Genomic DNA, 144,179 nt, shown 5'->3' with positions numbered 1-144,179 from the left:
TGCCAATGGTTTGACCATCTGGTCTGACCAATGGCAAGAACAATTCCTTATCCAAGGTTGTTCCTTTGGGGTAAAGAACTCTGGGAATGTATTGCCTCATAGGTACCCAAAATATCAATCAAGTTCACAAATGTCTTTGCATATATTTAACACCGCAACCGCAATGCAAGGTCTCAGCAAAGCACTCCTTATACTCTTCAGAGTTCCAGACATCACTGATAGTGAACAGGCCTTCATTTCACTTCTCAGAATATGCAATGCTGGACTTACAAACAAGGTATTCAACAGAATGTTCACTTAGCCAGCCAAGGGTCTTACTGGTCTCAGGCTGCAGAACTAATAGAGCACCATAATGGCTTACTTTAAAAAATTCAAATTCAATTAAATATAACATGGCACAATGCAGGCAACAGTGAAACATCAGAGGTGAATTGTAATAAAGAGTCTGACTCTATTTTTCATGTTTGATTACTGGCAGTTTCCAAGCTTCACTCCTTCTTTTCTTTTTGCCCCACATTTGAGCAAGCCCATAAGAAATCCTGGGTGATCCCCACCCTTGATGACAGTGGTGAAGTTCAAACCATCAAAATCTCAGCCCATGCATGGGAAATCTCACCCCTACCCCATGCCCTAACCACAATAAAACCAAAGCCACTAGCCCCTTCCTTCGTTGAAATTAAGTGGACCTGCTTGGGAACTTGCCCTGCTGTCCCCAGAAAGCCTCATGATGTAATAGCTTCTGCATCCCATCTTGGGGTATGTGGGGAATTATTAATCTTGACTTTAAAATCAATTTGCGGTGAAGAGTTGATCCTACCCTTTTCAGGGCAACCACAAAACAGATTCTATCAATTAATAACTAATATAAAACATACCATCACATTTCTAATGGAAGCTAACCCCACCTCCAGAAGAAACTGACTTTTAGTCACAAAAGGGGATTTTTGCAATTGTATCTATGAGAGAAGAAGACATTTTAGAAGCTTATATAACATGTCACACACCTTCCCCACTCCCACTTAGCTACAGATTAATTTCCCCTTAAATATATTTGCAAAAGCTTACTTTCCTAGCCAGGCAAAAAAGAATGCAACATTCAAAGTTGGCATTTGTACAGAAATCCTAATAGAGTTTTAAAAAACTGCAATGCCACTGCTACCCTGGTATTGTTAATACTTGAAAAGGGGAATTGGTGTTGCCCAAGAAAGCTTTGTTAATACTATAACCATCATACATTTGACTAACAACAAAAAACAGTAGCAGCAGTAGGATTGAAATCCTGAGTAGACTTTATAGAAATATCTGTAAGAAGTAATATAGTGAAAGTGATATTGACAAATGCCATAGCAACCAAAACTGCTTGTTGCCTTGTGAAAATTAAAGTCTTCTTGATGGTGTGTGTCTGTAAATGAGTGTATGAATAAAAAGCTTCCCTCAGAATAAAATCCATTCCAGGGCTGCTAATACTGTTCAGGGAAGGAGGAACTTTAATTCTGAAAATCTCTTTTCTTTCAGTCTAATCCTACACAGAAGATATCAATTTCAGCTTCCAATGAAAAAAAACAAAAAACAGAAATCTGTATTTATGTGAGAATGTGAAGTGAAAAGGAACCTCCACAGACATCCAGTGCACCATCCACCCATCAACAAGGTTGTGCTCCCAGGCGGGGCTCTTCAGAAATACTGTATTTCCACAGAATGAGGTTTCATTTTCTCCCTAACTTCCATTCTTCTTGCCCCAGTTTCAGTGCTTCTCATTGTTTTGGAGATTGTTTTCCTTATGCCTTATTGGAAGATTTGATGATGGTTCAGCATCTTGACAGCTTTTGGATAAGTCTTCAATTCTTTAATCCAGCCTTTCCCATGAGTTTATAAACTCAAATATATTTCCATTCTATCACAGTGCTCACCCTGGCATTCGCCCCCATGGACATGAATGCTCCTCTTTCTCTTTCCTAGGAGTCACTGTGCTTCACTATTCCTATGCGAAAGGAATTCTAATAGAAGACGTCTTTCTCCCTCTGCCCTCTCTCCTTACGCACACACACAAAAACAAACAAACAAACAAACAAAAACTTCTCAGGATTCACAGTCCCAACAAAGCAGAAAGATAAACAATAACTTGAACTCTCCCACTTGATGAACCCCTCTGATCTCCACGCAGCCCTACAGGTTGTCGTTGGCCTTACCATAAGAAGAAACTGTAGCTCAGAATCGAGGGGAACACTTGCAGTCCTAGCACTTGGCAGAACTGAGATTGCAAACTTTAATTCTTAGATTCCCCCAGCGACCTCATGCTGGTCCAGCTCCCCACCATTGGGCCTAGAGATCAAGATCAGGGAAACAGGAGGGACAGGGCACTCTCTTCATCCCTTCCACCTTGAAAAGTGCTGGCAATACCATGAAAATATCCAATGGCCCTTTCTGGCAATCTAGCCTGAAGTCTATCAAGCAGCACAATCTTCCAAGAAGACTAAGTACACAAAACAAACTAAGGAAGCAGAGTTTGGCCCCTTGGACTCTCTGCTTACTTCTCTGAGAGGTCCTGACCACTTCCCTCTAAAATTGAAGGTATATGGGCCTCTGCTAAGTATTGAGCAGTGGGAATCTTCTTCCATACTTAGCCTGATATTCCCTCCCAGTTATTCCCCTGGCAAAGAGGTTGCACAGTTACAGAGGGAAGCAAGCATTTGAACACTGGCAGAAGAAATCAAGTTTGAACTTTGAACTTTGCATATGTGCAACAATAAAATTAAAAATAAGGGGGAACTGTCAGGAAAAAAAAAAGAAGAAGGAGAACAGACATTTAAGAAGCTCCACACAATGTGAGTGCTTCTGTGAGCTTTGGATTTTCTTGAAATGACATGCAATTGTGTTTCTCATCATTTTCTCTTTCCAACCTCTTACAGATCTGCCTTTCACATAAAACACATTTGGTGATGGGTACTGAATTGGAACGTTCTACTTGTGATAAACCTGTCCTGCCGAATTTATATAAAAGGGGAGGGGAAGGGGAAAAACTCAGTTAAGAGAGGATAATGCCATAATTAAGACAATAATAATTCTCTTCTTACTTTTGCCATGAAAAACATTTTAACATTTGAAAGGAGAAACACATATCCTCACAGTCTCTGCTAGTCAATGATACAACTCATTAGGAGAGAGCAGAGAGAAACCTCGTGGGCATTGAGAACACACAGCAAGGGGAAAATGAAGGCCCGTGTTACAAGCCCCATGGCCCAAATCAGAAATGAATGATAATTAGATTGCCGTTCAAAATGCGCAGCCGATCCAGACACGCATTTTCAATCCCATCCACATTTGCAGAAGAAAGAAGTAGACTACGCCTGGAATATTGTCTTTCAAAAGTATTAATGATGCACTATAAATTTTGTCCACGTGTTAATGATAATTCAGTCCTCATTAAGCGCCGGTGCTGATAGCAACTCACATTTCAGCACAGCAGGCCCTTGCAAATTTATTTTCCCTTTGTTAAATCCAGTTTACTTTAATAGTTTGCCAAGCAATAGAAGCTGCTCGGGGGTGGAAATCGATTTCTCCCTCTGATCGAACGAACACTGGGTTTTTTAACTGCAGCGCCCGCACTTGACCGCGGGCAGCTTCCTAGCTTCCGAAGAGATGGGGCTGTGCCCGGGGCTGCAGAGAACGTTTAGTTACGAATAGACTGCCACAGAGATGAGCTCCCGTTTCTCCCTTGAGTGCTTCCCCAAACGAAAACGGTGGCAGCGCATCAGATGGCAGAGTCTAGGGCGCTGCGAGATGGGCGCTGGCAGTGACACTGTCTAAGCGGTGACCTGCACCCGCGTTTCGGTTAGGGAGAGGTAGTAACCTTGGCTGGACTGTGTTGCAGGCGCTGCGATCAGGAGGAGGCACCCTCGGGGGCAGACGCGGCAAAGCCAAACGCCCAGAGAGTGACCCGTTTTAGGCAGTTTTGCTAAAGAAATAAAAGACGTGAAACGCTCCCGGGTCTGCGTCCTCTGGGTCCAGTTGAGACACCTGGAAGTGGAGGTGGAGGCACGCGGCCGTGCCAGGGTTTTTCACAATCACCCTTGGGGTGTCGGGGAGGATTGGGGATGCGGGCATCCGCGCAGTGACAGCTCTGGGGCACCAGAGGGCGCAGTGCGCACAGCTTGCTTTTGCTGCGGGCTGGTCACCGGCTAGGAGTTGGGGGCATACTGGAGGGTGGGAGAGCGAGTTTTAACTAGACCGTCCAAACCGCAGCTCTTGCCCTGCACTGCCGCCAGGTCTCCCTGTGCAGCCTACCGGAGGCGCCTGCACTTCTCAGGAACATCTATCAGGTACAGTCTGATGACAACCCAGCAAAACGCAAATGAAGGAGGCGGAAGCATCCATAACACCTACGAGAGCTCAACCAAATGTCATTTTGAAACTGCCAAGGATGAGCAATTGCTGTCAGACCCTATCCTGAGGCACCTCACAATGCCCAGAGCTGGTTTTGTCCTGAGGTACATACCAACTCAAAGATGCAAAGATGCCACACACCGAGGAGAGGCTTCCTGTATGGACAGCCACAGAACTGCATCATAACCATCAAAACAGCACCTACTACTTGCCAGTGCTGCTCTGAGTACTTTCACATCAATCATCTTATTTCATCCTCAAAACAATCCCATGAGGCATTCTTAGCCCCCACTTTACAGATGGGGAAACTGCGACTCAGAAGGTTTATAGAACCTGTCCAAGTTCACACAGAAACTATGTTCTTTTCACTGCCTGCACTGCCTCCCTGATGGGGAACACAGCTGTCCAAATGCCTTACACAGTTCTTCAAGCCAGCAAGAAATATTGGAGCTAAAAGTATGCGTGTGAGTTCATAAAAATAACTCAGGCTCTAATTCCTTTTCACTTTGGAAATAACCCCCAAACCTTCCTCTGGTGCCCATTGAATGCTGTATCTCAAACTGATTGAAGAAAACCTTCCCCACTTGGGTTAGGAGGTGACTGAACAAAACAGGAGCCACAGACACTCAGAACCTTTTCTTTCAGACTCTCAGGCATGGATTCTCGCCAGCATTTGCAAGACATGCTTTCTGTGCATGGAGGAATGGAAAAGCATCTGGTGGTCCAAAGGTATCACTAAGCATATTGATATGAACAGCTGATGCTGACCTCCTTCAAGAAGCCTGTGCCAGCTCCTTCAGCCCACATTAGCTTTTTCTGTCTGACCTCCCCCCACACACACACCAGCACTTAATGTAGGAACCATCCTGTAGCAACTTAGTTGTTTCCATCTCCTGTTCTCTGATTCTCGTGTGTGTGTGTGTGTGTGTGTGTGTGTGTGTGTGTGTGTGTGTGTCCATCCTCAAAGGCCATGTCAGCACTGGGCACAAAGCAGCCCTCAAGGAGCTGTGGCTGCATCTCTGCTGCTTACGTCTAACACTTTCTACCAATCAAACAAGGTGGCCCTGTTTGCTTTTTCTTCTAGTTTTTAGGTTTGTTTATTTGAAACAGTGAGGCCTGCTGACAGGTATAGTTTATAAAAATACAACAGTAATTGTGTAAATGTGAATCATTTCCTTTGCACAATGAAATATTCACTGCATCCTCTCTTCATCTGGATCCCTGTTTCATCTATCTCATCTATTCTATGGAAAGACAAATACTAATAGGAAACACTGCCATCTGGCAAATTCCCATCTTCTCCACCATTTGCTAGGATGTGCTTAGAGTAGGGTGTTGTGTAGCAATCAGATGTGCAGGCTGGACTTCTCTCCCTCTCCCTCATAATATAGTACCCAAACTGGCTGTTACTGGTAAGAAATGGAAAGGGGGGCAGTGACGGGGAGGAAGGGAGAACTGATGAGGAAACATGATGAAAAAGGCAGAAGGTGTGGGGGAATGTGGAAATTGGGAAAGCAACAAGGCAATATGGGTATTACAGAACCCAATAACTGGAGAGATGCGGCGTTATGGACTGAATGTTTGTGCTTCCCTCACAATTCATATGTTGAAATCCTAACCCCCAATGTGATATTTGGAGGTGGAGCCTTTGAGAGGTGATTAGCTCATGAGGGTAGAATCCACATGAATGGGATTAGTGTCATAAAAGGGACCTTAGAGAGCTCTCTCATCCCTTCCACCATGTGAGGACACAGTGAGAAGATAGCTGTCTGAATCGGGAAGTTGGTCCTCACCAGACACCAAATCTGTTAGTGCCTTGATCTTGGACTGCCCAACCTCCAGAACTGGGAGAAATAAGTTTCTGCTGTTTAATTTCTGTTTTGTTATAGCGTCCCAAACTGATTAAGACACAGTAGAAGGCCTAAAGAGTTGGGGCTTCTTACTCGACCATGTGTGCCACCCAAATAGCTCCAACCAAAGTGCACACACCTGCCAAAGCTCCAGAGTTTCCAGGTCTACCCCACCATGCTGAGCTGCTACCTCAGCTTGAACATGAGTTTGCAGGCTAGCTAACTGTTTTGAGTTGAAAAGAACAGAGAGAATCTCATTCAGGCTCCATTCAGAAAAGGGTCCACCTCGCAAATAAACAAATCTAGTTAATGATCCCCAGTGGCTGCTAATATCACAAAGAGAGAAACAACTAGACATCATGCATCTCCTGATGGAAGCACATAGCACCCTCTATGAATCTTGCCAAAAGGCAAATATGAATCTGATCAAGCATTGATCCAACTATCAATTTACAGTTACCAATTTACAAAGGACAGAGGAACATGTTAAAAGACATCACAGGGATGCAATTGACAAGATCCAGATTCTGGGAAACTGTACAGAACAAATCACCTCAGTTCTTTAACAAATAAATTTGAGAGCGAGAAAAAGGGAAGAAATGGAACCTGTAGGTAAAAAAAGGCTTAAATATACATCGGGTGCCAAAAAAATGTATACACATTTTAAGAAAGGAAAAAACTGTATTAAAATTGTAATAATATATACCGATAACAAATGATGAATACAAGTCACCTTTGACTTCTGTAATTACAAGAGGTGCTCAAAGTGGTTACCATCAGCATCCAGACACTTCTGACTACTGCAAACTACTGCTTGAGCAACGTTGACCAAAGTGTCCACTTGTATACATTTTTTTGGCACACCCGGTATATATCAAGAATATCAGTGTGTAGACCTTATTTTAGATCCTAATTCTAACAAACTGTATAACTTAAAAATATCCTATGGCATTTAAGAGTTAACTGAAAATTTTAATACTCATTGGAAAATTTATGCTATTAAAGAATTATTGTTAATTATTTTACATGTGATAATGGCACTGTGTTTATGGTTGCCTTTTTAAAAGGTTCCTGTGCTTAATTTAGAGATGCATACTGAAGTATTTACAGATGAAAGGATGATATCAAAGGTTTGCTTCAAAATGTTCTAGGGGTGAATATTTATAATAGCATTTATAACAGCATTATTCATAATAGCCAAAAAGCGGAAACAACCCAAATTTCCATCAGCTGGTAAATGGATAAACAAAAAGTGGTATATCCATACAATGGAATACTACTCAATAATTTTTTTAAACGCATGAACTACTAGCATGTACCATAGCCTCGAAAACATTATGCTAAGTGTAAGAAGCTAAATGCAAAATCTGCATATTTTATGATTCCATTTATATAAAATTTTCCAAAAAGGCAAATTTATAGAGACAGAAAGCAAATTAGTGGTTGCAGGGGGCTCAAGGTGGGAAAGAGAGTCTGGGAAAATAAGCTCAAGGAATCTCTTTGGAGTCATAAAAATGTTCTAAAACTAGATGTGATGATATTTGTACAACACTGTAAATTTACTAAAAGCCATTGAGTTTTACACTAAAAGTGGATTAATTTTATAGCTTGTAAATTATGCCTCAATAAAGCTATTTTGCTTTTGGTGCTCCAGGGCATGGGAGGAGGGAGTGGGTGGGAATTAGATAAAACAAGATTGCCCATTGTAATTGCTTAAGCTGGATGATGGGTACATGGGGTTTATTGAACTACTGTCTTTAATTTTGCATATGTTTGAGAATTTCCATAATAAAAAATAATTAAAATTAAAAAGTGAGAGGAAGAGCTTGGAAGATGAAAGTCATCAGGAACTAAGGTTTCTGTGGGAACATGCTACTCTCCACCATTTCTCTTTCTCATGTGTCACATTATCTCTCATGGTCTCTGCCCTCTTGCCTATGCCTCTCTACCTACCAAATGACTAAGCCTCTTGATGTTTTCTAGTCTAAATCCCAGAGGGCATTGCCTTCATGACCTGGCTGATTGGTAAGGACACTCTTAGGCAAAGTTCTTGCTGCAAGCCTAGGTAGGGACCACTCTTGGGTGAGGTGTCCAAACAGTACCCCCACACACACACACACAAACACAATATGAGCCTAGTTCCCTGAGAAGGGGACTATAGAATAGGCTGTTTGGGCTAAAAGTGAAAGTTGAATACAGCAGGCACTAGCATTTCCCATAAAGCCCCCATTCCTACTGCCCATAGAACATAACACGGGCTGTTGCATTTCTGGAGCTGCCTCTCATGGGTGTGTCTCCAGCAGTTGAGTATGAGACTCAGAAAGCATGGCCTGCCAAGCAAGAATGATCAAAAGTGATGGAATGTACTCCAGTCTGGCATGGGATAGCAAAGGTTAAAGAACAAGTCAAACTCTTCTGAAAGGCCTGTGGACCTAAGTGTGGACGAATGAAAATCAAGGAGCTCCAAGCAACCTAGAGGGTTCATTAATTCAGCAGGTCTGGCAACCCTCCTTAGTGCTTCATTCTGGTGACCAACTCTCAAAGTTTTCCCCTAAAAATCCTTGAATATAAAGATGATGAGAGAGGTCCAAAAAGAAGAAGAAAAGAAAATTTCTGGGCAGCCAGACCTGTCTCTGCCTACTTTTGGTGTGGCAAGTAAATGATGGTGAGGTGTTCATTAGCAGCAGTTCACCCTGCCACCTCTGAAGTGGTTGATTATAAACATTTCCCTGGTTATTGCCCCATGAGTGCATCTACAACCACCCACAGAAATGGCATGTTGCCTTAGGCAGGGAAAGAACTATTTTGAGCAAAGAAAGCTATTCAGCCTCCAAGCCCCATTGGCTTGTCTCACTTGAATACACCACAGGAAAAGTAGGACTCTCCTCCTACCACAGTTACACTCCAGCTGCCATTCCAGCTCTTTGGCTGGCTCAATGCCAAGGGTAAATTTATCATGCCAAGCAGATGCCCAAGGCTAACACAATTAATTCCAATTAGCTGACCCCTTTTTCCTCTGCCTGTTGTTTCCAAAGCAGCTTTTCTCTGATGGTATCAGTCTAGCCAAAGCTCTTTCACAAGCTCCATATCTTAGACAGTTACTCTCTGTAATTATTCACCATGGCAGAAGAATAGAGCCAGCACTGAATCCAGTTCAGCCTTCAGAAAAGACATACTACTCCAAAATGGACCAAACTCAGGTACATTAAAGATGGATCTGCCTACACCACGCAACACCTCAGTGCCTTTTACCAAGCTCCTTCTAATCTCCACTCTCTGGATCCCAACATATCCCTCACATTTCCCCACAACTCAATGGCACAGACAAACAAGCTCTTTCAAAGGAAATCATGACATCTGTATCAAGAAATAAAATATCAGAGATCCACGAGATCCAAGATGGAGAAGTAAATAAATGCTGTACTTGCCAAATCCTGTGAACAAATCAAAATTATAACTAAATTATTGAACAATCAACCTGGAGAACCATCTGAAGTCTAGCTGAACAGAAGTTATATAACTAAGGATATAAAGAAGAAGCCACATTGAGACCAATAGGAGGGAGTGGAGACACAAAATGGGCGGGCCCCAAACCTCCACGTGGCAGAGGAAAATTAGTAGGGAGATCTCAGCCACAGAAGTTCCCCATGGAGGAGCAAAGGAGCAAGGGACCCCAGCCCCACACCAGCCTCCCCAGCCTGGAGTACTACTGCAGGGAAGAGGAGTCCCCACAACATCTGGCTGTGAAAAACAGTAGGGATTGCGATCATCTGGGTGAGACAGAAGGCTGCAGGAAACCCAGACATCCTCTTAAAGGGCCTTCACAGTCACTCACCCTGGGATCCAGCAGAGGGACGGTGACTCTGGGGGTGTCAGAGACATAGGGGGAGAGACAGAGTTGTGTAATTTTGGGGTGAGGACTGCAGGGACAGTCCCCATTTTCCTCATGGGGCCTTCCTTTAGTGGGACCAGGAGGTAGTCACCATCTTTCCTGTGTTGAGCCCACCCCCAGAAAATGGGGACAGAAAATGGGGACTGTCCCTGCAGTCCTCACCCCAAAGTTACACAACTCCATCTCTCCCCCTATGTCTCTGACAACCCCAGAGTCACCGTCCCTCTGCTGGATCCCAGGCCAAATCTGAATCTGATTGGCCTGGTTAGCTCCAGTGCTCCACCCTGCTGACTCACTGAGACCCTGCCTCATGGAACTTACTTACTGCTGGAGGCTTTATCAGTGGCTGATCCTTATAAGAACCAGCAAGTGGCAGCAGGCTTTGGAGAGTCCTGACTTTTTGTGGAGCTACCCCAGACCCAGTACTAGTGGCAGATGTCCTTGGTTCACAGTGTGGCATCTCCCATGTGCCTCCAAGTACAGCACAGGCAGCAACCAACCATGGATTACATTGTACCTCCTACCAGGTACTCTCCAGCCAATCACAAGTAGTGGCTGACCTGGGCCTGCACTGGAGCCCCTCCCAAGAAGCCCCAAAACTAGCATACTTGGAGGTTGGATTCAGACCACAGCAGAGCACCACACAATTAGCCCCACAAGCAGCACACACAAAGGGCCATCTCAACAGACATGAGAGCCCAGTGGGGCAAATCCCACTCTGTGGATTAAGCCCCCATAAGTTGTGAACATGGCCAAACACCACAGCCAGTCAGCTTCAAGGTTAACATCAGTCAAGGATCAACTATAATTGGAGGGCACACACAACCCACACAAGGAACACTCCTGGAGCACCCAGCTCAGATGTCCAGGGAGACTGTGCCACTGGGCCACACAGGACACCTACCACATAAGGTCACCCAACAAGATTGGGAAACATAGCAGCTCTACCTAATACATAGAAACAAACACAGGGAGGCAGCCAAAATGAGGAAACAAAGAAATATGTCCCAAATGAAAGAACAGGAGAAAACTCCAGAAAAATAAGTGAACAAAATGGAGGCAAGCAACCTACCAGAGACAGAGATCAAAATGATGGTTATAAGGATGCTTAACAAACTTAGTGAGAACTTCAACAAATAGATAGAAAGCATAAAAAATGACATAGAAACCATAAAAAAGAACCAGTCAAAAGTGAAGAATACAATAACTGAAATGAGGAATGCACTAGAAGAAATCACCTAGATGAAGTAGAGGATCGAATCAGCAATTTCGAAACAAGGTGGCAGAAAACACGCAATCAGAACAGTAAAATGAAAAAAAAAATCCAACGAAATGAGGACAGTTTAAGAGACCTCTGGGACAACATCAACCATAACAACATTCACATCATAGGGCTACCAGAAGGAGAAAAGAGAAAGCAAGGTATTGAGAAGCTATTTGACTGAAAACTTTCCTAACCTGGCAAAGGAAATAGACATACAAGCCTAGGAAGCACCGAGAGTCTCAAAAAAGATGAACCCAAACAGGCTCACACCAAGACACATTATAATTAAAATGGCAAAGGTGAAAGACAAAGACAGAATCCTAAAAGCAGCAAGAGAAAAGCAGTTAGTTACCAACAAGGGAGCTCCCATAAGGTTGTCTGATGATTTCTCAACAGAAACTGCAGGCCAAAAGAGATTGTCACAAAATATTCAAAGTGATGAAAAACAAGGACTTACAACCAAGGGTACTCTACCCAGCAAGGCTATCATTCAAAATCGAAGGACAGATAAAGATCTTCCCAGACAAGAAAAAGCTAAAGGAGTTCATCACCACCAAACCAGTATTACAAGGAATAATAGAGGGACTTCTTTAAGATGGAAAAAAGATTAAAAAAATATGAATAATAAAGTGTCAATAACTACTTATCTATCCACAATTGCTTTCAATGTAAGTGGATTAAATACGCCAATCAAAAACATTAGGTGGCTGAATGGATAAGGAAACAAAACCTTTACATATGCTGCCTACAAAAGACTCACTTCAGATTGAAAGACACACAGAGACTGAAAATAAAGGGATGGAAAAAGTCATTTCATGGAAATGGAAATGAAAAGAAAAAAACTGTTGTAGCAATACTTATAATAGACAAAATAGACTCTAAAATTAATACTATAAGAAGAGACAAAGAAGGACCCAGTAATCTCACTTCCTGGTATTTATCTGAAGAAATCCAAAACTCTACTTTGAGGGGACATATGCATCCTTATGCTCATTTTAGCATTTTTACAATGCCCAAAATGTGTAGGCACCCTGGTTCTTCATCAATAAAGAACAGATAGAGTCAGTGGTACATATGTACAGTGAAATATTGTTCAGCTATGGAAGGGAATGGGTGTTGCCATCTGCAGTGGCATGAATGGACCTGGAGGGTATTGTACTGAGTGAAATATGCCAGACAGAGAAAGACAGGTGCAATGTGATTGTGGAATCTAAAGAACAAAATAAACAAAACAAAAACAGACTCATACCTACAGAGAACATTTTAATGGTTGCCAGATGGGAGGGGATTTAGGGTATTGGGTGAAAAGAGGGAAGGGATTAAAAAGTATAAATTGGTTGTTACAAAGTAGTCATGGGGATGTAGGGTATAGCATAAGGAATATAGTCAATAATATTGTAATACCTACGTATAGTGTCAGATGTGTACTTGATTTATTGGTGTGATAGATCGGAGTGGGTTGGGGGACAGGGTGAAAAAGGTGAAGGGAGTAAGAAGTACAAATTGGTAGTTACAAAATAATCATGGGGATGTAAAGTAAAGCATAGGGAATATAGTCAATGATATGGTAATAAGTATGAATAGTGCCAGGTGGGTACTAGACTAGTCAGGGGGATCACTTCTTAAATTACATAAATGTCCAACCACATTCTTACATCTAAAATCAATAAAAAATAATATTGAATGTCAACTATACCTGAAAAATTAAAAAGGGGGAAATGTGAAGGGCAATAAGTGATCCAATTTTCAAGGTATAAAGCAAATAAGGGGAAGTCAGATGGCTCAGCTGGTTAGAGCGCGAGCTCTGAACGACAGGGTTGCCAGTTTGATTTCCTACAAGGGCCAGTGAGCTGTGCCCTCCACAACTAGATTGAAGACAACAAGCTGCTGCTGAGCTTCTGGAGGGGCGGCCGGATGGCTCAGTTGGTTAGAGCATGAGCTCTCAACAACAAGCTTGCCGGTTCAATTCCTGCATGGGATGGTGGGTGCACCCCCTGCAACTAAAGAATGAAAACGGCGACTGGACTTGGAGCTGAGCTGCACCCTCCACAACTAGATTGAAGGACAATGACTTGGAGCTGATGGGCCCTGGAGAAACACACTGTTCCCCAATATTCCCCAATAAAAAAATTTTTTTAAAACAAAAACAAAAACAAACAAATAAGTCATGGGGTTGTAATGTACAGCAGGGGAATATAGTCAGTAATATTGTGATAGCGTGGTAAGGTGTCAGATGGTTGCTGGACTTATGGTGATCACTTCTTTATGTATATAAATGTTGAATAACTATGATGTACACCTGAAACTTATGTAATATCATATGCTAACTATATTTTTAATTAAAAATTTTTCAGATGCAAAAAAAATAAATAAAATATCAGGGTAAAGGAGGTTTTCCCTAAAGCATACCCTTCCTGTATCATTTACTTTTCCTTAGGCTTGCTTGTTTTTCAGATTATTGGCTTTCTAAGTCTATTTATTTCACCCATTAGTCCTTCACCTTCATTTAAACCACCACTTTGCATCTGAACATACTTCCCTCTCAATTGAGCCTTTACCTTACTCTTTACTTGGCTGTTTTTCATAGATTTTGGTTGGTATAACAAAAAGCAAAGAATTCTCTTCCCCATTTGCCAACCACAGAGACACTTCTCAGTGATTCCACTTCCCCCAGCAAGCTTCCAACTGGAGAAAGCTCCTTGACCAGAGATGTGGGGAGAATCTGCCCACTTGGCACTCATTCCCTTTCCTTTTTGTTGTTGGAGGGGCTTAGCACAACTTCTCAGCGTAGAATTACTGTCCAAGGGGAAATGGCTCCTTCTAAATACATTCAAGGCTCTGGATCAATTCTGGTGTCTTGTTCGTTCCCCACATTGATCATAGTCCATGAGGTCAGAGCATAACCAAGCTGCAAAGGAGGACACTAAGCTCAGGGCAGGCCAAGAGCCATCTTCTATAGCAAGGGAGATTAACAAGGGTCCCTAGACTCCAGTCTCCACAGATCGCCTTCATAGGTCATGAACCCCCTATAATAGGATTTGGATTGGTGTGTGTGTGCATGCATTTTTCAGTGCACAGGTTCCCTAGCTTTTGTCAGCTTCTCAAAGGAGTCTTTGAATCAAAAGAAAAAATAGTTAAGAATCACTGATCTCAAAGAATCACCAAGCTTGGTCAGTGGTGCTCCTCAGCCCATTGTGAAAAAGATTAGAGAGCCAGAGTACAGAGCTGGGCCTGGTGGAACTGAGAATGAAACTTCAGAATCCTTTTCTCCAGAGCCAGACAGCCCAGTCCCAGACACCAATCCAGACCTAAATCCTGACTCCAGGGTTCAGATACTGAAGGGATCCAAAAATTTTGCCAAAAGCTCAGTTAATCTGAATCTCTACTTTATAGACAAATGTGTACAGTAAAAATATAGTGGTGCAAACTGAATCACTGGGACCACATTTATATATCCCTGTCCTTCCTGTGGGCCAGTACCCTCATTAAAATGAAAAAACTGAGCCCAGAGAAAGGAAATGGCCTATCTACTACCATACAGGGAATTTGTATGATAGTAGATGGTCTATCTACTATCATACAGGGAATTTGAGACAGGCTAGAAGCCAGATTCTCTGACACCACAGATTGCCACATAGCACCCATTGGTTTCATCCGTCCTCTCCCTGCACCCTAGGTCCCTGTGGAAGATGGAGGCCTATCTTTACTGATCAGATCATTATGAGTGAAGCCCTCTAAAATGCTTAACCCAGGATAACCAGGGCCAGCATCCCAGTTGGAGAGGGAAAGCCAAATAAATCCACCACATACTTATTTACTTCATTCTAGCAAAGGGTATCCCAACCAAATGTGATTACATAGGAAATAATTTGAAAAGTTGAATAAGTCAATAACCACAAGAGGCCCATAGATAGTTTAGAAAACATCTTATTAGGAATCCAGGGTAATGTGTGCCAAGAATTCAAATTACCAGAAAATTGCAAAGAGCTATGTTTGAGCAACTCAGTAGCCAATTAAGAGAGACATGAGCAGTATGATAGAAGCTTCTTCTTCAAATGGAAAGGTGGCTCAAGCAAAGGGAAAAAAAGATGCTCTCCAAAAGTGGCAGAGCAGAGACAAACTAAAAATCAGGGTGGATCAAGGGAACTGCAGAGGAACCAGGTAAGGTACCTGAAAACCATAGCCAAAAGCCTTTTTAGGTATAGTCTAGGAAGAATGCCAGCAAGATGATCAGTGGAGACAACTGACAATTGGGATGACAGCGATGCTTGGGAGGCCAAAAAGTAAACAGATACCAAACAGGATATCACTGGGATGTCTATTCCTCAGCTCTCACTGGAAATGTCTAAGTCACTAGATGAGATAGTGGCAAATGATGTGGTTGTCCAAGGCCTACAGAATAGGCTAAATGTGCATACTTCACTAGGACTCGAGGGTAAAGTGTCCCCATGAAACTAGGCCTGAAAGTGCAGCCTGCCCTTACCAAGAGTCCCCATGACAAAGCCTGGCACATTGCCAATTTGAGTTCCATTCAAAACATAGGGTTCTAGGACGGCCCAGTGGCTCAGGCGATTGGAGCTCCGTGCTCCTGACACCGAAGGCTGCCAGTTTGATTCCCATATGGGCCAGTGGGCTCTCAACCACAAGGTTGCCAGTTCGATTCCTCGACAAGGGATGGTGAGCTCTGCCCCCTGCAACTAAGATTGAACACGACACCTTGAGCTGAGCTGCCGCTGAGCTCCCGGATGGCTCAGTTGGTTGGAGCGTGTCCTCTCAACCACAAAGTTGTCTCCCACAAGAGATGGTGGCTGCACACCCTGCAACTAACAATGGCAACTGGACCTGCAGCTGAGCTGTACCCTCCACAACTAAGAAGTACACACTGCTCCCTAATAAAGTCCTGTTCCACTTCCCCAATAAAATCTTTAAAAAAAAGGTAGGCTTCTAAAGAGATCCTAGGGCACAGCCTGGTCAACACATAATTTTTATAGCAAAGGATGAGCTCAATGACCATTTGGACAACAGTTTACCCAAGATGAAGTCACACCCAAGCAATCAATTAGGAATTTTTAAGTGGTAAGAATACACATGTATAAAAAAGTAATGTGAAAACAGAAGCTTTTGACATAGCACCAAATCACCATGGGACTGGGGATATAGTTGTATCATGGATAAGCAAGAGCCATAGGGAAAGGAAATAAGGATAAACCTGATATTTTCTGACAAGAGAAGTGTAGACACTATGGTTCCCCCCACCCCCCAGAGACTGATGGAGAGATCAATCTTATTATGTGGAAGAAAGTCACCCTAGTAAAAACTTCAGGTTTCCAGGCAACACCCAACCCTTCTGGGTAGTAACATGTTAAGTTCTTTAGATTAAACTGGAAAAAAGATGCTGAGAGGCTGTGTGAGTGGGCTGAAAAGTAGCAGGTGAGCATCAGTGTAACCAAGTGCAACATAATACACTGAGAAAAGAAATCCCGTTAACCATTCAAAATAACAAACCAAGCTATCAAGCCTCCTTTGTACAAATCTTCAGGACATCTGCATCCAAAATGAAAGGGCCAATTCTGCTATTAAACCAATGGAGTGACACAGTGGTCGTCCAGCTCAAAACTCCTCCTTGGAGAGACGAGGAATAGAACCAAAGCCAGAGTACTCCACCAGGAGCATAGACACTGGACCTTTACTAATACTAAGGTATTAGCTTTTAAGCATCAGCTGAGAGATCAAGGGTCTTAGAAACAGTGTGGTGTAATGGAGGGAGCATGGGCTTTCAAGACAGGCACATTCAAATGTGAGCTCTATTTCTAGCTGTGCACAAATTAAGCAAGTTGCTTAACCTTTTTGAGTCTCAGTTACTTCAACTGTAAGATGGGAATCATGACACATACTCTGCAAGTGTGTTATGAGGATTAGAGATATTTTTAAAAGTTCTCTACAAAAGAATCCAAATAGACGTTTCTCCAAGGAAGATATACAAATGGCAATTTGCACATGAAAAGATGCTTGACATCATTAGTCATTAGGGACATGCAAATCAAAACCACAATAAGATACCACTTCACATCCACTAGGATGGCTATAATTAAAAAAAAAAGGAAAATAGCAAATATTGGTGAGGATGTGCAGAAATTGGAACCCCAATGCACTGCAAGTGGACATGTAAAATGGCACTGCTGTTGCAGAAAACAGTTTGGCAGATACTCAATAAGTTAAACAGAATTACCGTATGACCTAGCAGTTCCACTCCTAGACATATACCCAAAAGAATTGAAACAGGTGTTCAAACAAAAACTTGTACATGAATGTTCATAGCAGCACTATTCACAATAGCTAAAAGGTAGAAACAATTCAAATTTCCATCAGCTAATGAACAGATAAGCATAAGGTGACATTTTCACACAATGGAATATTATTCAGTCATAAAACGGAATAAAGGACTGATACATATCACAACATGGATGAACCCTGAAAACACTATGCTAAATGAAAGAAGCCAGTCATAAAAGACAACATATTATATTATTCCATTTATATGAAGTGTTCAGAATAGGCAAACCTATAGAGAAAAAATATAGATTACTGTTTGCTTAAGGCTGAGGTGGAGGGGGTAGGAACTAAGGGGCTGTTAGCTGAAGGGCATGGGGTTTCTTTTTGAGGTTATGAAAATATTCTAAAATTGACTGTGGTGATGGCTGCATATATCTGTGAATATACTAAAATTACTTGAATTGTACACTTTAAATGGGTATATGGCATGTGGTTATATCTCAATAAAACTATATAAAAATAAAGTGGTCTACAGAAAGTGATGTGTTGGTAAACATTTAACATCTGGCTCTCAGAGAAAAAAGTCCCAATTTGTATTGCTTGATGATTTCCATGGTGAAAATACTCCCTTGGCTGATTTCAAGTGACCAGTGTGATATCAGTGAATGCACAGTTGGAAAGAGATGTATAGCAGCACAGCGTTATAAAGTATTTGAACCATACAGGAAAATGAATATAAATAACCTCAAGGTCGTGGATAATAATAAAAGACGATAAAAAATTAGGAAGTGCTGTGTTTTCAGTATTTGTTACCTGTACTTTGAATGCAACTCATTTAACTGTATATTTATATAATTTATTTTTAAAATATTTTTATTAAAATATCGCTATCATACAATATTATATTAGTTTCAGGTGTACATCATAGTTATTCAACAGTACCTACCTGACGCTATCCAGAGTTATTAACACATTATTGATTATATTCTCTATGAGAAAGAAGTGATCACCATGATAAGTTCAGCAACCATCTGATAATTGTATCACACTATCGCAATATTATTGACTATATTCCCCATGCTGTATATTATATCCCCAAGACTTATTTGTTTTATATCTGGAACTTTCAACCTCTTATTCTTCTTTATATTTTCCCTCTTTTTTTAATTTTTCAATTAGAGAGGACATTCAACATTATTTTACATTAGTTTCAGGTGTACAACACAGTGGTTAGACATTTATATAATTTAGAAAGTGACCCACCTGGCATTACACATAGTTATTACCATATTATTGATTATATTCCCTATGATTTACATTCCCATGACTATTTTGTAACTACCAATTTGTATTTCTCAATCCCTTAACATTTTTCACCCTGCCCAGAACCCCCCTCCTATCTATCACCCAATAAATCAAGTACCCACTGACACCATACATAGTTATTACACTATCATTGACTATATTCCTTATTCTATAACCTACATCCCCATGACTACTGTGGAACAACCCATTTGTACTTCTTAATCTCTTCCCCTTTTCACCTACCTCCAACCCCCTTCCCATCTGGTAACCATCAGTTCTCTGTATCTATGAGTTTGTTTCTGTTTCATTTGTTTATTTTGTTCTTTAAATTACACTTGTAGCTGTTATGGAAGGCAGTGTGGAGGTTCCTCAAAAAATTATGAATAGAATTGCCATATGACCCAGCAATCCCTCTCCTGGGTATCTACCCAAAAAATCTGAAAACATTTATCCATAAAGACACGTGTGCTCCAATGTTCATTGCAGCTTTATTTACAGTGGCCAAGACATGGAAACAACCAAAATGTCCTTCGATAGATGAATGGATAAAGAAGCTGTGGTATATATACAAAATGGAATACTATTCGGCGGTAAGAAAAGATGATATAGGAACATTTGTGACAACATGGATGGATCTTGAGAGTGTAATGCTGAGCGAAATAAGTCAGACAGAAAAAGCAGAGAACCATGTGATTTCACTGATATGTGGTATATAAACCAAAAACAAGAGAAGAACAAGACAAACAAATGAGAAACAGAAACTCATAGACACAGACAATGGTTTAGTGGTTACCAGAGGGTAAGGGGGGTGGGGGGTGCGAGATGAGGGTAAGGGGGATCAAATATATGGTGATGGAAGGAGAACTGACTCTGGGTGGTGAACACACAATGGGATCTATAGATGATGTAATACAGAATTGTACACCTGAAATCTATGTAATTTTACTAACAATTGTCACCCCAATAAATTTAAAAAATAAATTTAAAAAAAAGAAAATAAGAAAAAACTACACTTGTAAGTGAAATCATATTACATTTGTCTTTCACTGTCTGACTTACTCCATTCAGCAAAATACCCTCTAGGTCCATCCATGTTGTCACAGATGGAAAGATTTTGTTCTTTTTTTATGACTGAGTAATATTCCATTGTATATATGTACCACCTCTTCTTTATCCTGTCATCCATTCAGGGATACCCAAGTTGCCTTCATATCTTGGCTATTGTAAATTATGCTGCAATGAACATATGGATGAGCACTGCCCCTCGAAGTAGCATTTTGGGTTTGTTCAGATAAATACCCAGAAGTGGGATTACTGGGTCTTTCTTTGTCTCTTTTTATAGTCTTTGTTTCAAAGTCTATTTTGTCTGGTATTAAGTATTGCCACCATAGCTTTTCGTTTGTTTGTTTCCATTTTCATGAAATATTTTTCTGTCCCTGTATTTTCAGTCTGTGTGTGTCTTTTGATCTGAAATGAGTCTCTTGTAAGTAACATATGTAAGGATCTTGTTTCCTTTTTTCTTTTTTTTTAATTTATTTTTTAAATTTATTGGGGTGACAATTGTTAGTAAAATTACATAGATTTCAGGTGTACAATTCTGTATTACATCATCTATAAATCCCATTGTGTGTTCACCACCCAGAGTCAGTTCTCCTTCCATCACCATATATTTGAAGGATCTTGTTTTCTTATCCATTCAGCTCCCCTATCTTTTGATTGGAACATGCAATAATCCATTTACATTGAAAGTAATTGCTATTATTCATGTTTTTAATTTTTTTTCATCTTAAAGAGTCCCTCTAAGATTCCGTGTAATACTGGTTTGGTGGTGATTAACTCCTTTAGCTTTTTTATGTCTGGAAAGCTCTTTATCCGTCCTTTGATTTGAAATTATAGCTTTCCTGGGTAGAGTAATCTTGGTTGTATGTCCTTACTTTTCATCACTTTAAATATTTCCTGCCAATCCCTTCTGGACTGCAAAGTTTCTGTTGCGAAATCAGCTGATAGTCTTATGGGAGCAATCTTACAGGTAACTAACTGCTTTTCTTTTTTTTTTCTTTTTTTTAAATGTTATTTTATTAAATTTATTGGGGTGACAATTGTTAGTAAAATTACATAGATTTCAGGTGTACAATTCTGTATTACATCATCTATAAATCCCATTGTGTGTTCATCACCTAGAGTCAGTTCTCCTTCCTTCCGTAGTGTAGTGGTTATCACGTTCGACTCACTGCTTTTCTCTTGCTGCTTTTAAGATTATCTTTGTCTTTAACTTTTGGCTTTTTTTTTAAAGACTTTATTGGGGAAGGGGAACAGGACTTTATTGGGAACAGTGTATACTTCCAGGACTTTTTTCCAAGCCAAGTTGTTGTCCTTTCAATCTTAGTTGTGGGGGGTGCCGTTCAGCTTCAACTTGTTGTCCTTTCAATCTTAGTTGTGGAGGGTGCAGCTCAGCTCCAGGTCCAGTTGCCATTGCTAGTTGCAGGGGGTGCAGCCCACCATCACTTGCGGGAGTCAAACTGGCAACCTTGTGGTTGAGAGGACGCGCTCCAACCAACTGAGCCATCTGGGAGCTCAGTGGCAGCTCAGCTCAAGGTGCCGTGTTCAATCTTAGTTGCAGGGGGCGCTGCCCACCATCCCTTGCGAGAGTCGAGGAATCGAACTGGCAACCTTGTGTTTGAGAGCCCACTGGCCCATGTGGGAATCTAACCGGCAGCCTTCAGAGTTAGGAGCATGGAGCTCTAACCGCCTGAGCCACCAGGCCGGCCCCAACTTTTGGCATTTTAATTATGATGTGTCTTGGTGTGGGCTTTTGGGGTTCATTTTGCTTGGGACTCTCTGCACTTCCTGGGCTTGTATACCTATTTCCTTCACCAGGTTTAGGAAGTTTTCCATCATTATTTCTTCAAATAGGTTCTCATCCCTTGCTTTCTCTCTTCTTCTGGTACCCTATGATGCAAATGTTGGTATGCTTGGTGTTGTCCTAGAGACCCCTTAAACTCTCCTCAATTTTTTGGATTCTCTTTCTTTTTGCTGTTTTGATTGGGTGTTTTATGCTGCATTATCTTCTAAGTCGCTGGTTCGTTCCTCTGCTTTTTCTAATCTACTGATTAGACCTGTAATGTATTCTTCATTTCTGTTATTGTATTCTTCATTTCTGACTGGTTCTTTTTTTAATTTTTCCATCGCCATTGTTATGTTTCCTAACTCTGTGTTGAAATTCTCCCTGAGATCATTGAGCATCCTTATAACCAGTGTGTGGAACTCTGCATCTAGTAGATTACTTGTCTCCATTTGATTTAGTTCTTTTTCTGAAGCTTTGTTCTGTTCTTTTCTTTGGGACATGTTTGTTTGTCTCCCCATTTTGACTGCCTCCCTGTGTTTGTTTCTACATATTAGGTGGGGCTTCTGTGTCCCCCAGTCTTAGTAGAGTGGCCTTATGTAGTAGGTGTGCTGTGGGGCTCAGTGGCACAGTCTTCCTGGTCACTTGAGCTGCGCACTCCAGGTGTGTCCCTTGTGCAGGTTGTGTGCACCCTCCTCTTGCAGCTGAGCCTTGGTTGCTATTTGCACGTCAATAGGAGTGACTGACCCTTGGGCTCATTGGTTCTGAGGATTGGCCGTGACTACAGTGGAGAAATTGTGGTGCAGGGATGCACCCTACAGAGCAGGATGTGCCTCAGCAGGACTCTGGTGCCTGTCCAATCCTCCCCTTGGGTCATCCTTGGATGTGGCTGGGTGACACTCCATCTCATTTCAAAGCTGGCCACTGGGGTTGCCAGCCCCAGGGCTACCTGGGAGGGGACCCATTGTAGGTCAAGTTCAACGCAGCCAGTGCTCTACCTGGGGCCACTGGCAGGAGCCACAAAGATATCTACAGATGGCTGCCACTCATGCCATGCTTGGAAGTGCCTCGAGAGGCCAAGCCATGAATTAAGGCCAGCTGCCACTTGTGCCGGGCTTAGGGTTGCTCAGCCAGGTGTACAGGACATGCTCTAACCAGATGCTGTTTGTCTGGGTTCCACAAACTTTTGAAAGACCCTAGGAAAGTCTGCAGCATGATCTAAGGCAGGTGGTTTGTACAAAAATGCAGCTTAGGTGTGCCTGAAAGTTGGGCAGGACAGGGTCTTGAATGACCAAGGTGTGGCAAATGAACAGCATTAGCCAGCTTGATGGAGACTGACATATGGCTGCTGCCGCCTGCATCTGCATGGCAGGCAAGGGGAGGGCTCAACAAAGAAACAATGGCCTCTGCCAGCTCCTCCATCCAGGAGAAAGCTGCCCCTTCAGACTCCGTCCTGAAGCCAGACAACTCAGTTCCCCACCATATGTCCCTGAAGCCTCTCCAGCTGCTGCCCCAGCACTGGAGCTCAGAGCCAATGATTCCATCTGTGAGTAAATCTAGTGTGGTCCCTTTAAGAGAAGCACCTGGGAGTACAGCAGCCCTCCATCTCACTCAGTCACAATCTCAGCTGGTTTTCACAACCAGAAATTATGGGGACTTCTCTCCCTCGTAGTGGAACCCTGGGCTGGGGTGGGGCTGGGACCTCTCCCTCCTCCCGGAGGTAACTCCACAGCTAAGATATCCCTCTCAATTTTTAATGGTAATACACAGGTGTGGGACCAGCATGTTCTGTGTCTCTGCTCCTCCTACCAGTCTCAAGGTGGTTTATTCTGCATGACCTTAGTTGTAGGGCTTTGATTCAGCAAGATTTTTAAGTGATTCTCAATGATTGTTGCTTTGTAATTTAGTTGTAACTTCTATGTGGTCGTGAGAGAAGGTAAGCACAGCATTTGCCTACTTTGCCATCTTGATTAGAAATCTCCATTTATATAATTTAATGTTTAATGATAGCTTAGGAAATTCCTGAAAACTTAACAATCAGTTCTCACAAACTGGTACAGACTGTCTCTAGGTACTACACTGAAACTACAAAACACTCTTTTTTCCAGTTTTATTGAAAAATAATTGACATACTTCACTGTATAAGTTTGAGGCATATAGCATAATGGTTTGATTTACATATATTGTAAAATGATTACCATTACAACACCAGCCAATATCCATCTTCTCATATAGATAAAATAAAAATATAAGAAAGAAGAAAAAATAATATCCTTGTGATGAGAACTCTTAGGATTTACTCTTAACAACTTTCCTATATATCATACAGCAGTATTAGCTATAGCCATCATGTTGTAGATTGTATCCCTAGTACTTAACTTATAACTGGAAGTTTGTATCTTTTGACCACCTTCCCTCCTTTCTTCCTCCCCCCAGTCTACACCTCTGGCAACCATAAGTCTGATCTCTTATCCTATTGGTTTGGTTTGTGTGTGGGGGTGGTTGGGTTTTTTTTTACTTTTTTTTTATTAGTTTCAGGTGCACAAGACAAAGCAAAACTTAGACGTTTATTATTTATATCCCTCACACTGTGTGAACCCCCCTACCCCCATCCACTATCCCTCTGAGAGGTTTTGAAAAATAGTCAGTAACCACAAGATGGTCATGGTTTTGAAAATTAATTTGGGGAACGTACAGTGGGGGTGGTTGTTTTGTTTTATTTTGTTTTGTTAGATTCCACATACAAGTGAGATCATATATTATTTGTCTTTCTCTGTCTGACTTAATTTCACTTAGCATAATGCCTTCAAGGTCCACCCATGTTTTACAATGGTAGGAGTTCTTCATTTTTTTTGGCTGAACAATATTCCACTGTATGTGTATATATATATATACAATTTCTTTACCCATTCATCCATCAATAGGCACTTCGGTTGTTTCTGTATCTTGACTATTGTAAATAATTCTTCTATGAACATGAGGGTGTAGACATCTTTTAGAGTTAGTGTTTTCGTTTCCTTTGGATATAGTCCCATAAGTGGAATTGCTGAGTCATATGGTACTTTTTTTAAATTTTTTGAAAAACCTCCATACAAGTATTGTTTTCCATAGTGGCTGTACCAATTTAGAATCCCAACAGTGCCCAAGGGTTCCCCATTCTCCTCATCCACATGATCATCTATCTCTTCTCTTTTTAATGATGGCCATTCTTCTTTTTTTAATTCAAATTTTATTTTATTTTTTGTATAGGCAACTGTTTCAGCCCTGATGGGCTAGGTTGTGCTGTGGTCACAAACAATGCCAAAATTCCATTGGCTTTCAAACCTTGCTCATGCTCCATGTTCATTCCTAGTTATTGGCAACTTTGCTCCATGCCGTTCTCTACTCAAGGGCACCAGCTGATAGAGCTTCCACTGCTTATCTTCCATGACCACTGGCTTTCTCTGCGGACCACTGAGGCCACTCCACATGGTCTTCCTCCTCATGGGACTGGAGAGAGTCACTATATTCCCTTCCTGGGCTGAAGCACAAATCACCACAAGCTTGGTGGCCTGGGCACTAGTGGAGGAACTGCGGATGTGGGTAGGGGGTGCAAGAGACACAGAGAGAATGACTGAGCTATGAGGTACCAGGGCAAGGGCTGGAGGAAAGTCCACCATTTTCCATGTGTTAAGCGGATGATAGCCATTCGAATATTTGTGAGGTAATATTTCATTGTGGTTTTGATTCACATTTCTCTAATAATTAGTGATATTGAACATCTTTTTCAAATACCTGTTGGCTATCTGTATGTTTTCTTTGGGAAAATATCTATTCAGATCCTCTGCCCATTTTTTAAACTAAATTTGTGTTGTTGCTGTTGTTGTTGTTGTTGTTGTTGTTGAGTTATATAAATACTTTGTATGTTTTGGATATTAACCACTTATCAGATACATGGTTTGCAAATATTTTTTTCCATTCCGTAGGTTGTCTTTTCACTTTCACTGTGCAGAAGCTTTTTAGTTTGATGTAGTCCCACTTGTTTATTTTTTTTATTTTGTTGCTTGCGCCTTAGGTGTCATAACCAAAAATATCATTACAAAGACCTGTGTCAAGGAGCTTTATTCCTATCTTTTATTCTAAAAGTTTCATGATTTCAGGACTTACATTTAAGCGTTTAATCTATTTTGAGTTAATATTTATAACTGGTATAAAATATGGGTCCAGTTTCATTCTTTTACATGTGAATTATTCCAGCACCATTTATTGAAGAGACAGTCTTTTCTCCATTGCAGAACACTCTTGATGAAGAATTTTACATGAGCATCTTCTGGAAAAGTACCACCCTTTCTTTGCATTCCTCTGGACAAAAACTCAAAAACTTATATGGCCATTATAGTTTGGCTTGAATAGGTGAACTTCTCCTCCTCTAATGCTGATATCTGAGCATGGCAAAAATATTTTCCTAAATGTGGAAAAATAACCCTATTTTCTGTAGACTCCATTTTGAGGCATTTTGGCAACATCTATATAGCAAACAAGCAACACTAATGGTTCAAGGAAGGCACCAGAGCACACTTGATGAATCACCTTTCTTTGGTCAACCCACCGGCTTCTGGGCTCCCTTCTGATTCTTAACCATCAAGCTCAGAGTTTGTACTGTTTTATAAAGAAAAACTTCCAAACAACTTAATTCAATAACAAACAAAATAGGGCCAGCCTGGTGACTCAGGCAGTTAGAGCTCCATGCTTCTAACTCCGAAGGCTGCCGGTTGGATTCCCACATGGGCCAGTGGGCTCTCAACCACAAGGTTGCCAGTTCAATTCCTCGAGTCCCGCAAGGGATGGTGGGCTGCACCCCCTGCAACTAGCAACGGCAACTGGACCTGGAGCTGAGCTGCGCCCTCCACAACTAAGACTGAAAGGACAACAACTTGAAGCTGAACAGCACCCTCCACAACTAAGATTGAAAGGACAACAACTTGACTTGGAAAAAAGTCCTGGAAGTACACACTGTTCCCCAATAAAGTTCTGTTCCCCTTCCCCAATTAAAAAAAAAACTAAAATAAATAAATAACAAAATACAAATTAGCCTTTGAGAACTCCAAAGACCCCGACATTAATGCAGAGCCATGAGAGATTTGGTAATTTGAATATTTATTACTAATTAACAATATGTCAGTTCTAACCACCCAAGCCCTTCACTCAAGGAATACGCGTTGTAGACTGGAGTAGGCTGCTCCAGTGCTCCGGGTACCTGATACTGCACCAAAGTCACACTGTGAAACTGTTCAGCCTCTGGGCAAGTTGACTCAAGAATAGTAAGTGTGGTTCTAAAGATGAGAGAGTTTAAGTTTTTAATGTCCTAGAAGGTGATAGTGAGCAAAGCAGCTATAGAGAGTGGACTGTGAAATTATCCATATGCTATTGGGATGGCTTTAAACAAATTATTTAGCTTCTCTGAGCCTTGGTTTTCTCATCTATAAAATGAGGAATACAAACAATATGCACCTCATAAGATTATTGGATAATTAGATGAGGTACAGTGTATAAAGCTCCTCACACATCAATAATACATTTTTTTAAAATTGCTTAGGATGGGGAAGCAAAATTGTGTAGCAGCTAAGCATCCAGGCTGTAAAGTCAGAGTCAGTCCTAAATTCATTTCTAGCCCTGACTATTTCTGAGTGACTCTGAGTAAGTAACGGCTTCTTTCTAAGCCTTTGGTTCCCAATCTATTTTTTTAAAAAAAGAGGCTAATGATAGCATCTATCTCACTGCATTAATTATATGAGCTGGGAGAGGTCAAGTACTAGGTATACTGTAATCCTCAGTAAATGGGAAATGTTAGCCTGCCGTGAGGGGATGGACACAATCTTGCAAGCATTTGTGAAGAGCTTCCATTGTGTTCTCATCACAGAGGGAAGGTAGAAAAAGGATGTTAATTACTAGAATACAAGTGTGGACTGATGAGAGCCAAGACAGGGATGCTGGGTGGCCTGATAGTTCCCTCAGGGAAAGGCCAGTGTTTTAATGTTAGAGGTGGGATCTTGGACACACAAACCATTGGCTTTGGGTTTTTTCCTCCAGGGACTCATTTTTATTTACAGGTTTATTTATTTATAATACATGTAGATTGAACTGCACATACACCAAAAGTACAATTTGATGTGTTTTGACATAGATATACACCACAAACCATCATGACCACCAAAAAGATAATGAACATTTGCATCACCTCCAAAAGATTCTCTATACCCCTTTTGTAACTGATTCCCCTTCCCACTCTTCTTCCATCCCAATGGCAACCACTGATCCGCTTTATGTCACTTCAGATTAGTTTTTATTTCTGAAATTTTATGTAAAAAGAATCATACAGTATGTACTCTTTTTTCTGTAGTTTCTTTCACTCAGCATAATTATTTTGAGATTCATTCATGTTGTCATGTTTTATCAACAGTTTGTTCTCTTTTTGGCTGAATAGTATTCCAATGTGTGAATAAACCATTTACCTGTTGATAGATATTAGAGTTGTTTCTAGTTTTTATCTATTACAAATAAAGGTGCTATAGACATTCATGTACACCTTTGGATGGGCAAGTGTTTTCATTTATTTTGGGAGTGGAAAGTGGTCATATGGTAGGTGTATGTTTAACCATTTTTTAACCAGCCAAACTATTTTCTAATGTGGTTGTTCTACTTTACATTCCAAAATCATTGTATGAAAGTTATAGTTGCTCCATATATCCTCACTAACTATACAGTGAGGATTTATGGAGAAGCAATAAGCATTATGATGTGCCTTGGCATGATTTTCTTCATGTTTCTTGTGCTTGAGTTTTATTGAGGTTCTTGGATCTGTGGGTTTATAATTTTTAGTACATTTGGAAAACTTCCAGCCATTATTTCTTCAAATAATATTTCTGTCTCCCTAAATCCCTCTGGGACTCCAATTACACATACAGAGGGTGCCAAAAACATATACACATTTTAAGAAAGGAAAACTGTATTAAAATTATAATGCTCAATATATACCAATAACAAAAGATGAATACAAGTCACGTTTGACTTCTGCAATTACAAGAGGTGCTCAAAGTGGTTACCATCAGCATCCAGACACTTCTGATTATGGCGAACTACTGCTTGAGCAATGTTGACCAAAGCGTCCACTTGTATACATTTTTTTTTGGCACCCAGTACAGTAGGCCACTTGAAGTTGGGCCACAGCTCACTGTTGCTCTGCTCACTTTTTCCTATCTTGTTTCTCTTTGTTTCCTTTTGGACAGTTTCTATTGCTATGTCTTAAAGTTCACTAAACTTCTTCAGCAGTGTCTAATATGCCAATAATGTCATCCAGTGTATTTTTATCTCAGACATCATATTCTTTATTTTTAGAAGTAAGATTTGAGTCTGTTTTCTATCTTCTGTATATCTCCTTCACATGCCCATGCTTTCCTCCACATTCTTGAACATATGAAGTATATTTTTAAAGCCATTTCAATGTCTTTGTCTACTACTTCTATCATCCGTGTCCATTTCTATTTTTCTTCTCATTATGGGTAATATTTTCTTGTTTCATATGCCTTGTAATGTCTTATTGTATTTCAGACTTGGCAATTTTCACCTTGTTGGCTGCTGGATATTTTTGTACTCCTTTAAATATCTTTGCTCTGAGTTACAGTAAAGATACTTGGAAAACAGTTCAATCTTTCTTCCTATGTGGGATCAAAACAAACTTTAGACTAAGGTTAATTTGGCTCTACTTTTGAAGCAATTTTATTCTGAGTACTCAGTCTGATGCCCTGTGTATTATGAAGTTTCTTCTCTCTGGCTGTTGGGAAACTGAGCTGTTCCCAACCCTATGTGAGCTCCAGAAATCACTCCACCTACTCCTTTTGAGTCATTCTTTCCACACCCTTGATTACTTTGCTCACATGCATGTGCTGATCAGTATTAAGTCAAGGATTTGAGAGGTACCTTTCACAGATCTCTAAAGCACTCTCTCTGGGAAGCTCCTCTCTGGTATACTATCTTGTAAATTCAAGCCACCCTCACTCCCTGAATTCTGAACTCTGTCCCCTCAACTTAGGCAGACTTTCAGGCCTAGCCTGGGTTCCCAGTCTGAAAACTCTCTGTAGGTAGTAAACTGGAGCAATTGTAGGGCCCACTTCATTTGTTTCCGTTTTCTTAGGATCACTGTCCTGTACTTCCTGTTTTCCAATGTATGAAAACCATTATCTATATATTTTGTCCACTTTTTCAGGTGTTTAAGGTAGAAGCATAAATCCAATCCTTGTTACTCTTTCATGGTCAGAGGCAGAAGTCCAGTTTTCAGTTCTTAAATATTTGGGTTGGATTAGTTTGGGGATTTTTAATAACACGCAGATAGAAAGTAGATGGAACCAAAAGCCATTGATTGGCAGAACAAAAAAAATCATCAGATTTGTATGGAACCACAAAAGACCCAGAATAGCCAAAGCACTCCTAAGAAAAAAGAACAATGTTGGAAGTATCACACTCCCTGACTTCAGCTTGTACTACAGGGCTACAATAATCAAAACAGCATGGTATTGGCAGAAAAACAGTCACACAGACCAATGGAATAGAATTGAGAACCCAGAAATAAAACCACATAAATATGGACAGATAATTTTTGGCAAGGAAGCAAAAAACATACGATGGAGAAAAGACAGCCTCTTCAATAAATGGTGTTGGGAGAATTGGAAAGCCACATGCAAAAGAATGAAACTAGACTGCTATCTGTCACCATGTACCAAAATAAACTCAAAATGGATCAAAGACCTAAACATAAGACCTGCAACAATAAAATGCATAGAAGAAAACATAGTTATTAAACTTATGGACCTTGGGTTCAAAGAGAATTTTATGAATTTGACTTCAAAGGCAAGGGAAGTAAAAACTAAAATAAATGAATGGGACCATATCAAACTAAAAAGCTTCTGCACAGCAAAAGAAAAAATCAGCAAAATAAAGAGGCAACCAACAAATGGGAGAAGATTTTTGCAAACAATGCCTCCGATAAGGGGCTAACACCAAAATATATAAGGAACTCATACAACTCAACAACAAAAAAACAATTATTCCAATTTAAAAATGGGCAGAGGACCTGAATAGACATTTCTCCAAAGAGGACATACAAATGGCCAATAGACATATGAAAAAATGTTCAACATCACTAATTATCAGAGAAATGCAAGTAAAAACCAAAATGAGATATCACCTTACCCCAGTCAGAATGGCTATCATCAACAAGACAAATAGTAACAAGTGTTGGAGAGGCTGAGAGGAAAAAAAGGAACCCTCATACACTGTTGGTGGGAATGCAGACTGGTGCAGCCGCTATGGAAGGCAGTGTGGAGGTTCCTCAAAAAATTACGAATAGAATTACCATATGACCCAGCAATCCCTCTCCTGGGTATCTACCCAAAAAATCTGAAAACATGTATCCATAAAGACACGTGTGCTCCAATGTTCATTGCAGCTTTATTTACAGTGCCCAAGACATGGAAACAACCAAAGTGTCCTTCGATAGATGATCGGATAAAGAAGTTTTGGTATATATACACAATGGAATACTATTCTGCCATGAGATGAAATAGTGCCGTTTGCGACAACATGGATGGATCTTTAGACTATAATGCAAAGCAAAATAAGTGAGGCAGAAAAAGGCAAGAACCATATGATTTCACTGATATGTGGTATATAAAACTGAAAACAACAAAGGAACAAAACAAACAAATGAAGAAACAAAACCTCATAGACACGGACAATAGTTTAGTGGTTACCAGAGGGTGGTGGGGAGGGAGGTGGAGGTGATAGATGAGGGTAAAAGGGACCAAATATATGGTGATGGAAAAAAGAACTGACTCTGGGTGGTGAACACACAATGTGATATATAGATGATGTATTACAGAATTGTACACCTGAAACCTGTGTAACTTTATTAACACTTGTCATCCCAATAAACTTTAATTTTGAAAAAACAGACATCAATTGATAGGATTCTTAGAGATTACTTAACACTGCCCCTACCTCATTTGCCGGATTAACAGAACTGAGATCAGAAAGGGAAGGGGATCTTCTGAATGTCACACAGCAAGTTAACCACAGAATTAGGACTAGAAACCAGGTCTCCTGCCCTTCATTTTTAATCCATCCAGTTCTTTTCTGCTGGTTTTCTCTTCTAAACCATTTTATTTGGAAATATATAGTTTTGAAATCTAGACCTTCTGTCCTACCCAAGCTCACAAAGTGGGCATTATTGGTTCACACTCAGATGGTACTTAATTTCATTTCAATTTGCAAACACAACCCCAAGGGTTGGTCTAAAGTGAATACCAGATCAATTCATAACACTGAAAAACTTAAAACACCCCCATAGGTAGGCACTCCAATACAAAACCATATATTTTCCCCACTGACTTATTATGAACTTGGTAGGCAGGTAGGACTGTGATTTAGAATTTAACTAATTCAGTCATTTCACAGACTATGGGAATCGTATCCTACAAAAAGAAGCCTTTCTCACTGTAACTGCATTTGTTTTTCCACAATGCTAGCAATTCACCTGGACTCAAAATTTTTTTCTAGGCTGGATCTCTGGGAGACTTTCTGCCTTGCCTACTGAGCCTTCCAAGAAGTAGCATAGGAAATGCCCCTGTGTTGGAGTCAGATAAAACAGGTTTTACCTCTCAGCTCCAACACTTGCTGTGTGACCTTGAGTAAGTTACTTAACTTCTCAGTAATGACAGAGATGGCACTGTCATACATTGATCCTAAAGTATGTGGGTTTTTTTTTTCATTTTAGCATCTTTGAAATCAAGATGATATTATTACCAGTAGTGTGATAGTTAAATTTGCGGCCTTTTCTTTTCTTAATGGTATGTGGTGTCTTAGGTTCTAAAAATACTGTATTAATCTCTAACTTGCAGAGTTTCTTCAAGGATTATATAAGATAAAGCAAGCATAAGGGTTGGCACATGATAGACACTCAAGGACTCTTACTCCCCTATTGTTACTAGAACCAATACTTGTCTGGGTCATAGGCTTCTGACTTCAAAAGCTGGCAGTTGGTATATCTATCAGGGCAGTCTCACCAGGTGAACAAGTCTGGGAAGACCAGGCTGGCACACTGCTGGTGGATATTGCAGCTTTCATTGTTATCAGGCCCTAGATCCCTTCATAGCTTCTTACCCTCAAGCCCTGCCCCATGAATACCATTAGCTCCATCTTACCTCTGCTGCTACAGAATTACAAAGGTAGGGAAATGGACTAGATGACTTCTTGCACCATCATCCCAAAGTCTCCCTGTGTCATCCCAAAAAAACCTCCCAATAATCTAGAGGCTTGTCAGTTGAAGGGCTCTTCCAAGGCCATCAGAATCAGAGCCTGCAGGGCCTGAAGCCAAATCCACATTCCCCAAGGCCCCCCACATACCTCCAGTTGGGATGCTGATACTTGCATGCCTTTGAAATTCAAGGACACCAACTCTGCTCAAGCCTGGAAGGAAAAAGAAGAAACAGACACCTGAGGATTAACAACCCTCAAACCTCTCCCTGTACAGAAAAGTGGCTTGCATTTGTCTCCCAGTGATTCCTCGGCTCCTTTATGCAGACAGAACTTGGTTGCAGGTTCTTCTATTCCCTATCAGCGCCCTTAGCATCAAGGTGCAGTTGCAGACTCCATGAGCCTGCCTCTCTTAGTCACCCACCCTTAATATGGACCTAATGCTTCTCACCCTATCTCCTGCTAGATCCCAGCAGTCCAGGGAACTCTCAGGACTACAATGAAAAGGAGGAAAGAGCAGGATGGACTGGACTGGACTTTGTGTCTGGCCACTGCTCGCAGCTTGACTGCCTCCAAAGTGATTCCAAAATATTAAGTCCGAGTAAACTGCTATTTGACAGTACATGCCACTCAGGATCCTGTGCCATGGTCAGAGTGAGGCTAGAAATTTTTAACTGTGAGTGATTATCATGGAAACTGTCTCCAGGAAAAACAACTCTGTTTATACCATTCAACCTTAAGATAAAATCAGGCCTAGCAAAACAAAACAAACAAATAAACACCAAAAACGAATGATCTTTTTTTAGTAAATGTAGGACTTGAAATCCAAAGAGCATCCTGGGGCCTGATTATGTACCTTCCTTGTTTCTTCTCCAGGAGGCATGGGGAGAGATCTCCATCCAGCCTATCAACCAACTCAAAATCTTGTGCTCATCCTATACCTTCCCAACACCTCCTTGCCCTTATCCCTCTCTACTGTTAGTTTGGCTTCTTTGTGGGTTTCTGCTCAGCCCCCACTGTGTGACCTGCTCAGACACTCTCTGTCTCCTGCTGCAGCCTTCTTTCTGCTCTTTCTCCATTCAATACCTCACCCACTCCCATCCCAGCCCTGCTTCTAGAAAACCCTGGAAAAACAAATCTCATCACATTGCCCTGCATAAATACCATCAATGAGCAATAATGGCAAAATATTTATCATTGTTAAGGTTGGATGGTGAAAACAAGAGTGTTTATTATTATCATTACACTTGTGTGGGTTTGAAATTGTTCATAATAAAACAAATTCTTAATGGTCCTCCAGTGATCTCAGGATAAAATCCAAAATCCCCAGACTGGCATTCAAGGTTAGTCAGGACCTGCCCTTACCCAGTTTTTACAGCTCACCTCCTGGCACTCACCCTGCTGCAGCTTCTCTTGGCACCCAGCTCTCCCCTGCAGCCATCTTTGCCCATGCATCTCCTTCTTGCAGAACACACTTCCCCTTCTGTCTCGCCTAGAAAACATACTCATCCCTTGGAAATCAGACCCAAATGATCCCTGATCTGGGACACTTTCCTAGACCTGAAACTCCGTTCTGGATGGGGGTGGAGGGGAGCTTTATGCCCTGGTATCTGACCAGGGGTACTACAGAGCAAACACCCAAAATGTGTTTGGGAAGACCAGAGAGTCTTGGTTAATGGAGCAGGTGCAACACTTACTTGAACTTAGGCAAGTAAGGAATCTCTGTTGGCTTCTGCTTCTGTCTCTATAAAATGAAGATAATAGCAATACTTATCTCAGAACATTGGAATAAGTATTCGTTAGTATTCTCTGTGTAAGCAGCTTAACAGAGTACCTGGTGGAGAGAGAGAGAGAGAGAGAGAGAGAGAGAGAGAGAGACTTACAGACATATTTCAATCAAATAATGCAGTGGTTGATTAAGTGGCTTGCCTTAGATTAAATGCTCCCAAAACCTACAGTAAAGGAACTGCTCCTTAGCTCTTGCTGGAGCTAGAAGGAATTGTGGAAAAACGGTGATATCAAAGTCAGGATTCCTCTCTCCAGCCCTTGGGTAGTTCATACTTTAGGGAGGTGGGGGTTTTCAAAGGTCAAGACCCGAGGCCCAGGCCCAGGTTTCTGGCTTCTCTTTGGAAGAATTATGCAGGTTTGTGGCCAGGACCCAGCCAGAAATCCGACGACTAGGAAGGCATAAGGTTTGTATGAAAATCAGCCCGGAGGGGAAATACCCAGTCTGCGAGGTCTCAGTGAGCTCAGGCCCCCTGTAGTGGGGACACCGGGTGAGAAAATCTGAATGGGGTCCGATGCCGTGCCCCCCACCTGCCAGACCCGCTCCTCCTAGCGCCCGCCGCCTCGTGCGTCACTGGCGCAGGCGGGGGCCGAGGGGAGGGAGGCGCCGCAAGGTGAGGGCTCAGCGCTGCGTTAAGAAGCTGCGCGCCCCCGCCGCCTCTCAGAGCTTGCAGCGCGGTGCGCTGGCGGGACGTGAGGGCACAGGCGCCCCATTCCCCCCACTCCTGCCGCTCCCGCCGTCCGGTACCTGGTGCCCAGACCGGTGCGAACTCACAGCCTCCGGCGCCTCGGGTTGCAGCCCGGTCGAGCTCTGCTAGTCCTGAGGGACCATCACGCAGCTCCCGTGGCAAGACGCTTCCAGCAGCAACAGGTAAGAGGCCAGCTCTGCTCCCGGAAGCGCGGCCCCGGCGCCTGACTGGACCCCGCGCTAGAGAGCCCAAGACTAGCTGTCGACCGCGGCCGGACCGCAGGGGTGCGGCCGCTTTTCACCGTCCCTCGGTCGTCCTCTCGCCCTCGAGTTTTCCCTCGCACTTTCTCTCGTGCGTTCTCTCACCCCCAACCACCACCACCACCAATTCTCTAGTTTGTTCCTCCTCCTTTCTCTCATTCTCTGTTCCTCATCCTCTCGTTTCTTATTCTTTTTCAATTTTGCTGTTCCATCTCTCCCTGTCTCTCAGTCTCTCTCCCTGGCTCTCCTTCTGTCTCTCTCATTCTCTCTCACTCTCACTGTTCCTTTGCTCAGTTATTATCTCTATATCTATTTCTTCCTCTGTCATTTCTCCCTGTCTCTCCTCATCATTCTCTTTCTCTCTCATTTTTTCTCTCTCTTTCTCTCTCGGCGTCTCAATCTCTCTCTGTCTCCCCCAGACTCTCCCCACCAGCCTGGCACCCCTGCATCCTCTCCCGCTCTGCTCAGCTCAGTCATTCCGACACCCACCGCCCTGGATACTGGGTGGGCTGGAGAATGCAGGGAGGATGCCGAACTGGAGGTGGGGGTGGGAGGTTGCAATAGACATCCTCCCTGCATCCAGCCACCGCTGCGCTGACGAGAAACTAGGAGATTTATCCGCCAGAGCGCGCGGTGGCCAAGGCGGCAGCTGGTTTCCATGGCAAAATAAAGTCGACAGAGAGCAAGAGATCGGAGACAGAGATCCAGCCAGAGAAAAACCAAGGTGAGACCGAGGTGAGGGATTGTCAGTGAAAGATGGAGAGAGACAGAGATGCACACACAAACTTACATAGAAAGTGTTTAGCGAGAGTCCCAGGGAGAGAGTGAGAAACAGAGAAATTGTTTCCCTAAGGGCACGCGCAACAGAGAGCATGAGCAATGGAGAGACAGAGACAATCCGGAGGGATAAGCAGTGGATCTTCAGAGAGCAACGGAGACAGGTAGACAGCGCTAAAAAGATAACGCACAGAGAGACAGAAACCGCAGGGGAAGACAGGGACACAGAGAAGTGAGCCTTCGAGAAAGAGCAAGTGCAGCGAGAGACAGAAGAAGACGCATAGAGAACCCAAGGGAGACACGGAACCTGACAAAGATACACATACAGCGAGTGATACTGAACAGGTGCGCTAGAGAACCACATTGTTAGGGAATTAGACTGAGAGAAATGGAAAAAATCAGGAAAAAACGGGGAAGCGCACGCTCTAGTGAGCTACAGGCAGTGACAGGTAGAGACACAGAGACAAGAGCGCATCAGAGACAGAGGGAGCGACAGGGACCAGACGCGGAGAAAGACACGCACACACAGCTACAGAGAAAGTGCGTCAGCGAAAGAAACACACAGAGAGACGGAGAGACAGAGAAACTGAGCGAGAGTGGGAGGGAGAGACGGGAGTAACCAAGAGGCAGAAAGGGAAGAGAGAGGAAAACGACAGAGTGACAGAGACTGACAGCACACAGGTGCTAGCGAGAGACTGAGAAATAGAGACAGACGGCAGAGTGAGAAACGGGTGAGAGAGTCAGAGAAAAACGGCGAGACACACACATCCCAAGAGATACAGAAAAAAAGTGCGTTAGTGAGAGACAATGGAGAGAAAGAGAGAAATGAACAAGTGTAAACAGGCAGAGACACAGAGCGCGCGCATGAGCTAGCGGGAGAGACAGCTGGGGAGATCACTGGAGAAACCCAAACTCAAACACCCAGAGATAGTAGGGCAGATACGAAGAGAGAGCGTGCGCACGCGCCAGAGGGAGAGACAGATGAAAGGTACTCAGCGAACCCGAGAGAGACCCAAAGAGTAAGAGAAGGATTCAGGGAAACTGCCCGAATGCGCACGGGGGGTTGCGCGGGGACCCCGGGGAGGGGATTATGCAGGGCCGCTGCCCGTCGCAGAAGCGGCGCCCCTTCTACAGGGTGACTAACCTGGCCGATGTTTTTCTTTCGTCCCCAGCATAGGCAGTGAGTGCAGTCCGTGCGCCCCTTCACCTCCCGCTGCTGCGAGCTCGGAGCCTGCACCCTATCTCACGCCGGTCCGCCGAGGCCATGACGTCCACCTGCACCAACACCACGCGTGAAAACAACAGCAGCCACACGTGCGTGCCCCTCTCCAAAATGCCCATCAGCCTGGCTCACGGCATCATCCGCTCCAGCGTGCTGCTCATCTTCCTCACCGCCTCATTTGTGGGCAACATAGTGCTGGCGCTGGTGTTGCAGCGGAAGCCGCAGATGCTACAGGTGACCAACCGATTCATCTTTAACCTCTTGGTCACTGACCTGCTGCAGGTTTCACTTGTGGCCCCCTGGGTGGTGGCCACCTCCGTGCCTCTCTTCTGGCCCCTCAACAGTCACTTCTGTACCGCCCTGGTTAGCCTCACTCACCTGTTCGCCTTTGCCAGTGTCAACACCATCGTTGTAGTGTCGGTGGATCGCTACCTGTCCATCATCCACCCCCTCTCCTACCCGGCCAAGATGACCCCGCGCCGGGGTTACATGCTTCTCTATGGCACTTGGATCGTGGCTGTCCTGCAAAGCACACCCCCACTCTATGGCTGGGGCCAGGCTGCCTTTGACAAGCGCAATGCCCTCTGCTCCATGATCTGGGGGGCCAGTCCCAGCTACACCATTCTCAGTGTGGTGTCCTTTATCATCATTCCACTGGTTGTCATGATTGCCTGCTACTCTGTGGTGTTTAGTGCAGCCCGGCGGCAGCATGCTCTTCTGTACAATGTCAAGAGACACAACTTGGAGGTTCGAGCCAAGGATGTTGTGGAGAACGAGGACGAAGAGGGAGAGAAGAAGGATGAGTTCCCAGGTGAGAGCAGGTTCCACTACCAGAATGAAGGTGAGATCAAGGCCAAGGAAGGCAACATGGAGGCCAAAGAGAGCAGCATGGAAGCCAAGGATGACCGCATGCAGGGTAAGGAAGGCAGCACCAAAATTGAGAGCAGCATGACAGTAGACAAGGGCCGCATAGAGATCAAACAGTGCAACATTGACTTGGGTGAAGATGACTTGGAGTTTGGTGAGGATGACATCAATTTCAGTGAGGATGACATTGAGGCAGTGAACATCCCAGAGAGTCTCCCACCGAGTCGTCGAAACAGCAATGATCCTCCTCTGCCCAGGTGCTATGAGTACAAAGCTACTAAAGTGATCTTCCTCATCATTTTCTCCTACATGCTGTCCCTGGGGCCCTACTGCTTTTTAGCGGTCCTGGCTGTGTGGGTGGATGTCCAAACCAAGGTACCCCAGTGGGTGATCACCATAATCATCTGGCTTTTCTTCCTGCAGTGCTGCATCCACCCTTACATCTATGGGTACATGCACAAGACCATCAAGAAAGAAATCCAGGATATGCTGAAGAAGTTCTTCTGCAAGGAAAACCGCCCCAAAGAAGACAACCACCCAGACCTGCCTGGAACTGAAACTGGCACAGATGGGGGGACTGAAGGCAAGACCGTCCCTTCTCATGATTCTGCCACTTCACCTTGAAGTGACTTGTAAGGAAAACCTAGAACTGTTGGTGATACAGAAAACAGAATAGCTTTCATTTAAATGGACCACCCACAATCCCATTAATGCCAACCCATACCATTCCAGGCAAACATGTTGCACACATTCGTCTAACCACAAGGTAGATAAATATATGGAAGAGGTAGGAAGAGGAGTCTTCTCTTAAATGTGTGTCCCTCAAAGCATGGACTTGAGGATTCTGACTGAAATTTCCCCGAAAAAAATTATTAGGATCTAAATTTCTTAAAGTAACAAGGGCTATCCATTTTGGATCTGTACTTGGTTGATACCCTGTCTGTCTCCCCAGAGCTACAACGTGTCAACTTTTACTCTGAGGAAAAAGGAAGATTATGCTTATGAACTTAAGTACTTTTCAGCCCTCAGGTCATGAGCTCATGGTCAAGGGCTACAGCCTATGTCCAACTGAAAGAAAAGCAATGGACCAAATCATTCATGGAGCCCAAGAAGAAGAACCTGACAGACTGATCAACGTATGAGACCCACAATCTGGTGCAAACACTATTGTGGAAACTATGACAAAGGCATGACGTAGTTAAAACACCAAAGTTTCTAGATCCTCTACAGGGATCCAGAAAAGTGGAAGAGGGCATATTTGAAATGGGAAGCTAGTCCAAGGGAGAAGATAGAAAAATAACACACATTCATGGGCCTAACAGTTCTTTTTTTCTATAACATCCTGGGTTTGTGCATGCGCTGGGATCAAGGTCATTCCATGCAAATGGAAAATTGTCAATTGACATTAAACTATTTTCTGTCTCCTATTTGAATAATAGTAGGACAGAAATTATGCTCACTATTTTACAATTTTCCCTTTGTAATTGAATTGGGATGCTCACAAGAATCCTTCCAATCTCCTCTATCAGTCACGTGTGTGGTGGGGGTGGGGGTGGGGAGGGCGTTCCAAATAGTCCTTTTTGGTCAAGCAGTATTTCAAAAAAAGAAGAGAGAGAGAGAGAGAGAGAGAGAAAAGAAATTCACGTAGAAATTGCCAAAGTTCTACAAAACTCAGAATCACTATCAAGAGTGATGTGCCCATTAGAAATCTCTTTAGTGTCCATGAGATCATAGACAAGAAATATGATCTCCACATGGGAGCAAGTAAGGCAAGATAAACATTTTCCTTTCTCCAGGCACACCCATGTGTCTTTTCCACCTGTGGCTCTCTCTAAAGCCTTTAAGCTCTCTGCAGATGTGAGAGAGAGAGATAAGAGAGTCAGAAATAACAGACAGGATGGCTTCTCAATACCTGGCAAGCATCTGACCTATTCCACACAATCCTAAAATCAAAGTATTCAGGTCAGACATATCCGAATTATTGCTGTTGAAATATATCACTTTGGAAATATATTTAAAATATCTAAATTACCTCTTGGGTCAATACAGAGGAAGAGTTTTCAAATCCCAAACCCTGAAATCACTTTGAGAAGGGATCTACCTGTATATTTCTGAGTGCATACACCATATTCTTGACCAAATAACATGGAACCAAAAAATGGTCATGACAGTGTTTTTGATCCTCATGAAGATCAAATTAAATAACTCTATGGTCAATCAACTGTTCATGCAGAAATCCAATGTTAATATGGGTGGAGGGACAGGAGGGAGTATTTGGTTGAAAAATAGTTAATCAGGTTGTTGTACATAAAGATGGCCATATTCAAAGTGTAATCTCATTCTTGTGTGATCACCATGTCTATATATTAGAACTCAAATTTCATTCATATAAATGCCCAGCTTGTTTATATTTTCTTTATCTCTTCCTCCTCACAGATTCCAACATGACCTTCTCAAGGGGGAAGGTAAACAGAAGTATATTTGGGCTGTGAATAAGTCTGTGTGGTAATTTGGGATTGCCATGTTCAGAATTTAGGAAAGGAGAGGGGATAGACCTAAATAATGTTGAACTGACTTGTCAACTCGATATGTCCATTGAAATCTTATTAATTCCAATTCCATTAATTTGGAACCTGCGGTAATTCAGACAAGACATGGGTGGCTGAAGTTTTCCCTTGCACAATCATTTATTTTCTACCATATGTATAAAGTGAATTAATAGTCATAATTTTATTATACCAATTTATTGCCAGACTCTTCTATTGACCTGTCCTCAAAAGGATATCTAGGTAAAGAAATGGCCTATGTGACCAATCTTCTTATGGGGGGGAAGGCTATTGCCTTGAAGATCTGAATGGTTGAAAGAGTTCAAGGTAGCTGTAGCCTGTCTTTTGAGTAGAAATGCTTACCTGGATAGGAAACAGGATTTCAAACATAAGTGTCTCCAAATATTTTGTTGAAACTGAACTTCTTGTTTTATTTTTAAAGCTCAACCCCTTCAAAGTGTATCAGAGAAAACTGTTTGCCAAAATTCCAAATCAAAATGGAACCAGACCTGTACAAGTGTGGTAAGTTCATTTAACAGCACACACAATATTCTCTAGGGCACCAAGTCTCACTGATTTCCTTTTTTAAAGTTCCTCATTTCCCTATTTGAGTCATTGTCCATTCTTAAGGCAAATTGGATTTTTCAAAGGTGAAAACCTTTTGAAAGTAAGAGACTGGAAAAGAGGACCTTTGAAGTAAGGGCATTCTGTTTTGCTGACATTTTCTCCTTAATGAATGAACAATAGCGCCTCTAGTTAACTTGGTGATAGCAACTGCTTCAAATTTTGTGCTATTTTGAATAAAACACTACCAATGAGGCTTTACTGCACATACTATTTTGTCATATGAAAATCTGAAAGCACACACAAAAAAGCCATCATTAGCCTCACAGATCTTCATGTGCAATAGCTTTCCCTAAATGTTTTTAAAGGATGTATTGTTTTGCCAAGGCCACTTCATATGTGCAGTAAAAATCCCATTAAAGTACAGGGCCAGATAAACCAGACTTTGAAATTATGTTATTTTCAATTTAATGATTTCCTTATTTTATAATAATAGAGGGTCTAGTTTGCGAAGGAGTCACAGGTGCTTTGACTAGCACACCAATTTCAACAAGCTTGGGAAGGTCGTAATAAGGAGGAAACCCTGGGCTTCTGTGAATTCTGTGATGTGAGGGTCCATCTTCTCTATGGCACCACAAATACCAGCTGCTGGGAAGTCCTCTGTACTTCCAGCTCCCTGCCTACCTCTTGCCATCATGCCCACTGCCTTCACCTGCCTCACTCCCCCCTACCCCTGCCACCCTGCTGGCCCCTCAAGAATACCCCTTGCTGGAAGCTCTGTGTGCTCACTCAGTCCCATTCATCCCCTCCAAACCCAGAGCTGACCATTCACAGGGACTAAGGGCCTATGGAAACAGGGAAGAAGAGAACAATAGGAGTGACCATCATTTAAAGGTACTTTTCTGTCTCCTCCCCAACTCCAATCCAATTTAGACATGACAGGATTCCTACTTCAAATTCAACAGGTAAGGAAAAGTGCCATTTTATAATTTAGGAGATAGGCACCTCACTTCTTACCAAAAAAGCACCTAATACAACACATCTTTGGGGGCACATTCAATCCTGTAGATACTGTCCAATTATGTAAAAAAAAATTGTTTACCTATAAAATGATAAGGTGCCTAACATTGCCTTAATTTATACATAGTTAGCCAATTAAGCTAGGTAAAGTTACTTCAAAATATTTTTTTCATACTATCTGAAGAATAATTTACAAGATTAAACTAGGCTCTTAGACTTTGCCAAAATGCTCTTTAAAATGTCTGAAATACACCATTTGGAAGAGAAACATTATGTATTTGGTAATTTGAACTTGCCAAGATAAAACCCTGAGGTGGTTGGGATGAAATAAAGAGAGGAAAATGTTAAACTACTGGACTGTATTTTTTTTCTCATAACTACTCTATCCCATATTTTGAGGAGGAAAACAATCAAAAGAAGTGTTTTTCCTCATGTCTTTTTTGTTTTATTCCTCTTTAAGACAAAATCCATGCTGTCAGGAGAGGATTCTCCAAGCAAAATGTCTTTTCCTTCTAGAGCAGACAAAAGATTAAAGGAACAATTGGCTGTGAGCCAGTTACCAAGATAAGGAGAGAAAATCTGGTCAGTCATGGCTTTTAACCCTCTCCCTCTTTATCTCTGTCTCTCTCATTTTCTATGGGCCAGATGGGTACTCTTGGCCCCCTCAAAGCCCCTTCCAGTTTAGGCATGATGAGACAGAAGTCATGAGCTGCAAACAGCAGACCATAACCTAAAACTCAAAAAGAAGAGAAATCCTTGTCATAAATTCTGTCCGGTTACTGACAATCTCTTCCTCTATAGCAAATGTCCAGCCTGCTTATAGCAGTCTTCTGCTAAAAGCAACAAGACTGGCTGAAGGAAGAAATAGGAAAGCTAAAATCCACAGAACTTGGCATTGAATGCCAGGTCACTGGCAAGTCCATTGCTCTTTGGTAAGTAGAATAAGAATCCTCAAGGTAAATAAAGGTTGCCAATAGGAGTCAAATGTTTCCATCATTGCCTCCCAAAGCTCTCATATCTCAAAGTACACACACCAGGGGGAAACCACAGTAACTTGTAGACTTACAAGAGGTTTGCTATGTCTGAGGATTCATTACTGGCTCTCGGCCTAAAATACAGACATAAACAAGATTGGTTTTAGTTTGGTGCTTCAAAGTTGAGTGGATTTCCTCCCTCTTCATCTGTGCTACAACTTTAATGTTAAAAGTTTGGTATTTTTGTCTGTTTCAGTGGTATATTCTTTTCTGTAGTAATTCTCCTAGACGTAAGATGTAACTGTATATAAAATATAAGTGTTCTTGGAGATAAGGTGCTAGATATTAGACTGTATGTATTCGTAGATAGTGTCATCCTCAAAACTAGGTACTAAAGACATGTAAAGTTAGTTAATAAAATGCATGCAGAATTCTGTGTGACCCACACTTTGGTCAATTCCTGAAATAGAACATAGTGTATTTATTTTAAAATTTTTATGTTAAGTATACTACAGGATGTATAAGATGGCTCCAAGGTGGGGTGGCCAGAAGTGGTGCCTTTCATTCTTTAAATCCCTGTTTTCTTATAATAATGACAGGTAAAAACTTATTCTGGTATGGTGGGTCATTAGTGTAAACTAATCATCTTGGCTGAAGTCCTCACTGGTAGTTGTCCACAACACACTTGGTACCGCTATGCCTGTTTTCCATTGATTGAATGTATAGAATGCAAAATCAAAAAAGACAATCCTTTCCCCCTTAAAGAGCGAAGACCCCAGGATAGGCTGTTGGAGTTCTGTTGGCAGGATGGAAAGAATACTGCACTGTCAAGACCCAACCAGTACCTGACTACGAACTGACAGGATTTGCATTTAGTAGATCGATATTGTGACTATCCCCACCTTCCTAGAGCAGTACCAAAAACTAGAAAACAAATGCTCTGGTTTTTTTTTGTTTGTTTGTTTGTTTCATTGGTTACCTGAAAGATAAGATATAGCACAGACGGGTAGATAGATAAAGAGGTAATGGGACTCCTCTGGGGGTCACAGTCAAGGTGTCTGAGAATTATAATCATTATCAACGGCATTTGCATCAGACAATAAAAGAGAACTATCAGATGAACTTATTATATTTTAAGAATACAAATATTAAAACTAGAAATATATATATATATATATATATATATATATATATATATATATATCCTCATTAAATAACTTCTAAAACTGCCTTTAATACCAAATTTTGTGCTGCTTTGAGAGTGAAAACAACAGAAAACTGCATCAGTCAATAAACAGTTCTAATATTTAAAATTTTGAATATAAAAATTTCCTTTTCCTTAAAAAAAATCATTTGTAATTTAAAAGTGTCTTTTTAAAGGATTGCCAAACTACAATCCTGGGGCCAAGTTTCCACTGGTACAACTTACCTTCAGGTGCACAAAAGGGTGGGTTTTATCCTCCTCCCCGCAGCAAGATGAGAAACCCCTTCACACCCCAATCAAATTCATAAATCAATACTGGTTACATGGATCAGTAGTTCAGACACTCTGCCCAAGGACATTTCATATATTGGCTGGTTTTAATTGGATCCTTTCTAAAATGGTTACATTTTTTTGTTGATGGACGGGAATAATGGACTCCTACTTGGGGAATACGGAGATTGATGTTCGATGTTTGTGGTTTAACTAAATATTAAGTAATGTTTGTGTTTCTTAAATAGGTGCTGTTAATCTGTCCTTGGTATATTCTTAAATATGCTAAATAAAGTCTAATTTTAATGTGTGTATCTGGTTATTATGCAGAACTCTGTGTGGAAACACATAATTAAATCTCCATCCCTTCTCTTGCTTGAAACGGGACAAACTAACTGTATTACACAGTACAATGAAATATATGGGATCCAATATTTCACACTGTGTTATTCCAATATAAAGAATATGCAGTGGAATGGGGGAGTCATCCTGATGGGCTTCCTGGAAGAGGGGAATTTGCCTAGACCTCTATGAATGAAAAGAATTTCAAAGTGAGGGTGGGCTGGGCAGAGTGAAAAAATGGGGCCAGATGGTTTGTGGGGCTCTCAAGTGCCAGTCTTTATTCTCAAGGCAAAGAGGTTTGAGCAGGGGGAGGGGAGTGAATAGCCTTTGTTTTTAGGAAACACTACTGCCCAGCACCTGGGTCACTGCCACTGGGCCCCTGCCCCTCTCAGGGCTAGGAAATCTCCCTCAACACAGTTTAGCCACACTCACACCCACCTCAGTTCAGTCCAAACTCACCAGGGTTTACAAAATAGGAAGGCAGGTGCATGCTCCCTCAAGCCCTAGTTTCAGAAAATGGTTATACCTCCAACACTAGCCATGACATAGGAAATCATAGGACACATATGAGATAAGCAAATATGTCTAAAACCTAAGAGCTCACTAGTTCCTCTTGAGTTGATGTGCTTGACCTACTAGTAGCTTTTCTTCTGGTAATCTCATCAGCAGTGGTGTGAGGAACTGCACGCCTCATGCTTCCAAAGTGGCATTCATGGGCTCACTCTCAGAGGCTCAGGGAGCTATTCATCTCAGTTTCAAAGTAAAGTGCCCTTCTCCAATTGTCACTCCAAAATCAAGCAAAATACTGTCTTACACACTGCATTTCACGATGTTCAAAGATGGCTGCCAGGAGAATTATGGCATGCAACTGCCTTCACCTTAACCTATGAACACCATCTAGGTGATGACTTTTTCCTGCTGTAGAAATAGATTTGCCTTTCTAGCAAACTACTACCATCAATGTCAATAAGAGGTCTTGTGAGCTCAGATAAAACTATCAGGCAGCAAACCCAGTGGGAAAAGAGTCCCCTGGAGCTCACTGTAATACTGCTTAGTTCAGAGTGAGTATTAAGAGAATGGAATTGATTCCAATGAATCTCATAATAGCAGCTACTTCTCTGAGGCAGGGCCAAGGGTTCAGCCTTGGATAATGAGAATGAATGGGAGACGGTTGAGAAGGTCTGAACACTTCACTGTCAAGAGACACCTTTGACCTTTTGTAGCCACTCCCTTTCCCACCAGTCTGCTCCAGGCCCCAGGCCTACTTTCCACCAATTATAGCTCTGATCCTTCCGATATACAAAGTGTGATAAAAAATTATGGTGAATGTTTAAATAATTTATTACAGTAAAAGACACGTTGCCATTAATCCCCCCTCAAAATACACCCCCTTGCTTCAAACACACTTATTCCATCATTCCTGCCACTTTCTAAAGCAGTTCTGGAAGTCCTCTTTCATGAATGTCTTTAGTTGCACTGTCGTGGCTGCCTGAATGTCCAGAACCGATTCAAAATGTTTACCTTTCATGGTCTTTTTGACTTTGGGGAAGAGCCAGAAGTCGCAGTGACAGATCTGGTGAATAAAGTGGGTGAGGACACACCATAATGTTTTTATTGGCCAAACCAGAAGTGATGTGTGACATGGAGCATTTCTGTTGTGATCAAACATATGGGGAATGCTGCTGCCGAGTGCCATCCAACAGAAAGGCCGGGATCCGGCACGTTGAACCTTAGTAACAGTGTGTGACAAGTTTCAACTTGTTCAGTGCAATCAGTCGGGTGTGAGCTATGGTTGAGAGAAGATGTGTTTTAAAGTGTGCCATAAATCCTCCATCATGACAATGCTCTGTGTGACACATCGCTTCTGGTAGGGCAATTTCTGTCAAATAAAAACATGGTGTGTTCTTATCCACCTTATTCACTGGGTCTGGCACCATGCGACTTCTGGCTTTTCCCCTAAGTCAAAATGATTCAAGACATCAAAGCAGCCATGGCACAGCAACTAAAGACACTCACAAAAGAGGACTTCCAGAACTGCTTCAGAAAGTTGCAGGAACAATGAGATAAATGTGCTCAAAGTGAATGGGGAGTATTTTGAGGGAGATTAATGGCAATGTGTCTTTTACTGTAATATTTTTTTTTATTTAAACATTCACTGTATTGTTTGATCACACCTCGCAGACAAAAGCATACTACTGGCTAGTGGATTCTTTTCTTCCATGAGGTAACTAGTCAACTCCTACTTTATTTCCCACTCTTTTTCAAGATGCAATTCTCTGACCCTATTCCCCCTCATTCCCATCTCCCTTTCAAGGGCAACAACACCTCTTTGATCCCTGCACACACAAACAAGTACTCCTAAGCTTCAGGACAGCTTTGAGAATGTTCAGGAATTAAAGGGTATAGACAGTTTGCAAATGTTTTTCTCAATAAGACAAGACCAGTATTTCTCAATAAAATTTATCACAGAAAATATATGACTTTCATGACTGCTCCCCCAAACTGCAAGCTTGAAGAATATTTGCAATACAAATTCCCAACATTTTGGGAGTTGTGACACCTGACTATTGTTTAGTTGAAGTAAATAAATCCAAGAAAATGACTCCAAAGATTTGTTATCTATACACAACTAAGTCAAACTTGAACATTCCCAACTTCCAAAGGATAGCAAACAGAAAAAGACAACCAACAACCAGAAATGTGCAGATTTAACTGAGGGATAAGTCAGCAAACATTATCTGGTATTTCATAAACTCTATATGCTAAACCAAGATATATTTTCCAAAATGATCACCCAGATACAAAGGTGTAATATAGTTTGTACAATCAACTGAAATTAGAAAACTTCACATTTCACCTAAGATTTATTTGACAATAGTTCTCATGCACTAAAGAAAATGAGGAAGAAAAAGGGAAAAAAGTGCTTTCATCTGAAAAATCAGTGTACTCAATTTATTTTTCTTTTAAAATGTGCATCCCTTGCTCTAGTTTCTTTAAATTAAACCCTTTTATTGTATCTTTTCAGAAAAATGTGACTTACACTAAACCTGTTTCCTGTTTTTATCCCATACAATCAGTATTTTGTGTCATACAAACTGAGGCCAGACAATTAGATTTTAAATTGATATATATTTAAAATATATCATTGGAAACATACATATATATCTGTATAGATGTTCATATAGTATTAGAAAGCAAGGGTGATGTGCCTGGAAGCCTTTGGGAACATTCTTTAATCCACTTTCACCACACTGTAAATTTTAGTAACAAACCAGAAGCAGGAAAAAAACCCAACCGTCCCTGAAATAAAATGAAAAACATCTTTGTTAACCAGACACTATAGAAAATCAAAGCAGCTATCTCAAAAACACAAAGCATGTCAGTTTTGAGGTGGGCTACTGAGTCTGTAAATCCCAAGACTTGTACATTATCAAATGAAAATCATCAGGCTCTCTCGCTGAGCAAAGAGCGTGAGCAGCAGTGCTGGAGTCAGTCACCTGCAAAAGGATGTGAGAATCCATTTGATTGAACGCTGCAGGTCTCTAACCAAAGCATAAAAATTTAAAATGAGTAGCTTAAGTTCTCTATTCCAAAAAGATATAAAGAGGTCCAAGGCTCATTTCTAATACAATAAACTTCATATAACTTGCTTCAATTTAGAAAATGTAAATAACCACTAACATTTTACATAGCAAAAGCAGGACTATTTATTTTAATACTTGGAGCATACATTAGTTTTCTTTCTTTCTTTCTTTCTTTCTTTATTTGTTTTTTAAATTTATTGGGGTGACAATTGTTAGTAAAATTCATAGATTTCAGGTGTACAATTCTGTATTACATCATCTATAAATCCCATTGTGTGTTCACCACCCAGAGTCAGTTCTCCTTCCATCACCATATATTTGACCCCATTTACGCTCTTCTAGAACTCCCCTCCTCCCTTACCCTCTGGTAACCACTAAACTATTGTGTACGTCTACGAGTTTTTGCATACATTAGTTTTCTAAGTTAAAGTTTTCTATTGTATAAATTGAGAAATATCCCATTTCTGGGGATTTATCCTTCCCATAGAAGAAAAAATTTACATTCAGAAAAGGTGTTCATAACACTATGATTTATAATATTGAAAAATTACAAACAAACCAAATGCCCCAAAATAGGTCACAAGCTAAACCAAGGACTAAGAGTCCAATGAAATAAGATAGTCATCAAAAATGAAAAATACGTGTTAGACTCATTGTGGTGATCACTTTGTAAGATATATAAATGTTGAATCACTATGTTATACACCTGAAACTAATATAAATAGTGTATGTCTATTATAATTTTAAATAAATTGATAAAAATTAAAAATAAAATTTAAAAGACAAATATAAAGAATATATAGCATTCTGGGTCAATCTTTAAAATATGGTGTTAGGTGAAAAGAGCCAGACCTTAAATAACTGCCAGGCATCCCACCAATGCCAATACTCCAAAAGTTTAAACCCATGGACTAGATATAACAGAGCACAGACAAAAGAAGATACCTTTATATTTTAAGGTGATATGATGGGCAAATTTTTCTTTAACATAGGATTTCATTGATGTTCATATTATAAAAACAATTTTCAGATGGTAGTAAGTTTAATGACTTAATTGAAAAAAAAAATATCTAACATGATTTCCAGCTCTTATAGTCTGATGGGGCACCCCAAGACAATTCAATTATCTAGGAAAACATATTACTCAATAACAAGATCACATTAATTTACTACCACCAAGAAATAAAGTAATATGTTGGTAAAATAAATAAATAAGTAACAAGATCCAAGATGGTGGAGTAGATAAACAACGTGCTTGCTTCCTTCCATGAATACATTGAAGTTACAGCTAAATTATAGAACAATCAACCTAGACAACCATCTGAAGTCTGGCTGAACAGAAGTTTTATAACTAAGGATATAAAGAAGAAGCCACATTGAGACTGGTAGGAGGGGCAGAGATAGGAAACAGGCTGGCCCCAAACCTCCAAGTGGTGGTTGAGAATCAACAGTGATATCTCAACCACAAAGGTTCTCCACAGAAGAGTGAGGAATTCCAGCCCCACACCAGGCTCCCCAGCCCAGAGTCCTGGTGCCAGGAAGTGGAGCCCCCACAACATCTGGTTGTGAAAAACAGTGGGGATTCTGACCATCTGGGTGGGACGGAGGCTGTGGAAAACCAGACATCCTCTTAAACGGCCTGCACACAGACTATCTCACACCCAGACACTCATTGTGTACTCTGGTGGAGGTACAGTAACTCCAGAGACAACAGAGGAACATAGGGGACAGACTGAGGTGTCAGGCTTCGGGGCAAGGGCTGGAGGATAGTCACTATTTTCCCTGTGTGTGGTCTTTCTCCCATCCAGCTTGCAGGTGGGCACCATCTTTCCTGTGTTGAGCATTCCCCACCATAGCCAAATCTGAATCTGAATTGGTCTGGTGAGGTCCACTGGGATCCTGTCTCACCCAACTTCCCCAATGCCAGAGGCACTTCCTCAGTGAGCAGCCAACCTCACCTGCATTGCACTCTTTCTTGGAAAACTATCAGAGTCCATGGGCACCAGGCAGGTGGAAACTAGCCTCAGTGTACTCTAAGACTCATGCTGAGTAGCTCCTGGCTCAGCACTGGCACCAAATCATAGTCTACATTAACCTGTTGACCACAACACTTCCCACTCATGACTCCCTGATATCCTACCTCATGCAACTCGCATACTGCATGAGGCTTCATCAGTGGCTGAACCTTAAGGGAGTTGGCAGGTGGCAGTAGGCCTCAGGGTGTCCTGGCTTTTGGTGGAGCTACCCCAGGCCCAGTACTGGTGACAGCCATCCTCAGGTATCTCCCATGTGCCTCCAAGCTGCCTTAGCACAGGCAGCAAGCAAATGTGGATCACTTTGTAGCCCCTACTACATAATCCCTGGCCAGCCACAGGCTGTGGGTGACCTGAGCCTGCACTGCAACCCCTTCCAGGAAGCTCCAGAACAAACATACATGGAGGTTGGCTTCAGACCACAGCAGAGGACTGCCCAATTAGCCCCACAAGCAGCACACACAAAGGGCAGTCTCAACAGGCACCACAGCCTACTGGGGTGATCCCCGCTCAGTGGGGTAAGCCACCCTGCACAGCAAGCCAGAAGTTGTAGATGTGGCCAAACCCCCACCATTCAGCTTGAGGACAAATGCCACCCACTGACATACCCATAGCAATAAAGGATTAACTATAATAGGAGGGCACAATCAACCCACACAAGGGACACTCCTGGAACACCCAGAGCAGGTGACCAGAGAGACTGTGCCAGGGTCCCACAGGGCACCTACTACATAAGGCCAAATGGCCAAGACTGGGAGACACAGAAGTACTACCTAATGCATAGAAACAAACACAGAGAGATAGCCAAAGTGAAGAAACAATGAAATACCTCACGAATGAAAGAACAGGAGAAAACTCCAGAAAAAAAAAATAAACAAAATGGAGGCAAACAATATACCAGAGACAGAGTTCAAAACAATGGTTATAAGGATGCTCAAGGAACTTAGTGAGAACTTCAACAAAGAGATATCAAGTACAAAAAAGGACAGAGAAACCATAAAAAAGAACCAGTCAGCAGCAAAGAATACAAAAGCTGAAACAAAGAATGCATTAGAAGGAATCACCAGCAGACTAGATGAAAGAGAGGATCAAATGAGCGATTTGGAAGACAAAATAGCAGAAAACACTCAATTGGAAGAGCAAAAAGAAAAAAGAATCCAAAAAAAATGAAGACAGTTTAAGAAACCTCTGGAACAACATGAAGTGTTACAACATTCACATCATAGGGGTACCAGAAAGAGAACAGAAAAAGCAAGAGATTGAGAACCTATTTTAAAAAATAATGACAGAAAACTTTACTAACCTGGTGAAAGAAATAAATGTACAAATCCAGGAAACACAGAGAGTTCCAAAAAAGATGAACCCAAAACAGGGCCACACCAAGACACATTATAATTAAAATGGCAAAGGTTAAAGACAAAGAGAGAATCCAAAAAGCAACAAGAGAAAGGCAACTAGTAACTTATAAGGGAGCCCCCATAAGGTTGTCAGCTGTTTCTCAACAGAAGCTTTGCAGGCCAGAAGGGACTGGCACAAAACGTTCAACATGGTGAAAAGCATGGCCCTACAACCAAGACTACTTTACCTAGCAAGGTTATCATTTAAAATCCAAGGACAGATAAAGAGCTTCCCAGACAATAAAAAGCTAAGAGTTCATCAGTACCAAACCAGTATTACAAGGAATGTTAGAGGGACTTCTCTAAGATGGAAAAAATTAAATATTAAAATTATGAATAACAAGATGGCAATGCTACATATCTATCAACAATTACCATCAATGTAAATGAATTAAATGCTCTAATCAAAAGACACAGTTGGGGGGTGGCCAGATGGCTCAGTTGGTTAGAACTTGACCTCTCAACAACAAGGTTGCTGGTTCAATTCCTGCATGGGATGGTGGGCTATGCCCCTGCAACTGAAGATTGAAAACGGCAACTGGACTTGGAGCCGAGCTGCGCCCTCCACAACTAGATTGAAAGACAATGACTTGGAGCTGATGGGCCCTGGAGAAACACACTGCTCCCCAATATTCCCCAGTAAAATAAAATAAAATAAAAAGACATAGGAGGGCTAAATGGATAAGAAAAGAAGACCGTTACAAGAGACTGCCTACAAGAAACTCACTTCAGATTGAAAGACAAACACGGACAGAAAGTAAAGGGATGGAAAATGATATTTCATGAAAATGGAAACAAACAAAGTTGGGGTAGCACTACTTATACCAGACAAAATAGACTTTAAAACAAAGGCTATAACAAGAGACCAAGAAGGAAACAGTATTCCCACTTTTGGATATTTATCCAAAGAAATCCAAAACACTACTGGCACGTATGCATCCACATGTTTATTGCAGCATTATTTACAATGGCCAAGATGTGGAGCCAGCCTGGGTGTCCATAGATGGATGAATGGATAAAGAGTAGGTGGTACATATAAACAATGGAATATTGCTCGGCCATGGAAGGGAATAGGTTTTTGCCATCTGCAGCAGCATGGATGGACCAGAAGGGTATTGTGCTGAGTGGCATATGTCAGACAGAGACAGATAGGTACAATATGATTTCGCTTATATGTGGAATCTAAAGAATAAAATAAACAAAGCAGAAACAAACAAACAAACAAAGAATGCCAGAGAATGCAGTTTCTGTTTACCTCTGGGGAAAGGAAATGCTTTGCTTCCTTTGAAATGTTTTAGTATGATATCAAAACTGGGAGACTACTGTCTGCCACAGGGCTTAGAGTTAGAATAGGTCTGTGACTACTTGCACTGGGAAAAACAATAGGACACAGAGGTTTTCAATATCTATGAGAATAGAGCGGACTCTATTCTGTTTATTCTTACAACACATAGCACTTTGAGTTGGAATTGAAGAGGTAATGGAATTATTCCAGAGGTCACACTAGACTTGACTCCCTCTAACCTAGAATAATGTGGAAAAAACTGGAAGGATATGCCTCTATTATTTTTAAACAAGGGCTGAAAAGGCATGGAAAGGGTTTGAGATATTCTGTTTTCATCATATATTCTTCAGAGCAATATTTTTTTGCTTTATGTGCACCAGTCCTAGTTATCCCAATTCAGAGCCTGATCAAATAAAGGACCACAGAGCAGATTCCACAGACTTCTTTTGGTTATTGGCTTGACCCCAGCTCAAAGAAAGGACGTCTTTCTTGAGGAGGATGTAGAAAGTTGCATATAAGAGAATGATCTTTGGAATAAGACCAATCTGGATTTGAATCCTAGCTCTAACACTTCCTGAGTGACCTTAAACAAGTCACTTAATCTCTCTGGGCCTCAGTTTCTTCATCCAGGCGATGGGAGGAATGTGACCTATACCTCAGGATAAATAAACAAGTACGTGAAAATTAAATGAGAGAGATGTATGTAAATAGTTGGCACATGGTCAAATCAATAAAAAACAAATAGTATTTTATCTTATGTTTCCATATTCCCTATTAGCACATTGCCAAGCCCATAAAAGATGCTTAATAAATATTTTTGGTTGGTTAAGAATTAATACATTTTTATCCCTTTTAGATATTTTGGCCTTCAGAATTGAAATTTTTAATAGGGCAGAGACAACTTGGTATAATAAAACACAAAAATCCCATGATAGCTAACATTTATGTGTTAAGATAAATGGACTTTTCCTTCAGTATACTATCTTTCATTTTGCACTGTGTGAGAACATGGACTCTTCACTTTAATTTAGTGATAAACTGTTATACAGTAGACTGTCTCAAAATATACTGAACTTCATTGCCTTCTTTTAATAAATAAAAATATATTTAAAGCACAATTAGGGAGAAAGCCAACAGAAAAGCGCTCTGCACTTGGCTGATACTTCTTCTGGGTTTTAAAAGCTCTTTGTATCAAACTGGCAGATTGATTGGTGGTTCAGAGTCTCAGATTCTAAACATCATCTCTTGAGATGATCAAAACTCCACAGCAGCTCCCCCACCTTATCTGTGGTTTCACTTTCCACTGTTCTTGTTGGCCACGATCAACCACAGTCTGAAAATATTAAATGGAAAGTTCCAGAAATAAACAATTCATACGTATTAAATTGTGCACCATTCTGAGTAGCATGATGAAATCGTGTGCCCACCAGGGATGTGAATCATCCCTTGTCCAGCATATCCATGATCTATATGCTCTCCTACCATTTAGTCACTTAGTAGCCAACTCAGTACCAGATCGACTGTTGCAGTATCTCAGTGCTTGTGTTCAAGTAACCCTCATTTTACTTAATAATGATCCCAAAGTACAACACTATTGATGCTGGCAATTTGGATATGCCAAAAAGAACCTTAAATCGATTCTTTTAGTTGAAAAGGTGAAAATTCTTGACTTACTAAGGAATGAAAAACAAAATGCTGAAGTTGCTATGGTCTATGGTAAGAATGAATCTTCTATCCATGAAATTCTGCAGAAGGAAAAAGAAATTTCTGCTAGTTGTGCGGTCGCACCTCAAAATGCAGAAGTTATAGCCACAGTGCGTGGCAAGGGCTTAGTTAAGATGGAAAAGGCATTAAATTTGTGGATGGAAGACATTGCTCACTTAGTAGTCATCTCAGTTATCAGACTGACTGTCGTGGTATTCCAGTGCTTGGGTTTAAGTAACCCTTATAGTAGCCTAAGGCTACATCTCAATGCGTACATCATTCACCTCACTTCATCTCATCACATAGGCATTGTATCATCTCACATCATCACTAGAATAAAAAGGGTAAGTACAGTAGAGTAAAGTATTTTGAGGGAGAGATCATATTCACATAACTTTTATTACAGTGTATTGTCAAAATTTTCTATTTTATTATTAGTCATTGTTGTTAATCTCTTACTGCTCCTAATTTATAAATTAAGTTGTATTATAGGTATGTATGTACAGAAGAAACAGTATACAAAAGGTCTGGTACTATCCACAGTTTCAGGCATCCACTGGGGATGTTGGAATATATCTCCTGCAGATAAGGGGAGACTACTGTATTTTGAAAATAGTATTCATTCCTAAGTAAAGGTGACATTCAAAAATAGTTTCCTCTAGACCAGGGTTTCTTTCTTTTTTCTTTTTTCTTTTCAGTTTCAGGTGTACAAAACAATGTAATAGTTAGACATTTACACCCCTCACAAAGTGATAACCCCCCTCCACCAATCTACTACCCCTCTGACATCGTATATAGCTGTTACAATTCCACTGACTGTATTCCCTATGCTGTACTCCACATCCTGTGACTATATATGTATAGTTGACATTCAGTATTATTCAGCTTCAGCTTCAGGTGTACACTGCAGTGGTCAGGCATCCAGGGTTTCTTAACAGAGGCACTATTGATGTTTTGGGCCAGATAATTCTTTGTGGTAGAGGACTGTTCTGTACATTGTAGGATGTTTAGCAGCGTCCCTGGCCTCTACCCACTAGATGTCATTAGCACCCGTCCCAGTTGTGATGATCAAAAAATGTCTCCAATTGGATAGCCACGTGCAAAAGAATGAAACTGGACTGCTATTTGTCACCATGTACCAAAATTAATTCAAAATGGATCAAAGACTTAAGCATAAGACCTGACACAATAAACTGCATAGAAGAAAACATAGGTACTAAACTTATGGACCTTGGGTTCAAAGAGCATTTTATGAACTTGACTCCAAAGGCAATGGAAGTAAAAGCTAAAATAAACGAATGGGACTATATGAAACTTAAAAGCTTCTGCACAGCAAAAGAAACCATTGACAAAATAAAGAGGCCACCAACTGAATGGGAGAAGATTTTTGCAAACAGTGCCTCCGATAAGGGGCTAGTATCCAGAATATACAAGGAACTCATGCAACTCAACAACAAAAAACCAAACAACCCAATTGAAAAATGGGCAGAGGACTTGAAGAGACATTTCTCCAAAGAGGACATACAAATGGCAAATAGACATATGAAAAAATGCTCAACATCACTAATCATCAGAGAAATGCAAATCAAAACCACAATGAGATATCACCTCACCCCAGTCAGAATGGCTATCATCAACAAGACAAATAGTAACAAATGTTGGAGAGGCTGTGGAGAAAAAGGAACCCTCATACACTGTTGGTGGGAATGCAGACTGGTGCAGCCATTATGGAAGGCAGTGTGGGGGTTCCTCAAAAAATTACGAATAGAATTGCCATATGATCCAGCAATCCCTCTCCTGGGTATCTACCCAAAAAATCTGAAAACATTTAGAGATAAAGACACGTGTGCTCCAATGTTCATTGCAGCTTTCTTTATGGTGGCCAAGACATGGAAACAACCAAAATGTCCTTCGATAGATGAATGGATAAAGAAGTTGTGGTATATATACACAATGGAATACTATTCGGTGGTAAGAAAAGACGATATAGGAACATTTGTGACAACATGGATGGATCTTGAGAGTATAATGCTGAGCGAAATAAGTCAGACAGAAAAAGCAGAGAACCATGTGATTTCACTGATATGTGGTATATAAACCAAAAAACAACAAAAGAACAAGACAAACAAATGAGAAACAGAAACTCATAAACACAGACAATAGTTTAGTGGTTGCCAGAGGGTAAGGGGGGTGGGGGGTGGGGGGTGGGAGATGAGGGTAAGAGGGATCAAATATATGGTGATGGAAGGAGAACTGACTCTGGGTGGTGAACACACAGTGGAATTTATAGATGATGTAATACAGAATTGTACACCTGAAATCTAGGTAATTTTACTAACAATTGTCACCCCAATAAATTTAAAAAATAAATTTAAAAAAAATGTCTCCAGATATTGCTAAATGTTCTGGGGAGTGGGGCAAATATGCCCAGTTGAGAATCGCTGCTCTAGAATAATAGACTGTGGCTAAATGCAAATATCTTTTATTGTTTGCCTAAAATATATATCATCATATAAAATATTTAATTTACTACCCAATGGCAATGCCAGCCAAGGTTTATATTAGGTTCTGAACTCCATTATTGTAATGTAACACAGCATTTTAGACTTTAAGAGGGTGCATCCTAAATGTTAGATCTTAATTGGTTATTGTGACCTTATGTCCAGTATATCAAAATAGAAATACATTATTTCAATTAATTTTCTTTAGACTTTAAGTCATTTGTTGGTATCTAAAACAAAACTTGATGTAAATAAAGAATCACTATCTTCCAATCAATATCAAGCATCCATAAGTGTGCCACCCATGAGCATCCATTAGAGATCTGAGTAAAGCCATCAAGTTAGAAGAGATCATAGTCTACTTGGTCATGTACAGACTTTATTTCTTTTTTAACTAGTTTAATCAGATGTGAAACTAGTTTTATTAAAACTAATTAGGATTTTGGGTAAGTCACCAAACCTTAACTGAAATTTCCTTATCTTTGTCTATACAATACAAGGTTTCTCTCCTGGTACTCTTTGATGACATTGTTGGTATATGGTGGCTTATCCTTCCTCTCCCTGTGCTTTGAGTCCTATTTCAATATGTAGTTTACACATCTGTAAGGGTGCTACCAACAGAAAATTGGGTGGAGGAACACCAACCACAATGCACATCACTTCCTTTCGCTTAAAAAATGAGAGGAAGAAAACAATGGGGTGCCATTTTAGATATACTGTGTTAACAAAAAAGAAAACCACTTTGGGTTGTTTTTTTTTTTTTTAATAATACTCAATACCAGCCAAGGCTGTAGGGAAACTGATACACTCTGCTGATGGCAGAAAAGCATAAAGAGCCATAAAAATATTCATGTTCTTTGACCCCGTTACCCTATTTCACAGATTATCTTAAGGAAATAATCGAAAATAGGGGAAAAAGCAAGTTTGACAGTGAAAAACAGTTAAGTAAAGTAATCTGCTCAATGCATTAAGCAGCCACAAAAATAATAAATATAAAGGATATGTAGCAACATGGAAATACACTTAGTATGTTAATAAAGTATCTTCCTATAGTCACAATATGCAATATTAAGTATTAAATGTGAATACTCAAAATTCACAGCTGTGAATTAAAATTAAATATTAAATGTCAATATTCAATATTCACAGCTATGAAGTCCTATACTTTGACTGTGATGCTATGGATGAATTCAAGTACCAAAGAGGAATGAGGTAACAAGGCAGAGCTTTGGATGAATGCATAATCATTCTAAATAAGTGTGAAATGCCTCAGCATTTTTTACATGCGTGGTATTGCTAATTTTAAAGGTATAATTTTTTTTAAAATCCCTCTCAGAAATATTTGTCTACAGCAATAAAGAGTAATCAGCTATTAATAACTACTAATCAGCAATTAATAGCTAGATATGTACCTCTATATTCCCAAGACTACTTATTTAATTAAGGATGTCTTCCTCAAAAGTGAAACAACACGAACATAAACAATAAGGCTTGCTTTCTGTTATGAACCTCAAAACATAATGATAAAATTTAAAGAGATGCTATTTAAGAATCTGTAAGCAGACAGTGCTGTTTAAAGAACAGTTCTAGAAAACAGATGTCAGAAACACACTTCATAACTTTACTAATTTTTTTCCTGATATGACAATAACTAGAATTTACTTTGGAGGTTTCTCATACCCACAACTTAATTATAAAATACATATGGAAACATTATACCATATTGGTATCTCCTCTCTTTCATACTCCATGCAATTCAAGAAGAACCATGTGCTTAGCACTATGAAGGATACAAACTAGGCACAAGACATAGTCCCTGTTCTCAAGGAGATTTGTTTTTTAAGATTTTATTGTGGAAGGGGAACAGGACTTTATTGGAGAACAGTGTGTACTTCCAGGACTTTTTCCAAGTCAAGTTGTTGTCCTTTCAATCTTAGTTGCAGAGGGCGCAGCTCAGCTCCAGGTCCAGTTGTTGTTGTTAGTTGCAGGGGGCGCAGCCCACCATCCCTGCGGGAGTCGAACCAACAACCTCGTGGTTGAGAGCCCACACTCCAACCAACTGAGCCATCTGGCACTGGCCCATGTGGGAATCAAACCAGCAGCCTTGGGCATTAGGAGCACAGAGCTCCAACCGCTTCAGCCACCAGGCCGGCCCTCTCAAGGAGATTTTAATCTGGTAGGGGAGACATGCTCAAAAAGTTGGGAACAGACATGCCTGGGTTGGTAAGTGGGTTCAGCTTAGAAAGGTTTAGAAAATACATTGAGTAGGTGGAACAGGAGACCAAACACCAAGGTAAGTTTAGACCTTGATAGAGAAGAAAGTATGGCACTATTAAAGTTTTCTAATGAGAAGAATGATATTATTACATTAGTCCCCTGTTTAAACCCCCTCAACTTCCCATCGCTCCTACAATAAAATCTAAATTCCTTAATACAGTTTATAAGATCCTTGTAAGATCTCACTGTTCCTTACCTCTCTAACATCACTATTGCCTCTTAGAGCCACCCTCCCTCTCTGGCCATCCTGGACTTCTCTGTGTTCTGTGAAGATGTCAAACCCCTTCCCACTTCAAGACTTTTGAACACGCTGCCCCTTCTACTTGGAACACTCAAACATCCACGTCTTCTTCAATATCATTTCTTTCACAAAGCTCATCAAACCCATAATTTCTTGTCTCCCTTCCATTAAAATATCAGGTTCACAAGAATAGGGGACCTGGGGGTGGCCGGTTTGCTCAGTGGTTAGAGCACAGTGCTCATAACACCAAGGTCGCCGGCTCGATTCCCACATGGGTAAGTGAGCTGCGCCCTCCACAACTAGATTGAAAACGACTTGACTTGGAGCTGATGGGTCCTGGAAAAACACACTTTTCCCGAATATTCCCCCAAAAAATTTTTTTTAAAAAACAGTAGACCTGATCTGTCTTCTTCACCACTGTATTGCCATCACCTAGCATAGTGCCTCGTACAATGCAAACATTCTATAATATGTGTTGACATGTTAAAATTAATCTTGAACTGAATTGCATTATTATAATGGGAAAAAATGAAAGTAGTTCACCTGACAGCAGAGAGTGTGTAGAATGGGTTAAAAAAAAGATGAGACCAGAGTCCAGCAAACCGAATAGGAGGCAGTTGGAGCAACCCAGGCATAAAAGAATAGAGTCCTGGACTAAGACTGAAAGAAATAAATGGGCAGAATGGAGCTTCTGAAGAAGAATAAATAGGAAAGTTGTGATTAGTTAGCTATCAAGCATGGAAAGGGTATGTTAAGAATTCCTACAAAATAAGCCAAGGAGATCAGAGATTAGAGATGATGATGATGATCAAAGTGAGAAAGAAATTAAGATGAATCAGTTTTGGGAAAAGGAAGTACTAAATTCACTTTTGGGGGCATGTTGAGTTGGCAATACCAATGAGACATGCAAACGTTCAGAATATAAGTGGATAGAGGTTATGGCTAGGGATACAGATTTGGGAGCTGTCAGCATTGAGGAGATAAGTGAAGCCATGGGATTGAATGAACTCTAAAGGGGAGAGTGTAGAAACAAAGTACTGAAATGCAGAATACTGAACGTTGGATAAACGCCAGACAGGAAGAGGAAGGAAAACATAAGAAGGCACAAAATGGTACAAGGGGAATAAAGCAAATCATGTTGAGAGAATTTCAGAGAATAGCTGTTGAGTAGTGTTAAACAAAGAAGCCAAGGAAGGTGAAGAGTAGGGAGAGGCCATTAGATTTGGCAAGATCACTGTGAACGTTTGAGAGTCGGTATTCATTGTAGTGTGGTGACGGAAGCAATGCACTTGGTGGAGCCAACCACTGGGAAAAGATTTTTGTCGGCAGTGTGACCATTGAGGATTACATCTAACTTTTGGAAGAAGCTGCTGTAATATGAGACTGCCAGAAAAAAAACAACCTGAGTCAAAGTGTTAGGTAATGAAGAAAACAAGCCTGAAATTACTGTGCTCAATACATCCAACTGCACGTTACACAAATACAAAAGCCAGTAACTTCCTGTGGGAGAAATCCAAAACAAAAGATATGCGGGGTATAGATGATATCTACACACAGTGATATGGGTGAATCCCACAAACAATATCAAGGGAAAGATACCAGATACAAAAGAAGCCAGACATAAAAGAGTGCATCCTGTGTGATTCCATTTACATACAATTCAAAAACAGGACAAATTAATCTATGCTGTTAAAAGTCAGGATTGACTCTGGGTGATGAACACACAATGTGATATATAGATGATGCATTACAGAATTGTACACCTGAAATCTATGTAACTTTACTAACAATTGTCACCCCAATAAATTTAATTAAAAATAAAAGATAATTGTTGCCTTTGGCGAAGGTGAGTAGATAGAGGCCCAACAGTGGCTTCAGCGGTGTTTATTATGTACTGTTTATTGATGCGGATATTAGTTTAAAAAGTATAGTCACTTTGTGATAATGCACTGAGCTGTACACTTATGATGTGTGTGCACTATTCTGCATTCATATTTCAATAAAAAGTTTTTTAAAAAAAACTAAACAACAAACACGAGGAGCCTGGTTAGACTAGAATGGTGAGACACTCTCAGATCTTCAGTTTTAAGTAGAACTTCTGGTGGCTAGGAGACGAGAGGAGGCCTGCATGGTCTTCTCTGTATTTAGGAGTTTGGACCAGTGGTACACAGGTAATACTATATCAACAAGAAGCCACCACCAAGACGCCCAGTTTCTCAGATAATATTTACATTTGTCTTAAGGTTTTGATTTCTGACAAGCTCCCATTGCTAATATTTACATATTTGTTGAATCTGAGAGTTAAAAATCAGAAATAGTATTATACTTGAAATTTTCCAAACTGACCTACATGAGTGATGTCTTGAGGTAAAACCAGAACTTAAAAGTGAGGCAAGTAAAGATGGAATGCTGCTTCACTTGTGTTGAAAAGAATTTAAAGCTTTCCAACTTCGTTATTTCTCCAACTTGATCATTTTATAATCCACATCATTTTTTTCACCTGCTTTAAGCATCAATCTAAAGTTTCCATCACAGCTGAACCCAAATAACAGCTCCACATGAGTAATCCTGACAATTGTACATTTTGTTCCTCACATATAATTGATTATACGACCACACATTTACTTTATCTAATTTTACTAATTCAAAAGTTATTCAAGTCAGTTAATTTTTATGCTTGGAAGCTATTCAAAAGTGATTACACATAACCCTTTCTGTGCTTTGGAACACAACGCTACTGTTTAAAAACATTCACAAGGGACAGTCTTGCAGCTAAGTACATAAGGTCCCCTCACCATTTCCCTAGGCTTTGCAATCTTTTATCCCCAAAGCATAAAAATGAACATGATGACTTTGTTCCCTAGTCTTTCCATTAATTGTTAATTGATGCTTATTACATCATGGCTAGCTCCAAGTCGCTTTAGAGAATCTGAAATACACAAAGTAATTCTGTGATTACCTGTAAAAAGGAAGAAAATCAAGACCATGATCATCGTGTACCCAAAGTACAAAATGATGCTTGCAATGCCCGTGATTTGAAGTTTGGTAAAGAAGTAATAAACTGCATACATAAAAAGATAAACAGCTGTAAAACTGCTGGTGAAAAAGGCTCTCCACGACCAATGATAATCCTGCAAAAAAAGTAGAAAAAACAACCTTTTTGATGAAATTCTAACTATACATGGGTTATCAGTTATTGTAATAACAAACAATATAAAGGAGACTCTTTAAGATTATGGATTAAAAGAAATAAAGGAGGAAGTTTTACAAGAAATTGAATATATAATGTCTGACTAATCTATGTTCCACTTGGGGTGCCCTAACAATTATAAACTCTTTTTTTCTAGGAGGACCATGTGTGCCCTTGGGGACTATACTTCCAATGTGTGCATCCCCTCTATCATGACACTGCTTCAGCCCTGTAAGTTTCCATGTCAGTTTCAATTTACTGGCCAGAGTTGTGCTGGACCTGAATTGATGCCTCAGGCCAGGTAATAAAGGTTAGTATAGAAACTTAAGATAGACCTTTATGGTTAATGGGCTTTGTTTTAACCAGCTAAATTCAGAACCCATGGAGGCATGACTGAGGAAAATATGCAGGTTAGTCTCACCGTGCCCCATGGACTCCTGCAGATAATAGTTTTACTGTAAAGGCACTGTGGTCAGGGGCCAAGGGGACAGGCAGTGCAGAAAAGAATTAATATAGCAGGTCTGAGGCTGCTATCCTTAGAAGGGCCTGCTTCAAGGTTGACCCTTTACTTACATCTGGAAATTTGAAATTTAATCATTCCTTGATTGATAAGACTGGTTTTCTATACCTTGACTGTACAACCAATGTGATTTATGGAGAACACTTGTTTTCTTTTTGGGAGTCTGGAATTTTGTAGTTGCTAGGCAGAGGGTGCCTATGTGATTAGCCCCCAGTAAAAAACGTGTATGCTGAATCTCTAATGAGCTTCTATATTACTGTATTTTTTTAAAAATGTTTTTACTGGGGAACAGTGTGTTTTTCCAGGGCTCATCAGCTCCAAGTCAAGTCGTTGTCCTTCAATCTAGCTGTGGAGAGTGTAGCTCAACTCCAAGTCCAGTCTCCATTTTCAATCTTTAGTTGCAGGGGCCACAGCCCACCATCCCATGTGGGAATTGAACCAGCAACCTTGTTGTTGAGAGCTCGCACTCTAACCAGCTAAGCCATTCAGCTGCCCCATTTTGCTGTATTTTTTTAATGCTGGAGAAAGGATCACACTTAGTGTGTCCACTCATGGGAGAGAGAAAGCATAGGAAGACTGCACATGGATTTCTCCAGGTTCCACCTGTGTGTTTTTTCCTTGTCAATCCTGTTGTGTTTCCTTTTGCTGTAATAAACCCAAGCTATGAATACATCTATATGTTGAGTCCCATGAGTCCTTCTAGTGAATCACCAAACATGTGGGTAGTCTTGGGGGCCCAAAAAATATTATTTAAAAAATAAAAATGTATGCATTAATGCCTACTACAATATGTCTCATTAAAGATTGTTGCAGATGTTCTCTGAGAAAATGTACGATAGAATTATTGAGTAACTAAGTATAATATATACTTAATTCTTATTTTTTACCTTTATACCTATAACTCAAGAAGAAAATGCTCTAAGGAATTGTGTATATAATAATCATTCCCTAACCCCTGTATTGTCACCTTTAAAGAATCACTTTTAACTATTAAGAGTGATTTAGAAGATTTTTTAAAAAACAATGTTCACTCCCACCTTAGTTATCTAGAACAACGTCAGGAAAAACATGGAGGTGGAGTGGGGTAAAAAGATTTATGCCCATGGTAACCAAAAGGCAATGAAATTGAAGTAAGAGTAACTGCCTTTAGCAGCCATCTCAAACACAAAAAACATAATCCTGGCCTAAGCTACAAAAAAATTTAATTGTTAAAAAGAAAACACCATTGAACCAGTTCTTTTATGTCTAAATATTAAATCAGTTCCCTATATTTCTATGTTAACTGAAAATTATGCAGCAATTAAAGTAACTAGCCAGAAAGAAATTACTTTCTGTTTAAATTTTCCATCAAAGTAGCATTAATTTGATAGCTGCATCAAAATCAAAATGTCGTTAAGAAAGCACAATATAAAACTGATCCCAATTTGTAGAAACCATGCAGTTAACATTTATATCATTTCTCAACACAGACTTCTAATTCCAATAATGCAAGTTTAGAAAACTTAAGATGCATTAGTTTCTTATGTCTTTACCTCAGCACATAAATGAAAATAACACAGCAAAACTGTAGCTTCTGAACAGGTAATCAGGAGAATTATAAAGGCTAAGAAAAGGAAGCCAAACATGAAGTATACCTGATGAGACCTGAAAATAAAAATGATAGCTTTAAAATAAACTGGAAATTAATAATACTGAAAGATCAATCCAAATCTACACAAAAACCACACACTTCTCTACTAACCTTTAACTCTTCATTCCAAACCTTCATCTATCCGTCTAGTATCAAAAAATATATTTCTTTACCTAAGCAGCTTGAGTTTGGCCATATCTTCTCTAGTTAGAATCAGTGTTGCTACTTACCCATATAATTTAGTTTTCATTTAAGACCCACCAATATCTCTATAATTTTCTCGATACACATTTTAAAACATGCTTTCTCTTTAGAAATGGAAGGCTGTAAATGCCATAAATACCACTGACTACATTATACAACAGAAAACCAGAGACTCAAATGCCACTTTGACTTTGAAGGTCTATTAACAGGCAGTCTCCCCAAGTAGGTCTTTAAAGCACAGCACACACAATTCTATTAAATACACTTTCAAACATGCATCTTTTCAAAAATCTGTGTGTGGATTACATTTAGTTCCAACTTTGAAGGAATGGAGTAATTTCTTTCATTATTGTAGAGCTGAGCTGACTATATTGGGATGAGCAATATAACTTTTTAAAAGCTTTCTGAAGATAAGAAACTCATGAAGCAATTAATACCCATTTGAAAATCTCATGTAAAATATATACCTGGGTATGAGGACAAAGGATAGGGATTGGGGATAATCATTTCTATAGATAATAAATATATACAAAGTTGTACACAAAAGCACAGTTTCTCATTAAAACAAAAATTAATTTGTCTAATGAACCTCTCAAATTTCACTAAAAATTACTTTTCCATTAAAAACATCTGGAAAATAAGGTTACTATAATCCATTTTGCAGCATGTTGAATATTTAGTTGCCGATGAGGTAACAGATTTTATTGCTTATCTTTCAAACAAATTTGGCATAATGCTGTTTAAAAGGTGAGCAATTAATGTGTATGATTAAGCCTAATTTCTGAGGACTTATAAGTTTTGTCTGAAAGATTCATTTGGGACAAAAGTGTTGTCATAAACACACACAGTTGGCTGCTGAATTTTATTTTATGGTGCTTTGCTCCATTGCCAAAAATTCCTCCACAATAACACCCCACTCGGCCAGCTCCTAAAACCAGAATGCAGTCAAGAATCAGGAAGTAAGAAAATAAAACAAAATTAAAAATAAAAAAAGTACTTAGGGGCAAAAAAAAAAAAAAAAAAGGTAAAAAGGGACTCGGAGCAACTGAAATAGCTGTCAAAAACTCAGACACACAAGCTGTTGAACTTTAATCAGAGAGCACTAGTTCTTACTTTACATGCTTTCTAACTATCTTGGTTATTAGAATTCTTAAATCACAACAGATTAAAAGTAGCAAATGAAAAGAGGAAAGCTATAAGGATCAGGGATCCTGAAACCAGAACTAACAGTTGACAGAAAGGAAGACAGAAAAATATTACTTACAGCTCAAAACAGATGAAGACCCAAAGTCAGTGGTCTCCAGATTATTTTCAGCAGAGGAACTCTACCTGAAATCTCGCATGGAAGGCCAGTACGAAAAACTGATACAAATCAGAGCTGCCCCTTCCCATCTTTAGGCACCTCCCTCCAAGGGACACCCCCACCCCATCCCCCACAAAGGTTCAGACAAGTACAGTTTGAGACCAACTTTTCTAAACCACCTGGAAAGGTTTTGAAAGGTTATTAATTTTAAAAAAGGAAACATTTATAGAAATTTCTATCAAAAATTGGCTTTAAATTTTTGTGAATTAAGTCTTAGTTCCCTAGGAAATTCTCCCAGGTCAGATTGCTATTTCCTGGATAAAGCAGGGCAAACGAAGTTTTGCCATACCAGAACTTAACCACCTTGAAATATAGGAATATTAATTTATTAACAATTATGATTTTTGAGATTATGAAGATACAATACTCACCAAATACTGTTTAGAATAAAAAAAAGTTGAATAAAAATACAGCCAAAAGGTAAAATGCCACCGATGATCATGCCAAGAAGTGGTTTTGTAAAGAAAGTTCGTTGAGGAATCACACGGGGAATCTGGTTTGTATGAACTGGATACCTAAACTGCTCGAAAATAAATCAAGTGAAAATCAGAATGACATGAAATCCAAATAAATTTATACAGACACAGTCACAATAGAGAATCTTGAATCTGAGCAGAACATGAAACATTTCCAAGTGCAGTCATGTGGACAGAGGCTAGACCAATGCTGCACAATGAAATATAATGCCAGCCACATACTCAGTTTTAAATCTGTTAGCACCCACATTTCAAGAAGTAAAAAGAAACAGGTGAAATTAATTTATTTTATTGTATCTAATATGCCCCGTAGTATCATTTAAATGTGTAATCAATATAAAAATTATTGATGAGATGTTTTATATTCTTGTTGTTGCTTTAAATGTTTGAAAACCAGTGTGTATTTTACACTTACAGCACATCTCAATTTGGACTAGCTGCATTTCAACCACTCAAAAGCCACATGTGGCTAGCAGCCACCATACTAGATAGCATGTAGCTAAATAATAAGGATGCTTGTCCTTTCCTATAAATTTCAAGGAAGAAATTGAACAAGATTTACTAATGACTATTCCAATATAAAATAATATGTCAAAAAGTTCTTTCTTAAAATTTATCAAGAGATTTTTTACTAATTTTCCTTTTTTCTGCTCTGTGTGGAACTCCCCTTCCTTGTCTGATTTCTCCCCTACAAATTCATGCTATATCTTTATACAATATTTTTGCAGTGTGGACTCATTTAGCCTTTTTGATATCTCGCTCTTTTTCCCTATACATTGATTAGGCTAACTTCAAATCTGTAAACTGAACAGCCCCATTTCTTAGGCTATATCTTGGCTTTCTTTCTCCATTGTATAATCCTATTACTTTTCTGACTTTGTTCAAGTCAGCCTTCCTGTAATATGTCCTTTTAATTTTGTCCATCAGAAATAGAGGGAAATATAAACAACCTATAAAGTGAAAAAGACATTAAGTAATGTCTTTTAAAGTGTTACTGTCTTTCATTTAAATTTTCAAAAACATTTTTTCCCCAAAATGATTATTCTTTGTATTTTTCTCCAATGGTGCATTTGCATTCCATGTATAGTATATACACACTGAGGTATTATTTCATATATCACTCAATGGTCAAAAGCAGTATTTAAAAAGTTTACCTTCTTCTTGCTTCCAAAGTATGCACCAAAATATGTCAGTGGAACTGAAATTCCAAACCACATTGCAAGGATACCTATCAGAGTACTGAAGGACATGGCAGCCGATGACCCTTTCACCCAAAGAATTAGATTCATAATAAAGAGGTCAGCGAAGACGATACTAGGGGGGAAAAAGTCAATATGCTTTCAGGAAAACATTATAAATGTTCTTGATGTAAATGTCAGAAAATTCGTTTGGTGGGAAAGATATAATAAATTACAAAGTTAAACCCTAGAAGAATATTAAATCACACTGTGTAAACCCAGTTGTTGAGCTGGGGGTTAAACCCAATACCATATAAGATAGCAGCTTATTATAAGACATAATTGCCACCTCCTACTCATCTTTGCACCTCCAGAGTCTAGCAGAAAATAAATAAGGTGTAGAATAATATATCATGGAAAAACAATATGCAATATACTGAATGCAATTAAGAAAATGCATATATTAAAAACAGATTTTAGAATCCTAGACTGACATGGGTTATAAGAAGCCTCAGGTCAAAAAAGTATTCACTTAAAACTGAGAGTTTTAAATTAGTCATGCAAAATCAATACATCAACTGTTAAGTCTACTGGATAAATCACCAGGTAAGACCAGCTATCATGCCCCTATTTGTTCCAGATAAGTTTGATCAAAGCTACAGGTGAGTATGGGTGTTGGTATAGATGTGAGTGTTTCTGAAAACCTAAAAGATGAAGTTGAAAAGGTGGGTAGAGACTAGACCATGGAAAGCTTTTAATGTCATGTTAAGGAAGGTAGACTTTATCCTGTCAGCATCCAGAAAAAACTGAAGGGTTTTTATACTCAAAGCTGTGAGGTACACAGAGCAGTTTTTCAGGAATATAAATCTACAGAATTACAAAGGACTAGAGACATGCTAGAGATGTGGAGACTAGATATAGAAAGTGGTAAGAATCTGTATAATGTGGTGATGGTTAAAATGTAAAGGAGGGACAAAAAAGACATGGAGAAGTAAGAGACTTGGTTAAAGAAAGCAGATTGAACTCACACATTTAGCTCTGCTCCCTCATCAAAACTCAGATACAATTATAATAAAGGAATTTTAAAAGGGCATAAATACACAGGATGGAGGATACAGGAGAGAAGACATTAGTAACAAATTTTGGAAACCTGATAGAAGATGGACAAATAGTAACTGAGTTAGTAGACTGGGAAACCTGTATCCCAAGTTGTCAGAGGGGAAAGCTGAGGGGCAATTTAATCTATACCACAGAACTCCAAAAAAGGCTCAAGAATTTGTAGTGCCAGGTACCTCTGTAAGTAGTGGGTAAGGACTTCCTAAAACCAGGAGGAGTGGTTGGAAGTCATCCTAAGATACTGATAGACCTACAGATTTTCTCCCCCCCACTCTGCAGAACCAAATCACTTTCCTTCCCAACCCGAGCAGAAGACTGGAGGTTGAGTCTTTTAGAGAAGATCCCTGAAGCTCAAAAGAAAACTTTTAAAAAGAAAATAGATGATTGGCATTCCCAGAGAAATTAGAGGAGACGTTGCAACCATGAGAGAAGAAGAGAAAATTTTAAGACCTATTGAGAAAATAAAAGAGCTCTTTATAATTAAATATATGATAAGAGGAATTAAAACCTTAATAAAAAGGTTGGAAGATAAAGCTGATGAAATGTCTTATAAAGCAGCATTTTAAAAAAAAAGAAAGAAAGAAATGGATAATAAGAAAAAAAAGGAAAATTAGATGACCAACATAGGCATATGAAAAATAGGAGTTACCTGATACACAGAGTTGTTTCTTAATGTCTTTTAGAGATATTAAGTAATTGCTCAAGTTCCAACAACTGATAAGAGGCAGAGCTGGGATTCTAACTCAAGTGTGTCTGAGTTTTTAAGGGCAAGCTTTTTCCATTCCACTATGTTTTAATGAAGCCTCTATGGTGAGAACCCAGGTCACCAATCACATATAGCTTCTCCTCCCTCAGATATTTTATTAAAGACCACATAGAGGGAAGGTGGTGACAGCCACTTCATGATGCACCAGGTTCAGCTTTGAGGTCTACAGTTTAGGAAATCTCTGGTTAGTTCTTTAGTTGTACCATATTTCCCCCAAAATAAGACCAGGTCTTATATTAATTTTTGCTCCAAAAGATGCATTGGGGCATATTTTCAGGGGATGTTGTTTTTTTCATGTACGACAATCTACATTTACACAAATACAGTCATGTCATCTTCTTCTGGAACATTGTCATAATGTACTAAATTTGTCCATCTGGCTGATAATCTTAACTGGGGCTTATTTTCGAGGGAGGTCTTATTTTCAGGGAAACACAGTAAGTTCTCTCAAGGTCCACTCCAACTCTAGTATTCTAATACTGCCTTCGTATTTGCCATCTCTTTTCAATTTCTTATTTAGGATCATTGTTTTTGACCCTTCCACATCTCTCATTAGAAGTGATTTGGTTAATATCCAAAATATATTTTAAAAACTCATACAATTCAAAACCAAAAACACAAACAACCCAATTTAAAAATGGGCAGAAGACATGAAGAGCCATGTCTCTAAAAGGACATACAGATGGCCAACAGACATATGAAAAGATGCTCAATGCAAATAAAATGCAAATAAAAGAGGAATGCAAACAAAAACCTCACACCAGTTAGAATGGCTATCATCAACAAGACAAATAATAACAAGTATTGTAGAGGCTGTGGAGAAAAAGGAACCCTCATACACTGTTGGTAGGAATGCAGATTGGTGCAGCCACTATGGAAGACAGTGTAGAGGTTCCTCAAAAAATTAAAAATAGAATTATCACATGACCCAGCAATCCCTCTCCTGGGTATATACCCCCCAAAAATCAGAAAACATTTATCTGTAAACATATATATTCTCTGATGTTCATTGCAGCTTTATTTACAGTGCCCAAGACATGGAAACAACCAAAGTGTCCTTTGATAGATGATTGGATAAAGAAGATGTGGTTATATATATATACAATGGAATACTATTCTGCCATAAGGAAAGATTAAATAGTGCCATTTGTGAAAACATGGATGGATCTTGAGATTACTATGCTAAGCAAAATGAGTCAGAGAGAAAAAGTCAAGAACCATATGATTTCACTGATATGTAGGATATAAAACTGAAAACAACAATGGAAGACAAACAAATAAAGAAACAAAACTTCATAGACACAGACAATAGTTTAGTGGTTACCAGAGAGTAAGAGGAGAGGGGGGTGGTAGATGAGGGTAAATGGGATCAAATGTATAGTGACAGAAGGAGAACTGACTCTGGGTGGTAAACACACAATGTGATATATAGATGATGTATTACAGAATTGTACACCTGAAACCTATGTAACTTTACTAACCATTGTTACCGCAATAAACTTTAATAAAAAAGAAGAAAGTGCAAATTAGTAAACAAAATATAGTCACAGGGATATGAAATACACTATGGGAAATATAATCAATAATGTTGTAAAGATTATGTAGGGTGCCAGATGGGCACTGGACTTATCAGGGGACACTTCATAGACTGTGGAGATGTCTGACCAATATACTATACATCTGACACTGAAGTAGAATAATATTGAATGTCAACCATAATTATATATATATATATATATATATATATATATATATATATATATATATATATATATATATATGGCCATGGGATGTGGAGTGCAGCATAGTGAAGATAGTCATTGGCATTGTAACAGCTATATATGATGTCAGAGGGGTAGTAGATTGGGGGGTGCTATCACTTTGTGAGGAGTGTAAACTTATAACTATTACATTGCTTTGTACACCTGAAACTAATAAAAAGAAGAAGGAGAGGAAGGAGGAAGAGGAGGAGGAGGAGGAGGAGAAGGTGAAGAAAAAGGAGAAGAAGAAGGAGGAGAAGAAGAGATTTGGTCCTTTCTAAACCAACTTCAGTCATTTGTTCTTTCATTTTTCTATTTCTACTTTACCTTTACACTTTGTGTTTATGATCTCTCCTGTCTACTAAAACCTATGTCAGTAGGTTTATCTATTCTGCTTTTAGAAGAGTCATACTTTGCTCCTACTGGAGATTTAGTTTTGAATCCTTTCAAATGACAACAAATACAACAAAACTTCCACCTTATGTCTCATCTGTTTCTGGCATCTTAATGAGGGAGACTGGTTCCCATGATTTAACCAAACTTCTTTAAATGTTTTTAATACCTTTCTGCTCTAATGAATTTGTTTAGCCACAGTATTCCTCTGCCAAATTTCCTAGCATTTGAAAGATTCCTTTTAGCTGTTATCATTCCATGGCCAGAAAAATTATTTCTCACTTGACAAATCATAACCTCCCTTCTTACACATAAACTCAATTAAATCGTTTCAACAATTTCCCTTTTGAAAGTACACTCTAGAATGTTAATATGCGTTTAAAAATTCTGTAACTGTCCTTCAATTTCATGTTTTTATATTCTAAATATTTCTTCCTTTGTCAATATCTAATTATTTCTATACCTTCTTATAGAATCTTAAACAGCAGAACTAAAAGGAAACTTAAGAGGTCACCTGGGTCCATCTCCAACCTGGAACATTTATTCACACATTCATCAAACATTTATTGAGTACCTATGTGTAACTCCCTGGCATTCAAAGATAAATAAAACAAAAATCTTTGCTCTAAAAAAAGCTCAGTCTAGTGGAGGACAGTGACAAACAAATAAATTACAGTACAACATGGGAAATGCTATAGCAGATGATAAATACAAAGTAGGAACACAGAAAAAAAGAGTGACCAAAAATGCTTTATAGCTTACAGAACAATTTCACAATCCATTAGTTCATTTACTTCTATAAACAACTCTGTGACACAGGTATTACAGGAAAGGAAATGGACAATCAGGAAGGCTATAGGACTTAACCAAAGTCATTTAACTATTAATAATACTGAGTGCTGGGATTCAACTTTCTTCTAATGGGTAAACATACCCATCAAAGTATGCTGACTCTTCCCTTTCCTACCTACCACTTTTGGGGTTACATAAAGGAAAAGTACATCATTTAATAATTTTACTTTCCTCAATTTAATTTAGGGAGCACACATGTTCATTAGTCCAATTGCTTCTCCACCTAAATTTAAATCCATTTTTACACTGCCCATTTATATACTGTAAAGCACTGAAATTCTCGTTCAACCTACCACATTCTAAGAAATAAGAATCCCAGTACCTTTTGATTCTCTCTCCCATCTACCTGAGAGCCCTTAAACCACTTGAGGGAAATATGTCATTTGTATCATGCCTGGTTTATTGCTGGAAAATTGTATTCAGTTCTACTAACAGAACTAGGAAACTGAATCTGTTTTGCATCTTTTAATTAGCCACATGATTCAATCATACAGTAGACATTTACTGAGCACTTATTCCATTTAAGGCACTGGGTTATACACTGTGAAAGATACAGAAAAAGAATAAGACATAGTACTTGCCCTTCTGCATTTTAGAATGCATAATGAGAGATAAAACATACCACAAATAACTACAACCTAAGGAAAACTGTGATAAGTGTTATAATAACAGTAATAGACTGTACAATATCAGAATGAAAGTGGTGGAATTTGAACTGGGCTGGGACTTAAAGAATGAATAGAAATTTAGCATTAGTAAATTGGAAAGAAGGGGTTACAATAGATGGAAGAACATGAACAAAGACATGATACTAAGGGAATAAAATAGTAGCTAATAACAAGTTACCATTTATTGAGCACTTATTATGTACTAGGCATTGTTGCAAATGTTTTACATTATCCCATTTAATCTTCATAGCAACAATGTCAGGTAGATATTACCATTATTTCCATACTGCAGATGAGGAAATCTAAGATTAAAGAGGTAAAATAACTTGCCCAAAGTCCCATGATTAATAAATATTATCTAAGGAGCGGATATCCAAGATGGCAGAGTAGATAAACACTGTGCCTGCTTCCTTCTATGAACAAATTAAAATTACAAATAATTTTAGAAAATCAACCTGGAGAACCATCTGAAGTCTGGCTAAACAGAAGTTTTACATCTAAGGATATAAAGAAGAAGCCATGCCAGGACTGGTAAGAGGGGCAGAGATGTGGAACTGGCTAACCCCAAATTTCTGTGTGGCAGTTGACAATCATGAGGGGTATCTCGGCTGTGGAGGTTCTCCCCAGAGGAGTGAGAACCCCCAGCCCTACACTGGCCTCCCCAGCCCAGAGTACTGGTGCTGGGAAGAGAAGCTCCCACAACATCTGGCTGTGGAAAACAGTGGGGATTCTGACAATCTGGGTGGGTTGGAAGGCGGCAGGAAACACAAGCATCCTCTTACAGGAAGTGCACACAGACTCTCTCACTCCCAGGCACTCACCTGGGGCTCTAGCAAAGGGACAGTAACTCAGGGGATGTCAGAGACATACAAGGGGCAGACTGTGTTGTGTTGCTTCAAGTTGAGGGCTGGAAGACAGTCACCATTTTCCTGTGAGGAGGTCCTCTTCCCATGCAGCCGGCAGACGGGCCCCATCTTTCCTGTGTTGAGCCTGTCCCCACAGGGCCATATCTGAATCTGATTGGTCTGGTGAGCTCTGCAGCTCTGCCTGCTGACTCACTGGGACCCTGCCCCACCCAACTCCCACAATGCTGGAGATAGTTTCTCCAAGAGCAGCCAGCCCCACCTGCTTTGCACTCTTTCTTGGAAAACTATCAGAGTCCAACAGACCCAGGTGGGCAGCTAATGGCCTCAGTGTGCCGCAAGACTTTTGCTGAGTAGCTCCAGGCTCAGCACTGGCACCAAACAAGAATTTACATTAACCTGGTGACCAGAACTCTTCCCACTCTCGTGACTCCCTGAGACTCTTCTAATCCAACTTGCATACTGCATGAGGCTTTATCAGTGGCTGAACCTTAAGGGAGCTGGCAGATGGCAGCAGGCCTCGGGGTGTCCTCGCATTTTGAGGAGCTACCCTGGGCCCAGTACTGGTGGCAGACGTCCTCAGTTGACAGCATGGCCTCTCACACATGCCTCCAGGGTTAGCAGAGGCAGCAAACAACTGTGGATTGCTTTGTAGCTCCTACTAGGTAGTCCCTGGCAGGTCACAGGCAGTTGGTGACCTGGGCCTTCATCAGAGCCCCCTCGCAAGAGGCCCCAGAACCAACATACTTGGAGGTTGACTTTGGACTACAGCAGAGCACTGCCCAATTAGCCCCACAAGCAGCACACCCAAAGGGTGGTCTCAACAGGCACCAGAGCCCTCTGGGACCAATGCCAATCAGGGTAAATCCCCTGTACCCCAGCCTGTAAACTGTGGACGTGGCCAATCCCACAGACAATCCCACCCACTGATGTGCCAAATAGCAATCAAGGCTCAACTATAACAGGAGGGCACACACTAACCACACAAGGGACACTCCTGGAGCATCCAGCACAGGTGACCAGGGAGACTGTGCCACTGGGCCCCACAGGGCACCTACTACACAAGGCCACTGGTCAAAACTGTGGGACGTAGCAGATCTACCTAATACATAGAAACAAATGCAGAGGGACAGCCAAAATGAAAAAACAAAGAAATACTTCCCAAATGAAAGAACAGGACAATACTTCAGAAAAAAAAGAAATAAACAAAATGGAGGCAAACAACATACTGGAGACAGAGTTCAAAACAAGGGTTATAAGGATGCTCAAGGAACTTAGTGAGAACTTCAAAAAAGACATAGCAAGCATAAAATAAGACAGAGAAACCATAAAAAAGAACCAGTCAGCAGTGAAAAATATAATAACTGAAATGAAGAATGCAACAGAAGGAATCAACAGCAGACTAGATGAAACAGAGGATCAAATCAGTGATTTGGAACACAAGGTAGCAGAAAACACCCAATAGGAACAGCAAAAAATAATTTTAAAAAATGGGGATAGTTTAAGAGACCTCTGGGACATCAAGCATTACAATATTCACATCATAAGGGTACCAAAAGGAGAAGACAGAAAGCAAGGGATTGAAAACCTATTTGACAAAACAAACAAATGAGAAACAAAAACTCATAGACACAGACAATAGTATAGTGGTTACCAGAGGGTAAGGGGGTGGGGGGTGAGAGATGAGGGTAAGGGGGATCAAATATATGGTGATGGAAGGAGAATAGACTCTGGGTGGTGAACACACAATGGGATTTATAGATGATGTAATACAGAATTGTACACCTGAAATCTATGTAATTTTACTAACAATTGTCATCCCAATAAATTTTAAAAAAAGAATCAATCTAGCCCACCAAAAAAAGAAAGAATTGAAGGACAGATAAAGAGGTTCCCAGACAAGAAAAAGCTAAAGGAGTTCATCACCACCAAACCAGTATTACAGGGAATGTTAGAGGGACTTGTTTAAGATGGAAAAAATAAAAAGATCAAAATTATGAATAATAAAATGACAATAGCTACATATCTATCAAAATTACCTTCAATGTAAATGGATTAAATGCTCTAATCAAAAGACATAGGAAGGCTGAATGGATAAGAAAACAAAACCCTTACATGTGCTTCCTACAAGAGACTCACTTCAGATCAAAAGACACACACAGACTGAAAGTAAAGTGATTGAAAATGATATTTCATGAAAATGGAAATGAAAATAAAAACTGAGGTAGCACTACTTATACCAGACAAAACAGACAGATACAGAGAACAATTTGTAGTTACCAGATGGGAGGGGCGATGGAGGGCTGATTCAAAACGGGAAGGGTTTAAGAACTACAAATTGGTAGTTACAAAATAGTCATGGGGATGTAAAGTATAGCATAGGGAAGATAGTCAGTAGTATTGTCATAACTATGTATGGTGTCAGATGATTACTAGATATATCAGCTGATCACTTTATAAGTTATGTAAATGTGTAATCACTATGTCGTATACCTGAAACTAATGTAATATTGTATATCAACTGTAATTGAAAAATAAAATGTTTGAGAGAGAGAAAGAAATACAGAAATACAGAAAGGGAGGAAGAAAGAGAGAAAGAAGGAGGGGAATTAGGGAGTGTGGGAGGAAGGGAAAGAATATGGTAACTGTGAGATTATGGATATGTTAATTAGCTTGATTGTGGCTATTATTTCACAATGTATACAATATATCAAAATATCAAGTTGTATACCTTAAATATAAACAATTCCTATTTGTCAATTATAACTCAATAAAGTTGAAAATTTAAAAGAAAAGAAAATCTTCCTTATTTAGGCTAAGAGAAAAGATTTCTCTCCACTGATAAAAGGCTGATTTGAAACTTAAAATGCATTATTACTTTTCAAGTTATTACTTGTTATAAGTAATACATGTTATTATTTAAGTAATTATTTTAAAGCTAACAAATTCCACCCAGGAGATAACTTTTTAAAACTTGCTGATTAAAAATTACAACTCCTATGTTTTCCTGATTGTAAAAGTAATTGGTGACACATTTAAAAAATTTGGAAAATGCAAAACAATTAAAGAATAAAAATCACCAACATTTGACACATTTTTTACAAAGTAAGTCTAAAATAAATAGTCTCCTTCACACTCTGGTCCCTCAATGTAGTAACCCACCCAGAAGACAACCACTGTTAACAGTTGCTTTTCCAATTAACAAAACTGTTTTCTTTTATTTTTACAAAATTGTGGTTTCACATTGCATCACTTCATAGTCCATGTAAACCTGAGTCATGTTATTATGAATTTGTAATTTTTTTGTTTTTCTGTGTAAAATATCTTCAAAATTGATCCCATAAAAAATATAAGAACAGCTCATTATGCATTACAAATGGAAATGTTTTCAGACATTAATTGTTCAACTTGGCTAATCAAACTTATTGATATAGTATATTCTAATTATTTTACATTTTTTATTTCAATGATGTAATTTCTTTTTATGATAAAATGGAACATGTGTGTGATGAAAAATGAGCCATTATCGTTCATCTTAAACTACAAAGGCAGAGTTTCAAGGGCAATTTATATTTATTTCCTCCACAGTGCCTTGCCTAATGTCTTAAATATAGTAAAAAACAAACAAAAACAAAACACAACAATAAGTATGTTGAATGAATAACTAAATGATGCCGAGAATAGTAGATCGTTTACTGACTGGTTCTTGCATGCAATATCCCTTGTATTACAAGCCAGTATAATGACTTTTCCATAATGGCACTTTCTTGGCAAATTTGTTCAGTTTTGGATTCTCCTGTGCTTGAACTTGAAGCAAGAAATATCTAAAATATTGTCAAGGACATTGCTTTCTTACATGAATGTATTAAAACATTCACCTCAGGAAAGACCACCCATTCTAGTTCCCTTGAAAAAAGTTATAGAAAAATCAGATGGCTCTATTCAAGGTGGTGAAGGGGAAGGGAGCACATTGTCCTTATTTTAAGTAAGTCAAAAATTCTGAGGTACATATATTTGATGTGCAAAGTTGTAATATTCAATCCTTTCAATAATCTTATCTTTTTCCCTGGAGTTTAGAGGAAAACAAGCAACATGTAAATAAAAAATTATGATTCTACTGGATCTATCACTGCATTGCATCGTTTATGACATTCTATTCAGCCACAGAGCATTACTAAAGCATTCTCTCATTTTGTCACTAATTAGTATATAATATAACTGACTTTACTGTGTATAACATTAATTTTAGAAACTCTTCCACTACTGTGACACACATCTAGCATCAAGGACATGAGAATTTTCTATCAAATAGGAATTAAAATACCACATAACAAGTAAGATATAATCTACTATTTTTTACTTAAAAAATAAAACTGTCCTGCAGAACAAATCAAGGAAATAATTTGTTTTTAATGAAACATGCTGTGGACTGAATGTTTGTGTCCCCCCAAAATTCATATGTTGAAGCCCTAATCCCTGATGTGATGGTATTTGAAGTTGGGTCCTTTGGGAGGTAATTAGGTTTAGATGACATGAGAGTGGGGCCTTCATGTTGGGATTAGTGCCCTTATATGCATTTCCAGAGAGTTCACTCTCTCTTTCTCTCTGCCATATGAGAACACAGCAAGAAGACAGCCATCAGCAAGCAGGAAGAGAGCTCTCACCAAGACCTGACCCTGTTGGTGCCCTGATCTCTAACTTCTCAGTGTCCAGTGCTGTAAGAAAATTAATTTCTGTTGTTCAAGCTATGGTGTTTGGTATGGTAGCTCAAGCTGATTAAGACAAAACATATCAAAGAATTTGGAGCTAAAACACTAATCAAGTCAGCAGTTTATCAGCGAGGTACTGTGAGAACAATACTGGGCAGGATGCAGGGGGTACATTTGCTTATATATAGCCAGGGCTCCATTATTGATGTCACATGTGACTTTGAACATGTTGTTCCCTGGCTTGATCACTGATTTAGCATCTCTATAATTAAGGAACTGAATGAGCTATTCTGAGAGCCACTGCCACTCCACTTTGACTATGACTCTACCTTGGAACTGCAGTCGCTAATGACACTGCAGTAACTAGGTGATACAGGAAGAAATAATCACTGAAGGCAGGGATGAGGCAAATAACACAATGTGGTGCATAAATTGTCACTCTAACATGATATATAATGTGTAATTGAGATGAGCATTTATGAAATCTGCTTCAAAAACAAAGATCAAAACCCAATACAGCAGCATCATTACCATCTCTTTGTACTAAAGGTTAAGATGTACAAAAAGATGCAAAGAATGCAGATAAAACAGAAAGAGATTGCTGCGGTTACAGAAAACACAGTGGTCATTCATCTCCTTTCTACTCTTCATTATTGTGTACAATGATTTTTCCAAGATGAAGTATAAGAAAGACTAAAATTGCATAGAGAAAAGAGAACGTGAGATACTAACCCAGGACAGAGTAGTGCCATCAGCAAAAAATTTCTCTTCCATTCAACACCTTTAAATGCTGAAGAAGTAAAAGACAGAATAGTTACTGTACAACTTGATTTAATCCACTTTACAAATACTTTATAGTAACCAAGACACAATTACATTTTGATAAGTTGGCTAAAATTCCCCATGCAATTTAAAAATTTTTATAGCATTTTAATTTCTACATTTAACACACTAACTTACTGGAATAATAATGATAATAATAATGATAAGAGTAATGCTTACTCTTATACATTTTAGCAGACACATATCCAGCAGGAGTTCCCAAAAGGACCCATAACACAACAGTACAGGTCATTAAAGCTCCTCGATTGGCAGGGGAAAGGAAACCAAGGCAGGCCAGAACTAAGGGTACAAAAAAGAAATATCAAACCAGTGACAATAATAGCCTCAAAAGCACATAGGTCTTTGTAATGAGTTAAATACAACCTTACTAAGACATATTATATGAAACAGCATGCAAATTCTCTGATGTGAATACTTAAGTGACACTGCAAAGTATGTTATTCACTTAGCTAATTCTTTGACAATGCTTTTCTTAATGAAAAGTTCTGACTTTCAATACAAGGCAAATGAAATAAGTTTTCAAGTTGGATTTAGTATTTAATCTCACTGTTTACATCAAAATTAAACAAAACATCTCCCCCTTCCCTACTCCAATAGTCACTCCAATAAACAGGAAATGTTTTTTCCTACAAAAATTTCCTTCTGTTTCCTTTGATTCAAGTTGAAGAATAAAAAAAAGTGAGACGTGGTCTCAGGAAAATACAACTTTGAGAGCTGAATTTTAAAATTATCATTGACATCTGAAACACTTAATAAGCCATTTTTTTACAGCAGTTTTGTTTATGAAAATTGCTACTCTATCAAAAACTGACAAGCTCCATTATTAGTTTATAAGTGAAGGCATCCAGGGTTCATCAGCCATTGTAAGCCTACTAACGATGCCATTTTACTTATACATTTAAAGACCAGCACTTAAACTTGCCATAGAATTTCAAGATGCTAGTCTTTGAATTATGAACTCCTTTAGTCCACTTAAAATATGATTCTACCCGCATGCTGATTTTCAAGAAAGCATCTATTTTGCAAAGCAAGGAGTATGTGTATTGGACATTACAATAAATTATTAAGAACTGAAGAAGCTATGAAAGGTCTTTAATATAGGAACATATTCAGACTCATATCCCTAATTTGAGAACACAGAAATTTAAGTACTAAAAAATGCAACCTTCCTTAAATTTTAGGGTATTAATTTTCAAAGTCCTTTTGTACATATAAATCAAAGTTTGACATATGTTGGCAGTTCACTAAGATTGTTTAAGATGATACATATTGATCTGAGCCTACTCACATAACGTAATCAATGTCATAATCAAAACTTGTATTCCTTGACCCAGGAAAACTGACAGCAACATTCCATTCCTTGGAGGTCTGAATACATCCCCATGAACTAGCTTCCAACCAAACTCCTCCTGGTTATCTTCCTGCATAGGAGAAAGTCTTTAATAAACATACAAGTTACTATGATAGAAAGTTACAAGAGCTTTGAAATTTAGATGAAACTGAATTTTCCTCTAAAGGCAGACTAACTGGAAGCCAATGGCTCATTTTAGATATAACAGGTCTCTGGAAAGTATGGGATCCTGTCATACAAATGAGTCATCCCCTTACTCTAAGTTTTGCATTGGAGGGAATGTATTAATTATATAAAGCACATAACTGGCTTGATTTTCATGAAGAAAGTGAAATGATTTAAGATATATAAAGAATTTAACTAATTTTATAGAAATTAAAAATCCACTAATATAAAAAAATTCACTAATATACAAATGATTACAAGAGTCAAAACAACATAACAGATAAAAACTAAATTTACCTAAATTACAGTATTTTTCAATTTTGGCACATTTATCTCATGCTCCAAATTAATGAAAATCTTAAATAATTATTTAAAAAAGAAAGCTCAGAAACACATAAAAAGGAATATAAAAAGTTTATCAACTCTTTGATAAAATAACTCTCTAATAAATTTACCCATACTTTTTAAGAATCTACACAATTCTATAATTTCTTTTTTATTAAATTTACAGGGGTGACAATGGTTAGTAAAATTACATAGCTTTCAAGTGTATATTTCTATAACACATCATCTATATATCACATTGTATGCTCACCACCCAGAGTCAGTTCTCCTTCCATCACCATATATTTGGCCCCCTTTACCCTCTTCTACCATCCCTCTGCCCCTTACCCTCTGGTAACCACCAAACTGTTGTCTGTCTATGAGTTTTTATTTGTAATTTGTGATTCAATACAATATGCAAAATAACTATGTATCAAAAATGTGTTGTATTTAAGGTGTTATACTGTAAGAAGAAATATAGCATTGAGAACTGGGCAGAATAGTTATTCAAATATTTGCTGAATCAAATGTGTGCATTTTTACTTACGGATGCATTCATGTGATTATATCTCACAATATCTCTATGGAGAGTCCTTAATATAATCATAGCCACCATTCCAGATAAGAAGAGAACAATAACAAAGGAATTCATAATACTAAAAGATGTAAAAAGAAAAAAGAGAGAGAAGTTAAATCTCAAGTTCCTTATTTGAACAGTAAAAATAAAATGTGGTATATATAAGAGACATTCAAATTATCATTATGTTGATCAGTTTTCTAAAGTTAAACTCAGATTAAAGGCTCAATACATCAATATATTAAAAGAACTTAAAGCTCCATCACCAACATGTATTACAAACAAAGCAATAGAAACAAAACTATTCTTAAGGTTATTTTAGAATTTTTTAAGAGTACATTCCTGAAAAGAAACACAGAGAAGTGAATAAGATCAGTAACACAAACTTAGTTTCAGAGTGTGGAACTGGAAATGAAAGTTCAGGAATCAAGGTTTAACTAATGGCTGACTGAGTTCTTAGCTGACAGACCAAGGCTATAGTCTTTTAACTTTATCGCTCTGTGAGTTTCAGGATAAAGACCCCATGGACAAATTACCTACCAGCTCTTACTCTTTCTAAAATTAAAACTTAAAAAACTATCCCCAAATCAAAATCAACACTTTTTGCAATCCCACCATCCAGCCAAACCCAAACACATTTAAAAATTTCACCAGAATCTACGAAAATGTCAGCATTGTTTTAGAAAGATGCCAATAGCATAATTGATGTCTACAATGTCTCTTAAACATCATAAGTCAATTATATCATGACAGAAACTAAAGTACATTTATTGATACATTATAAATATTAATACTATTAGAGATTAGCGCCACAATCTATCTGGAGGCTCTTCACTTTCACAGCTCCTGTAAAGAAACCTTTTAAATAAATTTTATCTAAAGAGTTGCTGGGCAGGGAGGTGGAGTAGGTAAATGCCATGCTCACATTCTCCCACCACCACATCAAAAGTACAACTAAACTACAGAACAACCATCGTGGAGAACTGCCTGAATTCTAGCTGAACAGAAGTCCTATAATTAAGGATATACAGAAGAAGCCATGTCGAGGCTGGTAGGAGAGACAGAAATGCAGAATGGGCTGGTCCCATACCCACATATGATGGTTAAACATTGGGAGACATATCTCAGTTGCAGCAGTCCCTCCTGAGGAGTGAGGAGTTCCAGCCCCACACCAGGTTCCCGAGCCCAGACTTCCAATGCTGGGAAAAGAAGTCACCACAACTTCTGGCTGTGAAAACCATCAGAGATTGTGGCTGAGTGAGACAGAGGATGACTGCAGTCCCAGGTGATCCTCTCAAAGGGCCTGCACATGAACCTATCACAAATGGACTCACTCGCTATGAGCTCCAGCTCTTAGGCAGCAGCTCAAAAAACAATAGAGACATATGGGGAGGAACTGAATTGTCTGGTGCCAGGGAGAGAGCTGGAAGAGCTGCTTTCTCCCATACAGAAGTGCTGGCAGAAGCCATTGTTCCTTTGTTGAGCCTGCCCACAACCCCACACAGGTGGGTGCAGTATATAGAACTCCATCAAACTAGCTACTAACACTGCTGCCCTGCCCTGAAACAAACAGCAGGTGATTCATGAAACAAGCAGCATCTGACCTCAGCATACCCCACACCTCTTGCTAAGCATCCCCAAGCTTGGCACAACTGGCAGCCAGACACTGTTCACAGCTTAGCCTCTCCCAAGCACCTCCAAGCCCAGTACAAGTGGCAACTATCTGCAGATCATTTGTAGTTCATACCAAGTGGTCCCAGGAAGAGCACAGGCAGCAACGGAACTTGGTCTGCACCAGAGCCTGCCCAAGAGGCTCCAGAACCAATACACCTGATGGCCAGCTTCAGACAACACCAAAGCACCATCCAACCACCTCCACAAACGACATACCCAAAGGGCAGACTGGGCAGGCACAAGAGCCTTACTAAAGCAAATCCTGCTCCATCGGGTCAGCCCCTGCACAACAGCTCTTCACTGTAGTCACAGCCAGTCCTCACAACTAATCAGCCTGAAAGTCAATCCCTCCTATTATCAGACTGTCATGCCGGGTGTCATGCAGGGTCTCTGGTCCCACTTCCCACATAAGAATGCAGGATATGTTGAGGCCAAAAAGGAACACCCACGGAGCCATAGATAGGGGAGTCATACCACTATATTCTCGCTGGTGGCTGGGTTGGAGACACAGGAAGCAGGAGCCATACTATCTGAAACCTGCTGCCCATTTCTCTCTGCCAACCAACCTCACTTGCTAACCACAATCCACGCTTGCCAGCTCAGCCACCATCTTCTTGCTAGCCCCCGTTTTCTGCCAGCGTAGCCACAGCAGTTATATTAGTGGCCAATGGCTCACTGGTTACAGCTGACAGCCAACTAGCCACAGCTGATGGCCATCCAATCACAGTTGATGGCCATTTACTACCTGTGCCAGCACCTTTCCACGTGAGGGCAAGAGCCTGAAAACTGCACTCCTGGCTCTGTCCCCACACAGACCAACAAAAATCAAGACTCAACTAAAACAGGAGGGCACACACAACCCACACAAGGGACACACCAGGAGCACTTGGCTCAGGTGACCAGGGTGACTGTGCCACTGAGCCCCACAGCACACCTACTACATAAGGCCACTCTACTAAGACCAGAAGACATAGCAGCTCTACCTAATACATAGAAACAAACACAGGGAGGCAGCCAAAATGGGGAAACAAACGTCCAAAATATAAGAACAGAGCAGAGCTCCAGAAAAAGAACTAAACAAAATGGAGATAAGCAATCTACCAGACCCAGAGTTCAAAATACTTGTTATAAGGATGCTCAGTGATCTCAGGGGGAACTTCAACAAAGAAATAGGAAACATAAAAAAGAAGCAGTCAGAAATAAGGAATGCAATAACTGAAATCAACAATACTTTAGAGGGTATCAACAGTAGATTAGATAAATCAGAGGATTGAATCAGCAATTCAGAAAATAAGGTAGCAGAAAACACCCAATCAGAACAGCAAAAAGAAAAAAGAATCAAGGTTCCAATCAAGATGACACACTAGGTAAACACTGCACTTACCGTCTCTCACGATCACATCAAAATTACAACTAAACTACAGAACAACCATCCTCAAGAATTGCCTGAAATCTTGCTGAACTGAAGCCCGACAACTAAGGACATATAGAAGAAGCCACCTTGAGACTGGTAGGAGGGGCAGAGACGCGGAAATGGCTGATCCAACACCTACATGTGACCATTAAAAATTGGGGCGATATCTCAGCAGCGAAGGTCCCCCCGCAGGAGCAAGGGGTTCCAGCAACACACCAGGCTTCCCATCCCAGGGTTCCAGTGCCAGAGAGAGAAGTCCCCATAACTTCTGGCTGTGAAAACCAGTGGAGATTGTGCCTGAGTGAGACAGAGGGTGGCTGCACTCCCAGGTGCACTCCACACGTAGACTTACTCACTGACAGAATCACTGGCTCTGAGATCCAACACTGGGGCAGCAGCTGGAGAGGCCACAGGGATATATGGTGGGGGGGGGGGATAAGTTGTCTGGCTTTAGGACAAGGGCTGGAGGAACAGCTTTCTCCCAGATGGAGGAGCTGGCAAAAGCCATTGTTTCTTTGTCAATCCCTTCCCATTCCAGGCATGCAGATACAGGAGGCAGCCATATCTGAGTCTACAACAGGCTGGCTGACGCCGTGTGTTCACCATGCCCTGGTGATTCTGAGACCCCACCACACCCAACTTTCGGGCACACCCAAGCTGCTTCCAGTGGGTTTTTTGTACAAACTGCCTGCCTTGGCTCATCCTGCAGATGGTCCTAGGTTCTCTCAAAGGATTAGGGAACCCAGACAAGCAGCATCTGGCTTGAGAGTGTCATGTACCTCTGGCTGAGCAGCCCTAAGCCTGGCACTAGTGGCAGCCAGACTTGGTTTGCAGCTTGGACTCTAGAGGCACATCCAAGCATGGCATGGGTGGAGACCATCTGCAGATTGCTGGGTGGCCCTGGATAAGGCATGAGCTGCAGCTGAATTTGACATGCAGTGGGTCCCCTTCCAGGTGGCCCTGAGGCTGGCAAACCCAGTGGCCAGCTTCAAAATGAGCTGGGGCATCAGCCAGTCACCTCCAAGGATGATACACCCAAGGGGAAGATTGCGCAGGCACCAATGTCTTCTTCAGGCACATCTGGCTCTGTATGGTCACCCATGTACAACAACTTCTCCACTGTAGTCACAGCCAGTCCTCAGAACCAATGAGTCCAAGGGTCAACCCCTCCAATTGACATGCAAACAGCAACGAAGATTCAACTACAAGAGGAGGGCACACACAACCCAAATAAGGCACATACCTGGAGTGGGTGGCTCAGGTGACCAGGAAGACAATGCCACAGCACACCTACTACATAAGGCCAGTCTACTAAGACTGGGAGACATAGCAGCCCTACCTAATACATAGAAACAAACACAGGAAAGCAGCCAAAATGGGGAGACAAAGAACATGTCCCAAATAAAAGAATAGAACCAAACTCCAGAAAAAGAACTAAACAAAATGGAAACAAGCAGTCTACCAGAAGCAGAGTTCCAAACACTGATTATAAGGATGCTCAATGATCTCAGGGAGAATTTCAACAAAGAGATAGGAGAGACAAAAAACATTTAAAAAAGAACCAATCAGAAATAAAGAATACAATAACAGAAAAATGAAGAATACATTACAGGGAATAAACAATAAATAAGTTGAAGCAGAAGATCGAATCAGCAATTTAGAAGATAAGGTAGCAGAAAACACCCAATCAGAACAAAAAAAAGAAAAAAAAAGTATACAAAAAAATGAGGAGAGTTTAAGGGGCCTCTGGGACAACATCAAGCATACCAACATTCATATTATAGGACTACCAGAAGGAAAAGAGAGAGAGCAAGGAATTGAAAACCTATTTGAAGAAATAATGATAGAAAACTTCCCTAACCTGGTGAATGAAATAGATATACAAGCCCAGGAAGCACAGAGAGTACCCAACAAGATAAACCCATAGAGGTCCACATTATAATTAAAATGGCAAAGATTAAAGTCAAAGACAGAATCCTAAAAGGACCAAGAAAAAAGCAGTTAGTTACCTACAAGGGAGCTCCCATAAAACTGTCAGCTAATTTCTCAACAGAAACTTGGCAGACCTGAAGGGACTGGCGCGAAATATTCAAAGTGATGAAAATAGAGGACTACAACCAAGATTACTCTACCCAGCAAAGCTATCATTAGAATCAAAGGACAGATAGAGAGCTTCCCAGAAAAGAAAAAGCTAAGGAGCTCATCACCACCAAACCACAATTACAAGGAATCTTAGAGGGTCTTCTTTAAGATGAAAGAAAAGATAAAAAATACGAACAATAGACTTCCGGAAAAATGGCGGCGTGAGGTGAGCCTCTGTAAAGCTCCCCTGGAATTTACAAAGAATTGAACAACAAAAACTCCACAAAGGACTCCCTGCACAGCAGACAGGCAAGACGAAGAGGCCCACTACCGACTGAAATCACCTACAGGTGGGAGATTCGCGTGAGTGGAGGGAGGAGGAAGGGGATAGCGCGCGGAGACGGAGCCGCGCGGGCACAGGACGCAGACCTAGCTCAGTGCGCCGAGCTCGCTGCTTCCCGGAACTACTGCAGCAGCGGAAGATCGGACTGCTAGGGCACCGCCAGGGCTCCACAGGGCTGAGGGGACAGCATATAACACGGCTGAACCCAACGCTCACGGCAGAGACCTCGGAGAAAAGACTGAGGAAAAAAGGCTGAAAACGGTGGTTTAAGCCCGCACTGCTGAGCAGAGAACGGAGCCTTAGGCACTGAGACTAGCCGCCCCCTCCCTCCCCTCCCAGAGCTCACCCCGCCCCCACCTGCCCGGTGCTAGAAGCGAAACAGTAGCAGTGTCAGATCAAAACAACAAAAAATTTGCTATCTTGAGAACTGTGACCACAGACACAAATTCACAGCCCAACTAATTCCGGCAAAGGGGAGAGAGCTGTGGAAGCAGGACCGGCTGTGGTGGTGGTCGCCGCCATTGCTCTGGGCCACCTCTCACAACTCACCCCGCCCCTGACCCCACCTATCTGGGCGGATCCCTGCAGGAGTAAACAGAACTGCTGAAATATACGGGCTCTGAATCAGGAGCTGGAAGAGCTTTGGAACATCAAAAGCTCTCCGCATACCCACCGGGACACTGCGCCCTGTGACCTAGACGAACTATTAACAGAGGAGAAGCCCGTCTCCCAGGGAATCCCCCCATTGTGTGAGAAGTTGCAATAGTGCAGAGAAAACATAGCACTACCGTGTGGGAGAAGAAAAATAAGTTGCAGTTGGAGAAATAATAAAACAGTCTACCAACAAGTACTGGCAAACAAAAGAAAGACCGCTTTCTATCAACTTGTTGCAGAAGTCACTCCTGTAGATGTCTAGGAAGAGAAATAGTAAACCAGTAATCGCCATGAATAACCAAGGCAACAAGATAGCTCAGAAAGAAAGTGAAAAATCTCCAGAGAAGGCACTTAAAGATACAGAAATATGTGACTTAAATGACAGAGAATTCAAGATTGCAGTTCTGAAAAAACTCAACGAGATACAAGAAAACACAGATAGGCAGTTAAATGAACTCAGAAACTCAATCAAAGAACAGCATGAGCATTTTACGAAAGAGATTGAAATCTTAAAAAAGAACCAAATAGAATTTCTGGAGATTAAGAACTCAATAGAAGAAATTAAGAATGAAATAACCAGCTTAGGTAGTAGAGTTGAGCAGATGGAGCAAAGAATCAGTGACATCGAAGATAGAAACCTGGAAATGACACAAATAGAAGAAGAAAGAGACTTGAGACTTAAAAGAAATGAAAGAACTCTACAAGAACTTTCTGACTCCATCAGAAAGAGCAATATAAGAATAATGGGCATACCAGAAGGAGAAGAAAGAGAGAAGGGAACAGAGAATATATTCAAACAAATTGTTGATGAGAACTTCGCAAATTTGTGGACAGAACTGGACCCTCAAATCCAAGAAGCAAATAGAACATCTAGTTACCTCAATCCCAACAGACCCTCTCCAAGGCACATTGTATTGAAGCTGTCTAAAATCAACGACAAAGAAAGAATCCTTAAGGCAGCCAGGGAAAAGAAGACGGTAACTTACAAAGGAAAGCCCATTAGATTATCATCAGATTTTTCAGCAGAAACTCTACAAGCCAGGAGGGAGTGGAACCAAATATTCAAACTATTGAAAGAGAGAAAACATGAGCCAAGAATAATATATCCAGCAAAGATATCCTTTAGATATGAAGGAGGAATAAAGACCTTTCCAGACATACAGAAGCTGAGGGAATTTTCTAATACACGACCTGCACTACAAGAAATATTAAAGGAGGCTATTCGACCACCATCAACAGGGACAATTTGTGGCAACCAAAACTCAAAAAGGGGGAGAGTAAAGGCCTGAACCGGAATATGGGAATGGAGAAAGTAAGCGTGCTGAAGAAAATGGAATACTCTAATTATCAAACTTTCTTTTACATAAACTTAAGGGTAACCACTAAAAAAAATCCAGAACTGAAATATATACTGAAATAAAAGAAGAAACAGAGGGAAACATCATAGAATACCACCACACAGAAATAATAGACAACAACAAAAAGGCAAAGAAACAATGGAGACACAGCCTTACCAGAAAACTAAAGATAGAATGACAGGAAATCCTCACATATCAATAATCTCCCTAAATGTAAATGGACTGAACTCACCAATAAAAAGGCACAGAGTAGCAGATTGGATCAAACAACTAAACCCAACCATATGCTGTCTCCAAGAGACATATCTCAGCTACAAAGACAAGCATAGACTCAAAGTGAAGGGTGGAAATTGACACTCCAAGCAAATGGTACCCAGAGAAAATCAGGTGTAGCCATAATGATATCAGATGAAACAGACTTCAAGGTGAAAAAGATAACAAGAGACAAAGATGGACATTTCATAATGGTGAAGGGGACTGTACAATAAGAAGACATAACAGTCATCAATATTTATGCCCCCAATCAGGGAGCACCGAAATACACCAAGCAACTACTAACAGAACTAAAGGGAGAAATTGACCAAAACACAATTATACTAGGGGACTTAAATACATCATTGACAGCTATGGATAGATCATCCAAACAGAAAATAAATAACGAAATAGTAGCCCTAAATGACACATTAGATGAAATGGACATAATTGACATTTATAGAGCACTTCATCCTAAAACATCAGACTATACATTCTTTTCTAGTGTACACGGAACATTCTCAAGGATAGACCATATATTGGGACATAAAATCAGTCTCAACAAATTTAAGAAGATTGAAATCATACCATGCATATTCTCTGATCACAAGGCTTTGAAATTGGATATCAACTGTAAAAAGAAAGCGGGAAATAACACAAATACATGGAGATTAAATAACATACTTTTAAAGAAGGACTGGGTCAAGAAGAAATTAGAGGAGAGATCAAAAGATACATAGAAACAAATGACAATGAAAATACATCCTACCAAAAGTTTTGGGATGCAGCGAAAGCAGTTTTAAGAGGGAAATTTATCTCAATACAGGCCTATCTCAAGAAACAAGAAAACTCCCAAATAAATAACCTCATGTTACACCTTAAAGAACTAGAAAAAGAAGAACAAGTGAAACCCAAGGTCAGCAGAAGAAAGGAAATAACAAAAATTAGAGCAGAACTAAATGAAATAGAGAACAAACAGACAATAGAAAAATTAATGTGACAAAGAGCTGGTTCTATGAAAAGATTAACAAAATTGACAAACCCTTGGCTAGACTTACTAAGATCAAAAGAGAGAAGACACTGATTAACAAAATCAGAAACGTAAAAGGGGAAGTTATCACGGACACCACAGAAATACAAAGGATCATCCAAGAATACTATGAAGGACTATATGCCACCAAATTCTACAACCTAGAAGAAATGGACAAGTTCTTAGAAACATATAGCCTTCCAAGGCTGAACCATGAAGAACTGGAAAATCTAAACAGACCGATCACCAGTAACGAAATTGAATCAGTCATCCAAAACCTTCCCAAAAGCAAAAGTCCGGGACCAGATGGCTTCACTAGTGAATTCTACCAAACCTTCAAAGAGGATCTAATACCAATTCTGCACAAACTCTTCCAAAAAATTGAAGAAGAGACAGTACTCCCTAACTCATTCTATGAGGCCAACATTACCCTGATACCAAAACCTGGTAAGGACAGCACAAGAAAAGAAAACTACAGACCAATATCTCTAATGAATACCGATGCAAAAATCCTAAATAAAATTCTAGCAAATCGAATACAACAATGCATTAAAAAGATTATTCATCACGACCAAGTGGGGTTCATCCCCGGGGCACAAGGATGGTTCAACATACGCAAATCCATCAATGTGATACATCACATAAACAAAATAAAGGACAAAAATCATATGATTATATCAATTGATGCAGAAAAAGCATTTGACAAGAAACAACATCCATTTATGATTAAAACACTTAATAAAATGGGTATAGAAGGAAAATAACATAATAAAGGCCATATATGACAAGCCCTCTGCTAATCTCATAATTAATGGTGAAAAACTGAAGCCCTTTGCTCTACGTTCAGGAACACGACAGGGATGTCCCCTATCACCTCTGCTTTTCAACATCGTGTTGGAAGTCCTTGCCAGAGCAATCAGGCAAGAGAAAGAAATAAAAGGCATCCAAATTGGGAATGAAGAAGTTAAATTATCACTCTTTGCAGATGACATGATGCTATATATAGAAAACCCTAAAGACTCCACCAAAAAGCTATTAGAAACAATCAACGAATACAGTAAAGTTGCCGGCTACAAAATCAACGCACAAAAGTCCATTGCCTTCCTATATACTAACAATGAAATCTCAGAAAAAGAAATACGAAAAACAATTCCTTTTGCAATTGCAGCAAAAAGAATAAAATACCTAGGAATAAACTTAACCAAGGATGTGAAAGACCTATATGCTGAAAACTATAAGACATTTTTGAAAGAAATTGAAGAAGACACAAAGAAATGGAAAGACATTCCGTGCTCATGGATTGGAAGAATCAACATAGTTAAAATGGCCATATTACCCAAAGCAATATACAGATTCAATGCAATCCCCATCAAAATCCCAATGGCATATTTTAAAGAAATAGAACAAAAAATCATCAGATTTGTTTGGAACCACAAAAGACCCCAAATAGCCCAAGCAATCTTAAGGAAAAAGAACAATAATGGAGGTATCACACTTCCTGACTTTGGCTTGTACTACAGGGCTACAATAATCAAAACAGCATGGTATTGGCAGAAAAACAGACACATAGACCAATGGAATAGAATTGAGAACCCAGAAATAAAACCACATAAATATGGACAGATAATTTTTGACAAAGAAGCTAAAAACATACAATGGAGCAAAGACAGCCTCTTCAATAAATGGTGCTGGGAGAATTGGATAGCCACGTGCAAAAGAATGAAACTGGACTGCTGTTTGTCACCATGTACCAAAGTTAATTCAAAATGGATCAAAGACTTAAGCATAAGACCTGACACAATAAACTGCATAGAAGAAAACATAGGTACTAAACTTATGGACCTTGGGTTCAAAGAGCATTTTATGAACTTGACTCCAAAGGCAATGGAAGTAAAAGCTAAAATAAATGAATGGGACTATATGAAACTTAAAAGCTTCTGCACAGCAAAAGAAACCATTGACAAAATAAAGAGGCCACCAACGGAATGGGAGAAGATTTTTGCAAACAGCGCCTCCGATAAGGGGCTAGTATCCAGAATATACAAGGAACTCATGCAACTCAACAACAAAAAAACAAACAACCCAATTGAAAAATGGGCAGAGGACTTGAAGAGACATTTCTCCAAAGAAGACATACAAATGGCAAATAGACATATGAAAAAATGCTCAACATCACTAATCATCAGAGAAATGCAAATCAAAACCACAATGAGCTATCACCTCACCCCAGTCAGAATGGCTATCATCAACAAGACAAATAATAATAAATGTTGGAGAGGCTGTGGAGAAAAAGGAACCCTCATACACTGTTGGTGGGAATGTAGACTGATGCAGCCGTTATGGAAGGCAGTGTGGAGGTTCCTCAAAGAATTACGAATAGAATTGCCATATGACCCAGCAATCCCTCTCCTGGGAATCTACCCAAAAAATCTGAAAACATTTAGAGATAAAGACACGTGTGCTCCAATGTTCATTGCAGCTTTGTTTATGGTGGCCAAGACATGGAAACAACCAAAATGTCCTTCGATAGATGAATGGATAAAGAAGTTGTGGTATATATACACAATGGAATACTATTCGGCAGTAAGAAAAGATGATATAGGAACATTTGTGACAACATGGATGGATCTTGAGAGAGTAATGCTGAGCGAAATAAGTCAGACAGAAAAAGCAGAGAACCATGTGATTTCACTGATATGTGGTATATAAACCAAAAACAACAAGAGAACAAGACAAACAAATGAGAAACAGAAACTCATGGACACAGACAATAGTTTAGTGGTTGCCAGAGGGTAAGGGGGGTGGGGGGTGGGGGGTGGGAGATGAGGGTAAGGGGGATCGAATATATGGTGATGGAAGGAGAACTGATTCTGGGTGATGAACACACAATGGGATTTATAGATGATGTAATACAGAATTGTACACCTGAAATCTATGTAATTTTACTAACAATTGTCACCCCAATAAATTTAATAAAATAAAATTTAAAAAAAAAATACGAACAATAAAATGGCAATAACTATATATCTATCAACAGTTACTTTCAGTGTAAATGGATTAAATGCTCCAATCAAAAGATAGGCTGAATGAATGAATAAGAAAACAAGATCCTTACATATGCTGCCTACAAGAGACTCACTTCAGATCGAAAGATACACACAGACTGAAAGTAAAGGGATGGAAAAAGATATTTTATGAAAATGGAAACAAACAAAAAAGCTGGGGTAGCAATATTTATACCAGACAAAATAGATACACTTTAAAACAAAGACTATAACAAGAGACAAAGAAGGACCTAGTAACCTCACTTCTGGATACTTATCCAAAGATACCCAAAACACTACTTCGAGGGGACATGCTCATCCATATGTTCATTAAAGCATTATTTACAATAGCCAAGCTATGAAGGCAACCTGGGTGTCCCTGAATGGATGAATGGATAAAGAAAAGGTGGGGGGTTATCACATTGTGAGGGGTGTAAATGTCTAAATATTACATTGTTTTGTATACCTGAATCTAATTTAAAAAAAGAAAGAAAAGAAAAGGTGGTACATATATACATTGGAATATTACTCAGCCTTAAAAAATAATGACTCTTGCCATCTGCAACAACACGGACAGGCCTAGAGGACATTATGCTGACTGTAGTAAGTCAGACAGTGAAAGACAAATGTCATATGATTTCACTTGTAAGTGGAATCTAAAGACCAAAATAAACACACAAACAAAACAGAAACAAACTCATAGATACACAGATACACAGAACAGTTTGATCGTTGCCAGATAGAAGGGGGGTTGGGAGTGGGTGAAAAAAGGAAGGAATTAAGAAGTACAAATTGGTTGTTACACAGTAGTTATGAGGATGTAGAGTATAGCATAAAGAATATAGTCAATAATATTGTAATAACTATGTATGGTGTCATAATGCTACTAGATTTGTTGGAGTGATAGATGGGAAGGGATTGGGGGACAGGGTGTAAAAGGTGAAGGGATTAAGAATTACAAATTGGTAGTTATAAAATAGCCATGGGGAAATAAAGCATATGGAATATAGTTGGTAATATGGTAATAACTATGTATAGTGCCGGGTGGGTACTAGTCAGGAAGATCGCTTTGTAAATTATATAAATGTCTAACCCTTATGCTTTACACCTGAAATTAATATAAAATAACATTCAATGTCAACTGTAATTGAAAATTTTAAAAAGGGAGGAAATAAGTGAAGAGGAATAAGAGGTTGAAATTTCCAGGTATAAAACAAATGAGTCATGGAGATGTAATGTACAGCATTGGGAATATAATCAATAATACTGTGATAGCATGTTACAGTGTCCGATGGTCGCTGGACTTATCATGGTGATTGCTTCTTTAGATATATAAATGTTGAATAACTATGGTATACACCTGAAACTAATAAAATATTGTATGTTAGCTATATTTTAATTAAAAATTTTTAAAAATACAGTTTTCTTTTTTCTTTTTTTGTGTGTGTATGTGGAGAAGTGGGGGAGAGGAAGGAAAGGGGAAAGTAGCCACAGAGAAGAAAAAATGTCACTAAGATCATCTCTGGTAACAAAATAATTTAAAATATATATGTGTATATATATGCTCATATAATGTACACATGTAGGTGTGTATATATAGGTTTACATATATATATATATGAATATTTACATTTCCCACCTTGAAACTACTTATTCTTTATTTCACAAAGTGCTTACCTAAACCATTGAATGTTGGTATGAGGCATGGACTCCAAAATATAATCCCATCTAGAAGCCCACTTGATATTTTTGCTTTCCTAAAACAAAAATATAAAATCATATGGCCAAACTTTAACTGAACTTTTGCTGGTTATAATACTAAACAGACAGATAATTTATCCTCCATTCTTTACTTCTAACTTCATGAAATCATGAGATCCACCAGCCATTTTTATCTTACTTTATTTACTGATATTCTACCTCACTTTGGAAAGAGACTACAGAGAAAATAATTTTAGTTTACTTCTGCTCAACAGAAATGCACCTTTTTGTGACTCTTTTTCTGTAACTCTAAATCCACCCCATACTTCATTTCATTTTGTCCGTACCACGTTGTCATCTTAATTGCAACTTTCAAAGGTACACAAAGACATATGTAATGAGAGTCACTGTAGTCTTGCTTGTAAATTTAAAAACCTAGAAAGAACCAAACATGCCCACCTGAATAGGAATAAACTATGGTAATCCATGCTAAGAAATACTATGTAACCATTAAAAGAATTAAGCGAATCTATAGGTGATGACATGTTTATGAAATAGCATTAAGTGAGAAAAAAAGTGCAAAGATTCCATAGGAAGAGTCCATTGTCCCCCCCAAAATAATATACATATGTTTTGGATGCAAACATCCTTCTGTAAGAATAAATAAGAAAAAATAATGGTTATACTTTTGGAGGGAGAGGCAAGGAATTAGGGATGGTAAGGGAAGGGAGAATTTTACTTACACCTTTTCTATATGCTTTGAAGTCTTCACCATATACAAGTATCAATATTATTATTTAAATTGAACTAAAAGTCAACTTGCTGCACTGCAACCCACCAACTCCACCTCCTGCAAATAGGTTTATTATTGGGGTATTTTGTTTAATTATAAAACACTGTTCAACTTAAGTCATCATGTCTTATTGAATACACTAATATTTTACATTTTTGTATGTTAAGTATTTTGAGATGTTATAGCAACAAGTTTATAAAAGACGTTTGGTTTTTAAGTATTATAGTTTCAGTACTGAATAAAAAACAAAAAAATACTATTACCAATCAAGCTGTTTCTGCTGATGTCTGATCAAATTCAAACTGTCAATAGCTTTCTTATAAAATATCCCCCAAAATAATGATCTTAACTGGCAATCTTCAATAAACAACTTAAACCATACATGCAGTTATTACCCCTCAAATCTATGACATGTTCTTAACAAAAGGAAAATGCTGGTACAGATTGACTAAGTTGATTGAAATGACTTATTTAAAATTGGGTGTCTTTGGGTGTTTTTTTCTGAAGTTTGGGGTACGTTGTAAAGAAAGTCATGTACACTGCTTTAAAAATAAAACCCAAATGATAGGTTTTAATTTAAATGGGTTTTAATTAAACATTAGATTTTAGTCAAAACCTGCTGACCAGGTAATCATGGTTAACATTACCAGTGACAGGGCAGGTTGACATGTGCCTCCTGATGTGAGGTATCACTTCTGCGTATTCCTGCCAAGAATGAATGGCCTGAGGCTGATCATGAAGAATCATCAGACAGGCCCAGGCTGATGTTGTTCCTACAGAATGTAAAGTCTGTACTCTAAAAATGTTAATGGTATGAAAGACAGAGAAAGACTAAAGAACTGGTCTAGACTGGAGGAGACCAAAATCTAAACACAACATGTAATCTTGGAAAGGATAATAAACCAGAAAAGGAAAAAGTGACAATGTTGGCCAGCTGGTGAAAATTTGAATGAATTTGGATCGTATGGTAATGTGACACCAATATTGATCCCTGATTTGGAGGACTGAATACTATTAGGTTGGTGCAAAAGTAATTGTGGTTTTAAAGGTTAAAAGTAATTGCAAAAAGCGCAATTACTTTTGCACCAAACTAATAGTTATGTAGGAAAGTGAGCTTGTTTGGGGGAAGGACACTCTGGAGTGTTTAGGGGTGACAGGACATTCAGCTCTCAAAGATTCCAAGGAAGACCAATGATGATGGACACACAGGGAGAAGAGTGAACAATGGAGCAAATGAGGTAAATGTTAACAATTGGAGCATCTGGATAAAGGGACTATGGGAGTTCTTTGTATTGTTCTCACACTTCTTCTATCGCTTGAAATTGTTTCAAAATAAATTATTTTTAAAAACCTACAAGGAAATCAGAATTTATATAACTGATAAATCCAAGCATAAATATTCATTGCATGAAAAGACTTACCTTAACCATTCTATTAAAATATTGTTCCTATTCATTGCCTTAAGCAAGTTAACTCATCAAGCTTAAAAAAGATGCTTTCAAATATGCACTATAACGTTTGGATTTTAAATACAAAGAGAACCTTGAAAATCTGCAGTTGTTAAAACAAGTAGTTTTTGCACCCAACATTGCCATCTGCTGGAAATAATAGGCCATAATATATATTACTCTTACCTAAGAAAATAAGAAATTATTTTAAAATCCTAAGGCACATTTGAGAACAAAATGACAAATTCAAAAAAGTTAACTAAGTGGTGGAACCTATTTTTAATCCACTTAAAATGAATTAGAGTTTCAAAATCTTTTATAAGACAACAATTCTCAAAATATCACATAAGGTAAACAGGTCTTTAATGTTGTTTATAATGGAGTCACACGCAGTAAAAGCAGAAATATAGGATTTCTTGATTCATGACACAATAATATCCCATAATAGGTTTCACTCAGTAAAAATACAGTCTCAAAGAATCAAGCCAACAGGCAACTTGAGCTTCTTCTATCCGGTTGCTTTTAACAGAGGGAGCAGCACCCCCTAGTGGCCATAATGAAAACGTGTGGGGATCCTCCTGGCGTTTAGCAGCATAGTATAATGTCGGTCGTCGTGCAGTGCACTGGGAGACCCACACAATGAATTAAGAACTTCCAAATGCCCCCATCCAATATTCGTGTGAGTGAAAAACTACTTATGACTATCTGCTCCTATATTCTAACTTCACTTTACAGCTAAACAAAGTTTTTTACAGTTTTAATATACATTGGTTTTTTCCCCCAGGAAAGGAACTACCATGTCAACTGAGGGAAAATGGTACTATGTTTGGCTTGAAACTTTACCAAAATTGACCAACATTTTCAGAAAGTCATGGCATCACTTGGAAAGATGTGGTATTTGAGCCAGGGAGGTAAACATTCTTTTATCCATCTGTATTCATAGGTTTCACGTTTACAATGATGACACACACAGGTGAATGGCTCTGATGGCTGAAATATATATTTATTTTATTAAAAGTTACTCTCTTTTTTCACTGTGCTGTACACCTGAAACTAATATGATATTATATGTCAACTATTCTTTAATAAAAAAGAAAAAAAGTATCTTGCAAAAAAGTTTATTTTTATTTCTCCTTTATATTATAATTAGGGTGCTATATTGATCTTTGTAGTAACTATGTGTATAGACAGGTTTAATTAACTAGTATCTATTAATATAATTTTATAATAGTAAAGGAAGAATTACAAAACATTTGTTATTAAAAGAGGATATCATTCTAATGGGGTTGAGAACTACAGATCCAGTTCAACTCTCTCAACTTATTTATTGTGAGGAAACTGAGGTCCAGGGAGGAAAATGAACCTGCTCAAGGTCACAGTACGAATTTGAGACAAACCAGCACCAAAATTTTCAGATTTTCAATCCATACTGCCTGAAAATAAGGAATGCATTTTGAAAAAAAAAAAAAAGGCAGCTATACGAATATACCCCAGCACCTAACAGCTGGCACATAGAGTACATTTATTGTCTGTTGATGAATGAATAACCAAATGAAAAAAACTTGTTTCAATCAGACAGGTTTATTCACTGTTCCCCATACACACCGCACACATTCTTACCTGGAAAGCCCTACCAATGGTTCCTCTCCCAAATCCTAAAATCCAGGCCTCTTAACTCAGTCTATGGGCCTTCTCACAAAGCCTCACACACCTCTATCCCTTCTATCCAAATCATCTTCAGCATCCTTCAAGGCCCCTCCCTTATAAAACTTTCTTGGCCAATTCACCCACCATAATTCTTTCCCATTCTAAACTCATACCATGTATTAAAGAGGCTATGTTAAGAGCCTGGATTTTTTCTTAATTCATTTTTTAAAATTTATTGGGGTGACAATTGTTAGTAAAATTACATAGATTTCAGGTGTACAATTCTGTATTACATCATCTGTAAATCCCATTGTGTGTTCACCACCCAGAGTCAGTTCTCCTTCCATCACCATATATTTGATCCCCCTTACCCTCATCTCCCACCCCCCGCCCCCCTTACCCTCTGGTAACCACTAAACTATTGTCTGTGTTTATGAGTTTCTGTTTCTCATTTGTTTGTCATGTTCTTTTGTTGTTTTTGGTTTATATACCACATATCAGTGAAATCACATGGTTCTCTGATTTTTCTGTCTGATTTATTTCGCTCAGCATTACACTCTCAAGATCCATCCATGTTGTCACAAATGTTCCTATATCATCTTTTCTTACCGCCGAATAGTATTCCATTGTGTGAGCCTGGATTTTGCAATCAAACTAATGTAGGTTTATAATCCTTTACATTTGTGACCTTGGGCAAATGACTTTACCTCTATGCGTCTCAGTTTTATTTTCTATAAAATGAAGATTTGAAATAGTACCTGCCTTTAGAGAACTTTGTGAGAAATAAAATTAAACTAGATACTTTATAAAAAATTCCCATGCTAGGCATATAATAGGCACTCAATAAATATTTGTCATATAAATGGGTGAATAAAAGGTCTTCACTCAAATGTTAATCTTTATTACCCTTCCTCAATGACTTCTGAACAAAACTGTTAAAAAACTCCAAACTTTATACCTATTTGGGAACATGTATAATTTTCTGAAAACATAAAGTGCACAAGATGCTTAATTAAAAAGCAAAAAGACAAAACTTTTTAAACTAAGAATTACTGTATTGCCTCTGAACCTTTCTGTGACCAGGGCTCAGGCCCACAACTCCAATGATCACAGGCTCTGTGCCCAACCAGCACTTTGCAGGTGGCTGCACTAAGATGGTAGAGGCCAGGAAGATGGAGCTCACAACCAAGTGGCTATTTATTTAATTATCTACTTACTTATTTTTATACTTTCCAGTTTGCAATTAGCAAATAATCTGTGGGGTGATGCTTTGCCACTATGAAAATAACCAGTTTCCCCAACATTCATTCACCTACAATTTTAATATCCATTGATAACATTGACCTGAATCAATTATTTAATTGGAGGGTGAAAAAATAGTGATTTTTCAATTTTTGTCATTCCCACTGAAGCAATTCAATAAATGATGATTAGGTACTCAGTTAGTTGACAAAATTATTCATAACCCATAATGTAGTTTAAGTTATTTTGTAGCTACATTTACCAACATATAGAGCTTTGTTTCTCATTTGTCCATTGAAATTTCAGACTATTTTATGTTATCAGTTCAATAGCATTTTGTGAGCCACTCTAAGACACAACAACTATGCACACCTGGGATACCTAAAGTGGAATCAGCAGTGCGATATAAATGTTACTCCAGAAGAGAACTCCATAGTCAAATATGGTTGTCAAATGCTGAGTGAGACTCAGTCAAAAGGTTTCTGTATTAAGAGACGTTTAAATAACTTACTAATATGCTTTGTGAAGCTGAGAAAGGAGACAGCAGAAAGTAGCATTTTCCAAACTTATTTGACTACTGTTCTAAGGAATGCACTTTGGAAAATATTGATATATACAATTATTACTGGATTAAAAAAGCATTTTCAATCCAAGACAGAAAATAAAGAAATAGTACCATTAGAGATATACATCACCACTCCTCCTTGCACCTCACCCTCCAACTAAAACAGCAATTTTCTAGTGTTCAGGTACAGAATATTGTGGCTTGGTGCGTCCTCACTGCTTAATTCTACTCTCTGCATGCATGAACTACTGTTGTATAAGACATCTGTAAATCAAGTGCTCCTGTATCTGAGAGAAGGAATAGGAAACACTGTGTATCTACTATGGGCTAGGCACTGTGTTAAATATTTTATATGTAGGTTCACTTATCTCCAACAGCAATCACATGAGGTGACTATTTTATCCCCATTTTTATAGATCAGGAAATATAGGCTCAAAGTAACTTGCCCAAGTTCCCACAGCTAGTAAATGTCAAAGCCAGGATTGAAACTGAGGTATGTCTGGTTCTTTCCATTGTGCCACTTCTGGAAGCCAAGGGACTTCTAAGCACTCTAAATGAGTTTCACTGGGAAAGAGAAATTCCCTCTTCTGGTATAGCTTTCAGGATTTAGACTTGACTACTAAGAAACAAAGGGTTAAGACCTAACCCTACATAAAGTGATTCCCCAAATTCTCCCAGTTGGTATAGGGGCATCTGACCTTGTTCTTCAGATGCCCCTTGCTCTTTTGAGAGCAACACTTGCTTCCTAACAGGCAGACATACCACTAACGCCTTACCTCGTAGGCTCCAGGTATAAATCTGAACTTCAATTTAGATGTGCTTTCCCTTGGCTTTTATTGTAAACATAGGATTCCCTACATTTAAATTTTAAATAGCCAAACTATTTTGTGATAAAACTATTTTAAGTGATAAAAATCTACAAGGGCTTCAGCCCTTCAATCAACTTCTAGTAACAGCTTAGACTTTGAATAGTATTCTCAACCATTAGGGAAATTTTAATTTCTTCAGGGTGTATTTCATTCCTTTCCACCAGAGTACATTTCTGTATTTCATCCAGAGATTATAAAACTGGACTATACTTATTGGACTAGTAAATTGACTGTTTTCACCAATTGTACTTTGGGTAAACTGCAGGATGTAGGATCAAATAATCCTGACCTCTAGCTTGGATGATTCAAAGTACACACACACGTTTCTAACATAAACGTTTCTCATTTTCTTTACAGTAACTCTGTAGGCAGAAGATATAATAGACCTTTAATACAGAAAGCCAGAATGGTATAGTGGGAAAACTATGAGTTTTGGGGCCAGACAGACCTGAGTTTGAATATCATTTTCACCTCCTGCTAGCTATGATCCTGAGAAAATTACTTCAGCTCACTGGGCTTCAGTATCCTCGTTTATAAAATGGAGATAACCACTATAGGTGATACATAGGGACAGAAGCAAGGCATCCCCAATCTGGAATTGCTTTCAGAAAAAGATTAGGAAAAAACATGTTATAATGGCTGTTCAGGCCATCTATAGAAATGACACAAACCAAGCACAATTTGTAAATGTTTGAAGAGATTTGACATCTAATCCTAAATAAGGTGATTAGGGTATAGTCTCAGGAAAGCACATTTAAAGCTATAAGAAATAAGCCTTCGACAAAATCAAGTATAACCAAAGCTGAATCCAAAAAAAAAAAAAAATAGTCTTAAAAAAAAACTAAAAAGAGAAATACATAGATCTACATAGTTATAAAAGGTTTTCCTTATAAAAAGGAAAGCCCCAAAGTTGGTGAAGCACCTCTAATATTGTCCACAGCTAAGAATACCTAACCCATGAATACAAACATCTGGTCCATGGGCAAGTGTAGCACTAGAGTGCCATGAAAACCATCTTTTAATACCTCACTTCCCTTTGCTCTGGGGTCCTATGTCCACCAAGCAACTTTCTATTTATTCTATTTATATTTGCTTTTTCATATATTTTTGTTATAGGCATATGTAGCTAACCAGCTAACATGAATGTTATGGTCCACTATACATTTCTATTTCTCCATATAAATTAATAAATTGATATTCTAATAAATTAATACATTGGACCCTTAGGAGTTTGCCTAGTATAAATCTATCTCCCTTTGGTATACTCACAGAATTAAAATTCTGAAACAAGATTTTAAAAGATTGACAAAAACCTAGTTTTGCTGAGTGTGTGAGGTAATAGCAGATCCTCAGGCTTAGCAACTTTTCTGAAAAATAATTTAGCAATGGGTTATCAAAACGTGTACACCCTTTTACCTAAATAATCTTACTTCTAGGAATTTAATTCTAGGAGATAATCACACAAGTAAAAAATAAGGATGTTCATTAAAGCACTGTTTTTAATAGTTAAAAATTAGACATTTAGGAAAATCTGAAAACATTTATCCATAAAAACATATGTGTTCCAATGTTCATTGCAGCTTTATTTACCATGGCCAAGACATGGAAACAACCAAAGTGTCCTTTGATAGATGAATGGATAAAGAAGTTGTGGTACATACGCATAATGGAATACTACTCTGCCATAAGAAAAGATGAAATAGTGCCATTTGCGACAACATAGATGGATCTTGAGAATGCTAAGTGAAATAAGTCAGACAGAAAAAGTTGAGAACCATAAGTCAGACAGAAAACGTCGAGAAGGTTATTGATGTGCACTTCTTTCTTTTTATTTTTGTAACCCCAGCGTCAGGAACGTAATATGTGCTTATTAAGTATTTGTAGGATACGCATATTCTGATTTCACTGATTTCACTGAAATGTGGTATATAAAACTGAAAAACAACAAAAGAACAAGACAAACAAATGAAGAAACAAAAACTCATAGACACAGACAATAGTTGAGTGGTTACCAGAGGGTAAGTGAGGAGGGAGGTGGTAGATGAGGGTAAAGGGGATCAAATATATGGTGACTGAAAGAGAACTGACTCTGGGTGGTGAACACACAATGTGATATATAGGTGATGTGTTACAGAATTGTATACCTGAAATCTGTGTAACCTTACCAACAATTGTCACCCCAATAAACTTTAATTTTTAAAAAAAAAGACATTTGAGTTATTTTTATCAATACGGCACTAAGTCAATTATGACCAGTATATTAAATGTACTATGCACGCAGTAAAAAGAAAGGTGTAGCTCTACAATTATTGACAAGGAAAGATGTCCATGACATAGACATTAAGTGAAAATAGCACATGCAATGTCCCATTTGTACAAAGCTGTATACTTCTTAGCACCATGTGCAGTGTTTCCCTAGTATGTTCTACAGAACATTATATCCTCATGAATTCTGCCATGGTCTATAAAATGCACATTATAATCACCTTCTGAAAATTCACAATGCTTTCTAACATACTGAATAAATACTCTTGAAACCATCGTGTTAACATTGTTTAACCTAACATTATCCAGAGTAACCTCATCATAGAATCCTTTTTTCACATAAGACTTTTTAAAATACCAAGCAAATATAAAATAAAATAAAATAAATCAAATATGAAGCAACTAGTTTCCAGAAAACCCTCTGGGAAGCACAAGCATTAGAGAGCTGATACATGATCCATCAGAATGTTAATAGCCAGTTTGTTTGTCCATTTACCTACCAAAAATACTCCCTATCTTTATAAAAATAGTGATTTATGAAAGGAAAAATTCCAGCTGTACAAACAATGACTTATATTGAGGACCTACTATTTGTCAGGCTAAGGGCTTTATATATTCTGAAAATGAGGATGAAATGACATGAGAAGAAATCATGCCTCAGAGAGCACATGACTTACCTTGGCTCATGCAGGTAGTAAGTGGCCAAGCCTTAATTTAACTACAGGTCAATATGTGTGCTCTTCTCACTACACTACACTCTGTCTCTTCCACAAGATATTCTTCCTTTAAGGTTCCATTTGAGTAGCCAGCCAGCCTGCCAGCCTGCCAACACCAGGCGTGGGCACCCCTGTGATCTCCCGTGTACCTCTTTCAAACCTCAATATGAAGTAGGAGAAAGTAAAGTACCTACTACATTACTTGAAATGTAGTAGATTTAATACAGCAATTCCTTTATTGATTGTCCTTTGAATAGTTTTAACATAAAGAACTTACTTACTTTGAGATCTTAGCTATGTTATACAACTTTAAACTGCTGAAAAATATTAAAAATACTTTAATATTAATGAAATATATGATATTTATATACTTGATTTGGAAAAAAGTTAGGTGATGACATGGAATACTTACTTCAAATTTCACAGAGTAAGTGTAGGTTATATTCAACTTATCTGTATATTCTCCAGGAATTTCCATAGGGGGTCCATTACAAGTTAGGCAGTTTTCATCCGAATGCTTATAGCTAAAGAAAGAGAGAGAAAAAATGGAGAGAGGGGAATTTTTATATCAAACCGACATTGTAAATTTCCAATTCATAGTGCTTCAAGCATGTAACAATATCAGACTGAAAAAATAGGCATTTAATTATATTCTGAATTTTAAAACTTCTTATGATTTAAAATACTTTTGTTGTTAAATGTCCCTAACAACCAAATGAGACCCAATATACTGCACAAAATGTAATATTTAAGTATCTTCTCTTTGCCTGTGGATAGATTTGTGGGGTTTTTTAAATCTATTAGCAAATGGCTTTATTTTTCATCTTTCATCTCACTCTCTTCGATATACTAAGTAACTGACCTTGTAACCTTAGCTTTAGGGTTAAAAAATCAAATAAATGAAGCAGAAATCACATTTATAAACACCCAGAAATTTGAGGGCCTACTGTGTGTAAAATGCCATGCTTAGCAATGAAAGGTACTGAGGACGTAATCTATGTAAGCCTTTTGTGTTTGAAGAAGAGAATGGTTATTAAAAACAAGATAGAAAGCAGAAACTAAAAACATTTGAAACTAGACAGGATTGATGAAGCTAACAAATGACTAGCCAGTAATAAAGAGATTCTTATTAAATCACTTGAAAAGTAGAAGAGGAATAAAGGGGAGAGAGAAAAATCAAATGGAGAAACAGTGATGCTCTAGGTTCTCAACATACAATTTATCTCTTGGCTTCTGTCTAAAGAATAATATGTTATCTCAACAAGTATATGCACAATAAAACCATTTGCTCACAACTGTGAAGGTTATTGATGTGCACTTCTTTCTTTTTATTTTTGTAACCCCAGCGTCAGGAACATAATATGTGCTTATTAAGTATTTGTAGGATATACATATTCTATTTAAAGCCAAAATACATTATGAATTAAAGAAATAATAATTGTTAAGGCTACAGATCAAAACGTAACACTAAAGAGAAAGATTGAATTACTGCAATGCATATCAAGGTTTACTGTTTAAGTATGGGCCTTAAACCCAGTATAGGAAATACCTGCATTTCGTATGAGAGAGATTATGCAGCAAAAACTGTGTTAAGATCTCTAATCAAGATGGAAGACATATTTTAAAACACTGACCTTACATATGGGTTGTATAAGGCCTTATAAGCCATTTTCAGAATGTTGGCTTTTACTCAAAATGAGATGGGAACTCACCAGAAGTTCTGACAAAAGGATTGACATGAAATGACATTTTAAAAGGAATGCTCTGAATGCTGTATTGAGAACAGACTGCTAGAAGAAAAGTGTGGCAGCGGGGAGACCAGCCACGTTTTTGCAATAATCCAGGTGAGATATAATGATGTCTTAGACCAGGTGATAGTGGTAAAGCTGATGAGAATTGATGGATTCTGAATATGTTGTGAACATAGAGCCACGTGATCTGCCAAAGGTTTGGACTGGATATAGGGCATGAGTGAAGAATGATAAAGAGGAATCAAAGGTGATGCCTTGGTCCTGGGGCCTGAGCAATTGGAAGGATGCAGTTGCCATCTGCTGAGATGGAGAAGACAACAGGAAAAGCAGGTTTGGAAGGAAGATTAGAAGTTCATTTTGGGGCCTGTTAAGTTTGAAATGCCTATTAAACATATTAAAGTGGATATAACAATTAGACAGCTAAATATATAAGTCTACAGATCTAAGAGTCATCGTGGTGTCTAACACCATGAGACAGGATAAGATCACCAAGGAGTGAGTATAAATAAAGAAGATAAAAAGTTCAAAGACTGAGTCCTGAGGCCCTCTAACATTAAGAGTTTGGAGAAAAGCGACCAGTGAGACAGGAGAAAACCAGGAAAGTATGGCAACCCAAAAGCCAAATGAAGTAAGTGTTTTAAGGAAAAAGATGATCATGACATTTAAAAAAAATCCAATTAAAAATTGGGCAGAGGACCTAAATAGACATTTCTCCAAAGATATAAAGATGGCCAACAGTCATATGAAAAGATGCTCAACATCATCACTAATCATCAGGGCAATGCAAATCAAAACTACAATGAGATATCACCTTGTACCTGTCAGATTGTTTATTATCAAAAATAGAACAAATAACTGTTGGTGAGGATTTGGAGACAAAGGAAACCTTGTGCTCTGTTGATGGCAATGCAAATTGGTGCAGTCACTATGGAAAACACTATGGAGAGTCCTCAAAAAATTAAAAATAGAACTACCATACTACCAAGCAATTTCACTTCTGGTATTTATCCAAAGAAAACAAAAACCTTAACAGAAAATGATATACCCCCACATGTTCATTGCAGTATTATATATAATAGCTAAGATATGAAGGTATGGAAGCATCCATGAATGAATGGATAAAGAAGATGTGATAGCAATTAAAGAAGAGAATTAGGATACCCTCAGTAAGTCTATTCTCTTCCAGATCTGTCAATTCTTCCTCACTTTACATGGTATTCAGATGCTTACTATATGCTAAAGGGAATAAAATTGCCTATTTGATTTTTCAAACTGTATGTCTAAGGTTATAGCACATGTGAATCCTAAAAATGAAAATTCTAATTGAGAAGTTCTACATTTTGAATTAATCTTAATTTAATGGCGCTAATTAAAAAGATATTCTGTAATTACCTTTTGGGATCAACTCTAGCAGCAACCAACCTTGCAATACCCCAATTTGTTTCACTCTCCCTGTGATATGTAATAGTAATAGCAACATGGTTGAAGAGGTAGAAAGTATTATTTTTGTTGAATTCAGACTGCAAAAAAATAAAGGATTTTTTTTTAAAAGTTTAAACTTTTCCTAGAAACTAAACTATATAAAATTGAGACTTCTTAAAAAACTGATTTATAAATTAAGCATAGTGAAGAATAAATGTATTTTTTAAGATTAAAACTGTAGTCATGAGCAGTTGGTTTAAAATTAAGATGTTAGTTAAATCTATAGTCTTAAACAATTGTTACAAATGAATAATACTGAAAAACTGTAAAATTCATAAATGCATGTATCTCTGAATTTTTAACCATACAAAACTATGATGTAACACAAATAAACTGGTAAAATATTATCAATATATCAAGTTTAAGTATATCAAACATGTGGGCTTTATTTATCATAAAAGTAATGAGGGAAGAAAAAAATAGCAGAATGTGTGTCAGAATGTTAACAATGGTGCCTCTGGGTAGTGAGATTATAGGCAACAATTTTTCCGCTGCTTCTTTATACTTTTCTGTACTTCCCACATTTTATATAATGAAGGTATATTTGCATTTATAATCAGAAGTATCAAACAGACAAAAAGAGAATTAAACTCTCCCTACCAGGCATTAGTTCCCTCCTTAGTAGCCATATCTATATCTGAAAATAATTATCCAAACTTCCTAGATCAATGCTTCTTAAACTTGAAAGTTTATACAAATCCCTCAGGGATCTCGTTAAAATGTAGATTCTGATTCACTAGGTCTAGGGTAAGGCCTGAAATTCTCTGTGGGGATGCCAAATTCCCAGTGGACACCAATGTTCATGGTGCTGGAATACACTGTGAGAACCACTGCCCTAATCCAGAAGAAAGAAAATATTTGACTGCTTTTTTCTGGTAGAAGTGGTTAAGGGAGACTGAATGACTATTTTTCCATGGGAACTTGGGGGAAATTATTTTTTTAAGATTTTACTGGGGAAGGGGAACAGGATTTTATTGGGGAACAGTATGTACTTCCAGGATTTTTTTCCAAGTCAAGTTGCTGTCCTTTCAATCTTAGTTGTGGAGGGTGCCGTTCAGCTTCAAGTTGTTGTCCTTTCAGTCTTAGTTGTGGAGGGCGCAGCTCAGCTCCAGGTCCAGTTGCCGTTACTAGTTGCAGGGGGCACAGCCCACCATCCCTCGCAGGAGTCGAACTGGCAACCTTGTGGTAGAGAACAAACGCTCCAACCAACTGAGCCATCCGGGAGCTCAGTGGCAGCTCAGCTCAAGGTGCCGTGTTCAATCTTAGATGCAGGGGGCGCTGCCCACCATCCCTCGGGAGATTCAAGGAGTTGAACCCGCAACCTTGTGGTTGAGAGCCCACTGGCCCATGTGGGAATCGAACAGGCAACCTTCGGAGTTAGGAGCATGGAGCTCCAACCACCTGAGCCACCGAGCCGGCCCTGGGGGCAATTTTTGTATAAGACTTGTTATGAGTTGGATTGTGTCCTCCGAAAAGGTATGTTGAAGTCTTAGCCCCTAATACCTGTGAATGTGACCTTATTTGGAAATATGATCTTTGCAGACAAAATCAAGTTAAGATGAGGCCATTAGGGTGGGTTCTAATCCAATATGACTGGTGGTGTCTTTATAAGAAGAGGAAAAGGCCATGTGAAAATAGAGACACACAGGGAGAATGTCATGTGATGACAGAGCAGAGACTGTAGAGATACAGGGGCAGCCACAGAATGCCAAGGATTATCAGCCATCACCAGAAGCTAGGAGAGAAGCGTGGAACAAAGTCTCACTCACAGCCCTCAGAAGGAACTAACATTACCGACACCTTGATCTCAGATTCTAGCCTCCAGAACTGTGACACAATAAACTTCTGTTGTTGTAAACTACCCATTTTGTGGTACTTTGTTACAGCAGCCCTAGCAAACTAAGACAAGTATTAACAATATGAGTTTTGCAATCCAACAGCATTTACTAGGTGTATGACTATAAACAAGTCATTTAACCTCTTTGAGTCCTACTATTGCCTCCCAGGTGAGGTTAATATGACACCCTCTCCACGTTAAGGTGAGACAACCCACCCTCCCAATAGCAACACCTCCAAGGTAAAGGTGAGCTAAAAGTAAACCTGCTCCACACCCCCAATGGACTATAAGGAAGATGCTAAACAGATGCTTGATGCTAAACAGAACAAAGGGTGGCAGGAGGAGAAAACTGTCCTTGAAAAGTTGTGGTCACAGGCAAACCCTAACATAGATTTGCATCACCTAGGTGGCCCCAGGAAGTTCAAGTTGTAAATTTCCTTTAATGTGGTCCCAGACAGGTATTTCCCAAAGACACCTTGCAGAAGTAAATGAAAATCATCTCAGGAGGAAAGTACTTTGATCTTAGGACTCAAAGAAACTCCACAAACATTTTTCAAGAACAATGAGTATGTACCCAAAATAACAAAGCACACAAGGAAAAGGGGCATCATGAGCAAGAACCATCAGAAACAAACCTGCAAAGATTTGAGATACAGAAATAATCAGAGGCAGATTTAAAATTAACTAAATGTAATATATTTAAAAGAAGTAAAAGCTAAAATAAATGAATGGGACTATATCAAACTAAAAAGATTCTGCACAGCAAAAGAAACCATTGACAAAATAAAGAGGCAACCAACCGAATGGGAGAAGATTTTTGCAAACAACGCCTCCAATAAGGGGCTAATATCCAAAATATATAAGGAAGTCAACAACAGAAAAAACAAACAATCCAATTTAAGAATGGGCAGAGGACCTGAAGAGACATTTCTCCAAAGAGGACATACAAATGGCAAATAGACATATGAAAAAATGCTCAACATCACTAATCATCAGAGAAATGCAAACAAAAACCACAATGAGATATCACTTTACACCAGTTAGAATGTCTATCATCTACAAGACAAATAATAACAAGTGTTGGAGAGGCTGTGGAGAAAAAGGAACCCTCATACACTGTTGGTGGGAATGCAGAGTGGTGCAGCCATTATGGAAGGCAGTGTGGAGGTTCCTCAAAAAATTACAAAGAAAATTGTCATATGACCCAGCAATTCCTCTCCTGGGTATCTACCCAAAAATCTGAAAACATTCATCCATAGAGATATATGGGCTCCGATGTTCATTGCAGCTTTATTTACAGTGGCCAAAACATGGAAACAACCAACGTGTCCTTCGATAAATAATTGGATAAAGAAGATGTGGTATATATACACAATGGAATACTACTCTGCCATAAGAAAAAGATGAAATAGTGCCATTTGCAACAACATGGATGGATCTTGAGATTATTATGCTAAATGAAATAAGTCAGGCAGAAAAAGTCAAGAACCATATGATGTCACTGATATGTGGGATATAAAACTGAAAACAATAAAGGAACAAGACAAAGAAACAAAAACTCACAGACATGGACAATAGTTTAGTGGTTACCAGAGGGGAAGGGGGAAGGGGGGGGGAGATGAGGGTAAAGGGGGTCAAATACATGGTGATGGAAGGAGAACTGACTCTGGGTGGTGAACACACAATGGGATTTATAGATGATGTAATACAGAATTGTACACCTGAAACCTATGTAATTTTACTAACAATTGTCACCCCAATAAATTTAAAAAAATAAAATAAAATAACTAAATGTTATACATTTAAAAGAAATAAAATATATGCATGAAAGCACATTCATGAAATAGAAAATTATAAAACAATGACCTAGCAGATTTGAAAAGAACAAAATAAAACTTATAGAAAGATGATTCCTGAAATTAAAAATTCAATGCCAATAGTCTTAAATTATTGCCAAGTCCTGCTAAGGTAATTATGTTAGTCTGCATTATTTTTGCAAAATATGTCAGTGATGGTTAAATGATTTAAAAACATGAAATAATAAAATAAAAAGGCAATGCCTATGTTTAAGAGAAAAAACAAGTGGAGAATTTATAGACTAGAAGACAGGCCAGAAGAACAAATCACAGGGGAAAAAAGTGGAAAACACAGAAGGGAGGTTAAGAGACATGGAGGAGAAAAATGAGACTATTTAATATAGCTTTAACTGATGTCTGAAAAGGAAAGAAGAAAATATCTGACACTGGCTGAGAATTCCAGAACTGAAAAAGTCACCAACCCAGGAAACTCAAGGAACTACAAACAAGATTAAAAACAAAACAAAATCAAAATGCATAACAAGACACATAATCATGAAAATGCCTGACACCCTCTAAAGAAAGAGGTGATTAATAAGTAGGTATAAATGAAAGGACTGTGACAAAAATACAAACCTTCTTAAATATTAGAAAAATTACACCAATAAAAATGCAGACCAGCAACCATATTTTAATAATTATTTTTTTAAATCAAATTTACCATCTCAAAGAAATGTACACCACATAAGGTTTTTTCAAATAAATATCATATTTCATTGAATCTAAAATGCCACCAATTTTAAAACATCATTATTTTATGTCCTGCTAAGAAAAAAAATTGCCAAATAAACTTGAACATGCTATTCACTGGAAGATACATCTTGATTTCATAAATGTTAAAATACGGGAAAACATGAGTCTTAGAATCAATAAAATGTGGAATATAAAAATAGTAAACAAAACACAAAATAATATAATATAACTGAGATCAAATGTCACATCAATAAATATGAATGGGCTTAACTCACCTATTAAGAGGAATATATTTTTCTTTTTTTTTTCTTTTTTTTTTCTTTTATTAAATTTATTGGGGTGACAATTGTTAGTAAAATTACATAGATTTCAGGTGTACAATTCTGTATTACATCGTCTATAAATCCCATTGTGTGTTCATCACCCAGAGTCAGTTCTCCTTCCATCACAAATATATTCGATCCCCCTTACCCTCATCTCCCAGAGGAATATATTTTTCAGAAGATACCACACAGCAAAACTCAACAATATGTTGTATATAACAAACACATATAAAACAAAGAGATTCTGAAAAGTTAAAAATGAAAGTATAGACAAATTTACACCAAGCAAATGTATGCAACAAGAAAGCAAGGGAGTTGGACTTCCTCCTCCAGACATGATGGAATAACACAAGACCAGATTTACCTTTTCACATTAAACAACTTTTAAAAAATAGGTAAAATAGATGAAACGACAGTTTTCAGATTTTGGACAAAAAAGAACATTTAGAGAGTGATCACCAAGGGGAACAAATACAGTGAGCCCTACTATGCTTCAATCTTACTTCCCAGAGAGAATTTCCAGCCTGTAGTAAAAGGAAAGGATAGCCAAGCAGACCCCTGCAGTCTCCAGAACTTGAGAAGACAAAGTTCAAAGTCTAGAGAGGCCAACGGGCCTAGATTTTGTGGAGCAAGAGTACAAGAGGAAAGAGAGCTGCACAGAGATTTCTGGAGACATGCAGAGGGCTCTCTTTCATCAGAGTATTGATCAGTACATGTGAGTAAGATGTACCAGTTATTGATTTATTGCCTCACATCTCCAAATTCATGCTTTTTGACCTCTGCGAAAATTCTCTGAGCATTTTAAATACTATATTTTTCCTTTGCAAGTTGGCACTGAATGAACCTTTGCCAGTAGAGGGCTCTAGACAGACATTGCCAGGGAAAAGGGTTTTGTTCCCTGGTTGATGGGAGCTCACTCCACATGCCCCAGCTTCTCCAGTGTGCATAACCTCTAATGAATTAATTGATCCATGTATCAAAACAAAAAGAGAGACAAAAAGACATCAGGTGGGGAGGAGGGATGAATAGGTGGAGCACAGAGGATTTTCAGGGCAGTGAAACTACTCTGTAAGATACTATAACATATATTTGCCTAAATCCATTAAATGTACAACACCAAGCATGAACCCTAATGTGAACTGTGGACTTTGGGTGATAATGATGTATCAGTGTAGGTTTATCAATGGTGACAAGTGTCCACTCTGGTGTGGGATGTTGATAATAAGGGAGGCTGTGCATGTGTGGGTCAGGGGCACATGGGAAATCTCTGTACCGGCAACTCAATTTTTCTTTGAACATGCTCTAGATAATAAATCTATTATTTAAAAAGAGTCATCTTGTGCTTCATGATGAAACAACACACCCCTACCTTATCTCAGCAAAGAGATGAAACCTGAATCTGCTCAAGCCGCTGGATCCATCTGCCAATTTGTGGAAATAAAGGCCAGAAGAATATGCACCATTGTTTGGATGAATGATATATGGATGGACAAATAAATATATGATAAATCAAATATAGAAAAATGCTAATTGTAGAATCTAGGTGCTGGGTATATGAGTGTCCACTAGATAATTCATTCAACTTTTCTGTGTATTTGACAATGCTCATAATAAAATATTGAAAAAAAGATATATAAAATGATCATGTCTAAACTATAGCGTCTAGGTATATAGACTTGGGTAGTAAAACTATAAAAGAAAGTTTAGGAAGTGATTATGATAAAAGAATAGTGGTTACTTTAGGGGAAGGAAGGATTTTATAAATGGGTAGGGATAGTTGTATACCTTCTGGAGTGGCTGGCCAAAATCTATTTCTTGACCTGGGTAGGGTTTACAATAATTCATTAAACTCTATATCTGTTCTGTGTGGTTTTCTGTATCTGTATTTTACACTCAATTTATCCTAAGGTAATTATTGGACAAGAGTTCACAGATGTTTGTACAGTAATAACTATCATTTATTGAATGCCTACTATGTATTAGACACTGCTCCAAGCACTTTAGAAATATTATTCTATTTATCCTCACAATCTTATGTAGTATATACTATTCTTATTCCCGTTTTACAGATGAAACTCAGAGAGGTAAAAGAAAGTTCACTGCAACATTCTTAATAATACAAATTGAAAACCTAATCATGATAGAATGGATACAAATTATGATCCATCCATACAATGGAATATTATGAAACTATTAAAAAAGCATAAATGCTTTCTCACTCTTGTATGATCTATCTATCTATCTACCTACCTATAGGAGAACATGGTAACAAGTCCATTATAAACTTCTAAGTAGAGATAACTGAAGAAGCAGATTATATATATATATATATATATATATATATATATATATACACACACACATATACGTATATATCTGTATATATATATATCTGTATTATATATTATATGTATATATAATAATCTCATTTAGATTAATAAATTATACATACATAAAAAGAATCTATTAAAATTGAAGAGGATTATGGGGAGACTCACTTCATACTCTATATCTGTGTTGTATAAGGTTTTTTTGTTTTGTTTTTGTTTTGTTTTTTTTTAACATAACACACACCATACTTTTTTTTTTTTTTTTATTCGGGAAGGGGAACAGGACTTTATTGGGGAACAATGGTCAAATTGTTGTTCTTTCAGTCTTAGTTGTGGAGGGCGCAGCTCAGCTCCAGGTCCAGTTGCCGTTGCTACTTGCAGGGGGCACAGCCCACCATCCCTTGCGGGAGTCGAACCGGCAACCTTGTGGTTGAGAGGACACGCTCCAACCAACTGAGCCATCCGGGAGTTCAGCGGCAGCTCAGTTCAAGATGCCGTGTTCAATTTTAGTTGCAGGGGGCAGAGCCCACCATCCCTTGCGGGACTCGAGGAATCGAACTGGCAACCTTGTGGTTGAGAGCCCACTGGCCCATATGGGAATCGAACCGGCAGCCCTCGGAGTTAGGAGCACGGAGCTCCAACCGCCTGAGCCACCGGGCCGGCCCTTGTACAAGGTTTTTACAAACATATATTACTTTTGTAATCATGGTGGTGGTGGTTGCACAATGTACCTGATTCATTGTACCTAATGAATTTTAAAGCGAAAAAAAAAACTTTTTATTAATCAGAAAACCATATTTGCCAATTTGATTCCAAACATCTAATTCAACAGTTCTCAAACATTTTAGTCTCAAAATCCCTATTCTTAAATATTATTAAGTACTCTAAAGAGCTTTTGTTTATGTGAGTTATATCTACCCATATTGACCACATTAGAACTTAAAATGAGAAAATGTTAAAACACAAGAATACAGAAGCACACATCCCATTAGCCTTCATATAGCCTCTGGAAAATTCCACTGTACACTCATGAAAGAATGAGAGCAAAGAAGGCCAATAACATCATAATATTATTAATGAAAATACGAGGTCAGACAATTAAGTTCGCAAACTCATCCTGGAAAAAAGTGCTACATATCTCATTGCTAAATATCACTACAGTGACCTTCAAAGTACTCCCGTTGGGAAGCTCTGCACGGATGCCAGCGCCTAGTCCACCCTTCAAAGCAATTTTGGAACTCTTTTGCTGGAATGGCCATCCGAACTGTTGTATTACCTTTGATGTTCTGAATGGCGCCAAAATGTCTTCCTTTCAATATTTCCTTTATCTTTCGGTGAAGAAAGAAGTTATTGAGGGCCTGATCAGGTGAGTAGGGAGGGTGTTCCAATACAATTATTTGTTTACTTACTGGCTAAAAACTCCCTAACAGACAGTGCCATGTGAGCTGGTACAATGTCATGATGCAAGAGCCATGAATTGGCGAAAAATTTAGATTGTTTTCATTTCTTTCACGCAGCCTTTCAGCATTTTCAAATAGTAAACTTGGTTAACTGTTTGTCCAGTTGGTACAAATTCATAGTGAATAATCCCTCTGATATCAAAAAAGGTTAGCAACATCGTTGCAACAAGTTCGCAAACTTAATTGTCTGACCTCATAGTTTTGACCTTGCAGACCCTTTGAAAAGTTCTCAGAGAGCCCCAGACCTCACTGTGAGAACAGCTGATATAATTATTCCCACAAATATGATCAATAACCTTATAAACACTATGAACAACTTTTCGGAAACTTGTGTACAGCTTCAACTATGCAATGAAAGGGAGACTGTGTAAAGTGGGGGGCGGGGGAGGACTTCAACATCTATGCAAAATAAATATCCTTAAAGTAAAAATAAATGAGAAGATTCACAAGAAAGAGTTCCTATCTATATATAAAAGGAATAACAAAAGGCAATTGCTGGTTTTACTTAACCCTGGTAATTTTAGGGTGGCAAACCACAAATGTTGATAAATTACTGCTACTTTGACCAACTAGGGCTTTTTCATCCTATTGGTCCGTCTATTCTTCTCAGACTTGATCTTTACAGACATGGTCATTAAATGGTCCAAAAAAAACCACGTTGCTATGTAGTATCAAACATAAGCTATATAAATCAAAATTTCTCCTGTTCATGAACTCCTCTCTCCTGCCACTCCTCCCTTACTTTAAAAGAATCATCAATTAAGCAGTTGTTTGTCGCTCCTATATTCTGTACTTCAATGTTTCACATTGTGAAGAATACATATCAGTGGGGATACATGAGATAATTTCAGGTAGTATAATAGATTTTAAAAAAATCAATTGGGGGCTGGCCTGGTGGCTCAGGCGATTGGAGCTCCGTGCTCCTAACTGTGAAGGCTGCCGGTTCAATTCCCACATGGGCCAGTGGGCTCTCAACCACAAGTTGCCAGTTCAAACTCCTCGAGTCCCACAATGGATGGTGGGCTGCGCTCCCTGCAACTAGCAATGTCAACTGGACCTGGAGCTGAGCTGCGCCCTCCACAGCTAAGATTGAAAGGACAACAACTTGACTTGGAAAAAAATCCTGGAAGTACACACTGTTCCCCAATAAAGTGCTGCTCCCCCTCCCCAATAAAATCTAAAAAAAAAAAAAAAAAGGAATGCATTAGAACAGATTTAAAAAATAAGAAAAACAACTGGTACTTTGCTTTTTTACCTATTTACTCAAAATTAGTAAAAAATATAAGTAGTATACTAAACGTAATTTCTGGGCTATTAAAGTATCGTTTCTAAATAGATTTAGAATAATTAATGGATTTTTAAAAATAGATAAGTAAAAATACAGGTGACTCATATATGGCAAAAATCACCAAGGCAAGGTGGTGCATGAATTACTGAAATTTAAGAAGTACTGTTCTTTTCTCTGGGAAAAAAAAAAAAAAAACAATTAAGAGTACCATCAGTTAGATAACCAAGCCAGAAACCTGGCAGTCATCCTATACTCCTCCCTCTCCATTCCTCTTCATCCCATCATTGATCCACCTCGAATCTTCACATATAAAACAGATTTAAAGCAGTGTTGCCCTGGTTCAGCTCTTCCATGCCTATTCAGCCTCTTTTTTAGCCTCATGGAAGCCCCAGGACACTTCTATTACCCTAGGGCCCAGTAGAAGACAGTTTGAGAACCACAAGACAGATTCCAAACACAGTGTGATTGAGACTTCCCAGTTAAAAAGATCTGAATTGGAGTCCTACTTCTGCCACTTACTAGCTCTATACCCCTAGTCATGTCACTTACCCTCTCCTCTCTGAGATTAAGCTTCATCATCTGTGAAACCGCAGTACTAGATTCTAGTAAGAGGGTTGTTCTAAGGATTAAATTAGTCACTGAATATAGAGTAATATAACATTGCTCCTGGCACATAACAGGCATTCAATGCTATTATTCTTACCATTGTATACAGGATCTCCCTCCATAATCTGGCTTCTGTCTTCCCCCCTTTTTAAGCTTCATTTCTAGCTGTACCTCCCAAACCCCAAACCTTATGCCACAGACATGCTCAACTACTCAGTCTCCCAATCATAGCATTCTGTTTCAGACTTCTAAGCTTTTGATCTACTGGTTTCCCTACTAGAAATGCTCGTCCGCCCATTTATATGACAAATACCTTTGCAGTCCCTCCATTATATCCTCCTTGCCCCTTAGTATCCTATTATATAACATTTTATCGCATTGATTTGTTTCCATGCCATCTCCCCACTTAGAACTGTGAACTTTTAGAGGACAGGGACCATGTCTACTTGTCTTTGTATCCCCAACACCTAGAAGATGGTAGGTTTCCCATTAATGTTGGCTAAGTGACTATACTAGAAAGCAAATTGTAAGTGAAGCAACATTCTTATATTTCTATAGTAAGTTCTCAACACTTACACTGATAATGCAAGCATCTTTCGGTGTGCCACTTTGGGTAATAAAACATCCTATTGGAAATCCGGGTGTGCAGTATTTTTTTCCATTTTCCATATCCCAACACCATATTACTGGCATATTATCAATAATCCTAAATATAAATATTTTAAAAAGAAAAGATTTAACAAACATTTCACATCAAGCAATACTAACACCATCTTACATATATTTAGGCTCGAATTTTTAATGGAAGTCAAGTCACAAAAAATAGTACATAATTTCAAGTATCTATTAAAACTACTTCTGAAAGGAAATGAAAAATTAAGTCATGTTCTTTTAGATGTGAAACCTACCAGTGATGCTGATAATTCAGTTGTATTCCTTTCTTCAAAAAAGCCAACTTTTTGTTTTGGTCTTCATTTGCTGTATCATAAGATTTTACACATACTTTTACACATGTTTCTGTTTTGTTAAAAGAAAACTGTTAAAAAAAGAATTAAAAATATTAAGAGATTGGACTAAATTTTATAAATCAAATGTCACAAAAAGTCCTCAGAGACTTCAGGATGCCATCATCCTCAACACTATCTCCTCTAAGTTTCAATTCATACCAAAATGATTACACTAGAAACACACACACACACACACACACACACACACACACACACACACTGATTTCATCACTGAACAGAATTAATTTGGCTTCTTCAGTAATATATAAAGTGGGATATAAAATCTACTGTAGCTTCCTATAACCTATCATGATAGTTCACTTAAAAGTGATAATAAAATCAATTGTAGTGACAATTACACAACTCTGGGAATATACTAAAACAACTGAATTGGACACTTTAGGTGCATGAATTATTTGGTATGTGACTATCTCTCAATAAAGCTGTTACCAGAAACTGGTAATAAAATATTTGATATGTTTAATATAAAACCTCTTGTTTACAAGGTCTGGCTATGGGGAATTATCAAGGTAAAGTGCCAGTGTTACTAGTCAGGAAATAATGAGCAAGAATAAATTGTGAAAAGAAAGTCATATTTAGCACCTCATATCCTGAAATCATACAAATGTTAACCAAAAAATTCCTTATTGGTAGCTGAGTTGAACAACACTGTCACATTTCTTCAGTCCAAGGGACAACATTTCCTGAAAAGGTATACTTTTCTGTTAGGACAATGGTACTCGACGGGGGTATTTTGTGCAACCTTAATCATGGAAAAGCTAATGTCTGACACACAGACCAAAGGAACAGATCAATGGAGAACCCAAAAACAGACCTACACAACTATGCCCAAGTGATTTTTTTTTAAATGTGCAAAAATAATTCAAAGGAGGAAGGATAGTCTTTTCAACAAAAGGACATCTACAGGCCAAAAAAGAAAACAATGAATTTCAACCCAAACCTTATACAAAAAACAACTAAAAATGGATCACAGACTTAAATATATAAAGTAAAATTACAAAACTTTTAGAAGAAAGCATAGAAGAAAACCTTCAGGACCTAAAGTTATGCAAAGTCTTTCTACACTTGACACCAAAAGCAGAATCCACAAAAGGAAAACTTGATTATTGCACCTCATAAAAATTAAAAACATTTGCTTTCTGAAAGATCCTGTTAAGAGGATGAAAACACAAGGTACATACAGAGTAGGAGAAACTATTTGCAAACTACTGTTGCAACAATGGAATCATATCTAAAATATATAAAGAATTCTGAAAAGTCAACAGTAAAAGAACAAAAAATCCAAACAGAAAATGGGCAAAAGGGATCAAATATATGGTAATGGAAGGAGAACTGACTCTGGATGGTGAACGCACAATGTGATATATAGATGATGTATTACAGAATTGTACACCTGAAACCTATGTAACTTTACTAACCATTGTCACCCTCAATAAACTTTAATTTAAAATAAAAGATTATTTAGAAAGCTACTTGACCTTTTTAAAGCATAGAACCAGGTAATAATCTTAGAAATCAAGTTACAAGTACTAAATACAGTTTTATTTAAAAAATAAATAAATATATATATATATATATATATATATATATATATATATATATAAAGAAAATGGGCAAAAGGGGAGACATCTCACTGAAAAGGAAATACAGATGTCAAATAAGCACATCAAAAAATATTCAATATAATTAGCCATTAGGAAAATGAGAATTAAAACCATGAGACACACCTATCAGAAAGGCTGAAATAAAAAAATAACTCCACCAAATGCTGCAAGGTTGTGGAGAAATTGGATCACTCAGATTTTACTGGTGAGAATGTAAAATCGTACAGCCATTCTGGAAAAGAGTTTGGCAGTTTCTTACAAAACTAAACATGCAACTATCATATCACCCAGCAATTACAATCTTGAGTGTTTATCTCAGAAAAATGAAAACCTATCTGCACCAAAAAAACCTGCACATAAATGTTCATAGCAGTTTTATTCATAATAGTCAAAAGCTGGAAGCAACTCAAATGTCCTTCAATAGGGTGAATAGTTAAATAAACTGGTACATTCATACCATGGAATACTAACCACCATTTAAAAAGAATAAGTATTGATACACAAAAAAACCTGGATGGATCTCAAGGGAATTATGCTGAGTTAAAAAAAAAAAAAAAAAAGCTAATCCCGGGGCCGGCCTGGTGGCTCAGGCGATTAGAGCTCGATGGTCCTAACTCCGAAGGCTGCCTGTTCAATTCCCACATGGGCCAATGGGCTCTCAACCACAAGGTTGCCAGTTCAACTCCTCGAGTCCTGCAAGGGATGGTGGGCTCCGCCCCCTGCAACTAAGATTGAACACGGCACCTTGAGCTGAGCTGCCGCTGAGCTCCGGGATGGCTCTGTTGGTTGGAATGCGTCCTCTCAACCACAAGGTTGCCAGTTTGATTCCTCGAGTCCCGCAAGGGATGGTGGGCTGTGCCCCCTGCAACTAGAAACAGGAACTGGTCCTGGAACTGAGCTGCGCCCTCCAAACTAAGACTGAAAGAACAACAACTTGAAGATGAACAGCACCCTCCACAACTAAGATTGAAAGGAAAACAACTTGACTTGGAAAAAAATCCTGGAAGTACGCACTGTTCCCCTCCCCCAATAAAATCTTTTTTAAAAAAAGCTAATCCCAGAAAGGTTACATAGTGTATGATTCCATTTGCATAACATTATTGAAATCACATTATAGAAATAGAGGTTAGTATTTCTCAAGGGTAAAATTGTGGAGTAAGGATGAGGGTGGCTATAAATGGGCAGCATAAGGGACCTTTTTGGTGATGAAACTATGTTGTGGCAGTGGGTTCATGAATCTTCACAGGTAATGAAATTGCATAATATATATATGTATATATAAATGGGGGGGTGCCAAAAATGTATACACATGACTTGTATTCATCTTTTGTTATCAGTATATATTGAGTATTACAATTTTAATACAGTTTCATCCTTTCTTAAAGTACGTATACATTTTTTTGGCATCCTCTCTATATATTAATCAAATATGTACTTTGAGTATGTGCAGTTAATTGTACTTCAATTACATTTCAATGAAATTGGGGGAAAAGAACAAAAAAGTTAATGCCTTCATAATCATAACTGCTTATGAAAACATCCTTACTCTATCCCCATATCTATTAAGATATTGAAGGCAATATCAATAGACACTGAGAGTGTCTATCTGCTTATATCACCCAACCCAAAATATGCAAGAACAATAAATGAATTTTTTTAATTCTATATAAAGCAAAAATAAAACTTGACAAGGAAAACCTTTATGAGGAACCACTAACATCTGCAGATAGCTTAAACAGCATATAGTAACGCATCCTTCTGGCAACACCACATCCTACCTCCTTTCCTTTTTCTCTATCTCCTTTTAAAACAAAGACTCTGCTATAATTATAAGTACAAACAGTTCCTGGCTTAGAATTTTTAGAATTTACGATGGTGCAAAAGCAATATGCATTATAAATCACATAAGATATTCGAGGTTATAAAAGGTTTTGTGTTAGATGATTGTGCCCAACCATAGGCTAATGTAAGCCTTGAGCACATTTAGGGTAGGCCAGGCTAAGCTGTGATGCTCGGTAGGTTAGATGCATTAAATGCATTTTTAAAAGCACTTCCTTTAATATACAAGAAACATATAAAACACAAAGCCCAACAAAGCTTCCAGAGTTGGTAATTTAGGGGGAGTCGAAGAAAATGAGCCTTTCCAGTCTACCAGGGAAGGAAGGGGTGAGAGCACATGGAATATCACTAGACCCTGGGTGAACCCAGGGCTGGGGCCACACAGGCCTAGTTCTCTACCAAGGAAAAGTGCTGGTGTGGGGGGACAGAGCCAGGAGTGCAGTTTCCAGGCTCTCGGCCTCACGTGGAAAGGTACTGGCTCAGGTAGTAAATGGCCATCAACTGTGATTGGATGGCCATCAGCTGTGGTTAGTTGGCTGTCAGCTGTAACCAGTGAGCCATTGACCACTAATATAACTGCTGTGGCTATGCTAGCAGAAAATGGGGGCTAGCAAGAAGATGGTGGCTGAGCCAGCAAGCACGGATTGCGGATTGCAGCTAGCAAGTGAGGTTGGTTGGCAGAGAAGTGGACGGCAGGTTGCGGATTGTGTGGCTCCTGCTTCCTGTGTCTCCATCCCAGCCGCCAGCGAGACTATAGTGGTATGACTCCCCTACCTATGGCTCCGTGGGTGTTCCTTTTTGGCCTCACCATATCCTGTGTTCTTATGTGGGGAGCGGGAGCTGAGACCCCACATGACACCCTGCATGACAGCTGATTTTCCTTGTCATGGTCCTGGCCTTGCTCCCATGCTCATCCTCCAGTTCTCAGAAGTTGTCCAGTTCCCAGAATGTTTCCATCCTTTAGTTCCCTAACATTTTCACTCAGGGGAGGTCACTTACCCTGTCATGGTGTCAGAGATGGGGGGAGGGGATGTCATCCTGCAGGATGGTGAGGGGGGATCTCCCTAGATACCTTGCCATTTGGATTCCTTCTATTGCACTTAGTACTTGAAGATCGGGGCATCTCGGGGTCCCTCAAGAGTTTGTCTGAGCCCTGGCTGACCAAAGGGGTTTTCTGAGGGCTGTCCTGTTTCCTCCTCAGAAAACACCTGCTTGGAGGGGAGCTCAGTCTGACTCCAAGGTGGCATCTGGTCCTCAAGTGAAAACTGGGTGGCCAGAGGCACATCCGATTCAGAAGATGAAGGTGCCTCTAAGTGCAGAACAGGCTGTGAGGGAGGTTCAATTTGGGGGTTTCAGTCTCAAATACCTCACTCAGCTGTTCCACCAGTTGGTTTGAGTCTCCGCTGCTGGTCTTCATATGTGTCCATGCAATGCCAAGGGTAGGAGATCCAGGATCTGAGCCCTGGGCCTCATTAGCGCCCTCCAGCTGCTCCCTTGCTGGTAGGTTTGGCTGTGGAGAGCTCTCCACCTGGATGGGAGTGTGCAGGATGCCGGCACTAGGTGAACACGGGTCTGCCCCTCGTGCAGAAGCTTGTTGAGCGGCAGAGGCTGCACTGCAGTGATTGGGATGCTCTTGTTACTCTCAACCAAGAGTAACAAGGAGGGAGGGCAGGGCCCGGCCCAGGGCAAGGAGGGGAATGCCAGACCCCAACTCCACCTTTGGGTGCGCAGCAGCTAGAGCCTCAACTCCCTCTGTTTAAATGCATTTTTAACTTACGATATTTTCAACTTATAATGAATGGGTTTATCAAGACATAACCCCATCGTGAGTTGAGGAGCATCTGTAGTCATTTTTCAGAAGATTCATTTTAAAATAAGGTTTAATAATAAGATCAGCTACCTAACCTGGTAAGGAGATGATGTTATTTTTTCTCCAAATAGTACTTGTCCAAGATTTTCAGAAGGGCTTTTCTTTCCATAGTCTTGACAGAAGTCAAAGCTAAAAGAGGAGAGGTTCAAATAAGATTTTTAAAAATCAGCAAAGAAATGAGTTTTTGTAATTTATCTAGCCTCTCCACTTTTCATGGTAGACGCTTCTAAAAATATGACCCAGAATGTATCTAATTATGATTGATATACGTTGTTTATGTTCATGGTACTGCTCTTGACTGTTATAATGTAGGTAATCACAACCTTTAAAAAATTAACAGTATTTTAAGAGTTAAGCTTCAAATTACTTTTAAAAAATCAAACAATAGTTTCAAGCTGTACTAATTCTAACCTGAGACATTTAGAAACTAATTATCAGCTCTGATCAAAGAGGAACTTAAAAACAAAATCCTCCCCCAACACATTCTCACATACTCCCTAATCAAATGATTACTAGGTGAATATAATTGCAACTGCGTTTAAATTTGAATATAAAATGGCTTAAGTAGAAGATAAAATAAATGGTAGGCCTGTGTAATATTTTAAATATTCATACCAGCACCCTACATTTACACCTGGTATTTTAATGAAAATCAGACCTGATTTTATTTCTGCTTAATTAGTGGAAATAAAGTAATACCAAAGGAAACTACAATCATTTTTTCTAAAAAGCACATCATTTGTTGTTATTCTCAAATGACTGATCATACTTAATCTTGATTATGTAATAACTGCTCATTGTTAAACAAAGCATCTTCATCCATTAAAAACCTTAGTATAAACATACTTATTCCATGTTTTAGAAATAAACTATAACAGCAACAATATGTTTTTTAAGTTCAAAGGGTAGTAAATTTATAATTTGCTCCTCTTAGAAAGGAAATAAATTATGGCAACTTCCTGATTTTTTAAGCATTTATCTTGCTCACATCATAAGTTCTCTATTCTAATCATTTTTTCTTGTTACATTTATTACAAAATTACTACTATATTTCTTAATATATACAAGGCTTTTATTCACTATCTTTAAAAACTTAAGGCACACTTTAAGACAATCACAATTATATCAGATATAATATTTATAACTTACGTATTATATTCATAAGGTAAGACAGATTCCACTGAGTCCAATCTATTTACATATAGTGCTACTGATGACTATAAGAAGGGAAAAAAACATTCATTAATAATACAAAGTAAAATAAAGTAGCACTTGCAAAATACACAATGAAGTAACTGAAAGGTAATTGGGTCTATTGCTTCCCTCAATTTATAACTGTATAGTTATAAATTTCTAACTTAGTACAGTGTTATAAATTTATAACAGTAGATTTATAAATTTTTAACACAGTATAGCTATAAATTCATAACATTTCATTTATCTCACATCATCAGGTTCTCTGAATACATAAATTTTTCAGATAGCTCAGCTGTTCTTAAACTTTTTAAATTATAAAACCCTTTGAGAATATGATGAAAGCTAAGGCCCCTCTCCCCCGAGAAGCATACATCTTCATCAAATTTTCTGTTCAGTTTTTTTTTTACTGAAAATTTATTTGAAATTGTTTTGTTACTGAATTTCACTAGCAGATTTTTTTTTTTTTTTATTAAATTTCTGTTCAGTTTTAAGAGGCTTCATAGAGGCCCTGGCGTCCATGGAACTTAGGTTAAGAACTTGAGATAATTAAAGCTACCTGCACAAGTGCTTTTCTTGTATTGTTTCAACCACTTTTATAAGACTCATTCCAAAATACACTTCACTATTTTTTATCTTAAACAGAACATGATGGTCATAATTTAACCTTCCTGATGACTCAAGGTCACTTTAGACATTAACCGTTGCACCTGCTTTGACTTGTGACATCCTTAGTATCAAATGATCTGAGAAGAGCTATTTGTTCCAAAATTAAATGCTGAGAGATGACTACCCACACCTCTGCCACCCACACCCCCTCACTCCTACCAAAAAACGTAAACTTTGTTTGCAAAACTTTTATGTTTCTTTCCTTTTGGCTATCAGCTGTCATTGTACCTCCTCTCCCTTCCTTTTTCTCCCCTAATCTGCTAAAGAGCAAGCCCTCAATCTGGAATAAATAACTAGATTTGTCAAAACTATGTCTAAAAGATTGTCTGAGAACATGAGAGAACATTATGATGTCTATTCTGGCTCTTCACAGGACATTTTTACTTACTTCCCTGTGTCTCAGCTGTGCTCTTAATAATTTACCAGATAGGATTTTTTTTAACTTTTATTTATTTTAAGTGTGTTTTTTCTGGGACCCATCAGCTCCCAGTCAATTAGTTGTTTCAGTCTAGTTGTGGAGGGCGCACAGTGGTCCACGTGGAGATCAAACTGGCAACCCTGGTGTTACGAGCATCATGCTCTAACTAACTGAGCTAAAGCAGTCACCCCTGGATAGGATTTTTTAAATCACTAAGACAGCACAACTTGGGCAATCACTTTACTCTTTTTCAAAATTCCATACATTGCTTTTTAAAAAAATTGAACACCTGCTATCATCTTTACCATATGGTTAGATTTTTTTAAAATAATTTTTTATGTTTCAATTACATTTGACATACAATATTGTATTAGTTTCAGGTGTACAACATAGTGATTAGTCATTTATATAACTTACAAAATGATCACCTCGATAAATGTAGTACCCACCTGACACTATAGTAGTTATTAAAGTATTATTGACTATATTCCCTATACAATTGTGGAGACGGAGTCCCAGAGAGCAGTTTCCAGGCTCTCGGCCTCGCATGGGGTGGTGCTGGCTCAGGTGGTAGATGGCTGTCGGCTGTGACTGGTTAGCTGCTGGCTGTAGCCAGTTAGCCAATTGGCTGCTGACGTAACTGCCATGACGGTGTTGGTTGATTGGTTGGTAGGCAGAGAGAAGTGAATGGCGGACTGCAGATCGTGTGGATCCTACTGTGTGTGTCTCGCCCAGGGGCCAGCGAGAATATAGTGGTCTGACTCCCCTATCTATGGCTCCATGGGTGTTCCTTTTTGGCTTCACCATGTCCTGCATTCTTATGTGGGGAGCGGGACCAGAGACCCCACATGGGTCCCTGCATGACAAATGGCACAGCAAGCAGGGTATGGTGTCAGCCGAAACTCTCTGTAAGGTAATGGAGCAGTTTACATGTATGAAAGCTCAGTTTTAGAAGGCCCGTGAGGAGCTGTGCCTGGAAAGGGAGGCGCGGTCTGCCTGGGAGACTCGAGCCTCCAGATGGCATACCACCCTCTTGGCCATAGAAGGTATCGCCTTCCTTTTGGTGATCTGCTGCTGCTGTAGGCTCTGAGGATTGCGGACATCTTGCTCTGAGGCCTCCACCCAATCAGATGCCTGGCACGGCGAGCAGGATTCTGGCCAGGCAGAAATGGCGTCTGACTCTGGGCAGGAGGACGTGTGGCCCCCACACAGTGTGTGGTATCCGGTGGCCACTGTTCTCAGAAGTTGGACCCCTGAGGAGGGGTGGGAGGACATGGATGGCTCTCTGGCCAGTGTGGAGAGGGCCCTGCAGGCTCTGGCTGAGCGGTTGCTGGAGGAGGCGAAGGGTACAGCCGGCCGTGTGGGCTGGATGTTCCTCACCACCTTGCGTCGTAACATGGAGGATGCGCTTAATGAAATAGCTCAGGTGCTGCATCAGCAGGCACGAGGGGAGGCGCTGGAAGCTCGGGACCATCGGTTGGAGGAGGTTCTTACCGTGGTGCATCATAACTTGGAGGAAGTACTTGCTGGAACAGCCCATGTACGGGACCAGGTGTCCCGATGGGAGGTGTTAGAAGCTCGGGTCCACCTGTTAGAGGAGGAGCCCCACAGTGGAGACTGCAGCCCATTATGAAGCAAAAGGTAAAACATGAGCAACCTTTGGGCCCCGGGGGCATTGCTGCCGGCAACCCAGCTGTGACTGAGTTCACAACCTACACGCCATACACTCCCACTGAGTTGCAGGAGCTGGGGAGGCGGTGCCAACAGTGCCCTGGAGAGCCAGTCTCGGCTTGGCTATTACGTTTATGGGATGAGGGAGCAGACAGCATTCTCTGCTCCCCAGGCGAGATGGAAAAGCTAGCCTTCGTGACAGTGCATCCGTCCCTGTGACAAAGGTTACAGAACTGCCATAGGTTGGCCCACGACCAGGGCAACCATTCTCTAATGGAGTGGCTCACTGCTGCGGTACACACAGTATGGGGACAGGCTGGCGAGCTGCCAGACACTGTAAGTCAATGGCAGTCATATACGGAACTTATGCAAATCATCCATGAAATGGGTATGAGACATGCTATGTTCAACCCTAATATACGGATGACGAGCATTTTACAACCAGCATGAGAGATCTGGTTTTGGATACTGCCTCTGCAAGTGCTTTAGATCCTTGGTTGCCATTCTTACGCCCTATGTGGGGCGACAGATCCATGAAGTTACCATTGCCATGCCCGCCCTAGGGGATATTGAAAGCCGGTGACAAAGGAAGTTAAGACAGGAGGTCCAAGAAGTTAAGACCTGGAAGCCCAAATCAAAAGTAAGGGGGCAAAGTCACGGGCCTCAGAGAGTAACATGCGCACAGATGTGGCGTGATCTTGTGGCAGCAGGGGTCGATCGGGAAAAAATAGACAGACAACCCAATGCACTCCTGCTGGAACTTTGGAAACAGTTGTGTCCGGAACACCAATTCTGGCAAAGCCTAAAGGAGAAGTCCGGGAAAGCACGACCCGTGTCCCTCCAGGACTTCATGCAGCTGCTTGAGGCCAACTCCCTTCAGTTTGATTAGGGGTGGGGCCAAGGTACCTGATCAGCGGGGACAAGTGGGGATCAGAGGCCCCACGTGGAACTGTCCATACATTGGTCCCCCTCTAATGTGCAGAGGGCTTTGGCCCTAGTTGACATTGGTGCAGACTGCAGTCTTGTTTATGGGAACACAGAACTGTTCCCCGGAACAGCAATCTACATTGATGGGGGAAAAACTGTGACTGTAAAAGCCATTTCCTTACCACTAGGTATAGGAAGGCTTCCTCCTCGTACCTACAAGGTTTATGTCTCCCCGGTTCCGGAGTATTTTCTAGGGGTGGACGTGCTACATGGCCTCAGCTTACAGATGTCGGTAGGAGAGTTCCGTCTCCGGATCCGGGTGGTGAAAGCGGTGACAGGCAGGCATGCTCACCACCCTCCCCAAGTGTTGCCACAGCCCTGGCACATGGCTACAGTGCAACAGTACCACCTGCCAGGAGGGCAGGAGGAGATTAGTCATACAATATTGGAATTGGAGAAGGCACATATTGTGAGGCCAACGCACAGTCCCTTTACCTCCCCAGTATGGCCTGTCAAGAAGCCAGATAGGACCTGGCAAATGACTGTGGACTATGGGAAGTTAAATAAGGAGACGCCACCTTTGCACGCTGCAGTGCCTTCAATTCATGATTTGATGGATCGTCTGACTGTCCGCCTGGGGACATATCACTATGTAGTGGACTTGGCCAATGCTTTTTTCTCCATTGACATTGCACCCGAGTGTCAAGAGCAGTTTGCTTTTACTTGGGACGGCAGCAGTGGACTTTTCAAGTCCTTCCGCAAGGATACTTGCACAGCCCCACTATCTGCCACGGGCTCGTGGCCCAGGATTTGGCACAGTGGGATCACCCATCCTCTGTGGCCTTGTTTCATTATGTTGATGACATTCTGTTAACCTCAGATTCTCTTTCTGATTTAGAGCAAGCAGCTCCCTCTCTTCTCCGCCACCTGAAGACACGCGGCTGGGCGGTGAATGAGGAAAAGGTCCAAGGCCCTGGTTTATCTGTCAAGTTTTTGGGTGTTGTGTGATCAGGTAAGACAAAGGTCATACCTGAGGCAATTATTGACAAAATACAAGCCTTTCCCTGGCCGACCAAGGTCTCCCAACTGCAGACGTATTTGGGTCTGCTAGGATATTGGCGGGCGTTTGTACCCCATTTAGCACAAATGGCAAGGCCCTTGTACAATATGATAAAAAAGGGGGCCTCATGGGATTGGACTGAGGCTATAGAGCAAGCCTTCATTGCCACGAAACGGGCAGTGCAGCAGGCACAGGCTCTGCAAGTAGTGGACCCAGGCCGCCCATTTGAACTTGATGTTCATGCAACCTAAGAGGGGTATGGATGGGGCCTCTGGCAACGGCAGGAGCGTCTCCGGTTGCCAGTGGTATTCTGGTGCCAATTGTGGAAAGGAGCAGAAGTCCGCTACTCTCTAATAGAGAAACAGCTGGCCGCTGTGTACGCAGCCCTAGTGGCCACAGAAGCCATCACAGGAACGGCACGGGTGTTGGTTTGAACAACCTATCCCTTCCAGGAGTGGGTCCATACGTGGACCCAAGGACCCAAAACGGGGGTGGCACAGACCACCACCCTCGTCAATTGGGGTGCCTACTTGGAGCAACGTAGCACCCTTAGTTCAAGCCCTTTGAGCACAGAGCTACAACAGGTCCTGGGGCCTGTGGAGCTTGTAGCCCAGGCTGAGCCAAGCACTCTGCCTAGAGGGGAGGACTTGGAGCCCTCGCCCTACAAAGAAGGACAGTCCCGAGTACCTGAGGATGCCTGGTTTACCAATGATTGTAGCTGAGGAGCTGCAGCCGTTTGGATGGCTATTGGTGTGCAGCCCGAAACAGACACCATTTGGTTTGATACTAAGCAGGCCAGAGTAGCCAGTGGGCTGAGCTATGGGCTGTGTGGATGATAATCAGCCACGAGTCTGGGCCCCTAGTTATTTGTACTGACAGCTGGGCGGTGTTCCGGGGCCTAACGTTGTGGCTCCCTAGGTGTAAACACCAAAACTGGTTGGTAGGATACTGTCCATTGTGGGGTCAAGCCATGTGGCAGGACCTCTGTGACCTAGGGCAGAGAAAGGAGGTGACCCTAATGCATGTCACAGGTCACTCCCCCTTAATGTCCCCAGGTAATGATGAAGCAGATGCCCTAGCACAGGTCTGATGGTTAGAACGGGCCCTTGCCACTGATGTGGCCCATTGGCTTCATAGGAGATTGTAGCATGCTGGAAGCCAAACCATGTGGCAGGTGAGCAGATGCTGGGGCCTGCCTTTGAAATGGCAGAAGATAGCAGATGCCTGCTGTAACTGTGTCGTCTGTGCCCAGGACAGCCCCCAAAGGCAGAGGCTGCCCTGGGAGATACAGCAGATTATGTGAGGGAGGGTGCCCCTCACTCACTGGCAGGTGGATTACATTGGACCCCTGCCTAAGGCCCACAATGCGATATATGCATTTACAGCAGTGGACATTGCTACGGGGTTGATGTTTGCTTGGCCCTGTCCGGCTGCGGATCAGCAGCATACAGTGGTCGCCCTTACATGGCTGTGCGCCCTCTATGGGCGCCCCCAAGTCATTGAAAGTGACAGGGGTACCCATTTTACGGGGCAAGAAGTGCAGCGCTGGGCTGCCAGGATGGATGTAGAGTGGTTGTTTCACACCCCGTACAATCCACAAGCAGCTGGCATGATTGAACGCTATAATGGCCTTTTGAAGCAAGGTCTCCGGGTGTCAAAACACCCTCCCACGATGCGCGAATGGGCCTCGTGTCTATGGGATGTCTTGAGAATCCTGAATGAGAGACCACGGAAGGGAGGGCCTGCACCAGTAGAAGCTCTGCTACATCGAACGGCCGCTCCTATTCAATTACAAGTTACCACAAGTGAGACTCTTTTAAAGCCAGGCTATGCCAGAAATGGGAACATTTTGCTGCCAGCACCCACATGCTTGAAAGCAGGGGAACGGCAGCAATGGACTTGGCTTTGGTGGGTCAAAAGCCCCCACTGTCAGTGGTTGGGCCTGATAGCCCCATGGAGGGCTGGTTTGATTCATGATTTGCAAGTGACACCAGGGTTGTTGGCCGAGTGGCCACCGCAAGTGACTGTGGTATATGGAGGCCCCGATGCCGGGATGATTTTGTGGGGAACCTATGTGCTCTCACTATGGACTATTATGGGGTCCCTGTTCTGTTACATGTTGAAACTACACAAGGGACCCCAAGCACTGCCATAAAGGTCTGGTACCACAAACCAGGAAAGGTGCCAGTGGCAGCGACCCTCCTTTCCCAGGACAAAAAGCTAGCATGTATCCTCCCAGATGGAAGGGATTTGCTATTGTTGGTTCCTAAGACTGCTATTTCTTTCTGCCAGTAGGTACCTATAGGATAATACGGCACAGGGCCCCTCGCAGAAGATGCCTGTCACGTAGACTGTGAAGAGAGACCCTGGAGGGGTGGAGTGTGGGGACAGAGTCCCAGAGAGCAGTTTCCAGGCACTCGGACTCGCGTGGGAGTGGTGCTGGCTCAGGTGGTGGATGGCCATTGGCTGTGACTGGTTGGCCGTTGGCTGTAGCTGGTTGGCCAATTGGCTGCTGAGGTAACTGCCATGACAGCGCTTTTTATTTGGTTGGTTGGCAAGCAGAAAAGCAGACGGCACTGGTTGGTTGGTTGGTTGGTTGGTTGGTTGGTTGGTTGGTTGGTTGGTTGGTTGGTTTTTTGGTTGGTTGGTTGGTTGGTTGATTGGTTGATTGGCTGGCTGGCTGGCTGGCAGAGAGAAGTGAATGGAGGACTGTGGATCATGTGGATCCTACTGCATGTGTCTCACCCAGGCCGCCAGCAAGAATATAGTGGTATGACACTATACCACTATAGTGGTATAGTGGCTCCGTGGGTGTTCCTTTTTGGCCTCACCATATCCTGTGTTCTTATATGGGAAGCGGGACCAGAGACATCACATGAGTCCCTGCATGACAGCAATACTTTACATCCCCATGAGTATTTTGTAGATACCAACTTGTACTTCTTAATCCATTCCCCTTTTCCACCCATCCCCCAACTCCCTTCCACCTGGCAACCCTCAACATGTTCTGTGTATCTATGAGTGTGTTTCTGTTTTGTTTGTTTGTTTATTTTGTTTTTTAGATTCTGCGTGTAAGTGAAATCGTATGGTGTTTATCTTTATCTGTCTGAATTATTTCAATCATCATAATACCCTCTAGGTCCATGTTGTTGCAAATGGCAAGATTTCATTTGTTTTTATGGCTGAGTAATATTCCATTGCATATATGCACCACCTCCTCTTTATCCATTCACCCACTGACGAACACCCTGTCTGCCTCCACATCTTGGCCATTGTAAACAATGCTGCAATGAATATGTGGATGCATACATCTCCTGGAAGTGGTGTTTTGAGTTTCTTCAGACAAATACCCAGAAGTGGGAATACTCGGTCCTTCTTTGTCTCTTGTTATAGCCTTTGTTTTAAAGTCTATTTTGTCTGGTGTAAGTAGTGCTACCCCAGCTTTTTCTGTTTGTTTGTTTGTTTGTTTGTTTCCATTTTCATGAAATCTCTTTTTCCATCACTTTACTTTCAGTCTGTGTGTTTCTTTCAATCTGAAGTGAGTCTCTTACATGCAGCATACTCATATGTAAGGGTCTTGTTTTCTTACCCATTCAGTCACCCCATCTTTTGATGGGAGCATTTAATCCATTTACATTGAAAGTAATTGTTGATAGATATGTAGTTATTGCCATTTTGTTATTCATATATATTTTTTTGGTATTAAAGAAGTCCTTCTAAGACTCCTTGTAATATTGGTTTGGTGGTGATGAACTCCTTTAGCTTTTTATTGTTTGGGAGACTCTTCATCTGTCTTTCAATTCTAAATGATAGCTTCGGGCTGGGTAGAATAATCTTGGTTGTAGGTCCTTGCTTTTTATCACTTTGAATATTTCAGGCCAATCCCTTCTGGCCTGCAATGTTTCTGTTGAGAAATCAGCTGACAGTCTCATGGGTGCTCCCTTATAAATAACTAACTGGTTTTCTCTTGATGCTTTTAAAATTCTCTCTTTAAACAGTAACACTAACAGCAGTGTGAGTAACAGCAGCCTCAGCGGGAGTGGTGTGGAGCAGCAAAGGGAGCTGGTGTGCATGGCTGAGGTCCTGCTGCTGGGGAGAAACTACAGCTCAGGTTGCATGAAGAAAAGGCTATTAAAAATAGGCAGCAACATCTCAAAACCTACCCAAACTGTTGTATCATGAAATAACTAATTGACTGGCTGATTTATCACAAAGAGGTTTGTGACAGAAAGATGACAATTAAACTCATGCAGAAATTAGCAGACCAGGGCATTATTCATCATGTGTGTAATCACCATAAGGAATTCAAGAATGTCAAATGTTCTACCATTTTAGAATGATGACACCTTCCCACTGGACAGTGAAGTGTAGGTCTTCATGAGAGGACAGAGGCTATATGACAAGTATGTTCCACATGTAATCCCCCACTGTAATTTTAACTTGTAGAGAGAAGCATGGCTATTTTAGTCTTTTACCATTTTCACTTCATCCTGGTTGATCCATGTGGGACAGTTACATAACTGTTCCTTTAATAATGAAAAAAAAAAAAAAACTTTATCACTCATTTGCTTCTCTCTTTGCCAGAAATTAAGTTAATGTCATAAGGTTCTTAATAAAGAATTTATTTAAATTAAAAGATTCTCTCCTTGTCTTTAACATTTGCCATTTTAATTACGATGTGTCTTGGCGTGGGCCTATTTGAGTTGATCTTGTTTAGGACTCTCTGTGCTTCCGGGGCTTATATGTCTATTTCCTTCACCAGGTTAGGGAAGTTTTCCATCATTATTTTTTCAAATAGGTTTTCAATCCCTGCTCTCTCTTCTTTCTGGTATCCCTATGATGTGAATGTTGGTACTCTTAATGTTGTCCCAGGGATCCCTTAAACTATCATCATTTTTTTTAGATTTCTTTTTCTTTTGCTGTTCTAAGTTGGTATTTTCTGCTACCTTGTCTTCAAAATCATTGATTCGATCCTCTGCTTCATCTAATGTAATGCTGATTCCCTCAAATGTATTCTTCATTTCGGTTGTATTCTTCATTTCTGACTGGTTCTTTTTCACATGTTTTCTATCTCCATTTTTATGTTTCCTATTTCTTTGTTGAAGTTCTCACTGAGATTGTTGAGCATCCTTATAACCAGTGCTTTGAACGCTGCATCTGGTCTGTTGATTACTTCTGGTGTATTTTTCACTTCAGCTATTGTAGTCTTAATTTCTGACAAGTTCTTTTATATGGTTTCTAGTCTTTTTTTATGCTTACTATCTCTTTGTTAAAGTTCTCGCTAAATTCCTTGAGCATCTTTGTAACAAGTGTTTTGAACTCTGTATCTGGTAGCTTGCTTGCCTCCATTTCGTTTAGTTCTTTTTCTGGAGTTCTCTCCTGTTCTTTCATTTGGGTCATGTTTCTTTGTCTCCTAATTTCAGCTGTCTCTCTGTGTTTGTTTCTCTGTATTAGGGAGATTTTCTATGTCTTCCAGTCTTGGCTGGGTGGCCTTATTTGGTAGGTGTCCTGTGGAGCCCAGTGGTGCAGTCTCCCTGATCACCTGAGCTGGGTGCTCCAGGAGTGTCTCTTGTGTGGGTTGTGAGTGCCCACCTCTTGTAGTTGGGCCTCGATAGTTGTTGGCACATCAGCTGGTGGGACTGACCCTCAGGCTGACAGGCTCTGAGTAATGGCCATGACCACAGTGTATTAGCTGCTGTGTTGGGACTGACTCCATGAGCGGGATTCACCCCAGTAGGCTCCAGTGCATGTGGAGACCACTCATTGGGAGTGCCACTTGTGGGGTTAACCAGGTAGTGCTCTGGTATCATCTGAAGCTGGCTTCTTGGTATGTTGCTTCTGGGGCCTCTCAGGAGGGGCTCCCATACAGGCCAAGGTCAGCTACTGCCTGTGACCAGCCCGGGTCTACCTGGTAGGAGTGACAAAGCGATCTGTGGTTGGTCCCAGCCTATGCTGAGCCTGGAGGCTCATGGGAGATGCTATGCTGCAAACTGAGGACAGCTGCCACCAGTACCAGGCCTAGGGTAGCTCAACAAATGGCCCAACGCCACCCCAAAGACTGCCAATACATGCCAGCTGCCCATAAGCCTCAGCCACTAAAGGAGCCTCAGGTAGTACTCAAATTGAGTAGGGCTGGGTCTCAATGGAGTCACCAGGGTGGAACAAGCGGAGTTCACCAGGTTAATGCAAATTCAGATTTGGCTATGTGGGGGAGGGATTAACACAGGAAAGATGGCACCCTCAGGCTGCATGGGAGGAGGGCTCAACAGAAGGACAATGGTGACTGTCCCTCTAGCCCTTGCCCTGAAGCCACACAACTCTGGTACCTCCCGAGCTGCCATCCTTCCACCAGAGCCCAGGGTGAGCTCCTGAGAAATGAAAGAGTCTGTGCCCTTTAAGAGGACATGTTGCTTTCCAGCAGCCTTCTGTCTCACCTGGACAGATGGAATCCCCACTGATTTCCATAGCCAGATGTTGTGAGAGTTCCTCTTCCCAGCAATGGTACTCTGGCCTGGGGAGCCTGGTATGGAGTGGGATATCTGAGGAGACCTCTGCAGGTGAGTTATCTCTCCCAATTCTCAACTGCCACGCATGGGTGTGGGGCCATGCTTAGATTTTTTTTTTTTAAGAAGAGGATGCAGAAAATTATCAAGGATGGAAACAAATATAGCATTGCTATAACTTTGTAAAACAAGAGAAATGTATCTGCACTTAATTAAACCTAATCAGAAAATTTGCAATAGCAACACATATCAGTTATAGTTTTATGAAGGTGAATAGGCAAAAGTTTCTAAAAGGACAGCAGATAATTAAGGATAATAGTTCTCATCTAGAGTCTCAATATTGACAAAGTACATGAGATTTGAACTGTACTTTAAAAGCCTATTTGGAGCTTATTATATTTAAAAGAATCCTGATGGTTTCTCAAATCAAGTGTAGAAAAGATAGTTCATTAATAAATGGTGTTAAGAAAACTGGTCAGTTATCTGGGGAAAAAAAAGTTAAGTTGGCTCCTTATCTCATATATTATTACACCAGGGAATATTCATTGTATTTAAATGTTAAATTTTAAACCATAAAAGTAATAGAAGAAACCATGGGAGAATTATTTTGTAATCTTGGCTGGGATAGGGACCTTGAAAAATAGGGAACAAAACTCAGAAGCCATAAAAAATGTTGACAAATTAGAATAAAAGCCTATTTTTCTAAATGGGAAAAAAATTCAATAAGCAAAACTGAAAGACAGGTGACAAACTTGGGAAACAGACAAGGGACTAGTTTCCTGATTTAAGAGTTCCCACAAATCAATTTTTAAAATATTCATCCTAATAGAAAAATGAGCAAAGGATATACAGATAGTAAAAAGAAAATGCAAATGTCTTTTAATTATATGAATAGACTCTCAATAAAAAATATTCCTAATAAAAGAAATGCAAATTAAAACCACAACATACAATTTTTCACCTATGAGATTGTCAAAAATCTCAAAGTTTGATAACACATTGTTGTCAAGCTGTGAAGAAACAGGCACTCTTACACACTGTTGGTGAGAGTATATATTAATACAACCTTCATGTATAGCAATTTGGCAGTATCAAAATTGTCAAGTGCACATATTCTTTGACCCAGCAATTCCATTCCTAAGAATTTAATCTATAGATATATTTCCACATGTAGCAATGCTTGGTAAGATCAAGAGAATGGAAACAAGCTAAATACGTAAATAAGGGACTATGTAGATCAATTAGAGCACATCATTGGGAATGTTATGCAACCATTAAGAAAAACGAGAATGTGCTTTATGCAATGATATAAAACAACCTGCAAGCTACATTGTTAAATGAATAAAGGTACATGAAGATGACAACAGTATGCTACCATTTGTTTAAAAAAGGGAGGAAGAAAGAATATAAATACATATTTGTTTATATATTCATAAAATCCCTAGAAGGGTGGACAAGAAACCAATGATATTAGTGCCCTCCAGGTACTATGTGACTAAAGGAAACAGGTAGATAAACATTCACAGAGAAAACCTCTCATCTGCCTGTGTCCTTGCATGTTATTCTAAGAGCTGGGATCATTACAATGGGAGGGGGAACGTGTTTGTAGACTTTGATACATATTTCAAATTACTTTCCAAAGGGTTCAAGTTTAACTATTAAACCAAGCTAACTGCCACAATAAGGCAGTAAACAAACAAATCCAAATGAAGGGATATTCCACAGGAAAATCAGACTGGCCCCCTTTATGAAAAGAAAAAGGGGAGATTGTGTTTGATTAAGAGAGCCATAAAAATATAATAGATACAATTTGTGGTCCTAGATTTGATTTGGTTTGGATATTTCAGGGATAGCTGGGGAAATCTGACTATGAACTGGGTAATAGATGAGATAAAAATATACTAATGTAGAAAGATGGAAGTTGTTTACAGAAAAATGCAGGTTACAAAATAACATGAATACTACGATTTTATTTTGGTTAAAAAATGCATGTGGACTCTCATTGCTAGTGGGAATGCAAAATGGTGCAACCACTTTGGAAGACAGTTTGGCAATTCCTTATAAACTAAAAATACTCTTACCATACAATTCAAAAATCACACTCCTTGGTATTTTACCCAAAGGAGCTGAAGACTTATGTCACATTAAAACCTGCACATGGGTGTTTATAGCAGCTTTGCTCATAATTGCCAAAACTTGGAAGCAATCAAGATGTCCTTCAGTAGGTGAATGTATAAACTGTGGTACATCCAGACAATGGACTATTATTCATCACTAAAAAGAAATGAGCTATGAAAAGACATGGAGGAACTTTCAATGCATATGACTAAGTGAAAGAAGCCAATCTGAAAAGGCTAGATACTAGATGATTCCAACAACATGACATTGTGGAAAAGGCAAAACTATGGAGACAGTAAATAGATCAGTGATTGCCAGGAGTTTAAGGGAGGGAGAGATAACAGGCAGAGGGCACAGAGGATTTTTAAGGCAGTGAAATTACTCTGTATTGATATTATAATGATGGATACATAGATACATTTGTCCAAACTCATAGGATGTACAACACCAAGAATGAACCATAAAGTAAACTGAAAATCAAGGGATCTTGACTCTAGGGAATTAGGGAAGTTTGGAGTGTTAAACATAAAGATGAGAGACTCACCAAAGGAAAAAAGATGCAATCTCAGAATAAAAAAGTAGAACACTTTTAAAGATGTGAGTAATAGCCTAAAAAAGAACTTACAGAAAAGAAATTCTAGATATTTCTTATGGTTAAAGATCACGTTTCTTTTCTAGGAAGCCTGTTTAAATAAAGAATAAAGAGCCAGAACCAGATATCACCAATGAGAGAAAAGGCAGATATACAATATTTTCAAATGATATTTCTTACATTACATGTGTTTGGCAAGATGTTGGCTCAAAACATTACTATCAATACTTCTCACAGGAAAGGCAAGCTCCAGGTGTTAAGAGCAAATTTACTGCACCTACAACTGACCTTTAAAAACTCCTGGAACTTTCAAGTTTGGTAAATCCATAGTCAAACCACACCCAGCACTGTTCTCAATTTTGTGGTGCCTTCTACCAGAGAACACTCCTGCATACACTAGATTAGGCAACTAGGGGCCAGAATATAACTCTCATTCATAAAAAAATCTTTTGAATTGATTACTTGCAAAAAAATTTTTTGAGTCAGTCTACAGTTACAAAAACAAGGCTGTCAAAGAAGGGAGTCAAGAAATTATCGAGGGTTGGTGGACACATGGATAAGGAACTGGGCCAGGAATCTCTGGCTAAAGAAAATTAATGATTATAATAGTTAGCATTTAATGAAAGCTTACTATGTGTCAGGTGCTGTTGTCAGTGCTTTTCATACATTCTCTCATTTTATTCTCACAACATGTCTAAGAGGTAAATAATACTATGTTGGTGTTTGAGGAGAGAGGGCCCAGGGAAAACCAACGTGGATGAACAAGAATTGAGACCACAAGAGTGAAGGGTGACAGAAACATGGTGGAAACATATCTAAGAAAGACCGCAGTGAGTGTGTGAGTCTTGAAAGGGAGACTGTATAAGGGGACTAATAGGAAGGGGAAGAAAGGAGATGGGGGAGAAAGCTGAAAGGTAGAGGAAGGAGCCGAGAGGGAGGAAGGCGAGGAGCTGTGAAGCAGGAGAAGCTAAGAAAGAGGTGGAGGAGCAGCCAATAGGGAGGGGGAGAGGGAGAAACAAAGAGGGAGGAACAGAGAGGGAGGAGAAGCTGAGGAGGGGGCTGAGAAGGATTTGTAAGGACAGCGAAGAAGTAGCCATGAAAGAGGGGAAAAGGGAGGGACCAAGATAAGTGAAGAGGGCGGGGCCTATGGGAGGGGAGGGGCCTATGAGGAAAGAGGGGAGGGAGGGGCGGAGCCGAGAGGGAGGGGACGGGATGCCACAGAGACAGAAGGGAAGGAGCCAATAGAAAAGGGGAAAAGGAGGAGCTGAAAGGAGTTAAAGGAACCGAGAGGAAGAGGGAGGAGCGTAGAGCGAGGGAAAGAGGATCAGGTGAAAAGAGAGATACAGATCCGCCAAGTGCAAGGCTCAGAGTTTAAGACCCTGAGACACCCACAGAGAGGGCTCTAGCATCCCGGTCCGAGTCAAAGAGCCACCGACGCTGGTTTGCCCTGCTGTGCCCCGAGCCCCTAGCCCAAGCCTTCTCCTCACATCTCACTCCCTCCGTCTGGTTCTCACCTTGCAGGTTGCAGTCTCTCGGTTCGCTTCGCAGAAGTTGACCGGAGCCAACCCGGGGAGGTAGAAAGCGGGGCAGCGAGCCGCCTGAAGCCCCAGGAGCAGCCCCAGCAGCCACCTCAGCCCAGGGAGGGCAGGCCAGAGTTTGGTTCCCACGCGGAAACCACGAGCACTCATTTTAGGAGCCGGCTCAGCGCTCGGGGACATGCACCATGAGAGAGATTGTAACCAGTGGAGGGGAGAAGTGGAAATGATTAGGTAAGAATGGTAGTAGACAGGGAAGAGCCAAGATCGACTGCTGGAACTAGAACTCCCAAGAAGACCACTTATTCTGGCGACACACTGGCTTGGAACCCAGTTGCTAGGTGCCTGGCTGGGTTTGCAAGCGCGCGTAGTACGCCTGCGTGCAGGTCCCGCCGCTTTCAACCCCACCCAGCCTAGCACTTTCCTGGGGTAGAGGCAGTGCCTCACCCACCACCTTCAGTGCTGCCTCACGGACCTGAGGGAGGGGGTGCAGAGGAGGCTGTCTGACGGATCTCATCATCCTCATATCACAGGGTCTCCCGTCCTCCCGAATTTGCCTTTCCCTTTACCACAGTAGCAAGTTTACCGCCCCCGCCATCTACATTTCTTGCTACTCGGCTTGCGGGTCGGGGGGGAGGGGTGACGGGGGTGGAGAAGAAGGGGAATTCCAGGGCCTCGCAGCCCAGTGTAGTGGCTATTAGGCGCTTGAAATGAAGCTAGTCGGAAGTTGATGTTCTGTGTCAACTGCACACCGGGTTTCAAAGACTTGGCACGGCAAAAAGACTGCAAAACCTCTCTATATTGGTTACATGTTGAAATGATAATATGTTGGGTCTATTAAGT

General features: G+C 39.6%; 2 protein-coding genes and 1 pseudogene across 2 annotated transcripts; 1 reads left to right on the top strand and 2 right to left on the bottom strand.

Annotated features, from left to right (window-relative positions):
- The first annotated feature begins 35,507 nt into the window (after positions 1-35,507).
- GPR101 (G protein-coupled receptor 101) lies at positions 35,508-45,577 on the top strand. Its single transcript, XM_019714665.3, has 2 exons — positions 35,508-35,751; positions 37,779-45,577. Exon 2 carries the CDS (start codon positions 37,871-37,873, stop codon positions 39,317-39,319), a length of 1,449 nt encoding a protein of 482 aa, XP_019570224.2. The 5' UTR covers positions 35,508-35,751; positions 37,779-37,870; the 3' UTR covers positions 39,320-45,577.
- Positions 45,578-48,796: 3,219 nt separating this feature from the next.
- Positions 48,797-143,942, bottom strand: LOC109436229 (transmembrane 9 superfamily member 2-like). Its single transcript, XM_088794812.1, has 17 exons — positions 143,316-143,942; positions 127,799-127,866; positions 126,685-126,778; positions 121,217-121,344; positions 120,885-121,014; positions 109,826-109,953; positions 107,095-107,206; positions 97,114-97,193; positions 83,556-83,664; positions 82,457-82,589; positions 81,328-81,447; positions 81,058-81,115; positions 69,175-69,334; positions 67,916-68,067; positions 65,880-65,991; positions 63,597-63,768; positions 48,797-48,915 (listed from the first exon to the last, which is right to left on the bottom strand). The coding sequence occupies exons 1-17, from the start codon at positions 143,517-143,519 to the stop codon at positions 48,848-48,850; spliced, it is 2,028 nt and encodes a 675-aa protein (XP_088650938.1). The 5' UTR covers positions 143,520-143,942; the 3' UTR covers positions 48,797-48,847.
- On the bottom strand, positions 125,813-126,196 carry LOC109436225 (cell division cycle-associated protein 3 pseudogene; annotated as a pseudogene).
- Positions 143,943-144,179: the final 237 nt, after the last annotated feature.

This window comes from Rhinolophus sinicus, chromosome 18 (assembly GCF_057876585.1).
Source record: "Rhinolophus sinicus isolate RSI-liver-muscle chromosome 18, RSI-T2T, whole genome shotgun sequence".
Taxonomy (NCBI): Eukaryota; Metazoa; Chordata; class Mammalia; order Chiroptera; family Rhinolophidae; genus Rhinolophus; species Rhinolophus sinicus.
The sequence above is the reverse complement of the archived record's forward strand: the minus strand, read 5'-3'. Positions and strand labels throughout refer to the sequence as shown.

Bases quoted from the DNA above. Each gene is read 5' to 3' on its own strand.
- GPR101 (XM_019714665.3), top strand. From the start codon at position 37,871: ATGACGTCCACCTGCACCAACACCACGCGTGAAAACAACAGCAGCCAC.
- LOC109436229 (XM_088794812.1), bottom strand. From the start codon at position 143,519: ATGTCCCCGAGCGCTGAGCCGGCTCCTAAAATGAGTGCTCGTGGTTTC. The intron at 83,665-97,113 runs GTAAGCACTTTG...TACATCTTTTAG, and splicing joins ACCAACATTCAATGGTTTAG to TATTATGAATTCCTTTGTTA. The intron at 81,448-82,456 runs GTGAGTAGGCTC...TTGTACCCTTAG, and splicing joins TATGACATTGATTACGTTAT to TTCTGGCCTGCCTTGGTTTC.